Below are 144,179 nucleotides of genomic sequence, written 5' to 3' on the forward strand. Positions count from 1 at the left end.
TCACAGCTGATTTTCCACGGTAGATTTGAGAAGAGGCACACATGTCCAGCCTCGAAGACGCTCATGATTGTTTTTGGGCTAATGAATGAGTCACTGAATTTGAGCAACTAGTTCGAGTGACCATGTGTGTGTTGCTATGCAATCGCCCTGAAGGGCGCAGGGGTCCCTTGAGTGACCTGTGTAAGGCTGTGCCTGTAACTATTTTACAATGGCGCCAGCAAGCTGCCAGCGCCGTTGTAAAATAGTTACAAAGTTAGCTTGCACAGGAAGCACTTAGATAAAATAAAGCAGCACCTGCTTCGTTTTATCTAGTGGTTCCTGTGCAAGCTAACTTTGTAACTATTTTACAACGGCGCTGGCAGCTTGCTGGCTCCATTGTAAAATAGTTGCATGAGTGGGGGTTCAACTTTTGAACCCGTTACGCTCGTAGATTTTTTTTTGCGGATTTTGCGGGAAATCCGCAAAATTCGCGGATTGCGGATTTCCCAAAAATCCACAAAATCCGCGAGCGTAACGGATTTCCCGCTCATGCTTAATCTTTGCTGTAGCATTGATTCAGTATTTCTAATACCAGCATGAACAGAAGGTCTGTTCTTGTAAACTGCGATGAATACATCTAATCTATCTAGCATTCTGCAGCACACATAGAAAGAGCTGAACACCATTAAGGATTGTTTATGTGCAAGATGGTGTCCCTTTCTGCACATAAGAAACCATTAAATATTGACAATTAGCTACTTCTATGTGTGTTGCAGAATGCAGCACACATCAAAGTAACAAATATTCATTATTATTATTTTTTTTTGTCCTCATATATGCCACCAGTGGATGTTAGCTCTAAATGGGCGTACTTCAGGCCACTGACACAAACCTTCCTTTCCTGCCCTTGTGTTTGTGAATAGCCGGTGAAGATTGCCCAGAGGTAGGGTTGTTTCCCGTCCAACTCCCAAACGCGATGTTACTTGCTACATTGGGAGGACCGGACCACTTAACCTCTTGCATAATCATTGGACTATTAGTTGTTATTTCTCACTCCATGCTTTTAAGGCAGACCAAAGCTTAACACCTTGGCTGCTGCATGAGTTCCCCCCCTGTGCTGGACATTCCAGAACAGGGTGTGGTTGTGACGGAACCATTCCGTCATCAGCACAGCTCAACTGTGACTGATGACGGAATGGTTCCGTCACAAGCATCGAAGGGGTTAACAGACTTCACCCCTCCACATAGTGTATCTAATCTACTCACCGCCATGATGCTTTTGAGGCAATCAGCAAATTTTGGAGGGAGTTCTGACTTCCACTCTTTGCAGATCTCTCTTCTGGTGATGACCACCACATAAAAGACAAACTGTGATATGTAGCTGTTAATGTCATAATCAGATTGAAAGCCAAAAAAAACTAATCTGGCGGTACATATGAATGGTAATGACAGTGCCTCTTCCAAGAAACCACACACTTGTCTCCAATAGTTACCTATTTCAGGGCATTCGACAAACATATATGTATCATCTGCTTCTGGGAACTTACATCTGGGACAAGAATATTGAACCGTTGACATTTTGGAGAGTTTCGCCGGAGTCCAGTAAGCCCTATACATTGTAAGTAAGTGATTTCTTCTCAGGTTTGAGACATTGTAAAAGAATCTGTCCAAACTTTCACTATATTTTCTGAGATCTGAACTGTGGAGGTATCCCATAATTTAATAATTTCTGCTTCCAGATTGTCTTTACTCCCCACCAAGATTTTATACCACTCAGCCGTCTCACCCTTCCTTCCCATATTACTACTTATTCGTTCCAACAAAGGGCTCTCTTCTTCTGTATTCCAATTTTGACTCCCCCACCAGGCAGACAGTTGGTAGAACTTGAATCTTGTAAGGGTACCCACTGTTAAACTCACTAGGGATTCCCAGCTTAATAATGTCGAAGCATCACAAAGGTCCCCCCATTTTAAAAGACCGGCTTTCCTCAATGGAAGAGCTAATTGGTCCATTAAGCATTCCGGAGTACCGGGGGAGTCCCAAATTGGGGCTTGAGAGTGGTAATAAGGGATGCCTAATATTTTCTGAATCTGTTGCCAATTGTCTAGTGCTGTCCTTAAAAGCTTCAGGCGTATTTTTGTAAAAAATGTTTGATCGCCAGACTTAAACAAAAAAAAGTTTGCACTATGTGGGAGGTCTAATAGCATAACCTGGAAAAGTTTTCTGTGTGAAGTAGAGTCCTGCTTATTGGCTAGAAGTCTAAAATTTATGAATTGGAAGGCGTAGCAATAAAGAAGTAAGTCTGGAAGTGCCAAACCGCCGAGTTTTAATCCTCTCCTCAACTTCTTCCAAGCTATTCTGGGAGATTTTGTAGCCCAAATAAAAGAACCTATCCTTCCTTGCAGGTTAAGAATATCTTTTTTATTAAAGATTAATGGAATAGAATTGAAAAGAAACATTACCTTTGGCAGGATTATCATTTTAATTAAATTCACCCTGCCATGGATGTTTAAGGGCAGGGTGTTCCACCTAGTCAAGAGTTTTTTTACCTCTTTTATTACAATTACCCAGCTGGTCTTAGGGGTATCTTCCAGATTTTGAGAGAGTTGGATCCCGAGGTATCTGATTTTAGATTTTGTTTCTGCGATAGGAACAGGGTTATTCCAGCTCATTATATCAGTTTTATCTCTGTTGATACTGTACCCAGATACTGTGCCAAAATCCTCGGCCAATTTAAATAATCTTGGTATTGCTTCCTCTTGATTCGATGTATAGAGGAGGAGGTCATCTGCATATAGGGCTGTCTTGAGTGTTAAATCTCCAATTTTGAATGGTTTGATTGCTGGATCTTGTCTTAAGGAACAAACAAAGGGCTCAATATATATATAGAACAAAAGGGGAGATAGGGGACAACCCTGCCTTGTCCCTCTAAAAATGTTCAACCAGTCAGACAGACTACCATTTACCAAAATCTTTGCTCTCGGGCCCCTATACAGAGTTTCAATTCCCTTAACAAAGATCTCTGGGAAGCCGAATGTTATCATCGACTTCCATAAAAAGAGCCAGTTCACTTGATCAAACGCTTTAGCCGCGTCTATTGCTACGATAGTGAGCGGCATTTTCTTCTCAGTTGCGATATCTTTAGCTCCGATAACTTGAAAGGTAAGTTCATTCAATTGACGGCCTGGTATAAATCCCCTCTGGTCTGGGTGGATAATTGATTTTATAACTTTAGCAAGCCTGGACGCCAAGATACCCGAGTATATTTTTGAGTCTGAGTTCAAAAGCGAGATAGGGCGATACAACTCTATTTTTCCGGATCTTTGTTTGGTTTGGCAATCAAAGAAATTGTTACATCTAGCCAGGAAGACGGAATTTGTTCTCCATGGATGAATATTTTGTTAAAGAGTCTCTGTAATGGAGCTGAAGTTTCTTCCATGATATCTTTATAGACCATATAACTATAACAAATAACCATTATTGATTGTTTATGTGCAGGAAGGGAAAACTTCCTGCATATATGCAATCATTCTCTGAAACGCAGGCATGTTTTTATATGGTGCAAGGTTGCCTGCGTTAGCACTAGGCTACTATTTTCAGCGCTAGCGCTTGGGACAACACAGGGGTGCACCTGCATTTTGGAAATGGCGGAGCATAGCACTGCTAAAATTGGTGCAGTTCTATGCTTCGACATTTCCTTGTAAACATGCCCTTTGTTTAAGATTAATTTACAGCAGCCATCTTAAAGGTTTGCACAGCTGATTTAGCAGACACGTCTCCTGCTCAGTTCCCTTTAGTGTGAAATCCTTTACTTTTAAGAGCCATGGTATGCTGTATATGGACCAAAGGAAGCTTGACCTGTAGAAATACTTCCCTGAAGCTGTTTTTCTTTTTTTTACTTCCCTTGAAATCTCTGAATGCATTGATGCACCAATGTGGTAAGTCCACATAAGATCTTCAACACAGAATGCTGAATCTGAAACAATAGGAATAGGAACTAAGGATTCAGATTTCTGTCGCGCAAGTAGAATAGCATGCATTTAAGTGATCTGTACAGTGGAATCACCTAAAACTGTGCTGTGTGTGTGTAGCACGTTGATGTCACCATCTTCAAAAACACCCTGCACTGTAGCACAAGCCATGGAGTATTACTGCTCACGGTCAACTAGAGGTTGTGCAAAGCCGCAAATGTAGGATACACCCTTATTCTCAGGTATCAGTACACCATTCAGAGTTTGCGAAATGCTCTGTGCGTATTGCAAATCCTCTAGTGTGCAAGGTGTAGGATCATATTAAAATTTTATGTCAGTAGCATTCAAAGAAGAGGTCCATTGTATTCAATTCAGGTGTAGTGCATGAGTATTAGGAATACTTGCTTTTGTTGCTGCTTCTAGTATGGGTATTGGGGAAACTATAATGAATATTTTTCCTTGCATCAAAGTGCAGTGTTTCAGTGAATCAGTGTGCACTGCTGTGAGAATGTTCTCATTTGGAGTAAAACGTTCCTCAGCAGAGGAGTACATCTATAAGCTGTAGGAATTTTCTGTTCTTTGTGGTACACAGCCTGAAGTGTTTGAAACATTCCTACATGCTATGAGCCAGAAGTATCAAGATTACATTTTGCGAGTGTATAATAGAGAATTTTACCGATTCGCTATTATAGACTTGCAAAATGCAATGTATCTAGGTTTTTGCAAAAAGTATGTGATTCCTACATGTTCCTTAATAGCATATCGCAAATTGCGATTCACTATTAAGGAATGCCTTCACATTCATTCCTATGGGCCTATAGTGTTCTAGAATATTATTGCAAAGGGAAATTCAGAAAATTAAAATATACTCAGTTATCATATGCCCCTACCAAGCAGTCTTTCACTCCAAAATATGTACATACGACCAGGCCTTTAGATTTACCTTATTATTAACATGGGAATACATGCTGCTAAAAAAAAACCTCTATATATCATTTGTCAATCTGAGAGCCGCGTTCAACTTAGTACAGTGCGAATTGTTATGGAGAACTATGCTTGACCTAGGAACCCCAATCAATCTGGTAATAGCCCGACTTCATGAGGACAACAATGCACAGGTCAGATAGGGAAAAAGTGGGGAACTGACTGATAGGATACCCATACTGCACAGGGCGCGCCAGGGGTCTGTGTTCGCTCACACGCTATTTTTCATTGTTTATCAATGATATGGCTAGCAGACTGCTGGAGTGCAGGAACGACTCTCCCGTTATGAATGGCACGAACGTCCAAATCCTGCTCTGTCCAGATGATTCTTTACTCATTTCCACAACACCTATGGACCTGCAAACCTTAGTGGATACGTTTTTAGATTTATGAAGGGATAGGAGTTTGGAGCTTAACGTTTCCAAAACAAAATATATGGTGTTCGGGAAAGCGAAGGGGAAATCAAGCTAGGTCCGGATTGCATGAGAACCCGTAGAGCAGGTCAAAATGTTTGACTACCTTGGGATAAGATTAAGCGACGCACTTGGCTGGGAGCAACAATTAGATAAGAGTTATTTTACTCTATGCCACAGGTCCAAAACCTGGCTGAGATATCACAGACAGTCATACATTCGATCACCGACCCCTGTATTAGAAGTCCATCATGCTAAAGCCCAGAGTGGTGCTTTGTACGGAGCAGACATATGGGGGCATATGTATGAAGCCCATTCCAACTCGCAAACTGACCGATTCTCAGAATCAGGCTGTTGCAAAATTTGCCATTCCCTATTTTTCTAATGCATTTAAGGAATCACAAATTGTGATTCCTTAAATGCAATGTAGGACGCACCCAAGTTGTGGTTGGTGGTAAATTGTGATTTCTTTGAAAAAACACTTTTTTGCATTTTTCAGAGTGCCATGTGGCACACATACATGCACTTAGGGCATGAATGTGCGCCACATGTGAACACATGCACAGTTCAGTGGTGCAACAGGGTGTCCTTTAGGCACCCTTGCGCACTTGAAATTGCATGCGCAATTTGCGAGTACCTATTGGGTACTAGCAGATTGCACATGCAATTCCCTTTCATTCCAATTGGGCTTCTTGGCCCATCGAAATAAATGGGGAGCCATTCCTTAATTGTGACTCGCAATTCACGAGTCACACAATAAAGAATGTCAGTGAATCGCAAAATATTTGTGAATTTTTATTTACATCTTCTTTTGCGATTCTCAAATAGCGATTCTCAAAAAAACGCTATTTGAGAATCGCAAAACCATTGTTTGATACATATGCCTCTGAGTGCCATACAAACACAAACACACTGACAACCTGCAAAAATACTTCTGTAAGGTCACTTACCTCAGTACCCATCACTAGCCCACTAATCCAATTATTCTTTAACCTACGGATGAAAATAATGAGAGATAAGGCCTCACTGTAGCCTTTAATGTATTGGTTACTGATCTGGACAATAACCCAGCTCTCTGATTACTGTTATTCCCTGAGAGAGGTTCTGCTGATCAGTGGTACAAAAATACCACAGTGGTTCAAACATATTGAGAGCTGGTGCAAAACACTGGGCATTTCGTAAGTATGGGGAGAAGGCACCTAGAGAGGATCTACCAAGACTGAAATCCAGGTACTGGGTCGTTGTGGGAGAGTGCTATGCTACCAGACCAACACAGGGTCATTTAACAACACAATTTGTAAGTGTCAAACCATGCCCCAGATTCAAACTCATCTTGGATCAAATCACACCCCCACTTGTAATATGTTAGATTTAGGTATTGCGGGGAATGAGATTTTGATATCAATTTATGATCAATCAGCTAACCTATCTCATTCGTCAATTTTGGACCGTTGGTATCTGTCATTGAGTAAAAGACAAACCCCGCATAGGTTAGATAAACCCCATAAACTGACGCCACTCTGAAGAACCACTTACAACTGATAAAGTTTGAAAGTTTTATATAAAAGTCAAATTTAAATGCGAATACAAATTCTTTCAGGATAAACCTCAAAAAGTATACAAAAGAATACAAAATCAGCTCCAGAATCAGCAATTTAAAGCATCGATGTGAAGTGGTTCCTTTGCGTCATCTACAGAAAGAGAAAAGTATCAAGTTAAATCTGTCCCTACTCTATACTAAGTGTCATCCCTACTTCGCAAGTTCCTAACCTAAAAAGGTGTCAGCAGTTTGACTCCCAAAGAAGTTCAAACTCTCTTAGCCTCTAAAGGTAACTTAAGTTTAAGAAGCAGTACCCTATCTGCCTACCCATCCGCTCTCTAAGGGTCCTCGGCCTACTGCTCTCTTACTCTCTGATCTCTCTCAGCGCATCTGCTCAAGTCATCTACGCTCTTGCTTGCCCTGAGCTCTTCGCTCTGAGCTCCCTCTGAGCAATTCGCTTCGCTGTTCCCTTCGCTAATTGCCAAATGCTCTCTTCACCCCGGGGTGCTGTCCCTAAAATACACAATCACAGTGTGGGTGAAACGCCCCTTGACGCCCACCACGGACTTTCCCCGATGATGTCAGTTTCTGGCTTCTTCCATTGCTTCATCTCTTTGCGTCGTCCGTTAAGTTGACCTTTCTCCTTAGATGTCACCTTCGTCTTCTTGTTGGCGACTTCTACTGACACTTTCAGATCAAAAAGTCATATGAACTTAAACAAGACTTTAACTTACAACTGCGATTCTTTGACCCTTCTAGGTCCTGTGAATGGTCATTCAAAACAAGTCTCAAATTCCAAGCGTCTCTCCTCACGTTTAGGCAATAAGCCCCGTCCGGCATTGTCACCTTAAATCTAACAAGTGCTAGACTTCTTGGCTCTCACGTCCACATCAAGCTATTCACGACTCCTGTGAGTCCACTAAATTACACACATTGGACTGCGCTACTACGAACCCTTGGTCAGTCAGGTTAAAATCACAAATGACCTAAACCCTTCTAACATTCTTACAAAAAGGCCTTAACCTTTAACATATATATATTCGTACATAGCAAAAGTCCTTTACGTATATGTGAATACATTGTACATAGAATATAGACTACGTAAAGTATAACTTATTCTCATTCGCTATATCGTGTTATACATGTTCTACACATTCCTTCACGTTTCATTTCTCGCCGCTTCTCCGTTTAAGGTTACACACGTACATGAATTCTACTTTGCACGTTCTACATTTCGTAAGCATTTCTACACATTTCTACATTAGCCCACTACGTATACGGGCCTTCTAAATCCAATACATGTTCTAACGTGAATACAGTTACATTTCCTATATTACCTTTGATTATATTGGTTAACTTTATGCTATAAGTATCAACTTCACATTACGATATACATTTCATTCCTACGTTATACGATGTGCTTGTAAATATGGCCTATACATAATTTTTTTATTCAAATTTGCGCTCTCTCAGTCCCCCCTTTGATGACTTCTAGGAGTCATCACTAAATGCAATTTGAATAACATCTCTATACAGGACTAGTTACAATATTCCCTCTTTTCATCGTTTCGAGTGCTCTTAAGCTTTTGTACTGTTGATCTTGTAAAGCAGCTAATCTCCTTTCTTGCTCTCTCATTGTTCGTTGTAACCGGTTCGACCTATACCATTTATACAATTTTACTAAACCTAACAATATGATTATACAAATTAATACTATCAATACAGGTTTTAATATGTACCATACTATGCTTTTACCAAGGTTGGCAAACCAACTCCCAACCTTTCCTACTCCATGACCGACTTTTTCCCAAACGTTTATTTTTGATAAATCTTCGATCTCTTGATGAATCTGTGTAATGTTGCTTATGACTTTCTCAAGCGGTTTTGAATTATCAGGAATATAAGTACAACATTCCTGAACCTTCAAAGCCTTACAAACTCCGCCTTCTTTTGCTAGCAGCACATCTAAAGCAAGTCGGTTCTGAAGAACCATTGCTCTAATCAACTGCATCTCTCCTTCTACTAACATTAATGACCTTGCAGTGCTTGCAGACAATCTATCTACAACTGTAGCCAGTCTCCTGATCTTAACATCATTAAGTATTAAACCTAACATAGGAAACATTGCTCCAAATACATCTCCTACTACTTCTGCATCTCCTACATCCCTTTTCGCTCTCTTCGAAGCCTTTCCTTCTATTATCGCTACATCCTTTGCATGATATATTTTGGGGAAGACAATTGCCAAGTAACACGAACCATACCAATTGTCAGGTAGTTTTACATAGGCATTTCTTCCGCATACAAAATACACATTCGGAATAGCTTGCATTCCTTTCATAAAATCTTTCGTATAATACTCTAATCTAAAAGCATGTTCGCAATTTACTTCACCTACAAATACACTCTCATAATACGTTTTGCTTCGAGTTAAACATAACTTCCCTTTCTGCGTTCTATCCAAAGCTATTGGACCATTGCTACCTTTCTTTTTATGCGCTTTTTCCTCTTCGGTCCAATCTGTTTTCCACTGTCCTGACATTTTCAGAATCTTCTGCCTTCTGTATCTATCATCTACTTGTCCTATGAACTTTTTCTCAACCTCTGACATCTTGCAAGTCAGGTTATTTCTACGTGCATATGAAGTATCTAGTGTATCCCAAGGAAGAAAGAATTTAGCTAGTCTATCCTCCTTTTTGTAATAGTCCCACTTATTCATTTGTTTATAATTCGGAACTTCAGGCAGTACCGAATCATAATTTGAAAAGTAGTACTCAAATCCTTCCCTACCATAAAATATACTGAGCAGTAAACTACATGTTATCCCATAAGTCAGTGGGAGATGATGATATCTAATGCCTTCGTCTACAGAAGCCGGCAATTGCATACAAACATAGCAATCTTTGGCCTCCATGGCATCGATATACTTGTACAATAGTTTAGCATATGCGTTTGACCTAAAGTTTCCCTGTGACTCGTCTACATGTAATCTACGAGCTTCATCTGCCAGTAACGCCTTTTCACGTATAACATTGCTCTCCTCGTTCTTCCCCTCAAGAGCAGTTCTCAAAGTCGTTACAGGCTTTACATCTGCTGTTTCTTTATCGCTTTCATGTCCTATTATGTATGATATAGTCACTACTGTAATTATGAGAGAAATTACTACTGCTATTAGTGTACCTATTATGCATCTAGCTTTTCGGTTTGGGTTGCCGTTCTCCATGTCATCAAACAGCGTAGCTCCTTCTTTGCGAAAAGTTTTTCTTTTCCAGTCTTTGTTGGCTTATTTGCTTTCTCAATCTGTAAAGTGCTCTTTATCAACAAAGTCTCTTTTCGCAACAATGTCTTTTCTCCTTTAGCAACAGACAACCCTAACCCTTCTCCGTCCTCTAAATGTAATCCCTAATTTTATTCTTCTTTCCACTCGGCGCTAGGTTATCTTCTTCTTTATAGCTTATATACAAAAGTCTTTTATGCATCAACAATAATTCTCGCACCTGCAGCTTTCACAACAATTTCCAATAATTCAAAACGAATAACTTTCTCTTCTTCCTCTGGAATTTGATGACCAAAAGTTGGAAACTGTAATCTATTTAGCACTAGATCTTGAATTTGACTCAAATATGGGGGTATGGGAAGTGTGAAAGTCAGTAATCCCTCAGTCTCGAGTCCAGGCGTCAACATCCATATCTCCACTGCCACAAATGGATCGTGATCGATTACTTTCACTTTCTTCACTCTCCCAGATTTCTGTCCCCAAGACATCTGCTAAATAAGTCCACTCTGGGGTGGCGTACCTTCTGCAGGGCACACGTACCCTTCTCGATCTCCTTGGACTTTCAGTTCCTGAGTCCGTAGTTTCCTCCTCCTGATCCGATTCCTCAGCGATCGGGACAAGTGTTCTTCCTTGATCTGCTTTTAAGCTTGGCCTTCTCCTTCTCTCCGGCCAACTAGCTTTGTCACTCCTTGTCCTCCCGCTCCTTGTTCTTGGACTTATCTCTTGGTCATTCTCAGTTTGTTCGGTTTCTGATTCGATCTCCCAATCACTCTCTTCTCCTGAGGCGACTTCGGTCTCACTGATGTCCTGACCTTCGTCGACCTGTTCCGACACAGTCTCAGCCTCTTCGATCACCTCCACAGCTTGGCTTTCCCCCTCTATGGCTTCTCCGCTTTCCGCTGGATTCTCATCCGAGAGAGGAGCTGTTTCTTCTAGAGGTGTTGGCACTCTTCGGGTGTGTGAGGCGTGTATCCAGTTTGGCAGGCCTCCACACTTTACTGCAGTATTCGTCACAAGTATGACTTGAAACGGTCCTCTCCAGCACACGTCTAAGCAGTTCTTCCTGACGTGTTTTTTCACCAGGACCCAGTCCCCCGGACTCAGGTCATGGCACAAATCTTGTGCTGATGGAACTTCTGCAGCCTGGACCTGGAGGGACACAGAATTAACGGCATCAGATAGTCCCTTACAGTAGTCCAAGATCAAATCGTCTGTGATGTTCACTAGGGCTGCAGTCGGAACCGATGGCAATCGCATGGCTCTCCCCATTAGCACTTCATGTGGAGAGAGACCTGTTTTTCTATCTGGTGTGCTACGTATGCTCATAAGAACCACTGGAAGTGCGTCTGGCCAACTCAGGGATGTTGCTGAACAAACTTTGGCAAGTCTGGACTTTATCGTGCTGTTGATTTGCTCTACAATCCCTGAAGCTTCTGGTCGATAGCTGCAATGAAGTTTCTGATCGATACCCAAAGCTGAACATAGCATCTTCACTATTTCGCTGTTAAAATGAGTTCCTCTGTCCGATTCCAAAGAGGATGGCACCCCAAACCTCGGTATCAACTCTCTAAGTAACAATTTTGCTACCGTAAGTGTATCGCACCTACGTGTAGGGTAAGCCTCAACCCATCTAGAAAATATGCAAACAATCACTAAAACGTATCTGAGTCTATTGCATTTAGGCATTTCTATAAAATCAAGCTGCATTCTATTGAAAGGCCCCCCAGACCTCCCAATGTGACTCAATGTAACTGGTGTTCTCTTGCCCACATTTAGTTGCTGACAGATCGTACATCTTTGACACACTGCTTCTGCCGCTACTCTAAACTTTGGGTTAAACCACGTTTGTCTGAATACTCTCACCATAGCATCTCTACCTATGTGCGCTGATCCATGCAATTTCCTTGCCATTGGACTAACAAGTTCATTTGGTAAAACTGCTCTCCCATCGGCAGAGATCCAAAAGTTCATCTCACTTCTAACACAACCCGCTGTTTCCCAACTCTTTTTCTCATCATCTGGTGCATTTTCCTGAACACTTCTTAGCTCATCCCATGTATCTACAGTATCCAACAACATTGTCAGTTCAGTTCTTTCCTGGATTCCTCCCACTTTCACATCAGTGTGAGAATATCCCTGCTCTGCGCAGTAACGCGCTACTTCATCCGCATAGCGGTTACCTAGTGATACAAAATCGACATTTTTTGTATGCGCTGCACATTTGACCACTGCAATAGCTGTTGGGCCTTGCAATGCCTCTAACAAAAGTCTCACGAATTCTCCATTCCTAATGGGAGAACCCGAGGAGGTCATGTAACCTCTTTGAGACCATAGCTGCCCGTAATCATGAACTACCCCGAAACCATACTGGCTATCGGTGTATATGGTGACTCGAAGTTTGTCGCCTGCTAAACAAGCACGCGTCAAAGCAACAATTTCAGCTACCTGAGCGGAGTGTACTCCTTCCAGGCAAGCGGCTTCTATTACTCTCGTAATTGTGCAAACTGCATAAGCTGCTCTCAGCTGACCGATATTGTCTCTTACACATGAACCATCAACAAAGAAAATTTCATCGGGGTCAGTCAATGGCTCATCTACAATATCGGGTCTCGGTTTGGTGCATAGTTCAGTCACATCAAGGCAATCATGGTCTGTACAAATTTCTTCATCGATCTCGTTTGGAAGTGGCATCAAAGTTGCAGGATTCAAGACGGAGCATCTTTTTAGGGTCACATTCTCGGCAGCCAGTATGACTTGCTCGTAGCGTGTGAGCCTGCTATTCGTCAGATGCTGAGTCTTAGTCCTGGTCATTAACAATTCTACAGAATGCGGTACGTACACCACTAACTGATGACCCATTACCACACTTTCAGAACGTTCAATGCTGACACCCGTTGCAGCTACGGATTTGAGACATCCGGGCAACGCTGCGGCTACTGGATCTAATGTAGCCGAAAAATACGCCACTGGTCTACGCGCATCTCCATGTATCTGGGCCAAAACTGCTAACGCGCATCCCTCTCTTTCGCAGCAGTAAAGCAAAAATGGTTTTGTGTAATCAGGCATTCCTAAAGCCGGGGCACGACATAAGTCCTCCCTCAGCTGCAAAAATGCCATCAAACAATCCTTGTCCCATGGTACCGGATCACTTACTCCTTTGTGCGTCAGTTGTAATAACGGTTTTGCCTTCAGTGAGAAGTTGGCTATCCACTGCTGACAATAACCGGCCATGCCTAGAAACATCCTGACTTCTCTTTGTGTTGTAGGCGCGTTCATTTTCATGATCGCCTCTATCCTGTCTGGAGACACCTTCCGTTTTCCCTTTTCAATCCTATGGCCCAAGTATTGCACCTTGCACCTCAGTCTTACAATACTGCAATTTACTTGGAGACACCTTGTGTCCGTTCTCGGCCAAGTGATTTAACAAGGTTATGGTGTCTTCTCTGCAAGCTTCCTCCGTTTCTGACGCAACTAGGAGGTCGTCTATGTACTGGACTAGAACCGAGTTCTTGGGCAGTACTAGACTTTCAAGATTTCTTTTCAATAGCTGGTTAAAGATCGATGGGCTTTCTGTATACCCCTGAGGGATACGACACCATGTTAAAACGCGATCTTCCAGCTTAAAAGCGAAAAGATACTGGCTCTCTTCATCTAAAGGAATCGAAAAGAAAGCCTGACACAAATCTATCACGGTAAACCATTCAGCTTGGAACGGTATCTGAAATAATATCACTGATGGATTCGGTACCACTGGACAACATGAAACAACAATATTATTAATCTTCCGAAGATCCTGCACTATTCTGTATTTTCCACTAGGCTTCTGCAAACCCATAATCGGGGAGTTACATGGACTTCCCACGATCTCCTTCAGTATTCCCTGTTTAATCATGGATTCGATCACAGGTTTTATTCCTGCAATCGTCTCCGGAGTCAACTTGTATTGTGGAGTTCTTGGATACTCAGCATTGGGTCTTACCAAGATTTTTACTGGTTCTACTCCTTTGATCAGTCCTATTTCTTCTCCAGTAAAATCCCACACCTCAGCTGACACTTTCTCCCTCAAATCCTGTGGAAGCTCCTCCACTGTTAAGGTAGGATATAGTTCCACGCACTCTTGCGAGTTTACAACCTTAAAATCGGCATCCTCATCATTGGTCTGTACTTCTACTCCTTCAGGTGTGCAATGTATTGTGCAATTTAGTTTACACAATAGATCTCTTCCTAGCAAACACACAGGGCTAGAATCACAGATCACAAACTGATGTTCGTCACTGTAATTCCCTATCTTTACTGACACTGGTTCGGTCAGAGGATTAGTCATCCTCTTGTTTGCGACTCCTACCACCTGAATCGTCTCTCCCGATATTGGCAAACCTGGGACTACCGTTGATCTCAAAGTGGATCGAGTGGCCCCTGTATCCACCAAAAAGGTTGTAGGACATCCAGCTACTTCAGCCTCTACGTATGGTCCTCTTTGATCTACTTCCAGGGCTGCTCCTAGAGTGCAGTCTTCCTCCCTATTTACTTGTTGCCCTGTAAGGGGATCAACGTAGTAGCATTCTTCTCCTCCTACAAACAATGGCATTTGTCTATAGGTTTTCCCTCCATTTGTAATGCGAGGTGGTTGAGGAAACGGGGCCCGAGGAGTCTGAGTCCCCCCTTTGATAAACTTTCCCTTCGGGGCTGCGGCTCCCTTAACCACGTTATTCTGTACCTCTTCCTCCTCTTGTTCTAATTCCCCTGTTTCAACGTTGTAAGGACACTCGCGTCGCCAATGTCCCACTTCGTTACACTGATGACACCTCGTTGTCTTTTTCAGTGTCGCGATATCCATTCTCGGTCTCGGTCTTTCTTCCTCATCTCTGCTCTGATTATTCTGTTTCTTTGCTTGCGTTCCTGTTCCCTGTTGCCGCTGTCCACCCATTCCAGCTGCTTGCATTTGTACCAGCATTAACTTTTCCTTGAGTTTCATTGCCTTTGAATCTATTTCATCGCTACAGTACCTTGCATACCTCAAAATTTCGTCTAAAGGTTTGTTCTGCCAACAGATCAGATGCTGTTGTATCATCAGGCTTATGTCTGGTCTCAATCCTAAAACAAACTTCGACACAAACTGTCCTATGTCCTTAGGATCCATTACGTCTAACCCACTGTATTGTTTAAACGCTTTCAATAGCCTCTCATAGAACTCGTGAACTGTCTCTTTGGGCTCCTGAGTTGTTCGATCTATCTTAACCCAGTCTATGTCTTGCACTGGCACTTTCTCTTTTAGCCATGTTATTACTCTTTCATATTTCTCCATGACTCTATCAGATGGACCATTTGTCTGGGTATCTCTCGGAGGCTCACAAGTAGGCCATTCAACATTTAGCTTGCATGCCGTCCACAAATCTCCGGGCACTACGATATCGAACAATGTGTTCAAATCGATCCACAGCACCTTAGAGATTTTCACGAACCTCTCTACCTGCTTGTACCACTCAACGGGATTTTCTCTAAGCTTTGGGAAGGAATTGGTAAATGCCGCCAAATCCCCCCTACTCCAGGGTACGTGAACGTAGTTTCCGTTCGCGATTTTTCGCAAAGGGAAAGCTTCCATTCGCATTAGGTCTGTGTCCTGGGACTTCACAATTGCACTTCTTCTGACAGATCCCTTTTTAGACCATTTTTCCTCCCATCTATCCAGATCTCTCCATATTCTGATACACATGACTAGTTCCCGTATGTGTACTCTTAGTCCAATCGTTCTACGTTCATCCAAATCTAGGTCTGTGCAATTCAGCCTATGATTGGGCTGTAAAGCTTTGGTTCGTGACAGGTCTATCATATACCTATTTGCCAAATTAGATACATTTTCATGAGCTGACCTCGCTCTCCGAGTAACATCCTTGGATAAGAACAATATTTCATCTGGTGCGTACAGCTCTAATCTCTCTATTGCCACTGTGCCATCAATTATTTCATCTAAGTCTGACTTCAAACCCATTACATCAATTCGTCTTGCTTTTATTTCAGCTCTCAGTATGTCAGTCCTAGGTGGTTCGCTCATACCCCTCTCACCTCCACTATGCGCCCTACGCCTGAACACAGGTGAGTTATGAGGAGTTTTCTTTCCATCCCTTTGTTCCCATCTCTCTAGATCTCAAGCCTTTCCATCTTCCCGTGGGGTGTGGTGGAACATTACTCCATCCCCCATCCCTACATTGCGTCTTTTCGGCTCGGTTTCTCCAGATACGAGATAGGATCCACCGTTCTGTTCTAAATCACTGTAACTCGCTTGCTGTCTGGTGTCACTCAATAACCGATAAGGTCCTTCATGGCCCTCCATGCTCCCGCGATCTCGTTCTTGATCACCAGAAGTATGGCGGGACGTTTCGCGACTCCCTATATTCTCATGACTTCGCCCATGATCACCGGATGCATGGCGAGACCCTTCACGACTCTCCATGTTCCCGTGATTCCAATGTTGCACTGTTTCACCCGGGGTATGGTGAGTGCATCTGAAAGTATTACGGTACTCCTGCGTCCTTCGTTCCCCCTCACTAAAGGTGACGCGAGGCACTTCGCCACACCCTGTACTCCTGTCGTCGCACATTTGCCTATTGCCGCTGATAGTAGGACAATTAATTCCTCTGCTTTCCTGACTCCCTCTCTCCCACTCCGGGCTGCTTTCGCCAGCTCCACAATGAGAGAGGATCCGGTTATCCTGGTCTCTCCACTCTGCTCCTGTTTCTAAACTTTTACTCCGAACCTCTTCGGCAGTGTCCCATTCTTTCAGGTATTCCCTTAATTCCTTATGGGTTTTCGGTTTTGGTCCCTTTAAGTCCATTGGCCCTCTTTGACCCCCTTGTTCTACCCAGGGACCTATTGCGGCATCTAATGGGGTACTCCGACTCATCGGTGCTAGTATCTGCCTCTGAGGATTCATCATGGTATTCCTATTCTCCATCTCTGCTCTTTCCCTGTCCCATCGTGCCTGTTCCTCCTGCTGGACCCCTTCTGGGTTGTAGATTGACACAATAGGGCCTATGGTAACCGGTACTTGTAAAGCATCCGGCATTTGGTAGGACCTTGCATGTTGCGTTTCTGGCATTTTCTGGACCACGAATCTTGGCACTACTCTCTGTTCGGAACTAGATTGAGGTACTTCCTCCTCTTTCTTGGCATCCCACTCTGTTACTGGGATCGATTTATATTCCCCCCATCTAGCTCCGTCCTCTTGTGGTAATATGGGACTTGCGGCCCCTCCGCTCTACGGAGGTGGTCTATCTGTCAATAGCCTCTCTATCAGATCCTCTTCTGTCTCGCTTTCCTCATCTTCCTCTAGAGGTTTCCTTTCTCCCGTAACTTCTAGCATCGGGTACAGTTTGTCTGCTTCTATCTTCTGCACCCTCCATTTCTTAGCTTCCTCGTCCCATTTGGCATCCTGTACTGCCTTTACTGATCGTCTCACTCTTTCTTGGCACCTCTTTACGCTCTTTTCATGTGCTGTTCTAAACCATACACTAAGTGCTTCGAACTGTGTTGGCCTCGGTAGAGGTCTTGTTGCAAGCATTACCGCTTTTAGTTCGTTCAACACGTCTAGCTTAAACGTTCCGAATCTCGGAAACGTCAGTTCCTTATTCCCTTCAGTTAGCTTATTCCACTCGGAGATCCATAGTATCGAGTGTAAGCCTACATTCACTGCCATATAATAAGCTGGTGTGCCTTCTGGTGGAGCTTCCTCTCCGGCATATAAGTTTCTTCTATTCCTCCTAAAGAGTGCTCTTAAACTCTTAAAACACTTCATTTTCGATAATCTACAATTTTCCCTTTACTCTTCCTTGTTTACGTCCCGATGACAACCACCAATCCCTACGTGGCTTTCTCTGATCGGCCTATCTCAGCGCGATTCTTCGCTGACGTCTGACAAACTAACCAATCTCAGCGCGGTTCTATGCTGACGTCACTCGTTTCCTCTGCAGCAGTTCTCCTTCTTTCTCAAACTCGTCTCACGATTTCGCATGCGTTTTCATTCATACACTGAAAAATGACTACTTCCGTCCAAGCGATCACTTTTCTCTGACTGTACGGCCACAGTCTAACTGTAATTGCCACCTCAACTGACGAAACGTCTTCCCTCTTACGGTCAGACGATCGCCTCAACTGATAGGTTACTTACACACAGTAAACGTACGACCAGCGTCCGCTACTCATTCACTCACTCTTACGCTCCCCCTATCATCGGTCTGTCGGGCGATCAATGGTACCTCATGACCCCCTTTCAATGGTAGACAAATTACTCTGGGTGTTCGATACACCCGAACCACTTAAGTCCTTCCCTGGAGCTTAAGATTTCATCCGGTTGCGCGCGCTCACAACCTTCCCTCAATCACACTACAGGCCTTCAACTCCGCTTGACATTACAACACAGGAACAACATAAAACACCGCAATCTTACAACGCATGACCCTTATACTCACTCTCGACCGACTCTGCTGCTTTTCTCTCGTCGCGCCGTCAGCACCGTCTTCGGCTGCAATTCTTCTTCTGGTCGTCGATGACTAGGGACCTTGGGGTAAACTAAACCTGGCCTAGGTCGTCTTCCTCAAGAAGATAACCATCTTTACTCTGCTACCAACTGCGGGGAATGAGATTTTGATATCAATTTATGATCAATCAGCTAACCTATCTCATTCGTCAATTTTGGACCGTTGGTATCTGTCATTGAGTAAAAGACAAACCCCGCATAGGTTAGATAAACCCCATAAACTGACGCCACTCTGAAGAACCACTTACAACTGATAAAGTTTGAAAGTTTTATATAAAAGTCAAATTTAAATGCGAATACAAATTCTTTCAGGATAAACCTCAAAAAGTATACAAAAGAATACAAAATCAGCTCCAGAATCAGCAATTTAAAGCATCGATGTGAAGTGGTTCCTTTGCGTCATCTACAGAAAGAGAAAAGTATCAAGTTAAATCTGTCCCTACTCTATACTAAGTGTCATCCCTACTTCGCAAGTTCCTAACCTAAAAAGGTGTCAGCAGTTTGACTCCCAAAGAAGTTCAAACTCTCTTAGCCTCTAAAGGTAACTTAAGTTTAAGAAGCAGTACCCTCTCTGCCTACCCATCCGCTCTCTAAGGGTCCTCGGCCTACTGCTCTCTTACTCTCTGATCTCTCTCAGCGCATCTGCTCAAGTCATCTACGCTCTTGCTTGCCCTGAGCTCTTCGCTCTGAGCTCCCTCTGAGCAATTCGCTTCGCTGTTCCCTTCGCTAATTGCCAAATGCTCTCTTCACCCCGGGGTGCTGTCCCTAAAATACACAATCACAGTGTGGGTGAAACGCCCCTTGACGCCCACCACGGACTTTCCCCGATGATGTCAGTTTCTGGCTTCTTCCATTGCTTCATCTCTTTGCGTCGTCCGTTAAGTTGACCTTTCTCCTTAGATGTCACCTTCGTCTTCTTGTTGGCGACTTCTACTGACACTTTCAGATCAAAAAGTCATATGAACTTAAACAAGACTTTAACTTACAACTGCGATTCTTTGACCCTTCTAGGTCCTGTGAATGGTCATTCAAAACAAGTCTCAAATTCCAAGCGTCTCTCCTCACGTTTAGGCAATAAGCCCCGTCCGGCATTGTCACCTTAAATCTAACAAGTGCTAGACTTCTTGGCTCTCACGTCCACATCAAGCTATTCACGACTCCTGTGAGTCCACTAAATTACACACATTGGACTGCGCTACTACGAACCCTTGGTCAGTCAGGTTAAAATCACAAATGACCTAAACCCTTCTAACATTCTTACAAAAAGGCCTTAACCTTTAACATATATATATTCGTACTTAGCAAAAGTCCTTTACGTATATGTGAATACATTGTGCATAGAATATAGACTACGTAAAGTATAACTTATTCTCATTCGCTATATCGTGTTATACATGTTCTACACATTCCTTCACGTTTCATTTCTCGCCGCTTCTCCGTTTAAGGTGACACACGTACATGAATTCTACTTTGCACGTTCTACATTTCGTAAGCATTTCTACACATTTCTACATTAGCCCACTACGTATACGGGCCTTCTAAATCCAATACATGTTCTAACGTGAATACAGTTACATTTCCTATATTACCTTTGATTATATTGGTTAACTTTATGCTATAAGTATCAACTTCACATTACGATATACATTTCATTCCTACGTTATACGATGTGCTTGTAAATATGGCCTATACATAATTTTTTATTCAAATTTGCGCTCTCTCAGTATTGCAACCTGCCCCTAAGGTTTCCCAATAATCAGGTTGCTGGGTTATCACTAGAACCATGCCCTGCCTGTGCCAGAGTACAAGAGACAGAAGAACACATACTTTTTTTTCTGCAATAAATGCCAACAGATTTGCAGGAGGTGTATACGGCCGATCTGTTTAGACCTTGGTGCCAGGCAATATCAGGTTGTCTACAGAATCCTAAAAACAGATACATCCGAGCCAGTAGTTTTTGCTGTAAGTCGGTTTCTATTCTCATTCTGGATTAATCGACAGAAGCTTTTATCCTAGTCTGCATTGACTGTTATTATCAAAATTAATTGTTGTGTTATTGAAATGTAGGAATGTTGGCTACTGGAACAAATTAACCCTGTATTGTATGTAAGATTACATTTAAATATTTTTGAGCAGCGCTGTTTTTAATTGCAAGGCTATTAACTGGGAGCTTGCCTGTTTTAATGCTTTTATCCTATATTTTATTATATATTTTATATGTAATTCAAGAACCCTATTTTCTGGTTCTGGACTGCAAATGATGGATCGTTTGTATACGTTGAAGGTTCAAAGCAAAACAGATTTCTTTTTAATAAATTCATCATTGATCTACTAGTGTAGTTGTTTTATACAGCAGGTGCCCGTGTATGTGTATAAGATTTTAACAATGTAAGATGATTCTATATAAATTATTATGCTTCAATACTAGAAAAAGCTGAGTTTTCATTATGAAATGACCAGGTACTATCATACCTTGATATTGTAGCTTATGTAAAATAGCTTTCCCTGAAACGTCTGCCTTTTGAAAAAGAAGCAAGCACCATTTCTACCAATAAACATGATAATCAAGTGTCCCCTAACAAACACACAGCAAATAAGAAATACTTATCTAAACTAATGGGGGTACCAAGTTTTGCAACTGACCTCTCTGCTACTTGTGATATTTGGTTTCTTGAGTGTGTTACTTAAGGAACTTGAAAAATTCATGCTGCATGGCGGAACACTAAAACAATAGGTGTTCTAGAATGTCTTCCAGACCATGGCCAGGAATTTTGTTTTCTAGACCTCCTGCCACTAAACACTTGGGGGCAGATTTACCAGCCCCTTGCGTCACTTTTGCGCAGCAGTTGAGTCACTTTTGTGACGCAGCGGCGGTGTAAAGGTTGCGGCCCATTTACAACGTGACGCATCTAGAGAGATGCATTACGTTATTAAGCAGTGCGTCACATTATACCTGCGCCAGGTATAATCTATGCAGGGTAGGCATTCCCATTCAAAAAGCCACGTAGAACTGGCACCGTGAACTTTACAAGATTTCACTGCGTCACTCTATGCCTTCACTGCATAAAAATCCCTACGCCTGCTCAGACCAGGCGTAAGGATTGACGCAGGGCATGAGACCTACCTATGTTTTCTGCGCATTGCTGGAGTTGCGTCACTTTTGTGACAACCTCCAACAATGCATCACTTTTCCTCCAAAAGATGCGTCAGAATTTCTGACGCATCTCTAATTCCTTGCGCCATGCTGCACTGTATTGTAAATGCAGCGCATCCATGGAGGCGCAAGGACATTGGAGGTGACGCAAGGAAACTGACGCATCTATGCAGATGCGTCAGTTCCTTGTAAATCTGCCCTTAAGTAAATTAGCCAATCCAAGAGAGGAAAACAGTTGCACTGCAACCACCCCACATTGAACTGACCAATATTTGATTGAGATGTATATTTCAGGTAACAAGCAGTCCTGTTAGAAGACACAGGAATAGTTAGTGGAATCCAAACCATCTTTCATTAAGGAATAAAACCTTCAAGAACACCAGTAAACAATTAATATATTTTAAAGATTTCTTTTAAAATCACAATCCTGCCCTGGTTCAAACAACATAATGGTAGCTTCAATGTTTATCAAAAGTGAGAACAACAAATACTCCTCCTAATTATTTGCTATATAAATGTATAGCAATGCCACCCGCATTCTTCTATTCACTAAGTTAATCTAAGCACCAATGAAAAATCTTAATTTGAATTTGAGCACTAGGCGTGAGTGTATTCTGCGTCTAGATATACTCACAAACACAAACAGTCCTCTGCAAATTCAACTCAGATTACATTTCAGAGATCCCTCACACTGGCACACTTGTTTGAAGAGTAAGGGCCTTATTATTTATTTTTATGTCATTTTTTTATTTATTGAGTTTCATGTAGCGTAAACTTGACCCAAGGGCATCAGAGGGCTTCACAGAGTTAGCATCTTATATGTGAGAGTGACGAGGTATATGAGGTATGAAATTGCATAAGCCAAAATAGGTAAGATACATTTGGGTACACATAGATATATGGTGAAATTTTTTGGTGAGGTGTACGTGTACATTGTGGGAAGATTGCTGATACAATCTTGAGGTAGTTACAGTAAGCAAAACACATATCGCTTTATCTTAGCACAGCTGCAATTGTTCAAAATTACAGGTGGAGCAAAAAATTAATAGCAGCAAAACACATAGTAGCAAAAAATATAACAAAACAGGATGAACAGAAGTAAAGACAGGCATTGTGGGTATGAGGTATCTGGGGTAAGTCTCTTGAGGGTGAGGGTAACTAGAGACACAGATTCCTTGGGGTAGTGGTTCACAGATTCATTTTGAGGAAGCGGGGAGGGAACCTGCAGGCTAATCAGGAGCTTTAAGGTTGGTTTAGGTATTTGTTGAGGAGGAGAAGGTACAGTTTCTTCTTGAAGTGATGGAAGAGTTGATTTTCTCTCAGGTTCTGGGACAGGGAGTTCCAGATATTTGGAGCATTGCCGGAAAAGGAGCGGGTGTGAAATTTCTCTCTCCTAAATTTTAGAGAGATCAAGAGTAGTCTGTTAGAGCTTTGTGGTTGTGTTCTTTTGGCAAGGTTTTTCAAGCTGCTCTCGGAAGAAGGCAGATTTTTCTTTGAGATGTTTTCTTTTGTATTTTTAGCATTCAGCCTGGATGAACCAGAGTTTGGATTCTGACAGTTGTTGTCTCCAGTTTACTTCAGCTAAACAGAGTTATCACCGTTCATTGTTCAGGTCTTTGTTCAGCCATGCTTTGAAGAGGGCATTTCATGATTCCTTGAGTTTCAGGGGGGGGGGGGCGATTGTTTCCATGAGTTCTGTAATTTGTGTGTTGTAGGTGGCGTTGAGGTCCTCAGTGGATGATAGGTCAAGAGGAGGTAGAATTTGAGTACCTAATAATGTGTCTAACTACTCCTAGGGGATTTGATGGATGTTTCTTACCCAGTGCTTAGGATGGATGCATTGGAGAGAACGGTGATGGATTGCATTTACATTGGAGAGACTTTGGTAATGATCTGACCAGTTGGATGGTAGGATACAGTGCAGAGTTAGTGTGTTGTGCTTGGAGATGGTTGGGTCATGCATTTGCATGTTGCGATGTTGGGTGAGATTGTTTTCTTCCAAGAGGGTGGAGAGGGCCTATACTGTGGGGTCTTTAGTGTTGATCAGGTGCAATTTTAGGTCTTCTAATGTAATGTCAGTGTTGTCTTTTAGTGAGATTTGCAATATAACGCCTGCTAGGTCTTCAAGAATTGTGAATTGTCACCATGATGGTGATAGATGACGTGGAATTTGGTGGGGTGCGGTCCATTTGTAGAGAGCTGAGCTCCTAGATATTGAAAGAGAGGGTGTTCAGGAGTACGGAAGGGAGTAAAACAGAGATCACTTCTGTGTATCATGGCTACTTCGCCACCCCTGCCACCTTTGTGGTCTCTGCGATTGATTGAAAAAGTGGGTGGGAGATGAGATGGATGTAGGGTGATGAGTGGTTGTTTAGTCTGCTTTCAGTTAGAAATCAGATGCCCGTGTTCTGCTGTAGGATGGTATCCACTATATCAGGGGCATGCTTGATTGCTGATCTGCAGTTTATAAGCATGCAGTGGGGGTGGGTGTAGGTCTCTGATCAGGATGGTTGGGTTAGATGGTAGCTAGTTGGCAGGGTGGCCTAGGAAAGAGAAAGGTGTTCAAGCTCCTCTTCAAGGTAAGGACAACCGGGATCTTGAGGAGAGAGGATTGGTGGGGCTATTACCACGGGAGATTTCCGTCAATTCAGCCTCCTGCTGCAACGTCCTAGTCAAGGAGCATTTACATTTGGGGCAGTGCAGAGTTTTAGTGGCATGGTCAGAGTTTATACGTGGTGCGAGGGGTTTGTCAGAGTATGGATATTCTTTGCTTCTATGCAAAGTGCTGCAATTTCGTCCAAATTAGTGTTGATTTTGAGTTCTAGTTGGGATATCATAGGGAGCAGTTGTGAGACACCTCGTACAACGGAGGGGAGGGGGGGGTGTGCTGGGGCTGGAGCCATAGGTGGGAGCTAAGGAAGGCACCATCTGATTAGGGATGGAGGATTGCAGGGCAAAAGGAGCAGGGTGTAACTCAGATTTTGAAGGAAGTTATATCTTCATCTGGCAGGTTTTCTTGTCTAGAAGATGAAGTCGATTTTGTGCCCACCTTTTGCTGGACTGTGGTAGATATCCACAATTAGGCCCTGATTCACAGAACTAACTTGAGACAACATCCTAAACTTACTACCAGTTACTCTTTTTGGTATTAACAAAAGGCACTTACTCATTTTGATATTCACAGCAGGCACTTACTCATTGATGAGTAAGTGCCTGCTGTGAATACCAAAATGAGTAAGCAAACTTACTCATTTTGGCATTCACAGAAAGCACTTACTCATCAATGAGTAGGTGCCTTCTGTGGAACAACAAAAAAAGTAAGTGCCTTTTGTGAATACCAAAATGGTAGTAAGTTTAGGATTTTGTCTTAAGTTAGTTCTGTGAATCAGGCCCTATGTGTTTCAGAGTGCTCTCTGGGAGTTTTGGACTTCAAGTTTTTTTAGGCCCGTGTGGAGACATTTTGAGGGAATTTAATGCAGTATGAGTTGATGCCATACCTTTCGATGATAGTGTTGTGATGGGACATTACAGAGTGGTCCTGCTGCAGTATTATTAGTCTAGCCAGTCACTGTAGATAAGGACTAATAGACATAGTGGGGCAGGGCCTCTATTGCAGGGCATGAGGAAGGATTGGCAGAGGTCCCTGATGAGCAGGTGGGTGCTTGCCTCGAGCAAGACACAGTGTGTCTATGATGTGGTAATGACAAAAGGTAGCCCCGCCAGATTCTAGCTTCTTGCCGGCACCCCTAGCCTCTCAGCCAAGGAGTTTAGTGCAATGTGCACTATTGATTCAGTATGACAATTGAGGAAGTCCACTAGTTCTTTATTAGTTAATAATTCTGGAGCAAGTGGTCAGCAAATACAGGAAATACACGTTAGTGAGTTATATAGAGTCACAAATTGCTGGTCTCATAGTGGTCTCTGTAGAATCTCGGATGGCTATATGGTAGCTTCAGTGGGATTTGGGCTACCTCATTATGTCGGTGTCTTCAGCTCCCGCTCCAGGAGCACCCTATCCAGGTACAGATGGGGGCCTGGTGCCACTCTGAGCCTCCCCACCAGGATATTGCAGAGTCCCCAGTGGGCTCGGGAAGTAAGTATCCAACAGAGGTAGGAGGAAGCTAGTATGGTCAATTATTTGGGTGTCTTCTGGTAGGTTTTGATAGATTTCAGGCTACCTCAGAGGGAGTCAGTGTACTCAGTTCCAGCTCCAACAGCTGCTCATTTCCACAAAGAAGGGGGCAAGCAGATGGTAGGAGCAGCGCTGGCCTCCCCAAAGGATTTACACAGTGTACCAAGCGGCTAAGGGAAAGACTATCTCAAGAAGAACAAGAAATGCTAGGGGCAGCGTTCACAGAAGAGGAACTGAAAGCACCTCTTAAAAGTCTACCCTCAGGAAAAGCCTGTGGGACTGAGCAGATCACGTTCAAGTTTTATAAAGTGTTTTTTTCAGTCCAAATGTTAGATATGATGGAACTTTTTTTCAGGTGCAACCTCGTTCCTGGGTACAGGGGTCTTACCTAAGACAGTAGGCAGTTCATCCCTGCACCCGGTGGCAGGCACCTCAGCCAATGTGCCTTGCTACAATGCAGCTCCTGATTTGGTACATGAGAGAGCCGTCAAAAAGGAGACATGTCACAGAGTCTTTGAGGGAAGCATAAAAAGCACTAAACTCTGCTGTAGGACACCTGCTAGTCCCACAGGGGCTGGTTAGATCAAGCACCTCTGAGTGTACTCTCATCTGACAGACAGATAGATTATCACTATTGAGGGGTACGAGTTGCACATGGGCACAATAGATAAAGCGCAGTCTATGCTAGTACAGTATTGACTGGCTTGTGACAAAAGTGATGGGGGCACAATTTCATTTTAAATAGACTTATCTTGGTAACTTGCAGCCAACCTCTTCCTCCCTCTGGTGTCTTCACAGGAAGCTCCTAAACAGGAAAGTGCATTACCTAATCTTAGTGCGGTGTTCACAGCATGAGAGCAGTGCCAGGATTGGATAAAGCAGCCTCTCTCAGTGCTCCTAAGAGCACTGGAGGCCTGCGCTTTCTAGGTTAGAGTACTTTAAAATGTGCATGTCTGACTGACCACACCAAGATGTCGGCCCAAAGAGACATGCACATTTTTAAGTGCACATCACTCTGCTGCTGCCACCGGGAAGCACTGGCAGAAGCCCTTTCTGCCACTTCGGGCCCCATTAGGATGTCGGGAGGCATTGCCACCGCCATGCGAGAGGTGGCTATCCACCCAACATCCTTCCCCGCCTGCCACCCATTTCCCCCGTCATATTACTATGACCGGGGGACCACGGTGGACGGAAAGACAGTCCGCCACTCTCCCGCCCGGTCAAGGAGTTAACCGGGCGGAAAAGGTTTTTATATGGTGGCAGTGTCTGTTAGACACGGCCAGCCATATTAGGGTGTGTGCGGAGAAATGCCTTTCCATGGAGGCAACGCCGCCACAGAAAGGCATGCGGGAATGTCTTGTGGGGGCCCTTTACTGTACAACGTGGCAGGCACCGTACACAATGTGAATTTCTAGCATTGCGGCGGGCGGTGCTTTTAGCACCGCCCGCTGCAATGTAAAAAATGCAGGATGCGCCCGCCAGTGTGGTGGGCGCAACTTATGGCCCCCACGGGACCGCCGGCCTTATGGTGGACGGTTCCGTTTTACGTCGGTTATGGGCCCCATGTTCGGAATTGGTTGCTGAAAAATAAAACAGTAATAGATTACCTTTCTTACCATTTTATTTTTCAGCTCTGGGACTTGTGGGGCGATGCTCCTCTGCCCAAATGGAGGAGACACTGCCCCTGTATTCTCAGAGTTCTCCTTTGGCCAGTGCCCCCTGAAAAGATTGGGTGAGAAAAACACTGGTGAGTTTCAGTGCGGGTTTCAGATAGTGGATCAGTCTGCCCCCAACAGATGCCCTAGCTGCACTTATCACAGCAGGGCCCCTTCTGATGACACATGAAAGTGGGCTGGCAGCCACAGGAGAGTGTTTTTGGCCTCACTTTGATATTACAGGCCGTGCTAGCGTGCTGTGTAATATCCGGGCACAGCTGGCCGAGGCCATGCTTGTCTGACTGGTATGCTCTCTGCTTTTCAGAGGTCCATGGTGTGGTGGTTAAGGGCTCCGGGGGAATGATGACAAATTATGTGCATGGAGCACTTTTTATAACCTTTATTGACCTTAGCTCCGCGCTTGATTGTGTTGATCATGATTTTTTGTGGGCAGCACTAGGAGATATGGGCATTGATAACCGCATCATTATTTTTATTAAAGAGCTCTACAAAGATGCAGGGGCAAGAGTTAGGTATGGGAAACACGGGGAATGTACGGAGAAATTCCCGATTACTAGAGGGGTGAGACAAGGCTGCATACTGGCCCCGTTGCTTTTTACAATCTATATTAAATCAATTGGCCAGCACCTTTCAACCCTACCTAATCATTACCCAACTGTTAATGGTTTCCCGGGCCCAATTTTATTATATGCCGACGATGCGGCTATAATGTCCCAGACTAAAGTCGGTTTACAACGGGCGGTAAATAAGTTTACGTGTTACATGAGGGATAGAGGCCTCAGAGTTAACATCTCGAAAACCTTCACGATGCCCTGTACCCGGAGGATTAACAGAATTCCTTGTACCATATTCCTAGATAATCAAAAAATTGCAACAAAAACATACATTTTGTTATCTAGGAATTTTGTTTGATAGACGGTGTCGCTGGCAGGCAGCAATAGCTGCTAGGAAGCTGGCCTATAGTCGAACCATAGGCGCCTTGCGTGTTTTTTCCGATAAAACTGGTCGCAAGCCTGTTAAGGAGCTGATTCAGATTTACCGGGCTAAATGCGTATCTACGGCTACCTATGGCCCTGGCATATGGGGAATTGAGAAAGACCACTCCCTACAGAGTTGCGAAAACCAATTCATCTGCCACCTTTTGGGTGTGGCAAAAAGCACCTCTACTTATATGTCACACATTGAAGTAGGAGTTACATATCTTAATGACATCATTAAGATGTCCCCCATTTTGCTATGGCACAAAGTGTGGGTCACACATGAAGCCAGTTTTAACAGGGACCTTATCGAAGACTGTCTAGCCCTAGAGGGGGCAGCTAATGTTGGATGGTTATCCTATGTGAGATCCACACTTACTGATTTAGGCCATCCAGAGTATTTTGACAACCCTACAACTCTAGATGGGTTGTCAAGATTAGCTTTGAAAAAAATTATAACTACCCACCTAGAAACTGCCAGATGGAACAGCGAAAAATTAAGACGCACAGTGCTAAATTACCAGGAAATTACACCAACTGAGGGTTTGCAAACCTACCTCGTCCTGGTACAGAGCCCTTATCTCCGCATGTTGTTGACTCGCTTGCGCCTGGGCTCCTTCTTCCCCATGGTCACTCTACCTAACGTTAATGACTGGTCCTCTAATAAACTAATATGCTCTTGTGATCACACTTCGGTGCAGTCTAACATTCATATTATGTTTTTTTGTAAACTATATACGAACCCCAGAAAACAATTCCTGATACCGTTATTAAAACGATGGGGGTTACGAAAATGTAGACCAGCATATCAGAAATTGTTACAGTTAGAAGGAGATCATGTCATTTATGACGTCTAATGTTTTTTAAAAATGGTAATAACGTATAGAAAATCATTGTATTAAATCATCTTCTCGTGGTACATTGTTGTTTGTCACCAATGAAATGCTTGTATTTTATGGTTTTTATGAATTTTATTAAATGTTTCTTAATGATCAAGTAAGCGTCTATTTTGTATTGATTATGCACACATCACTTTAAATGTTGTATCTATAAATGTTTTTTGCAGTGCTTTTATGATTTTAACTGAAAAATCGAATAAAGCTTATTTGAATTTGAATTTGAATATGTGCATGGCAATCAGTCGAGACCACCTCGTCTCAGCAGAGGTGGCCCACACATAATGGGAGGTTGCTCTATCAGTATGGCACCAATAGGGTGGGCTGTCACCTGTCAGTGCTGGTTGCATATGCGTAGGTACTTGCTGTATGGGCCGGTTTCCCCCACTGCAGTCCCTCCCGCCACTGCACTGTTGTTACAGGACCAGGTTGAGGCCTCTTCACCTCTCATTACTTTGGCGAGGGGGAATGCAGGACCTAGGGGCCAAAGGAATCCTGCAGACCTTGAGGCGAGGTGCTGGTATCTTCCTCCATAGCAGGCCTCAGTGGTCGCGGTCTCGGTGGGGAGGGTTCTGTGCATAGCTGCTGTCACTGAATACACAGGTCTGCAGATGATGGGGAATCACTTTGTACACTTTGAGCATGCTCCCTGTGAGAAAATAAATTGCACAATAACAGCACGGATGAACAAACTACAGAGTGGCCATCCTGCTCCATTGATGGCTCTACCTCGTCCCTCAGCTAATTGTCGTAGTAGACTGGGGTTGTCATTGTACACTTGTCACAGACCCACCAACTCACAGGTGCCATCGCATGTCACACGATTTTGGCTCCCTTCACATGGTCACACAGGGAGGAGCCAAAATCTCATGAGGGCAGGGAAAATAAGCTGAAAACCACTGTAAACTGTGGATTTCCAACTCCTTTTCAGAGGCAGTAAGTAACCCATGTCCATTAAAAGATGTGAAAGCACCCCAGGACATCAGCATCAGCTTTGATGACCCTTTGTTTTTTGTTTTTGTGGAAGGGAGTGGGGGGATTGGTAAGTTGGCAGGCATGCTGTCAGTCTGGTTATAAAAGCCATAGAACTCCGCCAGTGGATACATACATATGTTGCAGATTGGAATAAACCTTGACCTGTGCTGTATCTGCCGTGTGTGGAAGACGTTGCTGTGATAAGTTGACTGAGACTGTAGTACAATTAATAGAGCCAATTCAAGTCAGTGGCGGAGCCTTGATCGACAGTGTCAGAAGTAGCAGTAAGGTCTGTGAAAATTAATACTGCCCGGTGTCCTTCTCGTTGACAGACAGAATGGCTTCACACACTAGGGGCAAGATTCACAAAGGTTTAGCATCGGGTTAGCATTACTTTTTTAATGGTAACCCAATGCTAAACCTTTTTGTGGTTTAAGAAACCAACTCAAATGAGTATTTGTGTTGGTTTGTATGGAAAACTAACGCAAAGCAGTTCAAAATGCTGATTTGCATTACTTTGTGTCACAGGAGCGTTAAATGGGTGGTACACGGGTGCTCCTGTGCAACCACCCGTGCTTTTTTATGCTAAACCCTTTCTACTAACATTAGTGGACAGGGTTAGCGCCAAACATTAACACTGCTGGAAAGCAGGCATTAAAAACAGAAATGTTTTCATTTCTCCTTGCTTTTCTGGCTTTGCATACATGTTGCACTGTGCAGCACTATGCAGCACACCTACAAAGTAGGAAAAGCTTCAGTATGTGTATAAGCATAGAATATTATAGTGGAAGAGTACCCTTCCTGTACAAAACCTATGGTAGACTCAGACATGCACTCTAGCACTATGGCACTAAGGTGTGTGCCTGGCGAACGGCAGCTGGAATCTGTGCCAGCCCTAGGGAGAAGAAAGCCCTATCTCTGTAGAAATCCTGCTCTCCTGCTCCCTCCCTGTCATGCTACGCAGCGCAGCATTTTTGGCTACTGCGCTACATTCCGCAATTTGTTGAGAATCTGTGCCCAGGACTGCCATCCTTCTTATGAGATGAAATCCTGATTGGTCCTCTGGCACTGAGGTGTAATGCTGCATTTGTTCCTAGAGTTCCATTTCTAGCATGTTACCAGAGAGAGGAGATTATAAATCCAGATGTTAATGCCCCACAATGAACCTACGGAACATTCAAAGTGGATAAACCCATCATAGGTGTCTCTAAGTAGAGGTGTATCAATGATACCATCAGTTTTAATTGTTTCATGTTAATCAATGTCTGACGTATATATTGAGACACCATTTCCTTTTTCTTAATTGTTTCTGATGTTTCCATTTTGTGACAGATTAGCCATTCTTCTGTGCTTTCTTCACTCAGCGACAAGCTGCAGTTTCCTTCCTTCCTGCGCACGGTGCCCGGTTACACATTCCAGAACATCGCCCTGGCACGACTGATGGGGCACTTGAACTGGGCATGGGTGGGGATGATCATTTCTAATGATGAGGTGGGCTTGCAAGGAGGTCAGGGCATAAAGAAAGGGATTGAGGAAACTGGAGGCTGTGTGGCTTTCATGGAACAAATTAACCTTCGATTCTCCAAGGTGAAAGTCCTGCAAATTGTTGAGATGATTAAAGAACATTTGGTGAAGGTTATCATTGTTCACAGCCCTGAGGTGCATGTCAAGGTGTTACTACAAACCATGTATGAACAAAATGTAAGCAGTAAAGTCTTGATATTCACAGCATCATTTATCATAACTCCTGGACTCCTGGACGGCCAGGCCTGGAAGATAATGAATGGATCTTTAGGGATAGCACCTCACACAGAACACATGCCTAATTTTGAAGAATTCTTGTCCAACCTACATCCTTCTAAGTACCCGGAGGACATTTTTATGAATACTTTCTGGGAGAAAGCTTTGCATTGTAAACTTCCAGGGACAAATGGAAACATAACTGTGACTGCTGAAGAGATAGAAAGTAAGGCCATGTCTTGTTTGGGGGACAGATCTTTGAAGAAACTGGCAAGAACTTTATTTGAACTCAATGACCTGAGCTACACTTACCACACTTATACAGCAGTTTATGCGATTGCTCATGCATTAAATGCTCTGATTACTTGTGAGCCAGGACATGGGCCTTTTATCAATGAATCATGTGCTGACATCAAAGATATTCAGCCGTGGCAGGTAACAGAATTACAAATCCTATCTTATAAAAATGTGTGAACATCTGAGCTTGACAATTTGGAACATTTTGCAAAGGGACTGTGTTAGATATTATGGGGCAGATTTACAAAAACGTGACGCTTATGTGGAGATGCATCACTTTCCCTGAACCACCCTGAGAAGCCCTTGCTCCACTATGGATGCGCCGTATTTACAATACGAGAACCATGGCGCAAGGATTGACAGATGTGTCAGAAATTCTGACACATATGTTGACACAAAAGTCACGCATTGCTGGAGTCATGTTGAAAGCACAACGCAACTCCAGCAATGCAGGGGATGCCTATCCTTATTGCGCTGCATCACTCCTTATGCCTGCTTCAAGCAGGCGTAAGAATTTGAAGCAGGAGCATCCTAGAAGTGGCGCAGTGAGGCTTCTTTTGCGTTGGAACCCCCACCCAGCATACATTATACCTGACGCAGGTATAATGTGATGCAGAGCTTTACAACGTGACACATATCCCTGGATGCATCACGTTGTAAAGATTATGGCTTGAACTGCATTTCTGCGGGCTTCTCTTGGGAACAAGTTTAAAGTTCATTTCAGGAGAGAGCGTCGGAATCATACTGTTTTGTTCTTCTTGGCAATGTACCCTTTGAGTGGGAGGTTGAAGTTCCGGGTCACCCAGTCCACCTAGACTTTATATTCATTTTGGGGCCTCATAGTGAACCACTAGTCTCTCTTGGCCCCTACCAACTTGACAGCAGGGACCCATACTGGGTGCAACTGAGTAGGAGCCATTATATTAAAGTGGGTCCAAGCAGAACTCTGGTAAAATCTGGAGGATATTTGGCAAGCGTTCCCTGATGACTCTCCTTGGGATATCCATCCTATGTGCTGGAGGAGCCTGCTCTGTTTATTTAGTCCCACCCATGCAGGAGAAGCTTTTTTCTCTACTCTGTTCCAAATCGGGTATAATTCCATTCAGCTGTTTTGGATGAAGCTGTGTCAAATTTTCCTATGGAACAATTAATGGGGCAAACATGTTTTGTGACCTGCTTGATGGGTCACTCCAAAAAATTCAAGGAAGGGAGTGAGGTGAATGGGACGTTTTGTGAAGATTCATCAAATCGCACCAATGTTATTATGCTTAATTTAAAGCCCTCCATCACATTATGGTATCTTGTGAAGGTCAGCACATTGTAATACTTGTGGTGTAACGGCATGCAGGGTAAAGCCCTCTTTTGCAAAATATGATATTTGTCTATGTCTCTATCTGTGTATTCTGTTTCCCCACCCGCAGTGCCCTGGTGATGTGTATTTCAATAACATAAGGAGTCACATACCCTAATTGCCTGCATTTATCTCTCATTGAAAAGTCTGACACCTGCAACTTAACAATACCTAGTCAAGTCAATATACTTTTATTTGATTTCATTAAAAAAACATAAAAGGGTGGGAAAACCACCATGAGTAAAACATAGAAAGATATACGTAATTATTATTTTGTAAAAGATATAAAAGGCGGTATTTTTTTGTTTCTCTCTCTTGTTTTTTTTGTAAAAGTAGTAACATGTTAGCAAAGCTGTCTAGTGATTTCGGAGCCAAATGATCTAACGCTGGGTGAGTTGGTTAACTGGTTCTGCATTGGCCAGTTCTCTTGCTGCGTTTTTTAGAAAGTTTATGGCTCTGTAGGACAGTGGGATGGATGAGCCCATGAGACAGTGAATCACTGCTGCTCTACAAGTTCTTATTTGTTCCTTCCTGAAGACCTCCCGGAGGCCCATTTTGCGCGTTTCTGTTAATGCAGGGCAAATGCATAGTAGATGCAGTAAGGACTCATCTCAAGATCCGCACAGGCGGCATTCCTTTGATTGCCATTCGTATTTCCATTTCGGGGTTAGGTCCTTTGATGGGTATGACCCAAGCCTTAATAAAGTGAAAAAGTGTTTTTCTGATGCGGGAAGTGATCTAGCAAGTAGGGTTGGAGTTACAACCTCTGGTATGACTGCATCACGGCCCAGGCGTGTTTGTTTTTTGCCAGGGCAGTTTTGTCTAATAATAAAGAATGCCGTTTTATGGCTTTGTTGACCACTGATTTAAAGCCGGAGTAGGTAGGAGCTGTGAGCCATGCCTCCTCCAACTTCAGTGCTGAGAGCGAGGCATTCAGAACTTCGAAGATTGAATTTTTGAGGCTGGCTTGCTTTTCAATGTCTAGCCAACAGTGGTGCGCGAGTGTGTTTTCCTCTGCGTCCCGCATCCTCCATTAGTACTTGACTAGTGTGCCTTGTCTGTCGGGGATCTGGGGCTAGATGTAGGTAAATTCATTTTACCACTTCTTAAATACCGAATCATACCGATTCGGTATTTAAGAAGTGGTAAAATGGAGGCAGGGGGATGTAGGTATTTCAGATTCGGTAAATACCGAATCGTTGAGATTCGGTATTTACCGATTCTGTAAATACTGAATCGGTAATGCCCATTGATTCCGATGGGCTTTGCAGCCCATAGGAATCAATGGGCATTGCCGAATCGGTATTTACCGATTCGGTAAATACCGATTGCAGCAAGGGTGCAGGGGGTGTCACTTTGACACCCTCTAGCACCCCAAATACAGGCATGTGTGCCATGTGGCACACAGACATGCCCTAAGGGCATGTCTGTCTGTCACATGGCATAGGTGTGCATGCACACATGTGCATGCACACCTGGATTCGGTATTTTACCACCCAATTGGATTGGGTGTTAAAATAGCGAATCTGACAGGCCTTTGGGACTCAGAAGAGTCCCACCTACATACAGAAGTTACCGAATCGGTAAAAATACAGATTCGGTATTTTACCGATTCAGTAAATTTACTGAATCTGTAAAATAGGCCACCTACATCAAGAAATCCCATTTACCGGTCGGTAACGGCCGAATCGGCTGTTACCCGCCGGTAAATGGCGACCTACATCGGGCCCCTGGTTTCTTAGACCATACTCAAGTCGGATTTGGGCTTGCGGAATATGGCGGGGGATTGCAAACAGTTTCTTAAAAAGAATTGATTGTTCCACGTTCAAGCCGGTAGCGTCCTTGCCATTCAGGATTTCTGTGCCATATGAGATGGAGGGCAGGAATTATGCTGCTATAACCTTCAGTAGGTGGCCAGTGGAGCCGCCTGATAGCTTGTTTTTTAAAATTTTGAAGGCAAACTGCAGCTGTTTGGATTTCATGCGACCTTGGGACTGATGAATCTTGAACGTGAGTTTGCGATCAATTTGGAAACCAAGATATTTATATGAATCCACCTCGGTCAAAGGTCGCTTGTCCACAGTCCAAGTGAGTTTGCGATCGGCTTTATGGTGTTTGTTAAAGCGCATCACCTTTGTTTTTTGGTGATTGATGGTCAGTTGGACCGAGGTGGTATAAGCTCCAAGTTCAGTGATTAGTCGTTGCAAACCAATTGGCGTTTGCGCCAGTAAGACAATGTCATCCACATATTGAAGGCTGGGTATGGGTGTTTTGCCAAGTTTCGGAGGGTCACTTTGGATTGACCGAAGGTGCTCATCCATGTCGGCAGTGTAAATGTTAAAGAGACACGGTGCCAGCACTCACCCTTGTTTTAGCCCGTTGATTGTGTGAATCTTCTTTGTAATGCTGAGCCCGTCTCCTTTCCTGATCTTGACCCATGTCTGGGAGTACAGATTGATTATGGCCTCCAGCAACTTAGCAGGGACCCCCAGTTGTGCATTTTTGCCCATAGCTTAGCTCTTGAAACCTTGTCAAAGGCTGCTTTAAGGTCAATGAAGCATATGTAGAGTGGCCTTGATTTTCTGAGAGCTTGATTGGCCAAGAGGGTTACAGCGGAAATGTTCGTCAGGGTGCCCATCCCGGCCCTAAATCCAGTTTGCGTAGGTGAAATAAGGTTTTTTCGTGCCGCCCAGTCCTCTAGATCTACCAGCAGGTTTGATGCGTAGATTTTAGCCTCCACATCGATTAACGCAATCAATCTGTAATTTGAAGGATCAGAACGGGAACCCGATTTATATATGAGGCTTAGAATACTTCCCCTCCATGAGTCCGGGATTGTGTTAGAGGTTCAAATTTCCGAAAACAGAGGAGACAAATGATCTTCCCAGAATGGTGGGTTGTGCCGAAACAAGGCGTTCGGGAGGCCATTAGGCCCAGGAGCACCCTCAGATCTTAATTTTTTTATTGTTTTTAAGACTTGTTCTTTAAGGATCTGCGGAACAAAATCTGAATTAGAGGGGGTAGTCATTTTTTGCTGGGTCTATAGCAGTGGCTCCGTTACTTGATGGAAGCCACAGTCGACGATGCCTGGGGGAAGGTTTCGTTATATAATGATTCAATGAGGGCTCTCCATGTTTCCTCCATAATGTCCGAGTTATGGTGTCGGTTCCTGCCATTTGTTAACTGGTTGATGATTTCCCAGAACATCTTGGAGTCCCTTTGTTTGCAAAAGTAATGGAGTTTTGCCCAGAGATGCTCCTGGAATACTTTCTTGGCCACCATGATGTCTCTTTTAAGGTCTTTTCTGGCTTTGGAAATTTTAAGTAGTTGGTCTTGGGTGGAAGATGAGCCCTGTGTTCTTAGTTTTCGTAGGTATTTATTCAGTTGTTGTTTTTAAGTTCTTAGGCTCTTGGTGAACCATGCTGCCCCCAACGATTTTCCTGCTTTTCTGCCAATAGCTTGTTTGGACCATTTTCGATTTAGTTCAAAGGTGAATGACTCCCAAGCCCGAATGCTAGATGGTTCGGTTTTGGAATTCTCCAAGATGCTGATACATGTTTCCATAAAGTCACTTATATTATCCTTTTTCCAAGTGAGGCGTCTGAGGTTGTAGCAATGAGGTTGTTGCAACATTGCGTTAGTGAGAATTGGATTTGTGTTGTTTCTTAAGAACGTGAAGGATTGCGGTTGGTGGTCGCTCTCTGCTCTGTCAAAGATTTGAAAGTTTGTGATCTGAGAAACGAGGTTATGGTCCGTGAAAGAATAGTCAATATTTGAGGCTGACTTTTGAGTGACCCTTGTGTATACTGCTGGGGTGTCTGTCAGGCTATGACCATTGAGGATTCGCATTGGCAGATAGTACAGATGGACTGCGCATTGTTTGCCAAGAGTGTCACATCGAGTTTTGGCCTGAGTGTGCCTTCTGGTGCCATTTGTTTCTTGCGATAAAGTGATATTAAAGTCTCCTGACAAAATGATGTTGGCTTCGGAGTAGTCAAGTTTTAGAGTGGCAATTGAGGCTAATAAGCGGTCAATACTTTCCCGTTTTTGTTTGGGCGTGGGGTGAATGTAAATATTTATGATCAGTAGGCTGGTGAAAGGCGGAATGTCAAGTTTGACGCATAACAGCCAGGGGGAATCAAGGTCTATGGCGACGGCGAGTCCGGTTGAAATGAAGGTGGCGAGGCCCCCTTTTGCTCTCCCTTGGTTGGTCCCCTTTATAGCCAAATTCTGGAATTCCTTGTAACCTACTAGGGGAGTAGATTTTATTAGCCAGGTTTCCTGGAAAAGGAGTGTTTTATACTGTGTGATAAACTCCATGAAGTCTGGGTCTTCTAGTTTCGTACCAAGACCAAATATGTTCCAGGAGCAGACTTTACAGCCTTTGAGTGAGTTTGTGGCAACTTGTGGATTTTTTCATGCCCCGGCTAGGAAGATTCCGCGCATGTTTAAGTGCCAGGATCCAGTGGGCTGACTGGCTTCGGAGTGGGCGAAGGTGATTGTGATTATCCTGGCCTTGGAGTCTATGCCTGGAAGAGGACTTTGGTTGTCCGGGCCTTTGGCGCCTTTTAACAGACCCGCATTACGTTTAGGCATGTGTAATGGGCTGGGATAACACGGGGGTCGTTTTTTTTAACACAATGCCCCATTTTTCAAAGGGGACTCTCTGCTGCCATATTTGCTCAGTAAGGAGGGAGTAAGTAAACGTGGCGGTGGTTGATTCTTGGAATTCCGCAGAATGCTGATTCTGGTAGAACCCTATTCTTTCAATATCCCTGGAGTTAATATGGCTCAATGAAGGGAATGCATTGAATAACTTTAACAGAACGCTTCTATTAAGGAAGTCGTGATTGCCCCTTGAGACATAGTGGGGGATAAAGTCTTATTTATTATTATTTGGGAAGATCCCAAGCTGCGACGCGTAATCAGAGCCATATTTCATTGTAGTTGCTTCCCCTGTGGGCCCTGAGAGCATCAAGGGCAAGAGCAGAGAGACATTAGTATTATTTTGTGTGGGAGTTTTATTGACCTTTATGTTGGTGATGGCGATGCATTCCGGACCAGGCTTGTTAATTTTGTCAAGGTTGCAGCAGTCTTTCCCGGGATTGTCCTTTAGCGTGTCGTCCTGTCTGAGTTGCATTGTGATTCGATCTTTCAATTCAATCCTGGACGGAGAGGCAGTATTTGCTGTTTGCTTAAACAAGGTGTTATGGTGTTGCTTCTCTTTCCTGGTTGGCGGTTTGAATAGACTGTATACATTGTCTGACAACTATTGTTTAATTTTGGTGTAATTTGGACTGCTAAATGTAGCAAGGAAGTCAAGTGGGGGGATTAGGGATTCCTTGTTGCTTGTTGCTTCCAAAGTATTTAGGACCTTGTCTTTAATGCTTTGTTTCCTTCCCTCTTCAAGTAGGACAGAAGTTACATTAATTGACTGACTTGGTTGTTTACTTTTTCTCGCTTTTCTAAGGTGTTTTTTCTCCCGCTTAGTTAGTGGCTTAGTTACTATGGCCGGCCTTGCTGGAGACTGATCATAGTTATCGAGAAATTGAGAGGCCGAGGTATTAGAGATATCGTGGGCATTGACGGCCGTGGGTGCAGGTGTATTTTCGAAGATTGAAGTTGTGGAGGTGCCCATGCTGCCGATAATTTGTCCTTCCGTGGGCTTAGGGTATGCCGAATCCTTTTCCAGTGGGGCCTCATGAACTTTCCCTGCCTTGTGAGAATTGTTTGAAAGGGCTTTCCTGGTAGTGCCCAGGAGGTCTGTCAGTAAAATTGGAACCGCAGCATGTTTATCAATGATTTGGGTGCAGTGGCAGTGGCATGATTGGTATGTAGTTTCTTGGTCTCGCTGTACCTTTGCAATCATCTCATTGAAGCGACATATTTTTTGTTCAATCCTCTGGACGTGAGTAGCTAGAATGTTTAAAAGATCTACTTGGGTGTCAAGCTTGTCGACATGAAGGGTCATAGCTTTGCTAATTGTATCTAGGGTGTTGAGCAAGAGTGGCCAGACAAAAGGTGTTGGGGAACAGCTGGATATGTCAGTGGAAGCCTGAGCCCGGTGTTCTATATTGCTGGTGAAGGCTGGGAGCCGATCGCTCTGACCTAATTTCATGTATTCAATCTATTATTATTGCTAACCAATGCATACATTCACATAACCCTCTCTCCCACTAAAATCACACCTAACCAGTATTAATTTAATCTGCCACATAGAAAATTGAATAATTGCACGGGCCAGTTTCCATTAGAGTGTAAGACTGAATCGCTATAACCAACAATAACCATAAAAGCCCCTCATTGCAGAGCAGCATGCATCCCGGCATAGAGTGCTACAACCCTTCATTAGGGTTAGTAAGTGCTTTATAAATGCAATTACAAAACAATGTTACCCAACCGAAACTAATATCAAAATACTCAGGTGTTAGATGAGTGTTGTTCATACAGGCTGCATAACAATACCCTATTACCTCTCGTGCCCCTCCGTTACTCGCATATGATAAAACTGGTTGGGACCATGCCCATCACCCAGTACTGTACAATAAAACACCATAACCTTTTCACCAGGCATTAAATAACTGAAGAGATTGCCATATGGCCAAAACAGAGCTATAATTTAGTTCACCACTGCAGATCCCGGCTAGCTACAAAGTACTACTATTTCTTGAAATCTCACCATGATAATTAAATAAGGGATGAGTTTAACAAAGTCAATCCTAGCAAACAATTCTTGCTCACGACAATAAACTCACACACATTAAACAAAATACAATCCAGGGCAGTAACCCACTAAGTAGAATATAAACATAAGAAATACCCGAGCTGCTCAATGTTACCAGATTACTGAAAACTATACACTGCATGCCTGTCTCTCATACATCTACATGTATCACTCGTCTGAGAGCTACATCCCATCAAATGGTAACCGCAGCACAATCGTCCTCTCATGCGGAAGGAACCACTTCCCACAGATGATGAAAAAAAATACAACACACTCTCAACCACACACCCTACACAGTATAACTTGCAACTCATGGAGGCACGCACTTCAGAGCACCACATGTTGTAAGCACTATATAAATGTTGCAATGCCATACATTACATTAAGCACTACTCTTATTTCAAAGCCCCCTTTCAGACTCTACCTCATTGGAGGGAAAGGTCATCCTCTTGGATGATGTGCTTGGCAGTTAGCAACCTTGTGTGCTTTTTATGGATACATTTATTTAAAAGTTTTGTATAGCCCTAGTTGTACCCAAGGGTATCAGAGCGATTCACAGCAAGTACAATTATATATCTGCCTCCTTATAGAATGCAAGCCACCCTCTTACATTGAGATTGGTCAGTACGGATCATTGACAGAATTCCGAGCCATAAAATATCAAAACACAGAAATATCGGAAATTAAATATAGATAACAACAATATCAAAGTCTGTATACTTAACTATAAAAATCACAAATATCAAGAACACAAATTTCATTGTTAAAAATGTCAAATTTTACTTATGTCAAAATCAAAAATATAGTTGTCTTTAAATAAACGTTTATGTAAAAAAATAGCAATTCACACAATATCCACCACAATATTACCATCAAATAAATAAATATTCATTAATAACATGATATTAAAAAGCTTTTCACATGAAACAATCACTTCAAATAAACCCTAAACTTGTTATACATATATTTACATTAAATTACAATATATTACATCAACAAAATATTTGCCATTAATCCCCAAAAAATGATAAATATAAAATATATACAATTAAACCCCCCAAAAAGTTGCATTAAATACAAATATTTAAACACCAAACTACACATACCTATTGGTTCTCACCAGTAGGTAGTTATAGTTAGGATCTTGCCCCCGATTCTGATCCCATTAGAAAAGCCCCCCGAAAGACTTGGTTCAGGAGAGCTTTCCAAGCAAATCGCGTTCCGGGAGCCCGTGGGACCGATTTTGATGCATCCTTATAGTGATGGACTAGGTTCGCTCGGACCCCCATTGAACTCGATGGGAGCCTGTGTACCGAAGGTGTACACAGGCAGTCATTGCAAAAAGGGGTGTGTGGGAAAAAGTGTGCACCCTTTGGTGGGCACACCATAGTGCCCAACACACTATGCATGGTTGGGTAAATGGGACCCATAGGTAGAATTTGGAGGGCCCCAGATGAGGGGGGGCAGCTACGGGTCCCCAAAGACCGATTTTGGAAGCCTTTTTGATCCAGGCAAACCGAATCGAAAAAGGCTCTCAGAATCATTCCTCAGAATTGCTGACATGGAAAACCTAGTCCATACAGCTGTAAGAACCGGCTCCGGAGGGCTCTATCCCTCTAAATGCCTTTCGGAACCGATTCAGTCAGTGCTAACGTTTTCCAGGCATTGTACTTGGTCATTTGGAGCTGTAAACAAACCAGTCAGAAAGAAGTCTCTGTATCAGTTTAGGCAATTGCAAAGCCGATTCGGAGACCTTCCGACCAAGATCGGAATAAACCCCCTTGTTTACATATTTTTTGTTTTCGAATTAACTTTGGCGCCATTTGACGAATCTTCACAGAGTTTTCAAAACTAGTCTGCAACTCACATCAGCCGCTGTCTTGAAAGTGTTAGGGTGATTTGTCAAGTGGGGTCACCATGCAATTTCCCACAGGGATTTTAGACACAACTACAGCCCAAACCACTGAAAGGGATTACACCAAATTTGGCAGAAAGCAAAATCTTGGTCAAGAAATATCTCTTTTTGTAATTTGTGTAAATATATTCAGTAGTTTGGGTGTTATTGAAGAAAAAAATACTTTTGTGTATCTAGGGGCATGGAGGGTCAGCGAATCTGACAGATCACATTGTTGGATCTGATTAGCTGCCCCACTTCAGCCAGGAAATATGCCTCTTTATTCTGATAGCCATCACCCCGCATGTTGTGACAACGCGGCTGTTACAGTGACCGCATTGTAACAACGCATACCATTACCTCGCACGTCGTAATAAGGTCTTGCTGCAGGGGGCAACAACTACATTGTAACAACATGTGGTGTGATGGATTCTTAGTAAGGGCTGTTTACCTGTGTCATCCGTTTTGGGGCTCGGTACTCGGCCAGAGTCCCAAAAATAGGCAGAAAATCAACAAGGGGGCAGGGAAGGAATACCCTGACCGCTTAGGCCTGGTGGTGGAGGCCTAAATGTTTTAAAAAAAATCTTTATACATTTTGCTACGATTTTGCATAGGATCACGGGTATGCAGCCTTCACCCCAAGCCAATTTCAGCACAGAGGTCTCCAACCCTCAGGGCCAGGCAGCAATTTGAAAAGGGTGGAGGGTCACTCGGCTCCCCTCCCATCGCCATTAATGGCCTGGGAATCCCACCTCCAAGGGCCAGCTCTTACTATGTCCCGGGGCGCCCACCTCTCTGATATAGTGGTTTACTCTCACTTGGTTGGAACAATTTCAAAACTTCCACCAAGTGGGTGCAAAAACTGAGTGCCTGGTTTAGATTTCAGAAATAATAGTCCCGCTGCCACTTTTTTAACGGCCTGACCACCTCCTACTTGGTGGTTCACCCACCGTATTTAGATGTTAGTTGGTTTGTAGACAAAAGACCTTCTGAGGTTTGCTGACTCCGCCAGGATTGTTTGGCCGTCTTGACAGCATAAGTGGGAGCATCATCTGACCACAGGGGCCCAACTAGGCTTCCAGCTGAGTAAACTTAGATATGCTTTTCCTTTGAGGCAACTGTGGCAGGAAAACCGCCTACTTTGTGTCGGAGGAATTAAAGGAAAAGCTATAAAGATTTTTTCCTGTTTTCCACTCCCATTTCCATCTTGAATGGCATTGTCCCGGTCCCTCCTTTGCTTCTCTAACTCCACCATGATGCCAAACAAATCCATTCTTGCCAGGATCTAAGGTAAGTTACTTTTACAATTGTCTTCATATGAATCATGTGCTGGTAAATGCTGTAGCATCATGTATTTTTGCATTGCTCTTACATGCAATTTTTCTTATGTGGAAAGCAGTATTGTGCATTTCACAACTTATTAAAGTAAGTACGGCCTATTTAATGGCAGCCACTGCTCAGACATGTGAGCAAGACCTCAGACCTCTGCTCTTCGCCCCAGAAGCACCACTGTTTTGCTGCTGCTCCTACCCCTACACCTTTCTGTGAAGGTAGGTGTTCAAGGCCTGTGCCTCATCCCTGGTGGTCCAGTGGGAGAGCATTGCTCTTCTGCTGGTCCGCAGGTGTCTGTCTTCGTGTTTGGGCCAGTTTTTTGTTTGTTTGATATTGTGCCTTTAATTTCCTGCCTTTAATTGTATTTGTCTATGTACCTGTGCCCTTTGTTTGTATCCTCTATGCCTGTTTTTCACCGTCCTTTTCGTGCCGCTGCTGCCCTCTGGCTCCTTCACCCTGCTGGTTCACGCTCCCGCCTCCCAGCTGTGCTTCCGCCCTATTTTATGGCGGCTGCTGCGTGGCCGTGCAGCGGGTGTGCCACATGCGTGCCAAAGGCAAGCCTGTCTGTGCCTGTCCGGGACCCAACCGTGACCAGTGCAAGGGACCCTGGTTCTCTCGCCACCCACCACTACAACTAAGCTGCCACCCTCACACTCAACCCTGGAAGAAACAAAATCTGCCAGCTGTCTATACCCAACACCACTCATTGCCAGTTCTCCTGCTGACACTCTCAGCAAACCTTCACCATCCTCTACCCCCCATGGTTGCTGCCCCCACGCTGGACGCTAGCACCCCCGAAGTCCTGAGGTGCATCCTCCTCAATATGCACTCCCTGCACAGACATGCTGTAGAGATCTAGACCTCCTTGACACCGTCTTGCCAGACATCGACTTCCTCACAGAAACGTGGACAGACCCCACTTCCGCGCCCGACAGTGGCACCACCAATAGCAATAGATTCAATATCCTGCGTACTGCCCCAACCACCCAGGAGGAGACACACAAGAGCTCCCTCCGACTCACCACTTCCAGCATGAGCGACCCCCTGTCCACCACCAAACACCTCCATTCCCAGATGCAGACCAGCCCCAGAACAATCATGCATGGCACCCTTGCCTACAGACTCCCTGGACCCCAAACAGCGTTCACCACAAACATTGTTGACCTGATCGCGCCCCACACCATCGCCTCCATGGACTACATACTATTCAGAGACCTCAACTTCAGCCTCGATAACCTCACCAACCCCAACTCTGCCACCCTTGGACTGAAACAACTCGTCACCACCCCTACCCACAAGGCAGGACACACCCTCAACCCAATTTTCCCAAGAGGCAACAACATCCACTTCAGCCACACCACACAACCCCCCAGGATACACCACCACTCAGGACACTTCCATGTCAAAAAATCCACTGACCCCAATCCTACATCATGCCCTCCGTGAAGAAACTGGAGCAAGGTCACTGAGGAGCACCTCAACTCCGCCCTTAACCACGATGCCCCCCACTTTGACCAACACCAACTCTGCAGCCAAAGAACTTCACAGATGGATCACCAACTGCGCAGACAAGCCCACCCCCCTCTACAACCCCGACAAACAGCACCCCAGGAAAGTCACCTGGTTCACCACCGACCACCATGATTACAGACGCACCTGCAGAAGTCTCAAGAAGAATTGGAGACACAGCAAAACATCTGAAGACCGCACAACACACAAGAATGCCCTGACAGAATACCACCAACTCATCAGATCTACCAAAAGGACCTTCATCTAAAACACAGTCCACTCCAACACCACAAATGCTAAGGAACTCTTCAACATTATCTAGGAATTCACCAACTCTCCCAGGACCTCTGTGACAAACTCGGCTCCTACTTCCACCTGGAAATTATATCAACTTCAACAAACAGACTCTGGAAATTCACTCAACTCCTCCACCCAGCAACCATAACCAGCCCACCATCTCCTCCATGACCACGGCCACCACCACAGACACTTCGTCGACCATGAAAGGCATTCATTCAGGAGCCCCCATGGACCCCTACCCTCCGCACATCTTCCACAGAGCTGCTGCCACCATTGCACCTGAGCTATGACGTACCATCAATGCCACCTTCATAGTCAGCACATTCCCCAATGACTGGAAGTGCGCAGCACTCAAGCCCCTCATCAAGAAGCCCTCAGCAGATCCAACAGACCTGAATTACCGACCGATCTCTCTCCTTCTTTTTTGCGACCTAAGACACTGAGAAGATCATCAACAGGCAACTAACAAAATTCATCAATGAGAACTTCATCCTTGACCTGTCCAATCTGGATTCCACAGCAACCACAGCACAGAGACCACCCTACTTTGCACTCTCCTTGACGTAGGCTACACCGTGGCCCTGATCCTACTTGCCATCTCTGCAGCCTTTGACACAGTCTCCCACTGCACTCTCACTGACAGTTTTCACGATGCCGGCATACAGAGAACCACCTTCGACTGGCTCCACTCCTTCCTCACCGGAAGAACCCAAAGAATCAGACTTTCACCCTTCCTCTCCGAACCCACAGAGATCAACTCGGGAGTACCCCAAAGATCATCGCTCAGCCCCACTCTCTTCAAAATCTACATGACCCCCTCGCCGCTATCGTCAGACAACATAGACTCACAGTCACCATAGTATCCTGCACTGAAGACACCCAGCTCAGCCTCTCCCTCAATAAGGATGCCCTGATCACCAGACTCAGCTTGCAGGAAGGAATGAAGGACTTTGTATCCCAGATGAGCAGCAGCTGCCTAAAGCTTAACTTGGAGCAGACAGAAGACCTCATCCTCAGACCCTCCCCCTCTGCATGGGACAACACCTGTTGGCCCACCACCCTCAGCAGCTCCCCACCCCCACGGACCAGGCCCAGAACCTTGGCATCATTCTCAAGTTCTCCCTCACCATGACCCTACAGATCAACACTGTCACATCCACATGCTTCAACAACCTCCGCATCCTCCGCAAGACCTTCAAATGGATCCCCCAAATCAAGAAAGACCATCACCCATGCACTCATAACCAGAAGAATGGACTACGGAAACGCCCTCTATGCCAGGATCAACATATTTATGCTCTGCACGCTCCAGGAAATACAGAACACTGTCCTTTGCATCCCTCGACACAAACACATCACCTGTGAGACCTCCACTGGCTCCCAGTAGAAAAGAGAGTAACCTTCAAGATACTCACCCCGCCTAGAAATGCCTCTACAACACCAGACCCCCGAACCTCAACAAAAGAATCTCCTTACACATAAAGAAAAGAATATCTGATCCACCAACTTCTGCCTCGCTGAAATCCTATGCATCCGCAGAACCAGAACGGGTGGAAGAGCCTTCTCCTACATCACGGCAAATACCTGGAATGAGCTCCCGATCAACATCAGACGTGCCCCCACTCTTCACATCTTAAGGAAGACCCTCAAGACCCGTCTCTATGACTGACCAGAGCTGCACCCACCAAGCGCCTTGATACCCCTACATGTGAATAGTGCACTTCACAATTCACTTATTGATTGATCACACCTGTATTGACCCAAAATATTGATGTGGTACAGGTGCGTGCTGTACTTGTCGTCCATGTGGATGTGTGTACTATGATGTTTGTATGTTGTTCGTGTGACATGCGATATGTAACAAAACAGGCAATTGCATATACAAAAGTACTACTTAGCGATCTCCAATTCGCCAGGGACTCGCTCATCAGTAAACTGCCAACAGGACACTGCCAGCACAATGGGGACATCTACATTAGCTCGAGAGAGCCTTACAATAATAACTGTGATGGAGTACTCATGGTCAGCAGAGAAAACTTCAGACGCAGCAATTATAGAGTCTGTTGATGCAGTATTTGAATACATTGGGTGGGACGCCGTCAGCTTTATGGTGTACTTGGGGCATACACATACCTGAAAATTTAACAATTACAGATAATGAGAAACGTTGCCTTTTACATGACAACCCAAATAATGAGAAATAAATCCTAATATTCTTTACAGCAAACAACTAAATGACATTTAGTCAATGTCAACCCTGAATGATGGATGTGACCTTCAAAATGTGTCCCAAATCACCCACTCAGATATGCACCATAAATGGTGAATATCAAAACACCAATATCCCTTTTATGTATCCCCACTACCAAATAAACAAAGCAGCACTTCCTACAAGCTCTTACACTATATAAAACATGAAATAAGTAACTATTACTCCCAAAAATAATCATAGACTTTGAGCAAGCGATGATTTAATCCATTCTAAAAATATACCTCCACAAAGACATACAAGGCAAGTAGTAATATTTCATTTTTAAAAAAAATATATTTTTAGTTTATTGTTTTCTTACAAGGAAATACAGCAATACAGAAATACATAAACAAGAAACCATCAACATTAAATACAAACAATATACACAATTTATATAATTCAAGCGATATGATTAAATCCATTCAGTAATAGGTGCTCAAATTTTCTCCCCCAAAGCTCTTCTTTTGACCCCCTTTAACTTATAAATAGCGGACTCGATATTATACATAGACAATAATTTTTCACGCCAATTAAAGAATGAAGGGGGATCTGGACTGATCCATTCTTTAGTAATACAGGACCTGGCCGCCGCCATACATATAAATAAAAAATAAGATATTGGCTTTGATCTAGAATGGGTATACTCGATACCCAATAGCACCAGCTCGATAGTTACAGTAATCTCACATTTAAGAGCGACAGAAAGAAAATTTTCAATTTGTTGAAAAAACGCCCTAAGTTTGGGGCAGGAAAAGAACCTATGTAATTCATCCGCTGCAAATAACCTGCAGCGACTGCAATTCGTTCCAGTAGTCGTACTCCACTTAGCGCCTGTACTTGGAGTATAATAAGGGTTATGAATACACATAAAATGCTGAGATTTCATCATCCCTGTAATCAAACAGTCTGAAGCAAATTTGATAGAAAGCAAAATATCAATATCAGGGATGCCTAATTTATTAGCCCATTTCGACTGGCATTGTCCCAGATCATCCCCCCATTCTTGAATCAAGCTTAGATAAAGAGCTCCTGTACAAGGCTTTTTCTGCAAAAGTTCTAATAGAGGAATTTTCATCATTCTAACTGAGGTGGTAGATAGATAACTCTGTAAAAAACTTCGAAGTTGAAGAAATTTAAAAAAATCATTTCTTGCCAATGAGAAGTTATTCTCCAATTCCTGAAATGAAGCAATTTGGCCATTAAAAAATAAGTCCCCTAAATATCGTATTCTTTTCTGCTCCCACCTATACATGGTTAAGTCACAGAAAATGGCTGGTAAGAGACCTGACGATGTTAAAGGAGTATAGAAGTTTAATTTAGATAGAGCTAAATGCTTTTGAACTTTTTGCCAAGCTCCAAAGGCTGCCTTCAATGTCTTATACTTTGTTTTTTTGTGGTAACTGGGCTCGACAACTTTAAGAAAGCTAACCTTCACTTTCTCGCCCATAACCATTTCATATATCGATGGTGTTTGACAAATCGGTACATTTACTCTATCACCCATGATAAGTGGACTTATAAATTGTAATGCAGCAGCTAAATAATAAAATAAAAAGTAAGGGACATTCCAGCCACCACACTCATTACTGAGTATCATTTTCTTAAGGCCTTTACGATGGCGTTTGTAGCCCCACAAAAACCGGGAAGTAGCCCGTTCTAAATTTTTGAAAGAAAGACAGTGAAATTCTAATGGTATAGTGCGGAACATGTACAGCACTTTTGAAAAAATCTGCATTTTTAGGATGTTAAATCTGCCGTACAATGATAGGTGTAAATGGTCCAAATGCTGTAACGTAGAATTAATTTGCACTATCACAGGATTTATATTAAGCTCTGGAATTTTCTCTTTAGGCAGAGAAATCTTAATTCCCAAATATGTAACCTCTGAAGTAGTGGAGATATTCGAAGGTGGATTATTCCCCGAACAAAGAATCTGCGTTTTCTCTAGATTGAGTTTATAACCGCAGAATAATCCAAATTGTTTAGCAAGATCAATAATTGCCGGAAGAGCTGTCTGGACATCGGTGGTAGTTATCACTATATCATCGGCGTAGGAAAATGCACGATAATTAGCATTAACCATGTAAATAGGTTTAATTTTTTGTTCCAAAATAAAATGATTAATTAAAGGGTCAATATAAAAAGCAAAAAGTAAGGGTGAGCAAGGACATCCTTGTTGGGTGCCCCTGGTGATTGCAAAAGTAGTAATATTTCAAGCAAAGTATATAGTGACACCTCCAAAAATCCGCACTGTTTAGAATATTCCACAGACAGCAAATTTGTCTTTCAAATAAAAACAAGAGGTCTCCAATCACTACAGTTTACTAATAGAAAGCCCTTGCTACCAAAAAAATAAGACAAACTTAGGGCCTGATTACGAGTTTGGAGGACTTCGGACCTCCACTGCGGTGGCATCGGATTCACTGCCGCCCACTGTATTACAAGTTTGGCGGTTTGCCGAACGAAAGACCGCCGGAGAACTTCCCACACCACAAGCCATTAGCCGACCGCCTCGACAGCAGTTTGGGAAAAGAAGCTGTCACAGGGTGGTACAGAGAAGTCAATTGCCGTCCCAACTACTAGTTTGATTTCCAAAGAGCTGCCGACCATGGCGGTGGGACAGCCTCCTTTGATTCCACGGAATGAAAGTATTTGGGGTGCATCATCACCCATTTCCATGTCTTCCCTCAGTCATCAATGTGAATATCTTCCTCCAGGACTCTACTTCACAGCAGCCTCTTGACCCTGATGAAATCCAGGTAAGTCAGTTGTGTACTATTTTCCCATTGACTAGACTGGGCACATATGGTCCAGACTTCAGCAATGTGAAAGTACTGGTAGTAGCTATTTGGAATATCATATTACGGTGGGAGAGACCCCAGTCCTGGGCATTTTTTGGAGACTAAGGCATGGCTGTCGGGTGGTCAGACCACCGCGCTCATAATCTGGCCCTTAGTCCCTGAATGGATTGTTTTGAATACACTCAGTTGGCAGACTGCATCGCTCCGGACACAGATGCCAACTAAAATTCTAAATATCATGATGGACTGTCTATGACAGCACCTTGCAACAGGAAGGCAAAACAAACAATGCAGTGAAAGGATGGTACACTGCCTTTGAATCCACACTGGCCTTGAATTTAACAAACAAAACAAAAGAATATACAACATGCTGCAATTTAAAGTCAAACTCTTCATAGATAACAACAGAATAGATGACTTAGCTATTATAGCAAAAAGCTTAATATAAAATATATTTTAACCTACCAAAGGCCTCAAAAACTCTTAACCAGCATACCAAACCTATTAAAAAAAAAATGATAATAGTTTATTAGATCAGTCAAACATTTATTTAAAATTGCAAATTAATAAAGCCTGATATAATAAAAATATATATTAGATAAAAGCAAACTCAATCATCAAATCAAATAATGACAACACACAGTATAAATCACATATATTTAACATAAACATTATAATATCACCCAAATAAATTAAATAAATACATCTTACTGTTCTGTAAATGCAGATCTTTTCACAGTTTCTCCGTAATAAAAATTAGTAATCCTACAAAAGATAGATAAACGTATCCAAAAATACCCCCAAAGATGCAAAACTATAACGAATCCACTTGAAATTCTTTGAAGCAAACCAAAATATCTAGGTCCCATAAGAAACTGAGAAAAACGTTTTAAAAACTAGAGCAGCTCTAGGAAACCTGAAAAAAAGGAAATCAAAGTAAAATACATTGGTTTATTTTAAACCAAACCTGACTAAATTTGAAAAAAAGTAAACTCCGAATGTCCATTGAACGTTTTTGGGGAGAAAAACCTGTAAATGAAAATAAAGCACATACAAAACATTACATTCCCAAAAGCACAAATGCATAAAAGTTAATCAGCAAAATATAACTAACATTGCACAATTTAACATAGCATAGTGATACATTACAAAAACAGTATAAAAAAGGCAAAATGTCAAACTAGTGAAAAACACTAACAGCAATATATCTGAATATAAAAACACCCTATATATGACTATTAAACCCACACCCTAAATGCCTCCTACCCTCAAAACCTGTACTAAATTACAAATAAAGAATTACCTTTTCCGCAGAACAGCAGCACCTTTCTGTGAAATGGTTCCAGGAAAATAGCCAACAAATAAAACAAATTGATTACAAAATAGAAGGCAGCAGTAAAATAAAAATTGCTGCTAAATAAAACTAAATCAAAGACTCTCTCTCCATAGAGATACATGCAAAAATGTTAAATGCATCTTTAAAAATTGTAAATAATTATCAAACATGTAAAACATATCAAGCACTGTTATTAAAATGATGAAAAATGTGTAGTGTAGAAATTAAATAATAGTATGAAATATATACAATTATTTAATATATACTAATAAAACAAATGTAAGTTAAGGGCCTCATTATGATGTGAGGTGGAAAGCCTCTGTCCAACAGTCAGATTCTCCTAGACCATGTTGGAACCCATCCACCCGTCTCGGTCGGAAACAATTCCGACCGACCTAGTATGATGCTCGCGGTCGGAAGGGTAACCGTTCTTTAATTCTGAATCGGTCCTGACCCAAAATCGGAGAATCCGAGTCGGTCGGAACGAATTCGTAGACCTCTACATACCGTGTTTCTGACTGACTGATTATAATGTCAGATTCTGACATACTTTGAGAATTGGTCTGTGTGACATGAAAACGCTGTTGAAAACTGAATTTGGGGGCCCCTAGCAGGCCCTCCTTCATCCTGAGTCCCCTCGTTTGGGGTTGAGGAGGTACCCAAGGGACCAGCCTGTAAAACCAAGTATTGTGTGGCAGTCACCATGAAGTATCTAGCAAAGAAAGACTCGGCTGTTCCTAAAGACTAGAAGGTAGGGGAAGGTAAAAGGACGGTCACAGGAAGGGAAAGGTAGTGCTCGGTGGAGGGCTACCCTGGGTATCCAATATGTTGGTAATAATGGCCTCACACCCTTGCGAGTGTCATGCTTCATCATTGGCGTATGCTCCTCGTTGGGCAGGCGGTGCAATGCCCAACGGGCTCACCTCAAGAGGGGCTCTTTGGCGGAGATCTTTTTACCAACTGCCTATGGGTGAAGTGCGGGTGAGGGGCCAGAAGGGAACGGATAGTGTAAATATGTAGGTTAAAATGTGGCACAAGGTACCGGAGATCAATTTATTCTGGTGGTCCCCTGCCACAAGTAAAAACAGTGGGTAGCCTATGATCGCTGGAAGCTAGGATTCCACATCACAATCCAGGACTACAATACATATCGTGAGGTCAACATGTTTCTCGCCTATGCACACTGGCTGCGATTCTTCAGGACCTAGTGTTTACATCTATCTCTATTTAAGACATGACCTAGTTAGTGTCAGTTTAAAATAGTTGTACTACCTGTATGGGACAGCTCTTGCCTGGGGAGACAAAAGAGATCATTACCATGGTTTAGTGACAACAACCTTATAGTGACCGTGAACACGCTGTGCTGTGGTGGGTGCAGTGACATAAAGATAGTGACATACCAGTGATAAATTGGTGACCAGTATGTATTGACTCTATATCACACTGCTACATTACACCACACTACTAAATTAAAATCAAAGGTAAAGTTAAGTTTAAAAACAGCAGCAATTACTGAAAGACTTCCGTCCAGAACCTGTAGCAAGGGTAACGTGTTTACTCACCTAAAGGTCAAAGTGTCTTGGTGTCAACAGCACCCGGTAGGTTTTACATCAAGGGGAAAGAACCATAGGGGTTTAAGGCTAAAAGGGGGAACAACAAACACAACAGAAATCTATATGTGTCGCTTTTATTAATTTGCATATCACACAGTCGCCTCTTGGTGCTGGGAGGGGAGAGGGAAAATTATAATGGTCAGCTGCAATCAAGTAACACTATAAGATTACTGCATACGGTTCACTATCTCAGTTACCTATAGGATAGTTATTTTGGTGTGAGGTCTTTCACACACACAACAGGATTAGGTTTAGCATTATAACTGCTGTATTATGGTGGGTTGCCTTGTGCATCCCCTTCTTTAAATATCTGTGTTTAGAGCGGTATGGGTTCTAATGGACCCTTTGGTGCTACATTCATGTACTGATCGCGCCTGTGTGGATGTTTGCTTATTATAGCTCCTCCTCTCCACCCATCGAGTTTGGCTCTCTCAATGTCCCAAGGACCACTTGGTAAAAGTAGTAGTGACATATACGGGGAAGAGTCGGGTTGATTATTATCTCATGACTTGCACGTTCTAAATTGGTGTTATCTGATAACCCCCTCTCGGGGAAGTGCCACAGTGCGGGTAGAAACAAGAGGTACCTCGAGAGTATGCAATGTATCAACACGGGGTTAGAGAGGTGAAGCCCCCGTAACTATGCTGCATCAGAATGATCGCAAGCGTTGTCATTCTATAGTAGTGTGGGTTGTCGGGCGCGCTCTAGTACACCGATCAGTGCATCTCAGCATGTAGCTGACCTTTGTCAGGGAAACAACGGAAGTGTTCAGCGAGTGGACATTAAGTTAACAGGGATCAAGAGGTGGAACCCTCGTTAATCTGCAGCGTTTAAAAAGGTCGCGAGCTGCCGGGCGCGCTCTCACACGTCGGTCAGGGCATTTTGGCATTTCACAGGTCGCAGTTATTACGCGCTTGGTTACTAAAGCGCGATAATTACAGTGGCGTTTCAATGAGCACAGGGGTTGCAAGGGGAGGGTGGCGGGGGGGATCACTTACTTCTTGCTGCCTTGGTCAGCGTCTGGTATGCCCACCCAACTCTACCGGGATCCGGGTGGTACCGGGTCCTCGGGTTGGAATCTAATTGAGTGATTTGTTGGGGGCGTGGTTACAACCCCTAGTGAAAAGAATCCCGTCCTATGTCCAAGACACTAAGGACGTTCTCTGTCTCCTTGACAACCTGCAAGAAAACGTTCAAATTGACTTTTTGATAACCCTTGATGTGGAGGCCCTCTACACAAACATCCCACAGAGGGCCACACTCGGGGTGATTGAGGGAATACTTAATACTGAAGAATGGACCTCGCCCACACCACCCTCCTTTATTATGGAGTGTGCGAACCTTGCCCTGACAGAAAATTTCTTTGAGTTCAAGGGGCAACATTAGCACCAAACCCAGGGAACTTCTATGGGTAGCACTTTTGCCCCCAAGTAGTGTGGTGTAATGTAGCAGTGTGATATAGAGTCAATACATACTGGTCACCAATTTATCACTGGTATGTCACTATCTTCATGTCACTGCACCCACCACAGCACAGCGTGTTCACGGTCACTATAAGGTTGTTGTCATAAACCATGGTAATGATCTCTTTTGTCTCCCCAGGCAAGAGCTGTCCCATACAGGTAGTACAACTATTTTAAACTGACACTAACTAGGTCATGTCTTAAATAGAGATAGATGTAACCACTAGGTCCTGAAGAATCGCAGCCAGTGTGCATAGGCGAGAAAAATGTTGACCTCACAATATGTATTGTAGTCCTCGATTGTGATGTGGAATCCTAGCTCCCAGCGATCATAGGCTACCCACTGTTTTTACTTGTGGCAGGGGACTACCAGAATAAATTGATCTCCGGTACCTTGTGCCACATTTTAACTCACATATTTACACTATCCGTTCCCTTCTGGCCCCTCACCCGCACTTCACCCATAGGCAGTTGGTAAAAAGATCTCCTCCAAAGAGCCCATCTTGAGGTGAGGCCGTTGGGCATTGCACCGCCTGCCCAACGAGGAGCATACGCCAATGATGAAGCATGACACTCGCAAGGGTGTGTGAGGCCATTATTACCAACATATTGGATACCCAGGGTAGCCCTCCACCGACCACTACCTTTCCCTTCCTGTGACCGTCCTTTTACCTTCCCCTACCTTCTAGTCTTTAGGAACAACCGAGTCTTTCTTTGCTAGATATTGTCCTTTGGGCTCTGACTGTTGCTGGACCTTCCATTCTTAAATCCTCTTGAATGGTAATTTGAGCCCTTGGATCTTGACGTAATCCACTTCCCTTCCTGTTTGATATATAGTCACCATGGAATACCCGCCACAGGATGCAAGGTTTTTCACAGGTACCATTTTTCCCATTGGAGCCTGTGTTGTTGGCCGGAACCCGGTTCTCATTGAAGTCAATGGGAGTCCTTCCGAATGATGTTAGGAGGGCATGTTCTCCGTCGTGCCGAACCGCAGATTGCGAGTCGGTCAGAACCGAATCTGACAAGGAGTGGGACAGAAAGTTTCTGCCCAACATTGTTATGAGGCCAATGTTAAACATATATGAAAATTGTAAACAATTATTAAACATGTAAAACATATCAAACAATGTTATAAAAATTATGAAAAATTGTAAAAAAGATTTTTGCTAAACTTTAATGTATTTTTAATTTTTACATGAAGTATATATGATTCAAATTGTAAAGAATTGATGGAATAATTGAAAATTGGAAACAAATAAAAATAGAAAAATGTGTGTTGGACACTAAAGGGGTGACACTCCAATATTACCATATGAGGGGAAGGTGTTGAACACTAAGGCCCCGATTATGAGTCTGGCTGTCCATAGAGTGCCGGACTTGTAGTCCTGTGGTAGTGTCCTGACCACCCTCTTCGTGTAGTGTGGTCAGACCGCCACAGCCCTGCCATACCTGCCAGGGAACCACAGTTCCCTGAAGGTGTGGAAGCATCCATATGCTTGGTGGGACCCCGTGATCCCACCAAGCACGTTTGGAGGGATGTACGTCATTACCACGCACACTTTTACAACGCGTTCCATTACAACGCGGTTGTAACAACGCAAGTCGTTACAACGACTTGCGTTGGGGGGGGGCGTAAATTAAAAAAATGGAATTTACTATTCCAACACCAGTCCCCGTGGATAGTAGGGAAGGTGTTGGGATAGTATATTAACTGATTTACTATCCTTGAGCGCCACCCAGCGCAATTCATTGTAACAACTTTCGTTGTTATGACCGCGTCGTAATGGTACGGCGTTGTAACGCTTGCTTTGTAAACGTCGCATACCCGTTTGGCGTTTCCTCTCCGCAAGTGTTTTCATGGTGGTACCTCCTCCAAGAAAACACTGGCAGAGAGGAAACAAAAGGGGCCCTACAGGTAAGACTTCGACTTTTCAGCCCATGTTGTGCTGTAACTGTTTTTGGTGTTCCCATTGTGGTGCACGTTTATAGAGGCACCGCTGTGGGAACGCCCAAAAAAGCTTGCCAAACAGTAGGAAGCTCCTAATTTGGTGGGCTGCCTAACCAAAGCTTTAGCCATGGGGCAGCGAGGCAGACCCAGCGCCACATTGCCAAGGTTGTAAACAGGCCCTAAAGGAGTGACATTTACTATCCATCTACAAAAGACTGATTTTACATATCTCATTATAAATATTACTTACACAATAAATATTTCATATTTTTTATAAAATTGACTAAAATGTTATCTAAAACACACTAATCTAAAGGTTAAATCCTTGAAATACATATTTATATTTTAATTTATAAAATTACTATTTTATTTACTATTAAAAATTAATATTGTTGCAAAATACACTTCCATTTATAAACTTTAAACATAACATAAAAATTATTTCATAACACAAAAATACAAACATATAAAAAAATATGTATATACATCATATATTTTAAAGCATTTAAAAAAGGAAAACATTATGCAATTGTAAATATGTTTAAAGAGAAAATGTAACATTTTAACATAAAATATGCCAAAACATTCAATTCAATTAACAGTATTATATATGTATTTAATGTTTTATAATATTACATTTTGTCTTATATATAAAGTATGTAATCCCATCAATAAATATCCTACATACATATATTAAAAATATTAATAATATAAAATTAATTAAAACATTCTAAATCATTAAGTTGCATATCTTTAAAATTATTTATTGACAATTTAAATTTGAAGCACCATGATTTTTATAAATCTCCCCACCCTTATGCCCTAAAAACCCAATTTCCTGCTATTAAGAACATAGGCAATAATGAATATTTATGTATAATAATAGAACTAACAATACAATTTTTAACAAATGCATAGGTAAAAGAAATCTACTATAAACACAAATAAGATAAATTATAAACACATACAATCAAACAAACTACAATACATGATATACTACTTAACACTTACAAATGATAATGCATAGAATATTTTATACATCAACATTTTTTACACTATTAAAAACAAAAACAAAAACATTTTATTTTTAACTTTGATATTCCTGTACACAATATTTTTGATGTCCCAATATTCTTTTTTTTTTTATTATTGTTTTTTTTATTGAGAGTTCATATATAACAATACAGTACAGTACAGGAGACATAACATATTTGAAATCCAATTAATACAGTCTAGAAGAAAAAAAAAATCTTGAAAACAACCATACAGTTTTTAGTTATAACATTTAAATTATAGAGTGCAAAATTGTGTAAAAGCAAACAGGCAACAGACTTTCACTAATAATCAGACAATGTCTTTAGAATTAAGATAATATAGGAACTTTAAACTCCCTGTGGGATTTCTCCATTAATTTTTCATAGCTAGATTTGTAAAGTGCATCGTGCATATGCATAACGAACTCAATAAACCAATTTTAAATCCGATTGAATAGGAGCAAGGCAAATTTAAGGATCAAACCCACTCCAAAATGTATCATATTTTTTCAGAGCCCCTGATCTTAAAGCATATTTTCTTTCCCTATCCTGGATTCGGTGTAATTTTATCTTCCATGCTTGAAAAGATGGGACAAGGTCTGTTTTCCAGGACTGTAATATAAGGGATTTAGCTATTAAAGAAGCTATAAAAAGGGACTCATCGTGTTGGGTGTGAATACAAGAGCAACCTAGGACGGGAGTTAATTCATCCAGGACAATATTAGTTTTAAGGACAATTGAGAGATATTTTTCTATTTCCTTCCATAATACCTGGATTTTGGGGCATTCCCAAACAATGTGTTTCCACGTGCCTTTTCCTTCACATCGGAAACATTTGTCAGCTATTTGGGGGAAGATATTATGCAAAAAGGACGGAGTTCTATATATCAACCATTTGTTAAAGAATTGCATACGTTTAAAATTTGCTCCTCGAAAAATGGTTTTATTAAACTTATTTATTTTGTCCCATACCTGTTGATTAATTGTAATATCTTCCTTCTTTTTCCATCTTTCAGTAATCTTTTTGTAGAGGTCCTGATCTTTACCTTCTCTTAGTGTTTTAATCCAAATACTCATTTTCTTTTGTGTTTTGTTGTTAAGGATAGTGGAAATATTTTCTTTCACAAATAGATTTCCTATAGTGAGTTCTCTAAATTTTGGATTTACCCTGAAGAAGGACCAGTTCAGCATGCAGTGCGAATGGATTAACTGACTATTGATTTCATCCCAGGATTTCCATCTGTTACCCAAGAGGAAGTCTTCAATTTTCTCGAAGCCATTCTCCTTCCAAATAGTTAATATATATTTGTCCATACATCCAGCGTCTCCTAAGCTAAAATTTATTACATTTGTCTTGCTGCTAAAATTAGGTAATCCATAGAACTTAAAAAACTGAGTTTTCACCTTAAAGATCCACTGCAGGGATTTATAGCGTACTTTTTTGGGATCTTTAGTGATTCTTACTGGGTCATAAATTTTCAATTCCAGCAGCATCCTTTTGATAAAAAAATCATCCGTCTCGTGAAAATCTAAAACAGAAAACCTGTGACTATAATGTGCAAAAGACGCAAAATAATATTCTCTAATATTTGGGAGGGACAACCCTCCTTGTGTAGATGATTGATACAAAGTGCTCAGTGCAAGTCTGGGAGATTTTTTTGCCCATAGGAAAGAGGAAATCAGCGCTTCTACTTTTTTAAAATAAGAGGCCTGGATTGCGCAGGGAATTGCACAAAAAAGGAAATTAAAGAGGGGTAATACCGACATACGAATTAGCGATGCCCGTCCTATAATAGACAGGGGTAACAAATTCCACCGGTCTAAAAGTGAGCCCACCTTTTTTAATAAAGGTAAAAAATTTAGTGCAAAAAGGTCGTCTAGGCTATCTGATACAAATATTCCAAGATATCTTTTGGGATTTGTGTTATATATCCGCCTGAATTCCGGAGCTAAAGTGTCTATAGTGCAGTTCACCAGAATAATTTCCGTTTTGTTTACATTAATTTTATAACCCCCCAGCTTTTGAAAATCAGAGAAGATTTTTAAAATCCTCTGTTGACTAGAGGGTTTAGAATCTATAAAAAGGGCAATATCATCTGCATACAGTTTTATATTTGTCATTCGTAATATTGGGGCTGTGTCAGCTTTAATATTCCTGATGGCGATTGCAAGAGGTTCGATAAATAATGCAAATAAAATTGGCGACAGGGGACATCCCTGTCGCGTACCTCTAGTGACGTTACAGGACCCAATATTTGTATTATTAATGATAATTTGTGCCCTAGAATTCACATACAATTGTCGTAAGAGAAGAATAAAAACATTCGGGAAATTAAAACTACGTAAAATTGCAAACAGGCAATCCCAAGAGACTAGATCGAAGGCTTTCTCCGCATCTAAAAACCAAATTTGAGCCTTCACCTTATTAGTTTTAAAATAATCTAGTGCCTCCAATAAAAATGTAGTGTTGGAATGAAGATGTCTGCCTGCGATGAAACCGCACTGGTCATGAGCTACCAGGGATCCTATTATTTTGTTTAATCGGTTTGCTAAAAGTTTTGTAAAAATTTTATAATCTGTATTCAGAAGGCTAATCGGGCGGTATGAATTTATATTTTCCTTGTTCTTGCCCTTTTTTAAAATACTGACCACCACCGCTATATGGAAGGAATCCGGTGGGGGACCACCTTGGAGTAAGTTATTACCTAATTTCAGAAGTTCTTTGCGTAGTGTTCCCTCAAATCTTTTAAAAAATTCGATGGGAAGGCCATCCTCACCGTTGGCCTTGCCGTTGGGGAAAGACTCTATCACTTCCTCTAATTCCAATAATGTGAAGTCTTGAGTAAGATAATTAATGCCCTCAGGATCTAATTTAGGTATTTCAAGTTGTTCTAAAAAAAATTCCAAGGTAGAGTCAGATGTAGCCCCTTCAGATACTTGATAAATTCCTTCATAGTGTTTTGAAAACAGATCGCCAATAGAGGTGGTGGTCTTAACTTGTATTTTAGTAATAGGATCTAATAGCTGATCTATTCTATTGTGAACCTGCTTTTCTTTAGATTGCCAGGCCAGAAGCTTTCCTGTATATTCACTCTCTTCATATATTTTTTGTGCATATAGGTTGCTATTTGTCTCGCCTAATTCATAATAAAAGTTCTTCATTTTGCATTTTGCCATGTTAAGTTTGTGACCAGAGATTTTAGATCTGACCCTAAAATGCTCTTGGGCTGCCTGTGAGAGTTCAGTTTGGAGTTTGATTTTTTCCTCCCTTTTTGCCCTCAACTTAGGGATTTCTTTAGATGTAATTATTCCACGAAGAGCTGATTTAAAAGCATCCCAGATTATATTTAATGGGGCTGAACCTCTATTCTGTATAAAAAATTGCTCAATCCTTTCATCAATATCTGTGCACCATTGTTGATCAAGAAGATTGAGTTTATTAAAAAACCATCTACTTTTAGATCTAGTTTCATGATTCCCCAGATTGACCTCCATACAAAGAGCTGCATGGTCTGAGAAAGCATTAGGTAGATGGGCATAATTGTATAATACTAAATCATGGGATGACAGAAAAAAATCTAACCTTGACGCTGAATTGTATTTTGCTGAGTGGCATGAGTACTCGTGCTTGATAGGATTTAACTTTCGCCAATGGTCAATAAGATCAAGATCTATTTTACAACTTTGGACTGCTAAGACAACTTGGGGTTTATTCTGACGACGATCTTTCTTAGTCGAGTCCAATCGCGGGTTTTGCAATAAAGTAGAAGGTACTCGAGGAAGAATGGAGCGGCTGACGTGATCCACGCACGCCGCCGCTGTGCTTCCTGTTGTGCTGTAGCCCCGCCCTCGGAGGTGATGGTGGTGCCGAGACGCTGAGACGCTGAGAGACGCCGAGAAACGCAGAGAATTAGTCATTCTGCACCTAAAAGTTTGATGGTTCTGACGGAGCCCGGTGATTAACGGCCCTGTCCCTGCTCCGAGCCAGCTTCGGTCTTGAGATTGAATTCTCGGCAGACAAGACAAGACAGGTGGTGATTGATGTACACCGGAGAGGTATCGTGGGCCTTGCCCTGTCTCATTTTTCTTGACTCTTAGTGTCTGTATCTGGCATCTGGAGGATTTCTCCGTCTTGCTCTTGCTTCGTTCTGCAGCCCCTATTTACCAGTCTCTGCAGCTTTTCTGTGCTCGACCTCTGCCCTCTGACCTCCAGACCTCCAACCTTTGCTGCTCTGCAGTTCTGCGTGCAGCTGGCTGCTGGTTTGTCCTGTGTTGCCGTGGTTGTTATTTGCCCCTCTCATCTCCCTCTCTGCACTTTTCATTGACACTGAAGCTCTCCCGGGATCCAGCCTCAAGCAGGGGGTCTTTTTCACCGAGAGGCTGATGGTGATTTGAACCGACCTGTCCTGTCCCTGACTGCCATTTATACCCCTATTTTCATCAACAACCATAAAAAGGGAGGAAGGGCATAGCGGCCCCCGCCTGATTATGTCAGTAAGAGCGAGGGGTAAGCAGGCTAAGCAGGCTAAGCAGGACCTTGATCTGCTGAAATCAATTAACAAGACCCTGCCTGCTGATAAAGGGGTAAAAGAAAGCAGACGGAAAAATCAACAAAAGAACGCCCTAAGGCAGAAGACTGCTGAGATGCATTCAGACAGAAATAAATACGAAGTACTAAGAGAGGAGAATGAGACTGAGGATAGCGAGGATATCGAAGTCAATGAGGCCGAGGTGGAGGTAGAGGTGGAGGTGGAGACAGGTGGAGATACGGGGACTCAGGACCGCCGACCATTCAAAGGAGCCAAGCTTGACAGTCGCTGCTGGGAAAAGTACAGTGAAAGGCAAAAAGGACGATCTGGAGACGGAGGAGAAAACCGTATGTGCTAAGATGACCTTGAGGGGCGCTGCAGTCAACAAACCATCCACACCACAAGGCACTGGGAGCCAGTTAAAACAATATCCTCTTTTCTCAAAACCCCTTCTCCAACAGGGGCAACAGGGACAGCTCTCAAGTACCCCGATGCGGGGTGGGCCAAAGTGGGAGGGGAAAAAAGATGCCCCGGGACAAAAGGCTCAAAGCACTGAAGGGGTACTAAACAACTCCACAATGCCTGAGATGCCCGAGACAAGTCCATCAAAGGGGGTAGATAAGGAGTTGGAGCATCCCGAGCACTCCGAGGAAATCATATCTGCGGCTCCCCTAGCACTTACAACATCGGCTCTGGATACCAGCCAAAGCCCCGAGCTGATCATGAAAACCGCCAGCCAAGAGTTAAGCCAAGAGCTAAGCCTGCGGTCATCGCAAATATCAAAAGAGGATGACCTACTCTCCCTTCCTAACACCACAAAAACGAATTCTGTTGAATTTCTGCTTGCAACTATCCTTCAGGAACTAAGAGATTTTAAAGAATCTCAGGCACAGGAGATTGCGCAATTACACACTAGGCTCACAAAAATGGAAGAGTGCTTTGGGAATCTTCCTTCAAAGATCATTGAGGCTGAGACTCGGATCTCATCCCTGGAGGATTCACTGTCAACAATGCAGAAAGATCTATCAGCGGCCAATAGGGAAAGAGCCCAGTTAGTGGAAAAAATGCAGGACCTCGAAAACTACAATCGAAGATCAAATTTACGCCTGGTAGGCATACCAGAGGGGGGCAAAGATAAGGACGTAGTCAAGTGGTCGGAGTCTCTCCTGAAAACAGCCATACCGGAGCTCCAAGGCGACTTGACTATCACTAGGGCACACAGAGTCCCGGCATATAAACCCAATAACTTGAAATATCCGCGTACAATTCTACTTAACTTTTCAGATTTTAGGGTGAAGGAGAGAATTCTAAACACAGCATATTCCAAGAAATCATTCAATGCAGAAGGAATAAACAATTTTCGAATTTTCTCGGATATGTCAGCGGCTTCTGCCCACAGACGTCGAGACTTTGTCAAAATGATAGACTCTTTCAAAAGCAAGGGAGCCCAGGCTATGATTGTGCAACAGTCAAAACTCAAGGTCCTGGCTAAAGGGAGGTTCTTTATTTTTACAATTGTCCACGAAGCCCAGTCCTTCTTCGAAGGATTAGGAGGATAACCCAGCAGATCTCCAGCTGTATCATGCTCCTAACAGATTCAAGAGTTTAGTGTATAACAGCTCTGATCGTCATGGGGGGGGCTGCCCATAACAGGAAGCACAAAAAGGATGCAATGCAATGGCATCCAACAAGAAGAAACAGAAGGAAAGGACGGACGTGGAACACGGGGGGATCCGTCCAACTGAGGGGGGAGGAGGGGAGTCCGGGGTGGTGAAGGGAGGTGTTGCAAGGGGAAAAACGAGAGTTCAAATGCATTGTGTTTCTCTACATTTCTATGATTACAGTACGAGCAATGTTATTCTTTTTCATTTTTTATTTTATTTTATTTTTTATTTATTTTTTATTTTGCACAAATAATTATTGCACTTGACATTTTTGCCCGTATGGATTATAATACGTTGTCAAGTTTCTCCGAGTATATTTGCTTATTTTGCACTAGAGGGCTCTTAATCCTTCAAGTCTGTTCTGCTATTTGTATCAGCCTGCTGTTTAATTGCATATTTGCACAGTTGCTGCTCGTTTGCACATTTGTACATTGCAATTTGGATTTTTTTCTATCAATATCTGCTGCTGCTATTACATTTTTATGTATCACCTATCGGTTATATACGTCGTTGTTGTTTATATATTTATAGATTTGCACATTTGCACACTTCCTGAGGGCCTCGCCTATCATCTCGAGTATGCTCGTTTGCAGATTTGCACATCTAATCTCAGATTCTCTAGGAATATTTCTGTGAATATTTGCTGCTATTATGCTACCGGCCTATATTGTTATATACACTTATATTACCTATTGGTTATATTTGTTGCTGCTGTAGTTTTTTGTTCATTTGCAGATTTGCACACTTGCACATTGGCTGAGGGCCACGTTCAACATCTCGTATATGTTTGCTTGCATATTTCCACATTTAAATCCAGTCTCTTTACGAATACTCCTGTGAATATCCGCTCCTATTATGCTATGGGTCTAGACTGCTATATATATATATATATATAATTTATTGATTATACGTGTTGTTGCTGTTGACTCTATTTTTGTAAATTTGCACACTAGCGTATTAGTTGAGGGTCACACCCGACATCTCGAACATGAAATAATATGGTGAAATTTATTTCTTTAAACGTTAACGGATTGAATAATGTTCGTAAAAGGAATGCTACTGAGTGCTGGCTGAAAAACCTTTCACCAGATGTCATCTATTTACAAGAAACCCATCATAAAGACCATGCAGAGTCAGCTAAACTCTTCAAAAGCTGGGTGGGCTATAACATATCTGCCCCTGCTGGGATGGCTCAGAGAGGAGTTTCCATACTAATAGGGAGACATGTAGGGTTTAATCTTGAAGGGTCTTGCACGGACATTAGAGGTAGATGGGCAGTTGCACACGGTAAATTAAATAACGTCAGTGTTATTCTTGCTACAGTTTATGCACCAATTCTTGACAACCCTCAAGTTATTCTACAAGTAAAACAGGCAATAACTGGTCTGCCCGGGCCAATAATCTGGGGGGGAGATTTTAATTTATTGCAAAACCCGCGATGTCCCAATATTCTTGACACAATATTTTTGTATCACAATATAATTTTTCCGATATTTTATCCAAACATCTTCAGCACAGCTTTCAATAAGCACTCAGCTAATTATCTTTCTCTCACTTTGATGACATCTGTACCCTCATAAGGGATATTAATACTAAAAGCGAGACAACGTCAGCCCCAAGGTATTCAGAAAACCTTCAATAGTCCAGAAAGTGCTGTAGAAATTTGGAAAGACTATGTATAAAATATTATGATGAGGAAACAAAAGTAGTTTATAAAAACACTCTATATGACGATATACAACTTCTTAAAGCTAGTAGAGCTTCAGGTCATTGATACAAAAAAACCCTGGCAAACCTTTTGATTTTGCCAACTCAATCCCTACGCTATAACTTATCAACATTCTTCAGAGACCAAATATCTACTGAGAGGTTTCCACAATGTTTGACAGTAATTGACTGCCATCCCTTTCTGATTCAGCTACTTCAGAGTCTGGTGCTACCCTAAACGTAGACTCCCATCTATTCGATATAGCAATAAGCTGCAAAAATGTGGCCAATCAACCTTTGGCCTTCCGCTGCACAGCAACAAGTCTTGCCATGTTTTTACTAATCTTTGAACCTTTTGAGCTAGAGACCAATTTTTTTTGTTAAAATATGCAGATTATGCAGGAGATGAAGGATATTGTGGCAAACACGGCAAATCTACAATTATTCAAATATCGCTGTGGCTGTACAATCGCATAATGCCAGGGGCACTGCTTGTAAGTCTCCCCTAAAGTAGGCTGTAAATCCAAATTAGCATTAGTGTATGGGTTCCTACCCATATCTGTTTGTCTTCCTCCTGGGGGCTATGCGAGGGTTTTAGTCCTTTTCACATTATTATATGGGTCCCGATCCATATCTGTTTCTTGACATCGCTCAACCTCTTTGCATTATTTTATGGGTTCCTACCCATATCTGTTTGGTGACTTCGCTCAACCTCTTTTTGTTTTCACAATGTCAATTTTACAAGGACTATTGTTCCTATGGGTCTTAGTCCCATCTTTTACTGATGATTTGCCTTATCTTTTAAGGGTTTGCTTTCGGGTTATAGTCCTCCATGAACCTCACATTTAGTTATGTTTTCATTTTATTGAACTTTCCAATATTAATATGCACTGTTGTCTTTAGAGTACATTTTGTTAATTTGTATTGATGATGGGGTTTGACTTGGCTGAGGATTATCCTTTTATTTTTCCTCATATTCCTTGTATTCTTTCTTCTTTTTTGTTTCTTTTGTGATGTTTTCTCCTGGTGCCTAGTGTGGATTCCTAGATTTCCTTTGCTTTTCTCCTGTGTTTTCTTTCTCTGTGTTTTCCACATCCTGTAGTCCCGAGTGTTGTTGGTTCATTCCTCCTCTGCCTCATTGCATTCCTGTTCTGGCCAGTGGGTATGTTTTGGGGCATTTATTTGTGGTTCTTTTTCTCCTTTTTTCTGATGATGTTATTTTGTTCTTTTTCTTTTGTGTACAGAAGGGGGATGGTTCTTATATCTTGGTATCTTCCTTGCTTCTTTTATCCTTTCCTGTTGCTCCCATTTTTTCATTGGTTTCATGTTTCTTATTTCCTCAGTTTTTTCTTGTTTCTTCATTGTTTTTTTATATAGAGAAGAAAGGGGGATATGTTGTATCTTGACTCTGATGTTATTGTCCTATTACTTACCGGTAATCTTCATTACTCCTGGTCCCGTTGACCTCGTCCCATTCCTTAAAACATGGAGATGACCATCTCCACGACAGAAAAAAGAAAAGGAGCATGCTGGGATACCCTACCTGATCCCTCCCACTGGGAGTACATAAGCGGTACCAGCCCAGCATGCAGCCTGAAAACACCAAGCCAACAACAGGAAGGCCGGCCGCAAGGGAGGGAGGGGGAGAAGTAAGGAATGGGATGAGGTCAACGAGACCAGGAGTAATGAAGATTAACGGTAAGTAATAGGACATTACCCCCAGGTCCCTCCTGACCTCGTCCCATACCTTAAAACATGGAGAATATCAAAGCAGAGAACCAGGCCTTCCGGAACCCCACTAACAACAAGGGCACCAGACCAAAAAACAGCACCCACAGGCCTGAACCAAGACCCAAAAAGCCAGAAGGGGACTGCCACGGAAACAAGAACCACCAACCAGGCAAGCCAGAAGGGAGGCACAGAAGCAGAGCCAAGCCCACAAGGGAGCAAGCAGAGGGGCCAAAACCAAGCCCCCACCCCACGACCAAAGGAATCCCAGGAGAAGGGCGCACGCCCCAACTGAGAACGGAGCCAGGAAAGGGCAACCAACCAGCGAGAAACCCCCAAGGGCGAAGCCCCCGGACCCAGGCCCCACCAGGCCGCCAAACAACCAGGGACTAACAGTCCAACCCAGCCCAAAGGACAAGGGCAGAAAAGAACAGCCCGCACAGGGCGAACGAGCCGAAGCACAGGAAGGAACAAAGCAGAGGCACAACCCCAACACAGCAGGGGAAGCCCCCAGCAGATCCGAAAAGAGGGCAGCAACAGGGAACCTCAGAGGAACTAGAACACAGGGCAGGACCGACCAAAGGCCAACCCCTGCAGAGACTCCGTAGAGCAGCAGCACCCAAAAGGCCAACCAACCGGGAGAATATCCCGGCGCCCCAGAAACGACCAAGACCGGAGCAAACCACCAAACCAGGAGGCAATCTGGACAAAAAAACAGCAACCTCCACAACAGAGGTCATGGAGAGCAAAAAGCCCAACCCAAAAACAGACCCGGCAAAAACCAGGGCACAACCAAGAAAGACAACAAAGGCCCACACTGTACCAGGGAAATCAAAACCCCAGAACCCGCAAAGGAGGAACCGACCCCCAGGAGGAGAAAGGGAGACACCACGGAACCAACGAAGGCAAAACTCCAAAGGCAGAAGGCCAACAACAAGGCCCACAGCCCAACCCCAAGAAACCAGTCGCAGAACAGGCAGGCTAGCCTGCCAGGAGGCACACAACACCGCACCGCCAGGACCCAGAAGGAGAGCCAAAAAGGAACCCCCAACCAGGAAGGTGCACTGGAAAGGCACAACAGCCAACCAGAGAAAGGAGAACCAGAGGGAGGAAGCCCAGAGCCCACAGAACGGACCCAGCGCCACAGCCAACTGAAGGGAGCGGACCCGGAAAGGACCGAAGACCAACCCACGACTGCGACAAAGCCAGAAGGAGCAGCAAGGAAAGAACCCCAACAGGGACCAAAAAAGGACCCAAAGCAAAGAAGAGCCCCACAGCACAAAGCTCAACACAACCAAGCCAATAGGCGCACTAGCGACCCAAACGCAAAGCGAACGGGATGCCAAAACAGGGACCGGAAAGGCAAAACCAACAGAGGCAGAGTCCCGGCCCCCAGAGCACACGGGAAAAACCCTGGCACTGAAAGCAAAGGAGAGGAGCTCAAAGAAGCCAAAGGCGCACCACTCAACAAGGGAGCGGGAAGGAACACCCCAGCACCAACGAGAGAACAAACGGCACAGGCCGAAAACAGCCCGCGCGGGAGCAGAGGGCCAACTACAGGCCCCCCAAAGCCCCACACCCGAAGCAAAGCCAACCCAAGGCAAGCGAGAGGGGCGGGAAGCAGAAACACAGTCACACACCAGGGGAGGCAGACACCCAAACCCCACAAGCAGGGAAAAGGCACAGCCAACAGGGCAGGGCATAAGAGTCGAACAACCCAGGAACAAGAGGCCACCCAAAGCAAAAGCTAAGGAAGACCAACAAATCCCAGGCACCACCGGAGGGAAACAGGGCAGCAGGCGAGAAGAAACCCGAGACAACACCACCAAAAAGGCCAAAAGGCCAAGGCCCACCAGCACAGAGGAAGGGCACAACAAACCCACCCCCTCCCCGGAAACCAGGGGGAGACACCACCAGGAGGTAAACACCCCGAGCACGGGGCAAGTAAAAGCATCAGAAGGGGGCAAGAAGCGCCCAACAGCGAAAACCGTAGGTAGGCAGGCAGGCCACCACCCAGACAGGCACACACCCTGCTCGAACAAACAGGAGGGCAGGAACCAAGGGAAGAAAGGAAGTCGCAGAGAGGCCACACACCTGGGGAGACCAACACCCAAAACCCACCAGCAGGGAAAGGGCACAGCTCAGCCTGGACTGGCAGACAGGGTGGCGCACAGGAGCCAGGCACACGAAGAACAAGTGCCCACCCAAGGCACCGGTGCCAACAACCCAGCCACCACCGGAGGCAAAAGCGGCAAGCGAAGCAAAGCCCCAAAGCGCAACCCACCATCCAGAGAAACAAGAGGGAAGAAGGAAACCACAACTGGAAACCAAACCCCACCAGGCAGAAGGCGAGAAGCAAAACCTACAACAACAGGACCTACCAGGACCACAACCAGCCCGGCCCGGAGCCAACAGCCGAACAAGGACAAGGTGCCACCAGGACAGAGGAAGGGCCCAAAAGTCCCCCAACAAGGAAACAAGGGGAGGACACAGGAACCCGCCGAAAGCCAGATGCCCCAAGCAGGGCCCAAGCAAAGCACCCTGGAGGAAGCAAGATGCGACCAGCAGCGGATACCGCAGGAACCCGACAGGCACGCACCAGGGCTGAACCCACAGGAACGCTAGGAACCAAAGGGCAGCAGGCCGCATAAAGCGTGCCACAGCCCAGCAGGAAGACACCCCACCAGGGACGGCCAGGCAGCAGGAGGACCAGAAGCCAAAGCCACAGGGCAACACAGCCGCAGAGCACAGCACATGCGGCAATCGACTAACTCCAAGCAGCAAGCACCAGGGGGACAGGCCAACACGTCACACAGACACCCACCCCCACTGGCCAGATGCCAACCAGCCACAAGTACCAACAGGAGGGAACCAGAAGGCCAGAGGACCCCAAATTTAAGGAAGAAGCCCCCGAATGACCAGCCCTAGACGGAAACAGCAATGAAAGCCAGCAAGATCCCCGGAACCAGAAAGCACAGGGAGCCACAGCAGCAGGAGAGGGCCAGAACACGAGCCCGACAAGGCCCAACCCGAACCCCCAAAACAGCACGTAGGCCAGGGGAACAGGAAGAAAGCCCAATCCACGTTGCAAGGGCAAGCCAACCAAAGGGGCACGCCAACGGCACACAGGAGAAAACAGAGGTATCCCCGGAACACAAAAGAACACAGAGGACCAGGCGCAGACAGGAAGCGAGAATGCACACCACTCCAAGGGCACAAGCGCACCCCACCAGGGGCGGAACAAACACAGAGCAGGGGGGCCCGAGCAACAGGGGACCCCCCCAGCAAGAAAAGCGGGCCGGAGAACTCCTGAGAGATCCAAAAGGAGGGGGCCTACCCCAAACGATGCAGGAGCCCCCACAACAGGAGAAACACCCCAGAACCCCTCCAAAGTCGTAACCCAAGAGGAGGACAAAGGACTCCAAGGGGGCAAGCAGAACGCACCACCAGCCCACCGCCCGACCAACAGAACACAAACAGCCGAGGAGGCATGGGGAAGGCAAACCAAGGCTGCAAGCACGCCAACAGCAACCCCAGCAGCAGAAGAGCGAAGGCAGCTCAGGAGACCAAGTGACATCCGGACATGAGCGGAGGAAACTGAGGAAAACAGCACACACCCCACTCATCCGGCAGGGAGACGCCCAGAGAACAACTCCCACCAGCAACAGCCACGGACAACAGCAGGTCAAGAGACGGAACCATGTCTAGCAAGGCCAACCCGCCCATACACCGCCTTAATCGCCACACAGTACACAAGGACAGTGAACAGGAAAGAAACAGGGACTTCCACTACACAGTACTCACCAGGGGGGCAGGAAGGGGGCCTCAACAGCACACCACCCCACCCCCAACAGACTGTCCAGGTGCCCACCAGAACACCAGCGCCGGGCAGAGAAGTCCACCCTGCCGAGGCCACAGCAAGATCCACACTGGCCTCAGGCAGGGAGCCAAGGACCAGGCCCAGGAGAAACCTGTAAAAGAAAGACAGCAGGAAACCCAGACACACAGTAAAAAAGAAAGAAACTGGGACTGCTATGCGGTACTCACCAGAAGGCCAGGAGGAGCGCCCCAACAGCTCACCGCCCCCCAATACACTGCCCAGGCGCCCTCCAGGACATCAGCACCAGGCAGAGCAGACCAAACCTCCGAGACCACAGCACCGAAGGAACCAGAACCACCGAGCAACAAGTGGCACCAACCGGAGGAAGATCGTAAAGAGACAGCCCCAAACATATGGGAACTGCCAAGGCAAAGGCCCCACAGCATGAGGGGATCGCATCCCAGTGGCATGGCACATCCCATCCAGAATCCTGAGAGCCGGCCAGTCACATGCCAAAATCCTAGACAAGCATGGCAAACGTCCGGAGACGGCGGGGAGTGACGGCAGGACAGCAAACTCCACGGAGGCCAGAATCCAAGGAGCAAAGCCCGGCAGAGCCCCCATGACCCGCCAACACCCATAGCAGCGCGCATCCCACAACCGGCCAAGCCCCAGGGAGACGCGCACAGCAACCAGAAGAGGACCGGGAGAACCAGCGCTACAGCCACAAAGGGCCGGCGGCAAGCCCGGCAGGCCAGGAGAACGCGAAGCAGGACGTCGAGAAGCCCAGCAGCACGACGTGACAGAGATTAGGACTTCAGGTACGGAGAGGATAGCCCAGCAGACCGATGAGATGACCCTGAAGCCACCGCAGGTAAGAGGTAGCAAAAACTCCACATCCATTCTGTCGGAAGACAGAAAGAAGAACAGGCTGCATGCTGGGCTGGTAACGCTTATGTACTCCCAGTGGGAGGGAGCAGGTAGGGTATCCCAGCATGCTCCTTTTCTTTTTTCTGTCGTGGAGATGGTCATCTCCATGTTTTAAGGAATGGGACGAGGTCAGGAGGAACCTGGGGGTAATCTAGCCCTGCCAATGGAATCCTGGTGTAATGACATAACATGGAATGTTGGAAGTGAAATACTCTCAGTTGGTGAGGCTGAGCAACATGCTGGCTGCTCCTGGTGGGGTCCTGATATTATCCTGATTGTGATCTTGTAACTAACCTGAATAACCTCTCTGAACCACCTCTACCTGTGTGGACTTGATCACTACATTATTCTGCTATGTGTTTGTAGTTATATGGTGACAAGCAGAAAATGATATGTATGGCAACATGCTTATGTTTTGCACTTCTGTGGTAATTATAGAAAAGTTACAAACATTCTGCATTTTTCTACACATTCAGCGCTACTGAACTTTTTAAAATAACTGACTTGTATAAAATTGATTCTGATATATTGTTTGCATCAAACATCTAAGATGTTTACTTATGTGTTTTATTTTGCACTATAGATACTATTTTTATGCTCCATGTTATCAAGCATGCTCTCTGTCTAATGAAAAACCAGGACCAGAAACCACAAGGACTTTCTATTTAAAATTGCTTTAGGGGGTTCTAAAAAGGCAAGCATCAGGCAGAAGAATGGTAAAAAATGTGAATTTATTTAAAGATATCACATGTAAAGAAACAATAAAAAAATAAGCAAACACGTGCATCCATGCAATCCTAAGTAAGGCTTTATCGGGGCTAATGAACTTTGAGAACTATGTTTATTTAGCCTTGTCATTGTTTAGAGCCTTCATCATTTAGCCATGGAAGGACCTAGAAGGACATTGAAAGGCATGTCTAAATAAAGGAAAGAGCCCCCTCCCCTACAGGTGCCCTCGCTTCAAATCTGTAATCATCGTTCACACCCAGTAAATCAGAACTTTGTGTACCCTAAAGATTTCTATAGAGTTTGGTTTTGGTACTTTACATTACCCAATGTCCTAGGCACAATACAATGTGCCGCCGGTGCCTCAAAACAAGGACACGTCAGCAGCGCAAGGGGCTTGTAAATAAGCCCCTCCATGTTTACAATGTTATTGCACAGTTCTCCTGTCTCCTTTGGCTGGAGCACTGTTTCCCGTCTAGAGTCAATGCATCCACCCTTCCAGCATTAACCACATCGCTGCGGCGGCTATTCCGCCGCAGCGCTAAGTGGCCGGGGCGGCCGCGCGGCGGCCACATGCTGATGACAGAACCGCTCCGTCACCAGCCGCGGTTGCGCTGTGCTTGTGACGGAGCGGTTCCGTCATAGCCCCGCCCGCTCAATAGAACGCTCAGCGCAGGCACAGAATTCGCGCCGCGCATGAGCGGCGGGCGGGCCATGACGGAACCGCTCCGTCATCAGCACAGCGCCACCGCAGCTGATGACGGAGCGGTTCCGTCATCAGCGTCGAAAGGGTTAAAACAATCTTGACAGTCATATTCCTTTATGCACAATGTAGCACACATGGATAGAGGAAGTAACAAGGAGAAATAAGGATATCTCCCCTCCTTACACCCCTGTTGGGTAGAAGAGAACCATTTTGGCATGAACCCAGGTTCACAAGTTTTTGTAAATCTGAGTTTTCATCAGAATACATGGGTGGGTGTGCCTATGTAATGCCTACTCAAAGCATAGTGATTTATATTTATTAAACCTTACAAAGTGGCTTTGCATGGCTTAGAAAACGCCAAAAATAATTTTACATCTGGGCTGCGCCACAAAAGTGACGCAACCCGCCACAAATTCACAGTAAATCTGGACCTAAATTACCTAATCTTTAGGTGGATCCATCTCTGTCCGAAGCCACAACCCAGAGGGACACCTGAATAGACAAACATACCTTCCCGTTTGTATTTATTCTGAGTTGTGTTTTTTAAAGACTTTCGGCTCAATCCCCTTTGATCCAAAGGGGATTGAGCCACCACAGTTTTGTAGTGGAAGGTGAACAAATGAAGTTTTACATGAGCATGAACCCATGTTTATGCTCATGGGTAGTCCTTGTGGTGGAAGGTTCATTACTAGGGGAATGGCTGCAGCAGAATTTCGTTTTGAATGGTATGGCAATGTTTTGCTTTGATCTTTTCTACTCTAGATCCTGCATTATCTAAAGAAGGTCAACTTCAAGACTCGCACAGGCGACAATATATTCTTTGATGTGAATGGAGACGCGCCTGCAGCCTATGACATCCTGAATGTGCAGATACTGGAGGATGAGGAGTTCCAGCTTGTGAAAGTGGGCCTCTTAGACCCGACTGCAAAAGAAGGCATCAGCATCAATACGGAGGCAATCCTGTGGTCTGACGGGTCCTCGCAGGTGAGCATGGTGGGGTGTCAGGAGATCCAGAATGATTGCAGCAAACACTGTGTGCAGCCCCAGGGACGTGGCACAGGCCACACTTCAGGGGCCCCAAGCATCTAATGCTTCAGAATATCTGTAAGATATGCGGTAGAATGGGGCCATACAGCTTCCGCTGGGAGGCCCGGGCATTTGCGTTACACCACTGTGCAGCCACATATGCTCAAGAAAGAAGGAACACATCCAGAACTGAGGGGAAGGTGTTTTCTTCCTCCATGATTCCTTCTTCCTGGTTGCCTGATGGCAATTTGCTGCAGGTGCGGTCAATCGTGAGCTCGCCGACATTTTTAAGATGTGTATGGAGCACGTTCCAGCCAAGCACATCACCTACCCATTGCCACTTTTCTCACTCACCAGGGACATAGCTAATGACAGGGCAGCAAAGCCAAAGGTGCCAAGCTGCAGGGGGGCCTTTCTGTTGTGTGCAATGGGGTCATCAGCACACTCACGCATTAAGAGGACTTGATGGGGCTTATCACTTTAGTGGTAAGATATTGATACTCAGGTTGAGAAAGTCCACCCACCAAAGAGCATTGCCTCCCCTGCAGGACATGCCAGCTTATGGAGAAATAAGGTAAGGGTGGGTTTTACCATAAAGACTGCATCTTGAATTTGACCCTATAAGCAATTATGTTGCATCTGGAATTTAGGCAGCCTGGGCTGGTACAGAGGGCATGTCCTATTAGTCTAATGGACCCAGACAGCACACAGCTTCCTCAATAAGATTGTTTTACACTTATATAATAATAGCAATGCCCACTAGACTTCCAAACATCACCCCATGAGTCTTGTTAAGCACAGTTATAGCACACAAATTGTCTTCAAATATTAAACGTTTAGGGCATCATTTACTAGTTTTTGACGCAGGGCACCGCAGCAAGTCACTTTGCTGTGCGGCCTTGCAGCCAAAAGAAAAGGGAGGAATGCATTGTTTCTGTAAGATGCGACGCATCCCTGTGGTTTCCTCTGTGCTGGTGCACAGCTGACTGCCTTGCGCCAATGCAGGCACCCTTGCACCATGGTGCAAAGATGTGTGCGTTGCAGGAATTATTGTTTTTGTACAGGAAGGGAAACCTTTCTCCATCAATAGAGACATTTTACTTCTTCCTCCTTGTATGTGTGCTGCAGAATACAGCACGCATAGAGAGAGGGAGTAAAGGAGAAATAATGTTTCTCCTTGTTACAGCACCCCTTGGAGGCATAGGCTTTGGACCCCTTCCCAGTTTTACAAATCCTTGTAAATATTGGAATGCATCAAAATCCATGAGTGTTGCGTGGGAACACCCATCTCAACGGCTATGGAACACCTCTTTGAAGCAGAATAAGGCAACACAACTACGTGTGCCACTGGATCTTACTCTGCAGCATAATTACTAGAAAAATATGCAGCATGGCGCTGCAAGCCATCTTGCTGTGCTGAGCTGCATCATTAGAAAAGAGCAGGGATGCATCATATTTACAGCAGTGTGGCTCAGTGGTTAGAGGCGGCAGACCCGGAAGCTGGGATCGACCGTGGACCAGGGTTCGATTCCCCGCCTCGGCTGGTCTCGGGCTCAAAAATTCCACGGCCTCGACAATTCTCGCTCCGGTGCCTACTCAACTCATGGGGTCTCACTCTGCAACTCTGGGCAATAGCTTGCTTAATCTCCACGACGGCCCCTTGCGGCGGGATGCCTGGCTTTCACCCTGTGGTCTCCCTGCCGGGGCCTCTCACAGGGGAATACCAGGACGGGTTCCCTAAGCAAGCGCCAGGATGCCCTTTGGGTGACAGGTTGCGCTATATAAATACACCTACATTTACATTTACATTTACTACACATGCCTGAGCCTTACTCTGTGCAAGGATGCCAGCATTGCAGGGATGATAGTTTTTGTGTAGTAAGGAACACTTTCCTGCACAAAAACAATCATTGATGATATTTTCCTCCTTTGTTGTTTGCTGCAGAAAGCAGGAGGACAAAAGGAGAAGGTTGCACCCCTGGGGAGGCCTTAGAATCTGACACATTCCCAGGTTTGGGAAACCTTGTAAATATGGAACAGGATACATGGGTGTTGCATGGGAACACCCACAGCCATACAAAGGAATGCTCCTTTCACGCAGAGTAATGTATGAACGGGAGCCATATTTACAAGGCCACCCCAGAGTGATACATCTGCCTCAGCCAATGACTGCAACCTGTAAAGTTTCATTTGTAGGGACCTTGGACACTTGTTGCATCCCAGAGAGACCAGTGGGCTTCACTGTCACCGACTCCCCTTCATAAACCTTTCTTGCTGGCTTTCCTTGGATTTACTCTGTACAGCTTGCCAAGGCACCTCCAGGAAAGACTCCCTGACTTTGGCCCGCCTAGTGATTTCCTAACCCATGATGCCATACCTCTGTGTTATCCAATGGACTCTTCCATCTCCATGTCCAAGTGTGGCTGGCAGCACTTTAGCGGGGTATTAATTACATTAATCACATGTTATCCTTTCTCTTGCTACATCTTTGAATGTTTTCCCTTTTCCTGAGATATATCCTGTCAACAGACAATGGCAGCAAACTTGCCCCTCCACAGTGCTTTAGTATGCCTGTTCTTAAGGTGATTGAGACTGTTTGATTTTGTGAATGTGGATTTATGGTATCTAGGATGCTATACCACCACTACAATCAACTGAGAAAGAATTGTGAGCTCTGAAGTGTCCAAATGGAAGTAAATCATGACTTCCATCTTTCCCAGCAAATGTTTTAAAAGTGCAACTCTCTCAATACAGAGTGACCAAAGGGATATCTCTGTACTTTACATATGCAAAACAGTTATCCAGATTCTAAATTGAAAGGGGCATGCCCGGAAATAATAATTGTATCAATATTTGGAAAGATTTTCAAATAGAGGAACTTGAGAATAGACCAGTTTGCTAATGTGAATTGTGCACCCAGTAAAGAATATATCCTGCCTTCGCGAAGAGTGCTGGATATGTCTGTATTGCCCAGCAGCACTTTAAAGAATTAGAATATAGGCAGGGATGACCTGATGTGAGGCCATTTCTATGAGAACCTTTTTCCACAATTGATTCTCACATGGATGTGTGTGCTAGCCTCTATATGGATAATAATTCAAAGACCCCTGAAATTCACTAGAGGCATGGAACATGAATGCCTGGATTAGGCACTGGGAGACCCACACACTACAAGCCTTGTATATTATGTCATCCAATAAATATAGGTCTCAGATATCAGCAGGACATAAGGTCTTGGAGGCACAACCTATGTACCGGGGAATCTCTGGTTATCTCAGCCAACAGTTCTTTTGTACACCCCATTACTGTCCCCAACCGATTGTAACTTGAATGATCCTAGTGTATAATCATTTCTCTGTTCACTTACGACACAGCCATTTGACCCCACTGGACTTATCTGCGTACTTCTCAGAACACTTTCTGATCTATTTCCCCATGCTCCTTCTTCCACAGTTTGACCAATTGCACCCTCACAAGCTGACTTGCCCCTTAATCGCTCCGACCCCCCTTTTGATTGATAAATGCAAAGCTCCATATGCAGACTTCACCTCCTTTCATCACATGGTAGCACATAACCCTTCCCCCATGCTCACCCCTCCCTATCTTAGCAAGATATCACCTCTGCAGGAGACAGTTAGGACAATAAGTTCCCGCCCCCACTTTCCTGTCATGATACAAATCTATACAAATACAAAAAGTTGTTAGTCACAAGATTGCTTTCTGCCTACTATCAAGGAAATATGAATATGAACACTTGCCAACCCCTATTGTGCCTCTTATATTGGCATTTGTTGATGCAAAATTTAGACTGTCAATTGCAGGGAAAAGTGTGGGCAACCAGAATACCACTTGTGCTAAACTCACTAGTACACCCAGGACAATCGGGCCTCATTCCCCGAAAGGTGCAGGGCTTCAAAGACCTGCATTTGGTATTGGCCTCAAGACAGTTAGCTATGATGTGGACCTCCGATAATGCACCACAAGTCTCACAGTGGAAGGTAGAACTCTCCAAATGGGTACTGGCAAGGAAAGACATCAAACCAGGTAACCTGTTGGGACACAATATTACTAAAATTAGCAAAGAAAAGTAATGATAAACTTCCTGGCAGAATAAACTCACTGGACTAATTAAAGAGGCGCATAAGAAATATTGCATCTCAGTTGCCACAGACACACCTTATGTTGTCAGCAATAAATCTTGTGATAAAAGACAAATCTGCATTTGTGAGGTGTGGCTTACTGTCAAGCTTGATGGGGTGGTCTGATTGAGCACTCCAACTGACCTCGGGAACTCCCTTTAAACCTGCCTGCAGAGTAATTGGAGCCTGACAGCGAGAGCTGTGGGAAACCACTACTGGGGCCTGATTTAGCCAAGCGCTGCTACAGAGACAGTCCAATAATTGGACCGCCCATTGGACACACACCAAGGGCCCTATTATGTACAGGGAGCACTTTCCCTGTTTGCGCCTGGTGCACCTTAAAAACAGGTGCACCCGGCGCAAACTTAGAATGCCCTAACCCCAGTGCAGCCGCAAACTCACACTGCCGTGGTGGCAGTGCATTACCTTGAAAAATGGAGCAGCTGCTTTCAAGAAGCTCCATGTTTTCACAGGGCAGATGGCAACCCGCCTGCGCTTTGAAGGGGATTAGAGATCCCCTTGCTGACCAGGGCAGTGAGTGACTGCAGCCACCTGCAGGGGGATGTCTGGGGCGTCGTTGGGACCCCCTTTGCCCCCTCCAGAATGCCATCAGGGAGAGCACTGACAGTGTGCCACCTTATAAGTGGTACACTGTCAGTGTGCCTCGTGACAGCTTCTTTGCCTCTGCACCCAAGTTGGCAGGGAATGCCCAGACGTGGGTCCCTTGTTCACTTTGCCACTGGATTCAAGCTAGCCCTCATGATCAGTGGGAATCGGTCTCAGGATGCTTGTTTCTGGTCCAGGGAAGACATGGCTTGGCAGTTCGGGCTGGACTGTTCCCATGAGGCGCAGGGTTAAGACTGATTTGCACTTGGCTGGGTCTGAACTGGGGTGACAAAGTGAGCTAAATAACAATGATGGATTCAACCCAGATCTTTGACTGGGGGTGAGTGTTTGAAAAGTTTCAGCTCTCTGTACATCATCTCCATGTCTTTTCTTTGTTCGCCCTAAGTTGGAAGGGTATGCCGAGACGTGGGTCCCTTTCTCACTTTGCCACTGAACTCAAGCTAGCCTGGCTGATGAGGTGTGTTACCCCGAAACTGGTCCAAGGATGCTTGTTTTGGACCAGGGAAGACCATGCTTGGCAGTTCGTGCTGGACTGTTCCCATAAGGATCAGGGTCAAGACTGATTTACATATTGCTGGGTCTGAACTAAAGTGGTGAAGTGAGCTAAAGAACGATGATGGATTCAACCCAGATCTGTGACTGGGGGTGAGTGTCTGAAAAATGTCAGTGCTCTGTCCATCATTTACTTGTGCTCACTTCTGTAATGCAGCGGGGGTGCAGAGGCAAAATTATTCTTTCATTTACATTGGACATGGACATGCCCCTTTGCAAATAAGGGAACGCCCACTGAATATGGCGCTGGCCCACTTTGTGTAATAGGACCCCAAGTTGGCAGCCACCTAGAGGAGCAGGTCCACTAGGAGCGGATTGGCTTGCAAGGCCTTAGCTCACATCATCGCCAAAACAGGTCTGCCACATGCATTAGTTGTCCAGACAATACCAGACAACTCTGCCCTCAGTGCTTGCACTGGCCTAACCCCTATGTCAACCCCCTTTAGAGACCTCACATCTGAGGGCAAGTGCTGGGGTGCCAGCTGCTACATGGGACAAAAGAAACTGCTGTGTTGTCTTGCATAAACCGATCTTGTGGCCGACCAGGAGGAGTGAAGAAAAACCAAAGGTGATGATGGACGGAGCGTTGACAATACAAACACTCACCCCCAGTCAACTGATCTGGGTTTAATCCATCACCGTTCTTTAGCTCACTCCGCTACCCCAGTTCAGACATGGACATATGCAAATCAGTCTGACCCTGAGCCTCATGGGAACAGTCCAGCCCAAACTGCCAAGCCATGTCTTCCCTGGACCGGAATCAAGCTTCCCAGCACCAGTTTCTAGCATTACAGCCATCTTCAGCCGGGCTTCCTTGACACCAGTGGCAAAGTGAGCAAGGGACTCACGTCTGAGCATACCCTGCCAACTTAGGGGGAACAAAGAAAAACCAAAGATGATGATGGACAGAGCGTTGACAATACAGACACTCACCCCCAGTCAACTGATCCGGGTTTAATCCATCACTGTTCTTTAGCTCACTCCGCCACCCAATTTCAGACATGGACATATGCAAATCAGTCTGACCCTGTGCCTCATGGGAACAATCCAGCCCGAACTGCCAAGCCATGTCTTCCCTGGACCGGAATCAAGCTTCCCAGGACCGGTTTCTGGCATTACAGCCATCTTCAGCCGGGCTTTCTTGACTCCAGTGGCAAAGTGAGCAAGTTTACCAGAATATCCAGACTGGGGCAAATCTAAAGCCTGCTCTCTAAACTCTCTATAATAAGAGGACAGGCCCTCAGAGCTGGTAGAGGAGATAAGGTGGGAGCTGTACACAGTTAGCTACCTGGGAGTACAAATCAAGGGTAACATTGGGGTGACACTAGCTTCCCTACAACATGCTATTGCCTTCTGGAACACTTTACCCTTATCCTCTCTGGGCCGGGATGCCCTGAGGATATGATGGTTCCTCCTCAGCTGTTATATTTATTCACCTCTATTCCATTCTTTGCCCCGGGCTATCATTCAAGAAATAGATGGGTCACTATTGGAGACCACTATTGGAGAAGTGTGGCTCAAGGGTTAGAGCAGCAGACCCTGATGCAGAGGTCTAGCCTGGGACCAGGGTTCAATTCCCCGCCTCGGCGGGTCTTGGGCTAAAAAATTCCACAGACCTGATAATTCTCGCCTCGGTGCCTATTCCAATCATGGAGTCCCACTCTGCAACTCTGGGCAATAGCTTGCTTAATCTCCACAACGGACCCCACAACGCTAAGGATGCCGGGCCTCCACCTTGGGGGTGCCCGGGAGTGGACGCCTCACAGGGAAAGCCAGGAGACCCTTACGGGTGAGTAGTGTGCTATACAAGTATCAATTTAAATTTTTTACATTTACCCTGCCATGGGGCAGCAGGAGGCACAGGGTTTCGTAACCAAGCTCTGACTCCCCACTACTGAGCAGGAGTTGCTGGTCCCAGACTATGAGTTTTATTACTTCGCCATCCAGATTGTCTCGGTGACATGATGTGATGGGACACAATGGCACCCCTGTGACTGAGACGGAAAGACCCCTGATTGCGAGCCCTTGCTCCAGCTTTATCCATCCGTCACTGCGGCAACAGGATGCAAAAGAACGTATTAAACTCACTACACTCAAACACGCCAGACCTTGGTGCTTCAGCAAAAACATTGTACACTCTCCTATGCTTCCAAACTCTCACTATTGGCATTACCTGTTATACACGCCTTAGGCAATTGTGGCAAGTTGTGGGACTGGGCAGGTTCAGGCTTAGGCTTAATCTCCATAGCTAAAACGACACACTCAAAGACATCCATGCTCTTAATAATGAGTTCAGGCTCCCTCACCAATATTTCCTATTATACGGCTCATTTAGGGCCGCTATATGGGCCTTCTGGAGCCTTGGCTCTGCTGAACCCCCAGTACATGTTCATTTTTAGATCATCTATATGATGACAGGTAAAACCATGGCGATCTCCTTGCAATGCGCTTTTGTGGCAGGCCAAGAATGACCTATAAGGCCAAGAATTTGCTGGAACGAGGACATTGATGCTGTGATAATGGACAAGACTGGGAAAACATCTTAGATTTCAAACCACGCATTCCCAGAAAATGCCAGGTTCAAATTTATGCAATATTATTCCATCCATAGAGCTTACCTCACCCGAAAGAGGATCAATGTATTTTTCTCTTGTGAACACTCAATATGCCCAAGAGGTGTTACAGAGGGAGTGGATTTCTTCCACATGGTGCAGACTTGCCCAGCGATCCACACCTACTGGGACACGATATGAGTGGTGGATCCTCAAAACCCGCTCTAGTGCCTACTGGGGTTTTTTCCTAAATCTCAGGAAAAACTAATACTGAGCAGATCCATAGACCTGGCACTAATCATGACGCCCCGGCAATTGACGATGGCCTGCAAAACCGCTTGATGACCCAACCTCGTGTTGTGCCATGTGCAGTTAGTTAGATGGGCGGAATACATGGGTGCAGCCCTGCAGAAGGAAGAACATCAAGGACACTTGTCACTGGACCACATGCAAGAATGGGATACTGTCATGCAGGACTTCCCCCAAATAGATGGCTCCTGAAACCTCCAGCTTCCTCCTAAGAGAAGGGAACAAAACTTAGACTGATATTGCATACCTGCTGGCCTTGCCTTACATGGTTGCTTTCCTCTCCCTCTCGCCGGACTTCATCCCTCCCCCTTACATATCCTCAATGCCCAATGTGGACAACACCCACCCTGGTCATCTGATCCACTGCTGTCCCTTACTTCATACACCACAGCAGGTTGATTAATTCTCCTTGTTTTCTGTTAGTTATTGATTTCCGTTGTTACTTTCCTCGAACTACTGGGTAACGCCACTCACAGAGAACCAATTCTATAAGGAATGCACCTTGGAGCTTCTACTACTCTACTGGGGCATCCCCTTATATCTCTTGGTCTTAACCAACATCTTCATGAATTATCTCTTGGTCACTACTATCCTCTTCATTGATTATCATTCTGTTCCTACTACCAACCTATGCATTAATTATTTCTCGGTCACCTCCAACTTCCTCTTTGCATATCTCTTAGTTCACACTGACCTCTACATTAACAATCTCTTGGTCACCACCATTGTTTCTTTCTTTGTTACTACTAATGATCATGCTCCTTAAGATACGTAACACTGGTATCCTCTTCCTGTTCCTTCCTCAGGTTCCGCGCTCTGTCTGCAGTGAGAGCTGCCCACCAGGGTACAGAAAGGCTGCAAGAGAGGGGGAGCCTGTCTGCTGCTATGATTGTGTTCTCTGCGCCCAAGGAGAGATCAGCAACCTCACAGGTATACTACACTCTGCACTTAATGCATAATCAAATTAAAGTCTCAAGGAATACATTTCAGCAATGAAGGCACTGTTTATTCTCCTGCTTTTCAATCAAGTGACACAGTTTAATTTGTTATTTATTTATTAGCAGTAGTGTGGCCCAATCTAAAAGATAACAGAGCACTTTACATTACTTCACTTTCATAAGAGACAGTACAGAAAACAAGATATATGCCTGATATGTAGGATCAGGGTATAGCCGGAAAGAGGTAGAAAGGGAGATGTAGAGAGATTGAAAATATAACATTTGTGATATTAGATCCACTTATGATGAAATAATTCAAGAATCAGCCAAGAAAAAACAATATTGAATCTTATTTTCATCAGGTGAAATCGAAGCTCCGACCTTACATATATAGGCCCTCATTTGCAAGAGGCCTGTGCCGCTGGAGGGTCAACTTTTTAGACACTCTGGTGGCACAGGTCTCTCAATCATATCTATGAGGAGACTAAACTCGCTGCCCTGCCTTACTCTGCTTCGAGGAGGCTTTCCATGAGCGTTGCTGTGGGTGATACCACTCAACACCCATACATTTTGGCACTGACCCAGATTTGTAAACCTGGGGCAGCACTCTTTCTACATGTGCTGCATTCTGCAGCACACAAGGAATAAGGAATAAACCTCCCACTATTCTTTTTGTGCAAGAAGGTTCCCCTTCCTGCACCAAAACAATCATGGCAGCAACACAGACACTCTGGCACCATGGGGCAAGGGGGTCTGCATCGGCACTCGGCTGCAAATTGTGCACCAACACTGGCAGAAAGGACAGGAATGTAGAGTATCTCGTAAATATGGTTAATTCCTTCCCCTTTGGATTGGCACAAGGCTGCGAATTAAAAATGACTTGATGTGCTGCCCACGCCAATTCTTTGTGAATGAGACCCATAGTTCTTTAGAAGAGTGTCAAATCGTAAGATATAGCATGAACTATAACATCATAACTTGGCTATAGCTATGGCACGGCGGTGGTATTTATTTGCAAATCTGCTTCAGTTTCAAAATGACTAAAAGCAAGAGATTGTTTGACACTACCCAGGGAAGGGTGAGATGATGAGTAATAATGGCTAATATATGCAGCTTTGCATACGTGTATCCAGAGATCTCATATGGGGGTACCCTGGTTATAGCAACAGTGGGCTCATTTTAATAATTGTAAAACAAATGTGCGGCTAGAGCTACAGCTGATTTAATATCTGTTACCCATCACAGCATGGCCAGGGGTTAAATTCATGAAAGCTACTGTCTTCCGGCCAGGACTTGGCAGTCTGCAGTTCCTTCTACTGGAGTATGTCCTAGTGGAGTTTGTCCTGTACAATCTTTGTGATAATTTAGTTTTTAATAAACTAAAGACTAACATTATGAGTTTGAGGGAAAAACATTCTAGTACATCAATTAGTTGCTATGTAAAGCAATGATTGAGAAAGTTGCTCCTATAAATATCTTAATTTTTGGCTGAAGGAGATGTCAAGTCATAAAATCCACCACACCAAAATATGGTCTAAGACAGACTTTCCAAACTGATTTATTCATAATTGATACATCTATCAGCAGAGATATTTCTACCTTTTAAAAGGGTTAATGCTATGCTTACCACATCATGCTTCAATTGTTGTGGAACAGCTATAAGTGGAGATGCCACCCTCAACTGCCCGAATCTTGATCTCACGGTACCAAATTTGTTAAGCCAGTTTTTGTCTGTCATCGAACAGTTTGTGCATATTAGACCAGTTCAACCCTAGGGTAGTCTCCCCAAAAAGGTTTGACTTCATGCCTCCTATTTTTGCTAATCTTGCTTTTGTTGACCTTAGCACTTTATTGCTGCTCACCTGCAGACATCTAATTTGAGGTCATCAACCTGGGGAGCTACACTGTGGTTGAGCTCAAGAATCTCTATAGAGAACGAGAACACCAAAATGTTGGAGTTTCTCAAAGCACTGAGGGACTGGGTGAAGGCTCATCAGATGCTGACAGCAACAGAGTATCCAGATGAGGGGCTGATGTGGAGGAGCAGTAGCAGGACCTTGGCGCATGTCCTGAGGTGCAGCACACAGGGTAGAGTGGGGTGGTTTGTCTCTTGAATTAGAAATCCATCCCAGAGCACAAAGCAGTGTGTCTTCCCAAACCCTGTCCCCAGAAGAGCTGGTGGACACAAAGGCTGAAAGGGAGTTTAGGTTGCAGATGGCTGAGTTCAAGATGAAGGTGATGAAAGCTGTGTCTTGTAGTTCCTATAAATCTGTATAGGACCCGCACATTTAGACAACGTAAACTAAGGGACTGGTGTCTAGACTGAATCCAGACACCCCCAAAGGATATGTTACCCTGTAGACCAGGTACCTCACAGTGCCACTATAAGCCCCACAATCTTACCAAGGAGTGAATCGTTTCTGGCAACTATCGAAAATGACAACCCTGGCCCCTCAGGGATCGTGGAAATGCTACAGCAGGACTCCAAAAATAAATTCTAAATCAACGTGGCCCTTTCTCCGAATCCTCAGAACACACATTCATTCAACAGTGGGGCCCATTACACTGCACACTTACTCTGTTCATTTAAACTTGTCTTCAAAGATTTGGCCAACAAACCAGGAGTCCTACTATAACATTGGCGGAGTGTCTAAACCTATTTACCTATTTATTATTGACATCTGTAATTTTAAGCGATTTACCATGGTTTCATTTAAACACCATTTATTTCCGACACACCACCATAATAGGTAAAGTGAGAGATGGCTACAGCTCTCACTTTAACTATTCACTGCCCAAGCCTACAAGGGTTTATTGGGTTTTCCCACGTCCTTGATACACCACCATAATGGCAATGGATCTGCTAAAACGAAAACTAGGTGTAGGAAAAATCGAAGACCAGTTTTTACTTCTCCATTTATCTAATTTTTATTCAAAGGAAACTTTTAGTATGTCCGACATTTAGGCATTAATTAATTCTTTATTCAGTCAGAATATTTAACTTTATTTAAAAAAAATTATCATTTATTTAAAAGCTCAGAAATACACATTTATTTAAAAGTTCAGTAAGAAGTTTAGCAAAGAACAGATAGTTTCAAATTCACTCTCCCCTAACATCCCTAGCTAATACCCTCATCTTTTCCTAACAGTCCTGCAAAGAAAAATAAACAGTCATTAAGCAAAGTCTTACATCCAGAAATTGATCTTCAATCCGGCAGAAGCTCCAGAGTAAATCGAAAAGAGATATCCCTCTAAGCAAAATCAGGGGTTTTTATACACTAATTTCCTAACTTAATCTATCTAAAAAGTAACTAGTATCACCAATTCGAGTTCTGTTTGGACAAATTTGGGGTAGATGAGTGTCTCCTCATCATTACAGCATGTTTTTGACAATGAATCAGCAGAAAAATAAAGGGTCTTTGTTTAGGACAGTCCGTGGCCTTGGCGCTTTCTTCATTCGTAACATAGGGAAATATTCCCATGATCAGAGCATTACATCGTCCATGTTTGGCACCCATCCTAGGTTCCGGGGCAAGGTGGCCTTAAACCTCCCATCCGATCACAGTCAGCTCACTCGCGCTTGCAGGCTTTGGATGCACATGTGCAGTCTAATATTCACTCGCGGTTCATCAGAACAGCCATTTTCTCAGTAGGCCTTAAAGGCCACTTTTGGAACTATCGTAGAAACAAACACAAATTCATGTTAAATATGGAACTAAAAACCCTTCTGTTTACCTCCACCATACTAATGTTTCCCCATTAGTTGTTACCTAGCAAGTAAGCCACATAAATGCGTTTCATACCAAAGACTTTATGGCACAAAAACGTGTACAATAAGCATATTTAAACTACGTTTGTTTATATTTAATCTATGCATTAATTCACATCACAATTACAACACATATTAGTTATTTTTATTGCAACATGCAAGCAAGATTAGTACTCCAGTGTGTGAAAAATGTATGCATCTTATACTATGGTTGATTAATTCATAATAACATGTCATTAGTAAATATTAACGTTATGGAACATTGATTTCGAGAGGGGTGTACAAAATTTTGTTTTACAACCTGGCTCCATCAATTCCCTCATCTGGTGATCCTATCGCTCCATCAGAAACAGTACAGTACCTTTCATTCTGTCACTCATGCTCACTTCTTCTCATAGAGATATACAGAATGAACAGTGGGAACGCTTTCAATAAGCATTTATTGAACCAGCGTCATTCTGGTATGAAATACGTGTGCTGCACCAACCATTAGACGGAAACATATATATACAATTGCATGCACTGACAGAGTAAATAAAAGGTGAAATTCTAACTTGGTGCTAAACAGTGAATATGTTCAGGCATCATGAGTACTCCTATGATGCAAACCCTAGCTAAGCCTACCTAAGTGTACCTAGCATGTATCTCTGTGTTATGCCAAGAATACCCACAGGAAAGAGCCAACACTGGAAAATAAGGTGAATCTCTGCATTTTAGAAATGGTGGTGTGTGGCGTTAAGCCAAGGCAAATGTGGCGCTCTGTCACTTATTTTGTAACTACGCCCCCTAGTTTATTCATAGTGGGTATGCGCACTGCTGTTAATATTGCTATATTACTAAAAGTCTTGTACTGCTTCGTTCCATCCCACTTTTGGTACCCGGGAACATTGTAAACCCACTGCTTTAGCAGCTACAGTGTGGTAGAGATTAACATGGGCCTCTTCTGTTGGTTATGCTATTGTGCTATGTTATGGTATGATATGGTGTGGTACATTATGTTATGTTAATTATTCTTATACAGAGTTTGAATACCCACGGGCATCTTGGTGCTGCCTTATTCTGAAACAGTGTGAGCAGTAACCTTACTTGATAGGAGGCATAACAATAGGGAGAACTAGGAAATGATAGATTAAAAAGCCATGTTCTGAGTGCTTTCCTGAACTGAAGGAGATTAGTATTTTTTTCAGTTTGAGAGGGAGAATTCCACTGTTCGGTTGGGCATATAACAACATGTTTACCTCCCCAGTGGGATTTCCTACATTTGGGGACTGTAACATTTTTGCTGCCATTGATTGTAGTGGTTCGATGGGGATAGACCGAGCAAAGCTTTGGGTTAGATACTTAGGTCCTGTGTTGTGCCATATAGGCAATACACAATGCCTTAAAGGCTATTAACCAATGTAATTCTACGAGTGCAAGGGCTGCTGACTGATGTTTTGATATGCCAAATAGAAGATGTGCACCATCATTTTGCAAAGTTTGCAACTTGATAAGCAGTTTCTTTTGCATATTAATGTGCAGAGTGTGGCAAAAATCTAGTTTAGATAGTATTAGGGAAGTGACCACTGTCTTTTTAGGGTTGTTTGGGATAAAAGGAACAATTTTTCTAATTATTTTAAGGATGTATATAATAGATGAGGTAATCTGGTTGACCTGGCTGTTGAATGTCAGGCTGATGTTTAACAGAATTCCTAGGTTCCCTACTTTTTCTATTGGTAATGGCAAAACACCCATTTCCTGGGGCCACCACCTTGGGAACCAAAAGGAGGTATTGTTTCCAAACAGGAGAACCTCAGTTTTACCCGAGTTAAATGTTAAACAATTGTTGTTCATCCAGTCTCCCATGTTTTTCATACATTCATGACATTTGGAAGCCTTGTAGTCTGGATTACCTGAAATCGAGACTGCGATTTGGGAGTAGTCAGCATAACATATTACTGCAAATCCAAACATTTTTATAAGCTTGGAAAGTAGTGAGATCTATAGGTTATAAATGGTAGGGCTCAGGGAGGATCCTTGTGGAACCCCACATGTAAGAGTAAAGGAGTTTGATATGCAATTATCCAGGGCTACACATTGTTCCTGTTGTGATAGGAATGATTTTGGAAGGTCTAGTCCTGTTCTTCTAATTCCTAGTGAGTGGAGCCAGACTATCAGGATATCATGATTAACTGTGTCAAACGCCGCTGAGAGGTCTAACAGGATTAGAGCAGAATTTCACCTGTGTCAATAGTGATAGTTATATTCTCTAATGCAACAATAAAGGCAGATGCTGTGCTGTGATGGTGTCTAAAGCCAAACTGAGTTGGATATAAAGAATGATTTTCATCTACTTGGCCGATGAAAGCTCAACATTATTGGTATTAAGAAAAAAGAAGATGGGGTGATAGGAAAAAGAAAGATGGATGGATGGATGAGTGGGTGAAAAGATGGGAAGGTAAAAGGATGGATGATGAGTGGGTGAAAGGATAGTTGAGTAAAAGGATTGATGTGTAGACGAAAGAATGATGGGTGATTACGTGGGTAAAAGGATGGGTGAGTGAAAGGGTAAAACGGGTGTGTGGGTAAAACGATGGGTAGGTGAAAGGAAGGACGAGTGAAAGGTGAATGGATGGGTAGGAAAAAGGATGGGGTGGGTGAAAGGATGGGTGATCAAAAAGAATGGTGGATAAGTGGGGGTAAGGATGGGTAGATGAAGGAATGGATGGGCAAGTGGGTGAAAGGATGGATGGAGAGTGAATGGATAGATGAGTAGATGAAGGATGGGTGGGTGAAAGGTTGGGTGGATGAGTGGGTGAGAGGCTATATAGATAGGTGGGTGAAAGAATGGCAGAATACATTGAAATCTGTGAGGGTGGATAGATTGATGGGTGAAGGAATGGCAGAGTAACTGGAAATCGGAAAGAATAGAGGATGGATGGATAGAATGGTCAATGATGGATGAAATGGTGAATTATTGAGTAATGTATGGAAACATGAATGAGTGACTGAATGTAAAGGTGAAATACTACATATCGGCAGGTGGATGGAAGGGTGTAAGAGACAGGGAGGTGCACTATGGAGGATCAGGATTTCCCTTCTTAGTGCCATTAGCTCATTGCTTCAAAATGGGCCATTTTAATGTTCTGGCTATTCCACTGTTGCCAAAAACTAGCATTCTGAGGCACACATATAAAGAGGAAAACACCTTCATAGATTTTTTTGTGCTGGAAGGTTTTCTTTCCTGCACGAAAATAATCCCATCAAAAACGCAGACACCCTTGCACCATGTACAAAGGTGCCTGTGTTGGAACTAGACACCACAGTGTGTGCCGGCTGAAAGAAAGGAATGCATAGTATCTCATAAATACAGGCAATTCATGCCCTCTCAATTCGATGTAGCACAGCGCGGCAAAAATACTTGCGGCGCTGCCCCTCGTCAAATCATTGTAGATAATGCCCTTGATTCTACTATAACCAACTGATTTGTAATTATAAAAGACCCAGTAAAGCCATCAGTCAGTTAAGGTTGTTTTGGTGGAGGGTTGTGGGTCTCCCTGACTTTAAATCATACTTCGGGTAACTTAGCTGCAAAAATGTGCTGTCTAAAAGTGAAAGTCAGTGATGATAGATATCGACCAATGTATGAGATGAGCTTTGGTCCAGGTTTTCACTATCTATTACTCAGATATTTCGAGCCTGCATACTTTGTGAGGTTAGATTTAAGGTGGCTAAGACAGGGCATGTGACTTGGAGTACACTCAGGCTTAAGTTTAGCATTACTAATTTTCACATATACTCCTCTTTGGGGCCCTCGGTCACTGTCAGAAATTCTAAAAAATGTTCCTTGTTATATTTTGGCGCATAATGGAATAGTATGATTTGGAACTTTTATCAATAAAGGAATATTACTGTCGTTTTCTGAGCCTGATAAAGAACATTTGTAAGTACCTGTAAGTTAGAGATAATAAAACTTGTGCAACAAATTCAACTTCAATTCTCCTACCACTGAGAGAGCTATTGTGGGTACAGGGAGAAAGGGTGAATATCCAAAGGATATATCAACTCATATCTGATACATTTGAGGAGGAATGTGATAGAAAAGCAGAAAAATTGTCTAGCAAAGTTGGATGATCATAAATCAGGAAGGCATTGAGACTGAAGTCAGATGTCCAAATTTGCTACTCCAGAATTTTAAGGTGGTCAATAGCCTTCACTATAGTATATACCATACAAACTGAATACATTTAAGATACTCGATTATTCTAGATACTCCCGGGGCAACTCCAGCGAGGAAAATGATATACGCATGTTCATGGACTACTTTTACTTAGTAGAATTCTGGGCTTGAATTAAACATTTTACGACAAGTACTTTCAATTTAACTAACAAACAATGCTAGTACATACAATAATATAGTAGACTAAAGATCTCCCCTTGTAGAACCTACATAACACACCACTTGTAATTTAATCCATTCAATCATACTCATTCAGACCACATGCATATTCAATCTGAACTTACCAAAACCAAGTACCACTAAGGTATAAATTGCACCAGGTTTTAATGGCATGCCTTAAGCGTAAACCTTTTAGATCATATCAGCAGATAATACATATCATATTGAGTATATCACAATACTGTAAAAGGATTAGACATCCTACAGATTAAAAATGAGTTCACTGAAAACCCCCCAAATATGATGCACATTAAAAGCCCACAAATACACAAAAATATAAAAAACGGAAGGAGAAAAACACAGAACAGTACAGATGTCTCAATATTATCTTTTCGGGTCCGTAACATAATATCAATCAAGAATCCTGATAAAACTGACATGTTCCATCCATGGTCTCCTGCTGTTAAACATGTTCTGCATAAGACTTATGTTGATGTATTTCAGTGGAGTTAAAGATATTTAGTCACCTTCTTTAGGATAGTATGGGCAGCTACAAGTCTCCCAAGCCAGTCAAATGATATAATATCGAATTATAAGGTTAGAAAATCCTCAGATTGGCCTTCATCTTTTTTCAGAAGTGCCATGAACAACACAAATTCATTAAAACCGAAGAGTCATAATCTTTGCTGGTGAAAAGAGCATCCACCTATGAAGTTCTTGAAATATGGCATAAAAGAGGGAAGTCAGTTCTTTTCACAGTCAAGGATCACTATAGCGCTATCATTCTAGGGATGGGTAATCTCCTATTCATTGGTTTCCTCAGTATTTGTTTGCCCGTGGACCCTCTAGAGATGTGGTCCCAAGATATTTTACGGTCTCCTAATTATATTCGGGCGGATATCTTGGTGATTATTATCTTACCCCATTCAAAGCACTGAATACAAACAGACAGTTGGTCAGCTAACAATATTCCAAGTAAACATAGGGAAATTGTTTTCATTGCGATTAATATGTCTAGATTATGTATTGCCCATAGGTGGAGGGAAAAATCCCCTCAAACACTGTACAATGGTGTGAAAGACTTTGAAACTATAATCAACTGGAGAGGGCTATTAATGCAAATAATTAAAGGTAGGGAAAAAGAAGAGCAGTTGGGATCTCTGAAATGACTTCCCTGAAATGACTGTATATAAATCAAAAGAAAGCGTCCCCTACGAGTCCATTTGGTTTGAACAGTACGACACATGAAAGATTTGTCTCAATCTTCAGGAAATCCTGAAGGCATGCTTTATCATAGAGATTTTCAAAATGGAGTCTAATACTTCCGCCACTATGTGGGGCCAAGCAATTGCTACTAGCTATATCTCTATGATACCCACTCATGATTTAGCCAGTTGGGACGTAAGCAAAATGTTTCTGCATGGTATGATGTGCGAGTAGTGGTAATTCCACACTTGTCTGACTTAAATAGCATTAGGTAATCCATAGGGGTCCTTGAAATACTGGTCCTGACAAAAGCCTCAGTATCTTCCAGGAAAGCTGAAGCATGTAGACCAAGAGGAAGAATACTTGGGTGGTTAGATCCCACATATTGTCCACGTTTGTTTTTAATACTGCCAATTCAATATTCTGGTACGCTTCAGACAGTCTTTTAACTATTTACTGCTAGGATCCCTTCGAACATTTGTAAGTGTGCCCTGAAAGCGATCAGGTTGAAACCTGCAGTGAAAGTATTAGATTCCATCATCAAAAATCTATGATGAAGTATGCCTTCAGGATTTACCGAAGCCTGAGAGTTTTATGGTAAAAATCACTCACTTGCTGGTACCCCCCAGATGGGCTGTACTCGTAGGGCACCCCTTCCTATGATTTATATGAGAGCTATTAATGACCAGAAGATCAACAAGGCACAATAAATAATTCTGGGGACCTGTGGATAAATACAAAGGAGATTAATAGCAATGTTCAGTATGAGAAGTTTGGAAAGGGGCTACCACTCGGTCCCCCCGAACGTATGGTTGGGTGCCCCGATCCCCCCGGCAAACCATTTTGGGCAGGAGGCGTGGCCCGGCTGGTATGCCCGAAGTGACGTAGCCGGGGCGCGCCCTTTCCCGCCCAGGAGGGGTTGTCCTAGACACCCGCACGGAAGACCACACCCAGTAGGCGTACCGGAGGAGGGTCCCCGCCCTCCCGCAGATGAATAAATAGAGCGGGAATCCGAAGAAGCGTCCTCTTGTTCCTGTGCTCTGAAGGCTGCACCAACTCGTTGCTCGTGAGCCCTCGACGGAACAAGCGGCAATTTTGAGAACTTGTAATCTTGTTGTTTCTCTTTCAGTTATTTGGAGTACGAAGGATCCAGGACCTCGTTGATCAACTAGAGCAGAGTACTCAAAGCCATGGCCGGCAAGAAAGCAGGAAAGGGCTCCGAGATGGAGAAGGTATTGCGCCATTTGTCGAACCGAATGGCGAGCATGGACCGAAAGCTCGGAAAAGTTGACTCGATCGGTCGAGGTTTGGCTGAGGTTAAGAAACAGTTAGCGGCCCAGAACAACTCAGGCCGTCCTAAGAAGGTAATAGGCCCGGCCTTGCCGGGAGTCGTCCCTGAGGGTAGGGGGAAGTGTGTTAAGAGGAGGGCGGTTTCTGGGGAGGTTCCGGTCACTGAGGTACCCCCAGTCGCCCCCATCACACCGGCGGACAACCCGGTACCAAACCCAGATAAAGGTTTACCGATCCTGGTTGTAATTACTCCTGTTAACGATGAGGAGATGCCCCCCGAATTGGCCATCCAGTTAGCAGCGGTGTTGCCATGGCTCAAGAAGAAAGCGGGGGGGTCAGTGGCCGCGGGGGAAACGGCCGAGGAGGCTAGACTAATAATCGAGCAATTGCGCCAGTCGAGAGAGGCCGCGACGGTGAATGTTCCTTTTGTTCCCCCACAGGTGGCACCGGGAGGACCTGCGGTTAGCCAGGAAAAGGCGGCAGACACAACGGCCGAACCTGGTAAGCACACATTGCCAATGGCAGGGGAGGGTTCATTACCTTCAAGGCGCGAAAGGGTGGCACAGCACATCCCTATGGCCACAAAAGAACTGATATGGGGGAAGAAATATGTGAATATGTTTTCATTATTGACTGACCATCGCGAGATGGAATATGCAAAATCCCAGAAAGATTTATGGCACCCCAGTGTATGGCGCGCCAAGATGGCGGAATTCAGGGTTGATGAGACGGTAGCAAATTGGGTGAAGGCCTTTTCCATATTTACGGCAGTCATGGGGGAACGGAAGCCTGAAATCATGACCGAGTTGACCTGTTATCAGAATAAGAATATGGATTTTTATACCCTGTATGAGGGGAATGAATGGAAAGGTTACAATATGAAATTCCGAAAAGCGAAAGAGTTTGATGCTACTTTGACCTGGGATTGCCTCGACTCGGTGTCATGGCACAAGCAGCTCTTGCCTAGGGCGGCAGGTACGTCCTCGCCGGGCGGGAGCGGGTCGGGGTCAGCTCGCCAAAAGCCTGCGGTGCCCTTTCGAGTGGGCGCCGGTGGGGACTATCAGTCCAAGACCGGCGGGAATGGCGGCAAGCGGGGGGTTTGTTGGGGCTTCAATAGAGGCAACTGTAACAGGCCCCAGGGAACATGTAGGTTCAGGCATGCGTGTGCGGGCTGTGGGAACTCCTCACACCCGGAGAGTAGCTGTAGATCTAAAAACAGCGGAACGGGAGGAAAAGGGGGGTCTAAGCAAGAGTGAGGTGATACTTTGTAGCCGATTGCCTACACGATATCATGACTCTGACTCCTTGGTTGAACAAATACCCTGATCATGTATCCGCCGGGGTGTTGAGGAAGTGATTCCTATATGGCTTCAACATCCCGGCGGGGGATTTTCGGGGGGACTCTTTTTGTAAAAATCAGTTATCTGTCCAACACAACCCAAGCATAGCTGCAAAGAAGATTTCAAAAGAAGTCAGCTTGGGGCGGGTGGCGGGGCCTTTTCATCGCCCGCCGGTGGCGGATTTCGTGTGTTCCCCGTTAGGGGTGGTCCCGAAGAAAGACCCTGGGGAATTTAGACTCATTCACAACTTGTCTGCCCCAAGGGGTTCTTCAGTGAACGAAGCCATTGATCCAGACGTTTGTTCAGTGCGGTTCGCATCGTTCGATGAGGCGGTGGCCATGTTAAATCATCTGGGCCCCGGAGCGCTGATGGCGAAATCGGACATCGAATCAGCATTCCGGTTGCTCCCGGTACACCCACAGGATCAGCACTTGCTAGGTTTTGCATTTCAGGGGAGTTATTACATGGATAAATGCATGCCGATGGGTTGCTCCAATTCTTGTGCGTATTTTGAAATGTTCAGCTGTTTTTTAGATTGGGTATTCACCGAGGCCACGGGCCATAAGAATGTGATGCACTATCTAGATGACTTCTTGTTTTTGGGTGCAGCCGGCGATACGAAATGTGCGCAGGCGCTACGGGACTTCTGCATCCTCATGCGGGAGTTCGGAGTCCCACTGGCACCAGGTAAGACGGTGTAATGGCCGGATTTTCTGATTAGATGGGATCAGCCCCTAGGGGCCCCTCCAACCCAGCCAGAACGTAACCACATCCCTCCTCAGGACCATCTATCCAGGCACCTGGGTACCTACCTGAGGATGGGGAACTCGCAATATACAAGCTCATATTATCAGAAACACCACTAAATCTATAGGGATACTAAGAATACTCACTGATTACTAAGGATATCCATACCCTACACTACACTTATATACCTTATAGTCTCGCGGCCACTAAGACCCAGACTAATCTACCCTGGGGCAGATATGACACACAATCCGGTGCATCTACACACGTGGGTCTGCAGCCCCAGTGCTCTCCCTTATTTCCAAACGGTTCGCAATCCGGCAAACCTACACGCCAGTATCCCCCCTGACGCTCTCACTTACACAAGCCACAATCCTGTGGGTATCCACGCTGGTAATCCAACCCAGCGTTCTCACTAACGCCGCATATCAACGACGACCACATTCCTATGAACACCTTCAGTTATATGTTGGGGAAGTCTCTCTCTCCCTATTCACTAAGGGCTTGCTACTACAATATTAGGAGTTAGCCAATTAATATAATGTACCTCTTATTCTTGGCATCATAGGTCCACTCGCTCCCTATTTATGTGATCACCACTTCCCTGATTGGGGTTACTCATCCATTCATGTAAACACTAAACACCTAGGAGATACATTTACCTGGATTGAACAAGAATACAAGGCGCATTTCAGTTTACTACAAACTGGGGGTTTTATTAGAACAATATTAAAGTACACATATACAAAACTATGGGGTCTCTATAACTAGCAGTAACTTTGACACACCGCTGAAAGGAAAAGGATTAAACATACAATAGCTTAGGGAATAAGAACAAGATTAAGGAACGAATTCACCTTGGGAGTGTGAAGTCTTGCTCTAGCTGTCATCTGGGTTCCTCTCTCGTCTGTGCCTTGGCTCATCTCAGACTCTCTCTCTCTCCTGCACTCTTGGATACACCTCTGCGCTGATCACTTTGCACTGGACTCCTCTCCCCCACGAACTGTCTCCACCTTCCAGCTTCAATCTAATGGTTCCTGCCGCTCTAATGCTTTTCATTCCACTAGCTTGTTCACTCTGTCTCTGCGCCAATGTCCAAATAACTCCAGCTGCTCCCACAGGTTAGTCCACGATCTCTCCTCCGTCTCTTCTAAAAGGCATTACTTCAGACTCCAGCTATTCACACCTCCTCCTGATAAGTAACTGCTTCTGACTGCTTCCTTCAGTTCCAGCTCACTATTCAACTCAGCTCTCTCCAGCTTGAACCCTCTCTCTCTGCCAACTCCACTCGACTGCTTACCACTCCTCCACCTCAACACGACTGACTGACTCCGCCTCTGCACTTCACTGATATAGAATGCTGTTTCCTCATGGAAAGTTCCAGCCATCAGCCTGCCGCCCACCAGATCTCTGCACCACTTCGCATCAAGGACACACACCCAGCTGGCCAGCCTTTTGTGGTGTCTTCGACACAGAGAATAATACAGCCTACCGATAAGGGCTGGCCCAGACCAGTTCTCTCCAAGTAAAAAACAGCTTTAACTATAAACTTTACCTTTACCCTGAAAAGCCTCTCAGCTCCATCAAGATGGAGTCCCTCTAGCTCTAGGCCTGTAGGCCTGAAAGGGATGAAATGCCCCTTAGCTCTGCCAGAATACCTACATAAACCATACCAATGTGTCAAGTATGTTAAAGCCAATAGGCAATAGACAGGTTAGAGTCAAGAATAAGGGATCTATCATCATATTAAGCAGCTATCCTCTTCTAGGTCTGGAAGAAAGGGCTTAAAAGGGCCAACACAGGCTAAGAATACCTATCCTAGATGTGAGCAAGACTAAGATCTATATCACTGCTAAATAGAGCCAAAAACTCTGCCATTACATGCCATCCTTAGATCCTTATCTTGCGAACATCTATTAACAACAACATCCATATAAACAAACATCAACACAATCTATCAACAAACAAAAAACCAAAAAGACTCTCTAAAAAGAATGACAACTTAAGGAAATTCCACCTGAAACTCAATTGTAGGGAATACAAATCTATCAACCAACTGAAAACAAATCAAAGCACCCTTGACTTGAATGCTGAAACATATCTAAAATTGGATCTGATAACAAAAGAAACTAACCAAAGCATCCTCAAACTAAATGTGCCTCAACTTCTAGTGATAACTGGTGAAGTCTAGTGATGTAGGGACTTATGTATTGAATGAAAACAGCAAGGGGCCTAAATGGGGCCTACCTACTTCGGACAACTTAAGAACTAAATGTGTTTCAACTTCTAATGAAAAAAACAACAAAGGGCCTAAATGAGGCCTACCTACTATGGTCAACTTAAGCTAATGATGACTCATGAAATCTAATGGTGTAGGGGCTTGTTTATGGAATGAAAATAACAATGGGCCTAAATGAGGCCTACCTACTATGGTCAATTTAAGGAAACATTTTGGTGAAATCTGAGATATAGACATGACAAACGGTTCTCAAGGTCTGAGCAAACATTAATACATAATCATACTAAAAGACACACCTCCCAGGACAACCTAAAGTCTAGGGTCACCACCCTTTGATCAATGAAGGTGAAATTGTAATAACAGGAAAAAATAAAAACAACCCCATTTCTACAAGATAGCTGGTGTGTATATATAACACCTAGTTTCTTCACACTGTGGAACACATGTATGCACCACCATTCTTTTTTTTTCTTTTTCTCTTCATACTGTTTTACCATGATGACATATATATATATTTAAAAGTGGGGCCTGTCCGTAGTGGTCGCAAAGAAAAACATGGGAACAATGCAGGCCAAGGAATTATATAAGAAAATCCTTTTGCAGGAAATCACAAATTAAAAAAAAAAGTGTCTTAGTATATTTTTTATCAAAAAAAAAAAAAGAGTCCAATGTCAATTTTGGGACATCAGTGTAGGTCACCACCCGGCATCTTCGGTATCCGGACACTTCCTCCGATGCGGCCATCCACCACCCTTCCGGTCTGGTCTGGTCTGGTTCCATCTTCCAAAAATAACAAACTATCATAAAAACATGAAAGTAAAAAACTAAAATAAGAAAGGAAGTGGGGGGGGGGGGGGCGACCCACGCACCAACACCACAACCCAGCAATCCTAGGACAAGAAAACAAGTATCATTAATCTTGCATGATAAAATTTTCTATTTAAAAAGCACCCCGGGTGCCTTTCATTATTGAAAAGAAAATATCCTAATTAATTAAAAACATTATCAAAATTTAATTTTTAAGGACATTCAGAATGGTCTAATCATACCCTAATCCTCTGTGAGACAGCCCCTCCCTTCAGAATACGCAGGAGCCAGGCTACAGTGTGAAGCAATTTGAAACACTGCCAAGTGGTGATCTCACAGCAGGAGCAGGGCGCTGCAAGCCTCCCTTTCCCTGATCACGGAAGCCTGCCCAGGCCTACTGTATCTAACTAACTCCAAGGGCCAAGAGTCTGCAAGAATCCCTTATCAGTAGGCAATGAAGCTGACTGCGTCGACAGCCAGGAAGAGCGAGTTCACCCCTCCCTTACATAAACATTCCGTCCGCAGAACAAAATTGGATTATGGCCAATCATAGACAGGCCGTGTTCGGAGCCTGCAGAGGAAAAAACCTGTCTTCACAAACCAGCTGGTCTGCCAAGGTCGACAAACAAATTCCTTTGGAAACTGTTCCCAGGCTTGATTTTCTAACTAACGAAAGCTAGCATTTTAAAAAAAAACAATTCTGTTACAATGTACTGCTACTTAAAAGCTCCACTTTCTAAAAAGACTTTTGTCTAACTAATGCAGCTAAAAGGCAAGATAATTGAAACATGGGCACTTATTTAGAAAGGGGCAACTTACTTCTGCACACAAAATTATGCATTCTGCATTTGAAAAAACGAATTATCATGGACTATTGGGTTTAATATTTCCCTGCACATATCATTTACCGTGCAATGTATTACCTTTCCATCAACAGCTTGTCAAAATACATAGGCGAGCCTTATAACTAAATGCAAATTAAACTAATGTAAGGGAGATGGTAGTGTGTTATAGTTATCATATTTTAACAATATATTCTGCTCCACCCTAACTATACACACTATCATCCAAAAAAAATATATATATATACTGTCAGCTGTTGAAAGAGAATTAATTCTAAAACAACATAAAATGCAGACACATTTCACCATTGTATTTTGTTCAACCAGGGACAGCATGTCATTATGCATTACAGCGTAATTTATAGCGCAAACTTTTCAATTCAACCTAATAAAAGGGCCACATTCAGATATTATCAAACAGCCATTTATTTTCTAACTGAGTTGGTTAACTTAACAATGCCGGTTTTGCTGCATACAGTCACATTAGAAAAAAAAGGTTCAGTTTGCATTTGGGAAAATAATAATGAGAACACATTTATTTTAAAAGCACACGGTTGCCTTTCACTAATTAAAAGCACATGTTACCATGCACTGTCGGGCAAGATTGATTATTCTCAACCTGTGATCACTGCAAAACATCGGCCAGCACATTCATTTTGTAGATGGAAAACCCTCAAAGAAATAATTAATGAAAACAGCCCCGTAGCAAGCGCACACCAACTGGGCCATCTTCTAATATTTCACACATTTTAAACCATGCATTCAAAAATAATTCTCCACACGTCTGTGGATGCATATTAAGAAGCACATTTACTCTCTCCGTGCAAACCCTTATCTCAATCCGACTGGTTGATTTATAACCGACCGACCCCTAAGAGTCAGACACATGAAGTCATCAGTTCCAAGGCAAACCCACACAAATTCGTAGACGCATTCCAAAGCACAAGATGTTACCTTTCCGTCAAGAAGCTGCCAAAGCACGTAGGCAGACCCAGAAACCAATAAAAGTCAAAATCAAACCATAAATCCTTAAAATAATCCACTGACTTTTAGAGTCAGGTCAAATAACCATGCAAGTTTAAACAGCATGTTAAAAATAAAGACTGCCATCTCAATTCAAGATATTAACCCTTTGGCAGCACAAGCACAATCATTCCCCAATGTCCGCGGATACATGGGAAAGTCCTGAGCACATCTCTTCACGTTTACAGATAACACGTACACACATTTTCAAAACGTTATCCCCAAGCACCCGAGAGAGATCCAGCTCTCTCCTGCCAAACGTAATGATAACATGCCCTGTCCAAGCCATTACCACATGGCGCTATTCACAAGCCATATTTACAAGACAAGCTCTTCACAAACAACATATCCAAGGCGCAATGCACAAGGAACACAGCAAATCAACATAAGAACATGCACCTCACAAGCCACATTAACATGGCGCTATTCACAAGCCATATTTACAAGGAGCTATATGCAAAGAACTCCACAGATCATATAACAATGAACACATTTCACATTGCACAGCATAAGCAGATGCAGCAAGCAATTTAACGGGCAATTTAAAAGCAGTTTTTACACACATATATACAATAGGACCAATACAAAGATGTAACTGGCTCCCTCATGTAATGCCATCCTTCAACCCTGACAGTTTAAACACCAAGATGAAAACCATTCCTTCCACCCTGAATAAGCCAAATGCCATGATGTAATGCAATCTCCTCACGCTGCAACTGTTCAAGCCCATAGGTCACACAGGCTAGATAAACTGCCAATCTACGCCAGATGGAACTGGCGCTCAGGGCACTCCCTCATAACACATGGGAAACTCTCTAAGCACATGGCCAGGCACACAGGCTTCGTAAACTGTTCGTAGACGCCATATGTAATGGCCGGATTTTCTGATTAGATGGGATCAGCCCCTAGGGACCCCTTCAACCCAGCCAGAACATAACCACATCCCTCCTCAGGACCATCTATCCAGGCACCTGGGTACCTACCTGAGGATGGGGAACTCGCAATATACAAGCTCATATTATCAGAAACACCACTAAATCTATAGGGATACTAAGAATACTCACTGATTACTAAGGATATCCATACCCTACACTACACTTATATACCTTATAGTCTCGCGGCCACTAAGACCCAGACTAATCTACCCTGGGGCAGATATGACACACAATCCGGTGCGTCTACACACGTGGGTCTGCAGCCCCAGTGCTCTCCCTTATTTCCAAACGGTTCGCAATCCGGCAAACCTACACGCCAGTATCCCCCCTGACGCTCTCACTTACACAAGCCACAATCCTGTGGGTATCCACGCTGGTAATCCAACCCAGCGTTCTCACTAACGCTGCATATCAACGACGACCACATTCCTATGAAAACCTTCAGTTATATGTTGGGGAAGTCTCTCTCTCCCTATTCACTAAGGGCTTGCTACTACAATATTAGGAGTTAGCCAATTAATATAATGTACCTCTTATTCTTGGCAACATAGGTCCACTCGCTCCCTATTTATGTGATCGCCACTTACCTGATTGGGGTTACTCATCAATTCATGTAAACACTAAACACCTAGGAGATACATTTACCTGGATTGAACAAGAATACAAGGCGCATTTCAGTTTACTACAAACTGGGGGTGTTATTAGAACAATATTAAAGTACACATATACAAAACTATGGGGTCTCTATAACTAGCAGTAACTTTGACACACCGCTGAAAGAAAAAGGATTAAACATACAATAGCTTAGGGAATAAGAACAAGATTAAGGAACGAATTCACCTTGGGAGTGTGAAGTCTTGCTCTAGCTGTCATCTGGGTTCCTCTCTCGTCTGTGCCTTGGCTCATCTCAGACTCTCTCTCTCTCCTGCACTCTTGGATACACCTCTGCGCTGATCACTTTGCACTGGACTCCTCTCCCCCACGAACTGTCTCCACCTTCCAGCTTCAATCTAATGGTTCCTGCCGCTCTAATGCTTTTCATTCCACTAGCTTGTTCACTCTGTCTCTCCACCAATGTCCAAATACCTCCAGCTGCTCCCACAGGTTAGTCCACGATCTCTCCTCCGTCTCTTCTAAAAAGCATTACTTCAGACTCCAGCTATTCACACCTCCTCCTGATAAGTAACTGCTTCTGACTGCTTCCTTCAGTTCCAGCTCACTATTCAACTCAGCTCTCTCCAGCTTGAACCCTCTCTCTCTCCAACTCCACTCGACTGCTTACCACTCCTCCACCTCAACACGACTGACTGACTCCGCCTCTGCACTTCACTGATATAGAATGCTGTTTCCTCATGGAAAGTTCCAGCCATCAGCCTGCCGCCCACCAGATCTCTGCACCACTTCGCATCAAGGACACACACCCAGCTGGCCAGCCTTTTGTGGTGTCTTTGACACAGAGAATAATACAGCCTACCGATAAGGGCTGGCCCAGACCAGTTCTCTCCAAGTGAAAAACAGCTTTAACTATAAACTTTACCTTTACCCTGAAAAGCCTCTCAGCTCCATCAAGATGGAGTCCCTCTAGCTCTAGGCCTGTAGGCCTGAAAGGAAGGGATGAAATGCCCCTTAGCTCTGCCAGAATACCTACATAAACCATACCAATGTGTCAAGTATGTCAAAGCCAATAGGCAATAGACAGGTTAGAGTCAAGAATAAGGGATCTATCATCATATTAAGCAGCTATCCTCTTCTAGGTCTGGAAGAAAGGGCTTAAAAGGGCCAACACAGGCTAAGAATACCTATCCTAGATGTGAGCAAGACTAAGATCTATATCACTGCTAAATAGAGCCAAAAACTCTGCCATTACAGACGGTCGGACCATCTACTTCACTGGAGTTTCCCGGGAATTGAGCTCGATTCGGTGGAAGGATGTTTCCATTTACCGATGGAAAAGGTGGCCAAATTTAGGGCTTCCCTGATACAATGCCTGGGCAAGGAGAAAGTGACCCTTCACCAGTTACAGCAAACAGTGGGTCAGCTTAACTTTGCCTTGAGGGTGATACCAATGGCCCGCCCCTTCTCACGCTCTATTGCACAAGCTATGGTTGGTCTCAAGGAGGGACACCACCGTACGAGACTGTCGGCAGAGGTTTGCCAGGATATGCGCATTTGGTTGGCATTTCTGGCGGACTTCAACGGTCGAGTTGTGTGGAACAAGCCGCCAGCATCTTCGGATGAACTAGGTTTGTGGACTGACCTAGCTGGGAGCGTGGGATTTGGCGCCATTTTTGGTAACCGATGGTCGGCGCAAGTATGGCCGACGTGGTGGCACTCCAGCGGTCTGACAGGCAACATTGGGTTCTTGGAGCTATTCCCCATTTGGGTTGCTCTGATGGCATGGCCAGATGACTTCAGGGACCGCTCGGTGGTGTTTTGGTCTGATAATATGACTGTGGTTGAGTGCATTAACCAGCAGGCATCCCGCTGCAAGTGGATCTTGAAATTATTGAAAGAAATCGTATTACGTTGCATGAGATTGAATGTACAGTTCAGGGCAAAGCATGTGCCAGGTGTACTGAATTATGCAGCTGATGCACTCTCTCGTTCACACATGCAGGCTTTCAGGGGCTATTTACCCACAGCGGACCTAGTGGCGGCACCGTTCCCTGAAGCACTATGGCTAATCGGTGCCCCGGATTACAAGACCTTGTGGCAGCCAGCTTAGCGCCCAGAACAAGGAAGGCATACGAAGGAGCGTTTCGTTCCTACTGCACATTTTTGGGGCATCAGGGAGACAGAGCTGGGGTCAGGAGGACTCCTTCCTGGGGTTCCTGGTTGCGCTGCACAGAGGAGGCCGATCAGCGGCAACGGCCAATAGACATAGGGCGGCCATTTCGTTCATGGCGCAGGTGCATGGCATAAGAGACCCGACAGATTCCTTTTTGGTTAGGAAGGCACTCCGCGGCTGGCAACGCCTCGAGGGTCGCAAGCAGGATACGAGGCGCCCAATTGGTTTAGATAGATTGTCTCTACTTTTAGCGAAGCTAGATGAGACGTGCTCCTCCCTTTACAAAGCAGTTCTGTTCCGGGCAGCTTTCGCCTTGGCATTCCATGGGGCTATGCGGCTGAGCGAACTGGCCGCAAGGAACAAGAAGGATATAGAGGGAGGCCTGGGCAGGGATCACATCCAAATAAGGGGTGATTCGATGGTAATCTCGATAGCCAGGTCCAAGACTGACCAGGGAGCCATGGGTGATAGTGTTATCGTGCAGCGCGCACAAGGGTCCCCCACTTGTCCGATAAAATGCGTAGAGGAATACTTGGCATTGAGGACGGCTACATGGGGGGGAGCTTGCTGAGGCACAAGGATGGCACCCCACTGACGAGGTTTCAGTTTCAGAGGGTGTTACCACTGTGAATCGCTGCCGCGGGCATGGACCCGTGCGATTTTGGTTTGGATTACAGTTTCGCGAGCCTGTCACGCGGGGCGGAATTGGAAGTCGACCCAGCACCAGGAGACCAGCGGTCGAGGATCACCGACTGGGGAAAGAGTGGTATGGGTCGTGGGCCACTCATATGTGAGGCGCGCCGGGGACGTATTCAAGGCAGGTGACACGATTCACGCATCTGGGGAATACGGGTACAGAGTGACCTTCCATGGGAAGGGCGGGCTCTGTTTTACCAATTTCAATCGTTCTTCGAGGGTCTTTTAGGGCGGCAAAGGCCACCGCCATCTGTAGTCATAGTACACCTGGGAGGCAATGACTTAGTGAAGCTGGGAAGACGAGTGTTATTAGAACAACCAGCAGTTAGCTGGTTGGCTAAGAAACTCCCGGGGTGCACGATTGCCTGGTCCCACATTATCCCCAGGAAGAGTTGGCGGGGGGGCATTTCAGTGTCAGCGTTGAACCGCTCTGTGAAAAGGGTACACAATTAAATAGGGAAATTGTTTCGCTCAGCGCAGTTGCATAGCATTCCTCACGGGTGTATTCGGGGTGATCACATGTATCTGAATGATGGGGTTCACCTGTCCAGGGAGGGAAATGATTTACTCATAGGAGACTTCATAGCATGGCTAAGGGGTTTGAGGAAGCATGACCTTTAGGAGAATTGGGGGGGCCGCATAGTTGGTCAACTATCCGGCCTGTGGCGTTAAGGTCATGATCGGTGAGCAGTAATTTCAAGGTCCCTAGAGGGGGGCGCCACCCAGAATGGATGGGAGCGCCCGGGGGGAGGCGGCCATTGGCACCTTTCACGGGGAGGCGGCACCCACTAAGGATGGGTCGCCTAGGGGGAGACGGCCATAGGCCCCTCCCAGGGGGGAGGCGGCTACATGCCCCTCCTACGAATTTCCCGGGGGCCGGATATCCGCGACGGCAGATAGAGAGTGTGGGATGGGGGGAGTCCACGCTGTCCTTCCTACAGATACCTCACACGGGAACTCGGACGACCTTTAAGATGGCGTTGAGTGAAAAGGGGGCCCCCACGACAAGGGAAGTTACAGGTGGCAATGAGGGTAAAGTCCTCTGCGCATGCGCCACTCACACCCTGAGGGCGGGATTTTGGTAGTAGGGATCTGACACCGGTTAAGACCTTGCCGTTGGCCCTTAATGCTAGGATGTACAATTTTAATTAGAATGTATGCATTTTCAGGATGCTAGACTCGGCTAGGAAACCTTTGTATTAGAGATCTGTTAAGGTTAGCCAAAGAACATCTCTTCATCGAAATGTAATAAATGTAAAATTGTACATAATTCATGAAACTTTTATTTAATGTTTTAAATTTTGTTTCATATTTTAATAAATACGGCCGGGGGGGTAACTCCCCCCCCGCCTTCCAAAAGTTCAAACCTGTGTCTGTCTACTCCCATTGGGAATTGGTGTTGGGAGGGGGTGGCGGGCAACCCGGCCATATGAATTTTGCATGAAACATAACGGAAAAATATATTGTGTTTTTGATGCTTTTGTTTAATATGCCTGTTCATGTTCCCCTTAAAAAATAAAAAGTAAATCTCCCAAAATGTATGTAACTACTGAATTTGTATTCCAGATGCAGTGAAATGTGCAAAATGTCTTGAAACTGAATGGCCCAATGCAAGACAGGATAGATGCATTCAAAAGGTGATTGAGTTCTTAACATTTGAGGAAGCCCTGGGTCTAACACTTGCCATCTCTGCCTCAACAATGATCTTCCTTACTGCTTCCACCCTGTGTGTCTTCATCAAGTACCGAAGCACTCCCATTGTCAAAGCCAACAACCGTGGACTCAGTTACCTGCTCCTAAACACTCTAATGCTCTGCATCCTCTGCTCCTTCATCTTCATCGGCCGACCCAGGAGACTCACCTGCATGTTGCGACAGACTGTCTTTGGGGTAGTGTTTTCAGTCAGTGTTTCTGCTGTTCTTGCAAAAACCATTATTGTTGTTCTAGCCTTTAAGGCAACAAATCCAGGTAGCCGAGCAAGGAAATGGCTCGGATCAAAGACACCATTTATGATCATTTGTTTTTGCTCATTAGTACAAATTCTCATCTGTATTGTGTGGATATCCACCTCTCCACCATTTTCAGAAATGAATATGACATTTTATAATGAGAAGATCATTTTGGAGTGTAATGAAGGAGACACCATCTTCTTCTACTGCATGCTGGGATACCTGGGCCTCCTGGCCACAGTCAGCTTTATAGTGGCTTTTCTCTCAAGGAATCTGCCTGGAAGGTTCAACGAGGCCAAGCTGATCACCTTCAGTATGCTGGTGTTTGTCAGTGTGTGGATCTCCTTCATCCCAGCGTATATGAGCACAAGGGGGAAGTACATGGTGGCCGTGGAGGTGTTTGCCATCCTGTGCTCCAGTGCTGGACTGCTGGGGTGTATATTTATACCCAAGTGTTATATTATTGTGTTAAGTACTGAGAGGAACACCAGGGCTCATCTGATAGGAAAACAAAAATTAAATAAATATAATTAGCATCTTCTCTAAAGTTTAGGTGCATTGTGGGGGTTGCAAATGAAATTCATGGTAAATTGTGAACACGCGTTGGAAATGCAATCAGTCTCTCATTTCTTTTTGTTGAAGCTATTGGCATTGTAAATGGCAATGTATTTTACTTATGTGTTATGGAATGTATGTATGTTGTGTGTAGTGCAACTATGTGGGTTGGATTGAATAAGTTAGTTGTGTAATTGTGTGGAGTGGAGTTGTGTGGTGTGGAGTGGATTTGTGTAGTGGCATTATGTGGCAAGGTGTGCTATGGAAATATATACTTAGCAATTTTGTGGCATTCAGTGTAGTTGCATTATTTTTTTTCAGCAAGAAATCCCCCCCCCCTGCAATCCTTTGGTGGCCTACCATCTTGAATCCCCCTCCCACTCCCGTGCAGGCAGCTCGTAACCTTGGCTTCACCTTTGACAACTCCTTGTCTGGAAGTGCTCAAGTCAACAAAGTGGTTGGGGCTTGTTTCTCCAAATTACGCATGATCAGGAAAATCCTCCCCTTCCTCCCTCATTCTTCACGTAAAACTGTGGTCCATGTTCTTATCACCACCCATCTAGACTATGCTAACAGTCTATATGCAGGTGCCCCCCTTTACCTCATTGACCGCCTGCAAATAGTTCAAAACGCGGCGGCCCGGCTCATTGGTAATATCCTTGCCCGCACTTCAGTCAGAGCCTACCGAGAAGAGCTTCACTGGCTCCCCATTTTACGACGCATCGACTTCAAAATTCTGACCCTGACATTTCGGGCTATTCATGGAATTGGCCCGCTATATCTGAGAAAACGTCTCAAAATCTCTGTTTCAGTTAGACATCTCAGATCCAACAACGTTCGTCTGCTGATAGTTCCTAGATTCAAGCTTTCTCGGACTGGCGGCAGATCTTTCACCATCACTGCCGCCAAGCTCTGGAACAGCCTCCCCCTTGACCTTAGGTTTTGCGAATCTGAGCCAGCCTTCCGCCGCAAACTCAAGACTTGGTTGTTCACTAAGCGGTAGGACTTGGCTCGGTCAGATCCTCGCTTTTTCCTAGTCCCTCTGTGAGATATGATTCTGGTTTCTCTTCTTGGGGACAATCATGTAATCTTAGCGCCGGGACACCTCCGTCGGAGGTAGCTGTGCGCTCTACAAGCTTTATAAATAAATAAATAATAAATAAATTATGTGTAATGGGTTTGTGTGGATTGGTAACCTGCAGAGTTTAACTATGTGGTGTGAAGTTGAATGTTTCGGAACAATGTAGAATTGTGTGGTGTGGATTGGATGTATATGGTGTTGTGTCATTGTGTTGTTGAGTTGTATTATGTGATTTGGTGTTAAATTATGTGGTGTGGGTTGGAAATGTGTGGAGCTGAATTGTGTGACAAGGAACTTCGAGTATAGCTTTGCCTTTTTGGTGACAGAAAAGAACAAATAGCTAGGAGCAAAGCATCAGATCTATGAGTTTTCTTTTACCGTACCTATGTGTTATGGATTGGAGTTAATGTATATGGTGTGTACCAATTATGTGGGTTGAATTGGCCTTGTTAGTTGTGGGATTGTGTGTAGTGAAACTGTGCGGTGTGGATTTGTGTAGTGGAATTATGTGGTATTGTGTGCTGTTGTATTATGTATTATTGAGTGTATTGGAATTGTGTGGTATGACACTGTATGTAATGGAGTGTAAGTATGTGGAATGGTATTTTGTGGTGTGGAGTGTTATGTAGTGGAGTTTAAAGAAGACATTGTGTACAATTGAATGACTCTTTAAAAAAAAGAATTATCAAAAAATTTCTTCAAGATTTGTTGTCCTTGCAATGCTGGCAACCTCCTCCTGCCTGTTGAAATGCTTGTTATATCTTTTTTTGTTATGCAGGGACATAAACAATAGGAGAGTGGAGATTGAGAAATAGTACCTGAATTACAACATGAGCAGTGGACGGACACTAGGAGAGAATCAACAGATGCCAGATTCTGAGGGTACACTGAAGTGATTCTGAGTAATGCTGAAGTGGTGCTGAGGTTGTGGTTTGCTGGTACAGATGTGATGCTCAGGTGATGCTGAGTGAAACTCAGGTAGTGCTAAGTGATGCTGATGTAGTTGTGTGCTGGTGTGGAGGTGATACTGAATGTTACTGAGATGGTGCTGAGTGATGCTGGGATGGTGCTGAGTGAAGCTTTGGCACTGAGTCATGCTGACGTAGTTGTGTTGAGGCGTGCTGTGTTGGGGTGATGCTCTGCTGATGCTGAGGTGGTGGTGCATGAGTGCTGAGTGACTGCTGAGGTGGTTTTTGTGCACCTATGCAGAAATGGTGCTGTGCTGATGTTATGTTGTTCTGTGCCGGTGCTGAGGTTGTGCTGTGCTGATGCTGAGTTGGTGGTGAACTGGTGCAGAGGTGATGCTGAGGTGATGATGAGGTGGTGCTGAATGATGCTGAGGTGGTGCTGAGTAGGACTGAGTTGGTGCTGAGTGAGGCTGAGGTGGTGGTGCTGTGCTGGGTATGAGGTGGTGCTGAGCTGGTTCTCAGGTGGTGCTGGGTGATGCGTTGGGGCTGTACTGAGGTAATGCTGTGCTGATGTTAAAATGGTGCTGCATTGGCACTGGGTTGCTGCTAACGTGGTGCTGCTTTGGTCCTGAGCTGGTGATGATGCACTGATGCAGAGATAGTGCTGTGCTAATGCTGAGGTGGTGCTGAGCTGGTGCTGAGTCATGCTGAGGTGGTACTGCTACACTGGTGCTCTTGTGGTGCTGAGCTGGTGCTCAGTTGGTGCTAAGCAATGCTGATGTGGTGATGTTCTGCAGTGGTGATGCACTGATGTGGATATGGTGCTATGCAAATGTAGAGGTGGTGCTGTGCTAATGCTGAGCTGGTGGTGCTGAGTGATAGTGAGGTGGTGCTGAGTGGTGATGAGTGGTGTTGAGTAATGCTGAGATGGTGGTGCTGCGCTGGTGCTGAGGAGGTGCCTGTGATGCTGAGTTAGTGCTGCACTGATGCCGAAGTGGTGCTGCATGGGTCCTGTGTTGCTGCTGTGGTGGTGCTGTGCTTGTAGTGTGCACTGATGCAGAGATGGTGCTGTGCTAATGCCGAGATGGGGCGGTGCTGATGCTGATGTGGTGGTGTTCTGGTGGTGCTGTGCCAATGAGGAGACGGTGCTACGCTGGTGTTGCACTGATGTTGAGTTGGTACTGCACTGATGGTGGCTCACTGATGAGGAGGTAGTGCTGTGTTGATGCTGATGTGCTGTGCTGATGCTGAGGTGGTACTGAGTGATGCTGAGGTGGTCTTGCTGCACTGTTTCTGAGGTTGTGCTAAAATAGCAATCTGGTGGTGCTGAGTGATTATGAGTTGGTGCTGTGCTGTGCTGAGATGGTTGTGCACTGTTGCTGCGATAGTGCTGTGCAGTGCTGATGTTAAGGTGGTGCTGGGCTAATCTTGAGTTGGTGCTACACTGGTGGTGCACTTATGAAGAAATTGTGCTGTGTTGATGTCAGGACGGTGTTCAGGTGACCACTGTTTTTTAACAGTGTCCCTTAAGGTTCCATAACCACTAATGTTCAGATGCATTTAATTAGGTATAAAGCGCCACACATAGCAGTGTAGGGCGTTAGAGCACTTTGCATCGCACACAAATTACACAGAGATAATCAATTGTAAGGGAATAAATTGGCGTAAAGGAAATGTTACATAACGCAGAGGACTACAGGGTGTAGGAGTCACATGTCATGCATATTAGAGTGCTTGGGCCCCAGAAGCCCAAACACAGAATTGAAAACAGAACACCATATTCGGGGGTGCTCTTAAATAAAAACAACTGATTTCCATCCAGATAAACCGCTTTTTGAAACTTTAAAATCTCCTCTAATCTGTACTTTGCAGTGAATGCAGTTCTTTGATGACAGTTATAAATTCCCTGTTTTATATTAGGATATTAATTTATAAGCTGCAAGTAACAGAAGAGTAGTAATCCATTGAAATATTTACATTTTATGCACTCTGAGCCTGATTCACAGAATGAATTTAAGACTCAATCCTAAACTTACTACTGTTTTGGTATTCACAGATTGCACTTACTACTTTTGGTATTCACAGAATGAACTTACTACTTTTGGCATTCACAGAATGCACTTACTACTTTTGGTATTCACAGAATGAAGTTACTCATTTCGGTATTCACAGAAGTTAGTAGTCCTAACAATAGGACTCCTAAATGCCTTCTGTGAACACCGAAAGTCTTAAAATTAGGATTTTTCTCAATTTAGTAGTAGTAAAGTTAAGACTACTAACTTTAGGTCTCCTAAATGCCTTCTGTGAACAACGAAAGTCTTAAAATTAGGATTTTTCTCAATTTAGTAGTAGTAAAGTTAGGACTCTAACTTTACTACTACTTGAGAAAAGCAGTTATTTGATGAATGCATTTCAAAAAGAGCCAGAGGAATAGACTGTTAGGAAGAAAAAGGTAATATAAAATGAGAAAGAGATGAAGACTGAGAGAGAGAGAGAAAAGAAAGAGAAAGAAAGAGAGAAAGACATGGGAACATAGAGAAGGGGTGATTCCTGACAGAGAGAAAAAAAAAGAAGAATTGGTTTGTAATATTCTATCAGCAATGCTTGGTCAGACATATCTCAAACATTTGGAACTGTTTACCAAGAAAATCCAATAAATGAAATATAAGAATAGGTTGCTGGGCAAGGAAAAACTGCCTATCATAAATTAAATGTTGATGCAGCGCATGTGAAACAAAAGGAACGTCTATTTAAAAAACTACATTAATTTATGTTGGGTTTGCATGACTCAGCACACCTGCAGACCTATGGCATTAGGAGCTGGATAAATGTAAGCTGTAAACCACAGGCAAAAATATTATTTTTTATTTTGTCAAAACACTACAGAAAAAGGGTCACACCAGAAGAATTGCACACTTAAAGACACACTCCTTGTAATGGGACTTAGCTATCTAAAGTAATATACATGTAACATCTTAAAAAGAAAAGACATATAGAAAATTAAAACAATGATTGGGAGGAATCAAGGACCACACTTACTCCCAGGAAGTGCTCAATATCAGTGTAAATAATCCCTTAACGATACAGTGGATCCATACCAAGACATCCAACCAGAACACTGTGACACTGAAACGCTGCTAGGAGGACAGTCCTGTCAAGTAAACATTTTTTTATTGAATGGTTAATTAAAAACTTGACTATATAGTTATTTAAAAGAGACATGCTAAAAACCAATACAAATGGACAATACAAGATATACAAGATACTAATAGTAGACATACAAGACACTAATAGTAACTACAAAGATTTGTTATCAATTATTTTTGCTTGTGCTAGACTGGCCATCGCGTGGACATGGATCTCGAAAGAACCCCCCAGCGTCATGGAATGGTGGTATCTTATTCATGAAATACATACTATGGAACTCTCATTGGCTAAATTAAGAGGCCCTAAAGCACTAAAAGGAAGGGAGAAAATATGGGGAACATTCATTAGCTAAACGGAAAAATATTTCGCGAGACCGACATGCTATATCTTTTTGTTATGACCTTTTGTAAATCTGTGTTGTAATCATTTGTTTTTCTTCTCTCTCTCTATAATGACAATAATATGTACAGAGAATTATGCACATATATACAACTGAGATGATTTCATTATTGTATTTATGTTCTTTCTTGCAATAAATAAAAAAGATTTAAAAAAACAAAAACAAATGGACAATACAGTATAAAATCATCTGACACAAGCAGATGTGTAAAATCAGGAGTGAAAATTACATGAGTATAAAACAATTGTTTAAAAGAAATACAGCTATTGTTAAAGATAAGAGCTGTGCTGCTATTTGAAGTCATTATCATCATCATCAATAAAGCTTTATTCAACATTTTTTCATAAAAGCATAATCCAATACATAAAACGCCCAGTAAAACAGATACAAAATGAGTAATGTCTCTCAATTATAAAACATCTGTATAAAAAAGTTATAAAAACACCAGGGCTAAAATGGCAATAGAAATTGAGAAATACAATGTTAATCATTTGGGGGCCATGATCATGTATAAATTCATATATATACAAGACTTTACAAAATTTGAAAATATGTACACATTATACATTGATCATGATGCCACATTTGCTCTTGCTCTTACAATCCATGTCCAACCTAAATACTTGGCTACAGCGATGTTAAGCGGCAACCACGCTTCGGTGTGAATCAATCTTAAAGCCTCGTCACATTTCCTTGCCCCCAGCGCTCGACAAATGGGGGCCAGCCATACTCGCCGTGGACCTATATAGGTGAGGCAGGCAAATCTTAAGTGAGCCAGAGGCTCAGGGCTTTCATTGCAACTGGGGCAAAGAGTATCCATTGATGCCTCCCACCTGGTTGGACTGGGAGCGTACCTACTCTTAGTTGAAACAGGAGCTTTCTATCTTGTTGTTTTGTAATAGCATCCCAGTAAGGTTCTATTTTTTTAACTGGTTTAGCCATGAGGAATGGGCCCGTCAGCGTTAGAGGATCACTATTCCTAAATATGTTGGCATCCACCCATACCCAATACATTTCCTTAATTTGCTCTCTGGACGGGAACCGAGCATTCTCAGGGTTCTCCCTCAATGCCACCAGACAAATATTTAACAAAAGCGATCTAACCTGCTGTAACCAAGAAATCTTTTTAAAACAATCGCAGTGTGTCAGATCTTTAAAGCCCTCAGCATATTGTACCAGTTCCGGGGTCGTCCAGATTCTCCGCCAATACAACAGGGGGCGTAGTCTAGCACCATCTGCTAATGCCTGTCTTCCTAGATCATGGAGAAGGGGCCTCACTGGGGTGCTTTTCGGGATATTCACAATTTTTCTGAAGAAACTATTCTCCACTACAGCTAATTTAGACAAATTATTAAAACCCCAAAGTTCTGCCCCATATAGGACTGCACTAATAACTTTAATGTTATAGATGGTCAGAGGGGGAGTCACTGGCTTGGTAAAAGATGCCTTAAATTCAGACAATATGATACTTGCTAACTGGCGATGTTTTAATGTGGCCATGTCCAGATGTTTACCCCAATTCATGTTATCCTGAATAATAACACCTAGGTATGTGAAATCTTTCACCTTCTCCAGAAGGGGGTGCCTATTCAATAGCATTACACTTCTGAGGATCTTTGTAGGTTGAATGTCATATATTTCGTTTTTTAGACATTTATCTCAAGACCCCGCATTTGACAAAGAGTATTAGTGCTTGCTGTAAGCCACTCAGAGTTTTTGCTATTAAGAGGGTATCATTGGCGAACATAAGAATGGGAATTCCTATGCCTGCCAATTTGGGTGCAATTATTGGGGTGTCCTCCAAGAATTTTGCAACATCATTATGAAAATAGAGAACAAGGTTGGGGCCATTACACAGCCTTGTCTCACCCCCCTGCCCACTCTAAATGCGGAAGTAACCTGCTCCTGGCTTCCCCACCTAATCTTCGCATAGGTGTCCTCGTGGAGTCTGGCAACAAGAGATAGTAAATCATGGGGAATCTTTAGATCAGACAAGACTCTCCACAATCTACTTCGAGAAACAAGGTCAAATGCTGCCCTTAGATCTACAAAGGCAGCAAACAAACTACATTTTTCCAGGACCACCATTTTCCAGTAGAGAAGAGTGAAGCGAAATGTCTGATCGATAGTGCGTATGCCCTAACTAAAGCCTGCTTGAAGGGAAATAGAATGTCGTGCTCAATAAGCCAATCCTGGATTTTATCTAATTCAAGATGACCCATGATTTTTTGAGTTGAGTCGATTAGACTTATCGGTCTGTAGTTCCAAGGATTGGACTTGTCCCCTTTTTTGAATATTGGGATGATCACAGCACCTTTCCAGGACTCTGGAATCGGCGCACCCATGGCAATTTCGGTCATTAAGAGTAAAATGTAGAGGCTCCATTTAGTTCTATCATTGAGAAAAATATCAACTGAGATGCCAACAGGGCCTGGCGCTTTGCCTCCCTGCAGGATGTCCAATGCAGTATCAACATCCACTTTACTAAAGGCAGAACCGTCATAGAAGACACATGGGGGATCAAATTGTTCCTCCTCATCATTACTGCACTCATATTGTAATTGAAAGTACTTTACCCATTGGTCTTGACTTACATAGTTGATTGGTTCTGCAAGTCAATTGCAAATAAAATAAAGGTGCAAGATGCCTATTATAGAGGTTGCAAAATGTTTATTAAAGAAGTTAAGCGATAGTGGAAGAGTCTGCAGTTCGAAGAACCTCACTAGATTTTTTTATGACAGTCCTGCACTACTTTCAAATATTTGACTCTACTTGCCTGATCAGCAGTGACCGCCTAAAATGGAGCAGCAGCGGGCAACAACAGAATAGACGAGTAAACTTTTCTGATTTGTAGCCACACAGCCTGCGCTTAACAATATTGGAAAAGTGCGGCCAGTTTGGGTTAGTGTCTTTAATTGTGGAGTTATGGTATGGTTGAATCATCAAGCCTGCGTGACGCTCGTTTTCATATGAGGCTGCCAGAATATTTAATAATGGAATAGACTTTATATTTTTCATACCTGCAGAAGTTTTGCCTGTTTTATCAGAATATTTCTCCTTGCAAAATGCATGAGACATGCTTGAGACATGTCTGCTGCCACTGTTTAGTGTGCAGATCAATTTCTGTTTTTGGCTTTGAATAAGGTTTGAGGAATGAACTTCAGGGTGTAGGGCGTGGCCAAGTTGCGTCTTTAATAATATTTCAGAAAGGCGTCAATATTAGCCCACAGTAGACCTTCCAGACCAAATTCAAGTCTCACCAGAGATACCCTGATGTAAAGTGGCAACCTGAACACTCTCTTATAAACGTTTAGGTTTAACTTTTCCATGGTTTTTGTAATTGTCCTGTAAAGGCCTCACAGCCGTAGGTGATTTGGATGGTAAGACGGCCCTGAACACTTTTCGTATGGGACCTGAAGTGGGGCTTTCGAGGGCAGCATTCGGTTGGCAGGGCATAGTAGTAATTAGTGCAAGCTTTTCCTTGAGGTGGCTCAAATGTGTTTTGATGCCGTCATTTTCCGAAAACCATATGGCCAGATAGTTGTAAGATTTTACTTCTGCTATTTTTAGGGGGGGGGGGGGAATAAGAGCGATTTGATTTCTTGAGCGTCCTCCTGATGGGTATCACCTTTGCTTTTGAGTCATTTACAATCATCTAATTTGCCATATTGCATCTGTGAGGGGCGTTTAGGGCTCCCTGGACCCCTATTTTGGAGAGGTCAATCAATATGATATCATCTGCATATTGCAGTATCGCAATCTTGACTTCTTTTTTGGAGGGATTTCATTTGTGTACTTTAGGGCTTTGGACATATATGCTGTCTTTAGATTAAACAGCAGTGGACCTAACAGGCATCCTTGCTTTAGCCCGTGATTCATGTAGATCTTCCAGGTGAGCGCAGTATCAGACAGCTTGCCTCTCATCCAAGTTAATGTATACAACGATATACCAGCATTAAGCAGGTTGTTAGCAATGCCCCACGTCTGAAATGTTCTTCTTAAATTACCTCTGTCCACTAGGTTAAATGCCAAAGAGTAGTCAACAAAACATGCATGAAGAACAGATGACTTCTGGCTGGTCACCTGGAGGATGTGGTAGGAAAGAGTGACTGTTATTCAGTGTGAAAGAATTAGTCTAAACCCTGTTTGACAAAAAGGAATTATCGCATTAATTGTTGCCCAGCACTCCAGATCCTTCAAGATGGCAAAAGCACATATCTTCGCCTCGATGTCCAACAGGCCGATCACGCAGTAACAGGAGGGATTCTGCCAATGCCACTTTTAAAGGTTGGGTGCAGTATTGAGCCTCTCCAACTGTCAGGAACTTGGCAAGACTTGAAACATGTGCAGAGCAGTGGAGAAAGTATTGCAGACCACAGTTCGAGGTCTTCTTTGAACAGTTGAGCTGGAAGTCCATTTGGGCCTGGTGAACCTACGCTCTCATATTACATATATCTCTTTGAATTAAGTTAATCGTGTACTTAGGGTCGCATCCCTTGGGGACATCTGTAGGATTTAGAGATTCGGGTGTGAAAGCACTTGGTTGTTCAACTATGTATAATTTTTCAACATGCTGGGTCAACAAGGCTTCATCAATGGCATTAGATCTGGTGGCATTCTGGTGTGCTTTCTTTTTAATATAACGCCATAGGTCGGCCTGATCATTCTTGATCATAAGTGAATATACGTATAGCCACTCCTTGTGCCTCTGCTTTTTTTACTAGCCACACCAACTATTTGTGTTGTTTTCTTAAACCCCGCAGTTCCCATTGCAAAGCAGCCTTAATTAGTTGGTTTTGGGTTTTGCACATTGCTTTCATCAACCTGCCAATGTTCATTGAGCTAACCAGAATGGATTGAGTTTTTTAAAAAGGTTTTTGGCAAAGGGCGCCAACGGCCTTGAACACAGTTCAGGGATTTGGGAATGTCCCTGATTATAGATTCCCAGTGGGCACATAGATGTTCACCACGTTAGGCCCCAAGGGACTGTCCAGCAGTAGCTTTCCATGCTTTTAATTTCTGCAAAGATACCAGACCCCATTTTATTCTCTGGATTGTACATGTAGATTAATCATGGTAAGAGCTGTCCTGTGACCTTCATGTTTTGAAAAGTTGTGGTTGAAAATAGTACAGAGTGGATTGTTCTCACACTCGAATAAAGAGGTGCTCCACAACTTTTCCTGAGGCAGAAACATAGTTGATTGTACTTATCCCCTAAAGTTTTCAAAAACTGAGGTGATGCTTCTGAGTTTTCAGGTATAGACTGGATAATCTGCAGTACATATTTACTTAAGGTTTTGTGTAGCCGGTCAATTAAGACTTAGTGAGTGATTAACCAGCAGGGGTAGATCCTAATTGTCACGAGTTGACAACCCCAAAAATTATAGTTTAATAAGTCAATAGATGGGTGTCAAAACGAGTGCCCAGTCCCTCTTAGGATACCATAGAGGTGAACTTTAGAATCGGGCAAGTCATTTAGCTGTTTTAATAGTGCAGGATATTTTGGGGCTAAAACTCTAGAAATTGCCCCATAGGCTGACATTCCAGTGAATTTGTTTTTAATGTTAAAACTTTTGCTTACCTGCCATGACTACACTACAGGGCAGATTTGAAGCCAACGCTCAGAATGTCCTCAGATTAAATTTTTAACTGGCTGGAAGTAGCCTGGAACAGCCTTAATTGGCTGGAGCAAATAAGGACGTCGTGGATCCCCTCTGATGGATAGTATGGAATGAGTACCAATGTTGTCAGTCTGTCCTCACCCATGCATTTACTCATTTAGCCTTCATTGCAAGTTTGGGTAAAGGTGGAGCATTAATAAGAAGTTATTCTGGTCCTATCAGGCAAGATCAGTGCTCCTTGTAACTCATCATTTATACTTCTGAGGGGGTTATTATCAGGCGGGACTTCCATCTACACCCGCTTGGGTGATTGCTGTGTCCTCTGTGTGTGGATACGATGGAAGTTGTGTTATGCTGGAAGAAAGAGAGTACTGGTGCAAGGGTGATACAGAGCTTCCATCTGGTCCTGAGTGGATAGTCACTGCTTCCCCTGGAAGTAGGTGCCAAGCAGAGTGGGTGATATTGCTGTGCTTTGGAAGATGGTGGGGCTTGTGTTAGACTTGAACAAAGTGAGTGCTAAGGAAAAGGTTGCTTGAGATGAGGATGCAATTGGTTGCAGTACTTTTAGTTCACTCTTCACTTTTTTTCTGCCTTTAAACATTGAGTGTATGCCTTGCGAAATATTATCTAGGATTTTTGTAATTCTTTGAGTGCAAAATTGAGAGGCATTCTTTCTCTGCTTTATTTCTAGCCTTATGTTGCCTTTTTGTGCTCTCTTTGATTAGGCAGTGGATCATTGATTATCTCTGGAGTCGTTCTGTCTTTAAAAAGTCCTTGTAGGGTATTTTCCTTTGATTCTGATTCCAATTCCCCGCTCTATGATGGGTTGAGGGTCACCCAGGCAAGGAGATGTTTAATAGTTCTTAATTTGATGCCATCAGGCCAAACTGCAAGGATGGTAATGCTATTACTTTGCTGACAGGCTCCAATATGTGGGTCAATCGTGGCTCAGTTTTCCTAGTTCCTGTATCTGTTGGTTTAGGTCAGGCCTCATAGGGTTGCTTTTTACTTGAATTTCTAATTGTAGGGCAGATTTTATGTCAGTTATTATTTAATTTAGGACCTCTGGCAAGGTGCATAGTTTCTCCGCGATCTGGTGGCAGGCACACGAAGAGCACAACATTTTTAACCTCTCTTCCAGGGAGCTGACATTTTCTTCCATTTTAAGTAAGAAAGTCACCAAACCTTCAATTATATTGAGCTGAAGTTCCAAATTGTCATGTCAAGGCATTAACTGCGGTTGCTAGGGTGGCATTAATTGAAGCCAATACATTGTCTTGCTTACTCTGCTTTTTTTGTGACAGATTATATGAGATTTTCTAAATTCTTGCACTCAGTGCAGAGGATTTGTATAGATGGGGTTGTGGCTTTTGCTGCTGAATTACTTCCTCTATCTCTGCATTATATATAGATCTTTTGTGACCTCTACTTCAAGGCAAGACCTTATGTGAACCCTGATATGAATCTAGATTTCATTGTTTCCATTTAATGCTTGCTGTGTCAACATGTTTAGCTATGCTTGGATTGCAACCTGTTGTACTGTTTGGTCCGGTCCCGCCAACCACCCCTCCCCCAAGACTGTGGATCTGAGTGACCATGAAAGTGCTTTTTTAGCCATCTGCAAATGTTGAAAGGATGGTTGTAATACAAATAGCATTCTCGCCTCTCAGGTATTGGGAGGGCTTTCGGGAGGGGATTTCTATTATGGTGCTATCTCCTCACACCTAAAGCACATGGTTTTATCTGCTGTTGGCTCTGGGCGATAAGCTATAATATAGCGACGGGTGAACTTGATATTGCCACTAGACCTCCGTTAAGTTCTCATTTCAACTTCGTCTTTGAAGATGGCCGCTGAAGGGGAGCTCTAGTGAGGAGCACCGGGGCTAGGGATCTCCAAGTTGGATTAAATCCCCGAACAACCCCTAATTGCGACTCAGGACCAAGCGGAACCACTGCTAGCTGATCGGAACAAACAGAAAGCGTAAAGGAACACAGGAGACGCGAGACGCTGGAGAGAATCCTGTACCTGGTCAGTGGACAAGGCTGCCTCCGCTTTTCGGACTCCTCGGACGGCGGACCCCTCGTGATGCGAACAACCTGATGTGGAGCGGTCGTGGAGGACCCACAGCGGACATTTATTGACTATACGAGGGAGCCATCGGATCTGGGGACTCGGAGGAATCATCGGCGGCAGCTCCGGTGCCTGTAGACACAGGCTGGCCATCGTGGAAAGGCGGAGCTGAGAGACCTCGGCGACCGACGGGAAAGGTACGGTCATCCTCACCCCCGGCGTGGCCCCACCAGCTCGCAACCCCCCTAGTACAGGCAAAGGAGAAAAACGAGGGACAGTGGAAACAAAGGGGGAATGAGAAGCGGCGCGCCTGTCCTTAAAATGGCGGCCGCGTAAGACGTATTCAATCAGTCGATCCAAAAGGAAGCTGCCGATCACCAACCCAGGGGCATAGACAGTGAAAGAGGACTGGCGCCTCGAGAAAGGGAAGGAAGACTTCCCAGACCCCCCTAACCGACGAGGAAAAGTGAAAAGGGACAAACCAATTCCAGGAGTGGAAAGAGAGAAGGGATGAGGAAAAGTGAAAAGGGACCAAACAATTTCAGACGGGAAAGAGAGAAAGTCCTCTCCCCCTCAGGAGATCATCAGGGACAGATTCGGCTGACATCTTGCACTGATTAACTTATCACCAGACAACTCTTTTCACAACTAGGGATAGTTAATTAATTAATTACTGTTGATGGCACCATAATTACAAAGGATTAATTAGAATATGGTAACATAATTACTAAGGATTAATTAGAGGATACCCACTACAGAGAAACTATACCTACCACTACGAAACAGTAGATCTGGAGTCACTTCAACCTCTATATCTTCCACGATTACAAAAGTATAATAAGAGTAAACCACATTACAAAGAAATCTAGACCTACCACCTCGAAACAGTAGTACTGGAGTTACTTACATTTCTAAATCTTCCACGATATATTAGCAGGGAACAACTCAGAACAAATAGACAAAAGGCTTCAGAAGACTCACAACGAGAAGCGGAAATGGATGGAAGATACAGAGGGTCGACTGGATCTAATGCAAAGAGTATAGAATATCCTTCTACTTTATCCAAAAATGCTGCCAAAAAATTCAAACATAACACCTTGAGAAAAAACCCGGACACTTTGTTCGCTGACCCATATTTCGATAGAGTTAAAGGCGTCATGATGAATGACCTGATATTCTACCCAGACAAAACAGCTAAATGGCGCAATGCCCTTACAAAAATGCTGTTCACAAAAGCTATAAAAAACATACCACATGGCACAAAAATAACGACCTCACTAACTAAAAGATGTAATACAGAATTATACATTACTATGTATAAAACGGGAATAGTGCTGATACAAGCAGCTAACAGAGAACTCAAGAAATTTGAGATAACTTTCCAAACCTTAAAGGAATCCATAGAAGGACCAAGTTACCAACAACACATGACCCCACCAGATGTCACCCCTGACAACAACGACCCTATCACTAGAGAAGCCAATCAAACGGACGGCCAGAACAATCAAACCTCTAACTCGGGAGATTTAACTGAAATTGCAATGGCAATACCGGAGAATGTGATAGAAAGGATAGCGAAGTCTACTAACCTTGGAAACAAAGAGAAGAACCAGGCCCCAAGGGAAGAGCCGATGCTGCTATCACACGATGCCTCTTCGCATGAAGAGGGTACCTCAGCTCCAAGCGAATCCCCCTGTGAAGATAACCACGAAATGAACAAGGCAGAGGATATCTACCTTCCTCAACCTCCCTTGAATGCGAGACTTGAGACTCATAGATCCCTATCCACAAATACACCCCTAACATCACACAACATAGGGAACTATGGGGACACCTCTAATAGAGTCAGGAATGACAACCAAAGGAAGAATAAAAAAGAAAGATCTGTGGCAATGAGAACAGAACAATCACAGAGAAAAGCAAAATGCAGAACCCAGACAGCCAGGTCTATTCCACATAAGAAATCATCCCGAACCCAGAATGAAGTCAAGGAGCTCCAGAAACTAGTAGGCAACCTGGCACAAGTCTCGATGAAAGTCTCACAGACAATTGGAAAAATTTGGGAGATGACGATAAGCACGCACACTAAGGTCTCACACATCCAGAATCTTGTACTCAGGCCCAACAGACCAAACAGGACCAATCCCTTGTCAAATGAAGAAGCCTTGGCCTTACTCCGATCTAATGAACAACCGGCCCGGGGAAGTGAGGAGTGTATCAAAATAGTACCTATTGACTCTAATAGAACGTCCAGAAAGAATGACAGGAAAGCAATCCACCACAACTTACGACATATCCAGGTAATTGCAACCGAATCCGAAAATGGGAACCTCTTTAACTCACAGAAACCCCTGAATTGCCTACTACTTAACTGTCGTTCGGCAACTAAACATGCATCAGACATAGCTGCCCTCATAATTAACAAGGAAATCGACCTGGCCATCCTCACGGAAACATGGCTCAGTGAATCATCATCTCCTAACATTGATCTCTTAGTACCACCACAATATAACATCGTCAGGTTAGACAGACCAAGGAAAGTGGGAGGAGGTATAGCTTGCATTCACCGGTCAGAGATCGAGGTCAGCCAATTCCAATCCGACCCCCTAGAATCTTGTGAATACCTTGGACTTAATATAAGATCAACAAATAATCCAAGATGCACGTGCATGCTTTCTACCACCCACCAGGAGATAACGCAAAGTTCACAGAGCAACTAATAGAGATCACAATGGCCAACTCTAACTCGGATGCCAACAACATATTCCTAGGCGACTTTAACCTCCACTGGGATGACGGCAATGACAAACTGGTTAACTCGCTTAAAGACTTCCTCAGTGAGCTAAACCTTACACAAGCATGCACCCAACCCACTCACTCACAAGGAGCGACCTTAGACTGGATTATTTCAAGAAATAAAGAGGCATCAATCCTCGCTACAGACCCATGTAATTGGTCTGACCATCACGCCATAACATTCGCGATACCTACAATGAAAAAGGGCAGGACCATGCAACCCCGCAAGTTAAAAAAACTGATCCGAGATACAAAAGAGGCTAATATTGAACTACTGGTTGAAAGATGTGAGAAAGACCTGAAGCCACCTAACAACAGACATAATGTCAATGAGTTGACGGATCACTACATAACCTCGATAGGAAACATCGTCAATGACACCATGCCACAAAAACTGAAAAGAGTCTCAGAGAAGCCAAAAAATCCTTGGTTTAGTGAGTCACTGAACGAAGACAGGCGCAAACTGAGAATGGCCGAAAGGAAATGGAGGCAACATCCCTCCCCCCCCCGAGCTGAAAGCCCTCAGAAAAACCAGAAACCAATATAACAAAAAGATAATCAATTCCAAAAAAGAATTTATAAGAGCTGAACTGGACAATGCCATAAACAGACCACGAAAACTCTTTGAGATCCTAAAACAACAGTCAAATAAACTAGCCAAAACGGTTCAAGAGAACTCAAAAACTCCCATAAGTTGCGAGGAATTCTCCACATTTTTCACGGAGAAAACCAAACTGCTTGAAGTTGAGCTCACAACTGACACACACTGACCCTTCCTTCGCCTAAAAATGAGGCCAATGTGACAACAGAGGGTCTTCAAACAAAAAATAAGGCAAATTGGGACACATTTGAATTATACGACCAGGAAAAGATCGCCAAAACGCTAGCGGAACTCAGACCTAACAACCACTATCAAGACCCTCTACCGGCAAAGTGTGTAAGAGAAATCAGCCACATTCTAGTTCCGATCTGGACCGAGATAATAAATGCTTCACTTGCACAAGGGACCCTCCCTGACTGCCTAAAAACAGGTCAGGTTGTGCCCATCATCAAAAAACCGACAGCGGATGCAACAGACCCGAATAACTATCGACCAGTGCCCAACATCCCTTTACTGGCCAAACTTATTGAGAAATGCGTGCAGGGCCAACTAAGTCAACACATCGCTAAGTTCTCATTACTAGATGATTGCCAATCTGGATTCAGAACAGGGCATAGTACTGAAACGGCGATCCTGCATATTGTTGATGACGCCTTACAAGCCCTAGACCGAAATCAAGCATGCCTACTGATTCTCCTAGACCTGTCAGCAGCATTTGACACGGTAAATCACGAAGTACTAATGACCAGGCTACAAGACAGGATGGGTTTGTCCGGAAACGTGCTGAAATGGTTCAATTCTTTCCTACAGAACAGGACTCAACGATTCCTGGTCAACCAAGCAATCTCTTCCCCGCGACCTAACGCAATCGGGGTCCCGCAAGGTTCAACGTTATCCCCAGATCTATTCAACTTGTATGTAGAACCTCTCACGGAGATTCTTTGAAAATCACAGATATCCTATCACATGTATGCAGAAGACACGCAAATATACATAAAGATCGCCTCCCTTGATGACATTGACTAAATGAACGAGACACTAAAGAGAGCTTTGCAATGGTTAACCACTAACCATCTGAAACTAAATGCCCATAAAACAGAATTCCTGCTAATTTCACCGACAAGGAGCCAACCCGAGGTAAAGGAATGGACTAAATTGGTGACTGCGCTAAATTGCACCCCGGCCCTAGTTAATTCAGCTAAATCACTAGGAATTACGTTAGATGAGAACCTCGACATGAAAGACCACATTAACTCAATGGCCAAGAGCGCCCGTTTCCACTTGAACTATTTAAGAAAACTGAAACCGTTTATCTCAGAGGCAGATCTAAAACTGGCTATCCAATCCCTAGTTATCTCGAGGATCGAATACGGTTGCACCACGTTAGCTGGCCTACCGAAAACATCCACAGCACCACTAAAAGCCTGTCTCAACGCAGCGGCAAGACTCATCACGGGATCGAAGAAATTCGATCACATATCTCCTCACCTGAAAGCACTAAACTGGCTACCTTACGAGGCCAGAATTCAAATGAAGATGGCTTGTATTACCCACAACACGCCGAGATACCTAGCCAAGAAAATTAAGCTATCGGGAGGTAACAGACCAACTAGAAGCGCTAAGGAGTTGCTATTGCGGCCAGCCTTTTTCCGTAAGAAAAAGACCTATGACCGAGCGTTCTCTGGAGCTGCCCTCAGAGTCTGGAACTCACTACCTCCAAACATCAGGAAGATTCAAGATACTGTAACATTCAAACGGGAACTGAAGAGCCACATGATGAGTAAATACCCTACATAGAGAAGCCTACTGATCACTGATATGAACATTTACGCCAAAAAGAAGGATGTCCTCGTCATGAATATTTTGAAGATCAATATCTGACAATTCCACGTTCAAGCCTCGGCTATAACCTTTACTATTACCTTACATCTATGTGATCTGATAACTGTATCTCACAACCAAAACTATATAACCTCTAACTCACTTTTGTTTATCTCTATGATCCTGGATACAAGCTAAGCCTTATTCAACTCTTAATGCTAATTGTACATGTAATTGCATTGGTAATGCTATATAACCCTACCTCACCGAGCTTGGCTATATGCCTATGACTCAAGCTAAGCCTTAATCACCTCTTAATGCTAATTGCACAGGCGTTAGGAATATATATATCTAATCACCCCTTATAGCCTATCGCCTTCTACCTCATATCTGTTTGTTGTTATAATTGCTATTACAATGTCTATCTGTAATCTACCTTCTATGTTAAGCGCTCTGATACCCACGGGTCTTGTCTGCGCTATACAAAACACTATAAATAAATAAATAAATACATTTCCAGATAGAGTCCGGGGAGTGTGGCTGGACTGACTGGGATGATGTTCTATTGAAGTAATCAGCTATTAATGTTTTTTTCACTGATTCTGGAATGCCACTCTTGCAGATGCCACTGTCCATATTGCTTTCCTTACTATCCTTCCCTTCAGATGTAGGTATATTTGTTAATGGACTGTTGTAGAGTGCACAAGCTGCATCTTTAGGGGTTTTGATGGACTCTGTGGATACTGTTGCCTTCTTGTTAAGTTTAATCATGGCATAGGGAACTAGGGGTGTGTGTAATCTTCTCTGGGTGGATGTTGGCACATCAGATGGTGTTAAACCTGACTCTTGTGTCTTGGTTTTTAAACACCTTTCTTTTGCTGTATTGTTGGCGTGTCGTTGGAAAAATAATCTATGTGATAGTTTCAAGCCCTGGAAAAAGGGATTTCTCCTTCTGATCTCTATTAGGGGCCCAAGTTCACCAAATTCCTAAATGGGTATGCCCTTCTGGGCGCCACTGTGTCTTAGTTGTTGTATATAGTTAATTCTGGTGGGGCAGGCAAGTGGGAGCACACCGTGCCCCCGGAAGCCGCTCCCAGGCTGGCTAGGCCGCTTCCGCTGGAGGCTTGGCTCACACTTCATGAGGGCTCAGTACAGGGTCCTCGCTTGCCTAAGCCCCACTGCTCACCTCGGACTCTGGACAGCAGTCTGCAGGCAGATCCCCAGGCAGAGGGGCAGGCCGGAGCAAGGGACCCTCACTCCTCTGAAGAGCTGCAAAAGCAGGAATGCGGAGCTGAGGGGTGGGAGGCAAAGCAGGAAGGCAATACAGGCGCGAAAAGGGGGAGTGGGATGGTTGGTCCCATTAGGGATGTTGCTGAGAACATGGTTGAGGCACAGATGGCAGATGGAAAAAGAGAGACAGCACGCCACACTCTCCTGCCCTTAGAAACCGGCCCGGCTTCTGGGCCTTCGGTCAGCACACAGATACACAATTGCTCAGCCGGGCTAGCGGGGCTCCATCCCCCGGGCTCCGGGTCCTAAGCAGACATACTTTTCGCCACAAAAAACTATCCTTCAAGGAATTTTCCTCTTTCTATATGTGCTGCTGAATGTAGTATGCATAGGAAAAGGAAGTAACAAGGAGATATACAAATGCTTCTCCTCATTGCACCTCACTGAGCAGGGTGCAGCATTTGACACATTCCCAGGTTTACTGGCTTTAGTAAATGTGAGAATGCACTAAAATCCATGGGTGGATGCATGGGAATGCCTTCTTAAATCTAAGTAGCACAGGGGGGAATCCCACGCTAAGCCATAGAAATATCATTTTATGTTGTGGCTGCAGCAATGAAGATGCCCGTCCATGGTGCAAAATGTTAATAGGTCGGCACATGAGTACATGTTATCTATTGCAAATAAGTCGTCTGTTTGCAGATTGGTAAATCTGTAGATGAAATCAAAAAAGGAAAAGCAGAAACTTTCCAATTTCCCTAACTCTGAAAGCCCTGCTAATTATTCTACAGTCTCATTATTCTCCTTCCTCAATCAGGCCCTGAGTCCCTATTTCTTTCAACACTGAATTCAGCCCCTCTCTTCTTTTAATCATTTGGACCCCTTTAAAATACCTATATCACCTCAGAAAACATGCACAATAATTCATCCATGGCTTGACCCCACCATTGGCCAGGTCTGATTCTCCCTTTCTGCAATTAATCACTAGATAAATTAGGACCTTCCTACCTTTGAACCCAGTAACAGCTCACATTTACACAAAATTATTGCTCACCTACCTTTTCAAACTGCAACGTCTTTGACCATTTTCTTTAAATAAATACACGTGGAAAGACTTTAGACTGATATGCCTTCATCGGGTGGAATATATATGGCCACCATAATCATTGTTAAGTTTACGTACTCCTACAATTGTAGACAGTGTACAAACTTTTCATTGATTTGGGTGGGCTCACAGTTTGAAATGTTAATAAAATTTAACACCAAGTTATTTATATGCTGATAATATTTAAGTTTTGGCTTTACCCCTGTAGCATATAACGTTGCTTGACTTTGACTCAAAGACTAGGGATTTGTTTTTACCTAGATCGTTTGCTGAGCAATTTGTGTTCAATATTTGTGAGTGGTTGGTGGTGTTGCTTTTTTTCCGCAGGACTCTTATCTGTCAGGGAGAGTATCATTTTAGTGTTCTCTACGTAGGAATGTTGATGCTGTGTGATCGAATGAGGTCTGCCAATGTGGTCATGTTAATATTAAACATGCTTCCAGTGTTTAGGGTGGCATGCTAACTCTTTATATTCTTCCTGTAAGGACGGAGTCAATCCAGATGAGGGCAGTTCCTTAGATGCCCGCTTTGTGTAGTCATCTGACCAGGATGAAGTGGTACACTATGTTGAAGGTTGCTGCGAGGTCGAGCAGAATGAGGGCCACTGTTTTTCCTCAGTCGAGGATCATCCTGATAGCATTGGTTGGTGTGGTGAGGGCAGTTTTGGTGCTGTGGTTGGGTCTGGAGCCTGATTGAGTAGTGTTTAAGAGTTGGTGTGCAATGAGGTGGCCAGCAAGTTGCTTGTTGATGATTTTCTTCATTACCTTGTCTGGGTAGGGGTGAAGGGAAACCAGAGGGTAGTTTGTTAGCTATGCGGGGTCTGCTGAAAGCTTCCTTGATAGTGTGTTTACTGCTACATGTTTCCAGGCCTCTGGGAACATTGGAGTGATGATGGATTTGTTTAGAATGGGGGTGAGTACTTCGCTGATTAGGAAAATGCCCCTGTTGCAGATGTGATTGGGTCATCAGTCTGTCAGTGCCCTGCAGTAGATGATTCTTTTGAAGTTGGCTGTCTCTCCTGTGCTGACTGTTTGTGGTTGGGGTATTTCCATAGTCTTCAGTGGGTAGGCAGGAGGCGAGGATGGTGGGGTCTGGTTCAGGATCGGAATTGTTGTGGATGGTTTTGATATTGTTTCTTTAGATGGTAGGTTGTTGCATATATCTTGCAGGCGAAGATGTTGTTTCTGGTGGAAGCTGGTGGGGTGAAATCTATGATGATTGTTAAGATCTCTTTTCAGCTATTGGTGCTGTTTTCTGTGAGATTTGTTAGGGCCTTCTTTTTAGTTTCTCTGCTCTTCTGGTGGTTGTGTTTCAGTGCTGCTTTGTAGGTTCCTTGTATGTTTCTTTGTGATTCATTCTCTATCTTCTCTCTAGATTGATGTACCAATTTGGTAGTTTCTGGGTTCTCTTTTGGTAGTTGTGATTGGGGGGCCAGGGAGCAAGTGTATTCTGTGATCCATTTGTCAAGATTTTGGACTTTGCGGTTTAGGTTACTGATGGGATAGGACTGATTTATGCTCTGGGTGTGAAATCAGTTAGATTCTGTGATGCTGCTCCACTTGCATCCTTTTTCCAATTTATAGCATGCCACATTTTTATACATTAAACACCCAGATTTGTGGACTTGCAAGGTACACATTAGGCTTGTTTCATCTAATATAGAACATTGTGTTTTACCTAAATGACAAAGGCCATATGTTCTTGCAGTGATTTAAAATCATAGTCCAGCTAGAACAGAATAGTGTTACTTGGAGCACTACATTTTCATCCTATATGTGGGCGGTATGCCCCGCTCACCTTGCTTACCATCAAATTTGAACACTTCATATTCTTGGGAGACCTCAACTTTCACCTGGATGACCCACTGATACCAATTCTACCAACCTCCTGGAACGATTGGACAACATCGGCCTCCAGCAGCTGGTCACAGACCCCACACACTATGTAGGACACAAGCTGGACCCCTCTTCAAGTACAGTAACACAAATGGGTACAGCCACACCACAGAACTCACCTAGATGGACCACTATATCATACACTTCACCATCACCGGACCTCCCTGCCCCACCTGCAACTTCCACAGCGCCACCTTCCACTTTGGGACCAAGGTCACTCAGCACCAATGGAAGGATGCTCACAGCATTGCCCAGCCCATTGTCACCACAAACTTGAACCCAACAGTAGAGAACTCCTAGATCACAAGCACAGCTGACCAAGTTGCTCCCATCTAACTGGCCAGAAAGCACAGATCCACTAAAGGAGCAAGTGGGTACACCCAGTAGCTTAGCACATCAAAATTCAGAAGTAAACAACTGGAGAGAAAGTGCTGAACCAGTAGGAACAACACTGGCTGAGCCACCTTCAAGTCGGCCCTCAACAATTTCCAACGTATGCTCAAAGCCATGAAAAAGGAGCCAGTGACACACCAGATCAAGACCAGCACCAACCAAACCAAATAATTCATTACCATTGCCAAAGAGTTCACCTGCCCTTCAGCCACCAAAAATGTGATCCCCCTACTAACAGGAAATCTGCACCGCCCTCGCCGACCACTTACACAAGATAGCAACCATCTATAGAATCTTTATTACCCAACCCACCGACCTCCTCAACATCCCATTGACCACTGCCACCGACCACCCATTGAACACAATGGAACAAATCAGTGTACCAAACAAATACTCTGATGGACTTCATCCACTCTGGAGCACTTACCGACCCATTCCCTTGCCAACTTTAAACCTCGGAAGAGACTAGGTCAGCTGCCAGCTCACGACAATCCTCAAAACTTCTATCACCACAGCCACCTTCCCTAATGCCTGGAAACACGCAGAGGTCAGACTGCTCCTCGAGGAACCCTCTTCAGACCCCAGTGAGCCACAGAACTACCGACCCATCTCACACTTCTTCTTTCCTACCAAAGTCCTGGAGAAGGCCATCACCTCCAATTCACCAAACACCTGGAGAAAAACAACCATCGGGCCATTCCCGATCATGATTTGGAGCCAACCAAAGCACTGAGACAGCACTGATAGCTGCAACAGATTACATCCACACCTTACTCAACAGATCCTACGCGACCTCTCCACAGGTTTTGACACCATCGCCCACCACACACTCATCGATCGACTGTACCAGATTGGAATCAAAGGCAACTCACCCTACATGAAATCACTCACAGATATCTGTATAACCCATGATGTCAACATGTCCTATGTCATTGACACGCAGCTTGTCTTTCGCTCTCAGTGGACCCCAACACGATGAAGACCAACTTCCTCAATTTTATAAAGAACATCTCAGCCTGGATCAAGAACAACTACCTGAAGCTAAGTGCAGACAAAACTGAAGTACTGAGCTTAAACAGACAGACCTCCATTTGCAACAACTCCTGGTGGCCATCAGAACTCAGACCAACCTCCACTCCTAAACCCCACACCTGCAACCTTGGCATCATCCTGGACTCTCCATTGCATGTCAGCTCAAAGCGGTTTCCTCAGCTGCTTCCACACTCTCCATATGCTCAGCAAAGCCATCAAGTGGCTCCCCATAGGCACAAGGTAAAACTGTGACGCAGGCCCTCATCACCATCCGGCTGCACTATCACACCACCAGCGAACTCATGAGGAGACTCCAGATGATCTAGAACACAGCAGCCAGACTAATACGCAACCGGCCAAGGAGAACCCACATCCTCTAGCCTCTGAAATACCTCCACTGGTTCCTCATCCAGAAAAGATGCCTACTCAAGCTCCTGACCCAAGCCTACAAAGCCATCCTTGACCAAGGACCAACCTACATGAACCATCACTTAAACTTCTGCCTACGTCCCAGGAACCTCTGCTCTGCTCACCTTGCGCTCATGCAGGTACTATGCATTCCCTGCTGCCGCACCAGAGGATGCTCTCTCCCTCCTTGTCATCATGTCCTAGAAAACCCTTCCCCTCTACCTCTACCTCTAAACTTCACTCTTGTTGACTTACTGAAGGAGGGGCTTAAGATCTTGCTTTTCAACTTAAGTCCAAAGCACAGTGACTGGATACCCTCTCAGGTGACAATCAGCACTTTATAAGTACCATATAATTGATTGGACATACACAGTTCAGCCCACAAATTACATTTGACTTCAAAACCACTGGATGATATCTATGTCCACCTAAGATGGGATTATTGGTCATTTAAATGAATTCATATGGTGTACTCAATGTACAGTACCATAATAGGTGCAGGGCACACAAACCAGCACATTTGATTCCAATCCTGATGACAGCACAGAAGGATCCATAAGGAGGCAAAAATTAGGGGGTACTCATGCACAAAAAGTAACATCCCTGCACCTTATATTGAGATATTTACTGCTTAGGGTCATCTCATGATATTATCTACTGGTGCAGTGTAGAGTTGAGCGTCTGCTGCATGCACCTGCAAGGAGTGAGTGAACTCATACACCCTGATATTAATCGCAGCCAGTGCTTTTTTATCAGATAGTGCAGCACTTAAACTGGGAGAAAGGTTTGCTTCTTTCTGAGCTGTGCTGTCTGAAAATAAAGCACTTGGGGTCATATTATCAAGAACAGGCAATACATTATCGCCGCTTTTCTTGGCAGGAAACTGCAGATAAAGTGGCGATAATGCGATTGATAATATGCTCTATGGAATTCCAATTGAAGCTCATGTTAAATGTGAAGGCAACAAATAAGGCTAAATACCTCCAAAATATATTTATGACTTCCACCAACTTCATTGTTAGACAGTTGTGAAAGAGTGACCCCCTTAAGCACAGGTATTATGGTGACACTTTGGTGTCTCCTTTCGACTAGTGGTAGCTTATTGGAGAAGGACTGGAGTTGGAATAATAGTAGTGCATTAAATTAGGAGAATCAGAGGAAAACATTGGAAAAAATAAAACACGTGAGGGTGGGTCAACTATATCCCCTCAATTCTCATGAGAACAATTATATCCATGTTAATAACAGTAAGAGATTATGAAACATGGTGCTATCAACCCACCTGAACATGCAGGCTGTTATTATAAAAACACAGTTATTAAGCATCAGCTTACACATGCCATTTGCCACAGGGAATCAATTCTTTCTATTTACTATCCACAACTGATTAGGGTATTAGAAATATATAGTACTCACATGCCTCAACAAAAGCCCACCCTCTTTCCCATGGTTTTTCTCAAACAATAAAATCCTGACATCACAGAGCAGATTGTATTGACACCAGAGCATACATCCTCACTCTGCACAGAAATCTTTCTTGAATGCACAAATACTGCCATTAGGATTCCACGCAAAAGAAGAATCCACCATTGCTCACTCACTCATTCCTAGAACACAGACATATATTTTGACAAATAATCTATCTCTGTGATATGAATTTACCTCTCTTAAAATAAAGTTAATTAAAAAAAACCTGCACAAATCTGCATTAGCTGTAATGGACCTGTTTCTCCGTTTAATATGTGTTCTCATCTCATTGGCTGGCGTGGGATCCAGGATGCCTGGGTGTGAACTCCAGAGGTGGATGCAGGAATCCTATTCACTGGAAGGAGATATTATCATCGGAGGGGTCTTCCTTGTGCACCCAGGATACATTTTCCCTGTAGCTAATCTTAAAGAAGCACCACAGAAGATTTCCTGTGAGGGGTATGCATTTCATTTTGTATAATGCATAACATGCTGCAGATGCCATGTGAGTTAAAATATTTGTTTTTACATGAGTAGAACTGTCACAGCTGATGATATCCTGTGATGGTTTAGAACAGTTTATTACAGTATGTATAGAAGTGCCACAGACGATATCCTTTGAGATTTAGAAACAGGGTCTTATAGTATGAAAAGGAGAGTCACATATGATATCATGCGAGGAGTAAGAGCAGTTTATTACAGTATGTATAGACGTGTCACAGCTGATATCCTGTAATGGGTAAGAACAGTGTATTCCAGTATGTATAGAAGTGTCTTAGGCGATATCCTTTGAGATTTAGAAACAGGGTCTTATAGTATGAAAAGGAGAGTCACATATGATATCATGCGAGGAGTAAGAGCAGTTTATTACAGTATGAGTAGAAGTCTCACAGCTGATATCCTATGAGTGGTAGCAACAGCATATTACAGCTTGTATAGAAGTGTAACATCTGAGAAGGGGGAGAACAGTTAGAAGTGTCACAGCCGATATCCTGTGAGGTGTAAGAACAGTTTATTACAGTATGTATAGAAGTGTCACAGCGGATATCCAGTGAGGGGTAAGAAAAGTTTATTACAGTATGTATAGACGTGTCACAGCTGATATCCTGTGAGTGGTAAGAACAGTGTTTTACAGTATGTATGGAAGTGTCACAGCGGATATCCAGTGAGGGGTAAGAAAAGTTTATTACAGTATGTATAGACGTGTCACAGCTGCTATCCTGTGAGTGGTAAGAACAGTTTATTACAGTATGTATAGACGTGTCACAGCTGATATCCTGTGAGTGGTAAGAACAGTTTATTACAGTCTGTATAGACGTGTCACAGCTGATATCCTGTGAGTGGTAAGAACAGTTTATTACAGTATGTATAAAAGTGGCACAGCTGATATCCTGTGAGTGGTAAGAACAGTTTATTACAGTCTGTATAGACGTGTCACAGCTGATATCCTGTGAGTGGTAAGAACAGTTTATTACAGTATGTATAGAAGTGTCCCAGCTGATATCCTGTGAGGGGTAAGGACAGTGTATTACAGTAGGTATACAAGTGTAATATCTGAGAAGAGTGACAGTAGTTCGGAATATCACAACTGATATCTTGTGAAGGATACACACAGTCTAGAGGTGCCACACACGGTTTTGGGTGAGAACAGTTAATGTTAGCATGTAAAGAAGTGTCACAGCTGCGATCCTACATGGGGTAAGGACAGTTTATGAAGCAATGCAGGTTATTTATTAAGATTTTGCAAATGCATTTTCATGGTGCAAAGTGACACAATGCATCAATTTACTTTTTATTATGATACACCATGGGTTCAGCCCAAAAATGTACAGTGCCGCATGAGCTTTAGTGCAACCATTCCTTAATAAATCTATGAGTCAAAGTCTCAGTGTGGATCCTGGGTAAGGATTTGGAAAGCTTTGTTGTAATAATGTAGTATGTGTATTTCTAGAGGACACATTCACACCTGCGGAGTGTCTTGATGCTGTTGACACATAACAAATGAAAAATATTGTTATACAGTTCAAGTATATACTTTATCAACTTCGGAAATAGAAGCCTGTGTTTACACAGCAGGATTTGCACCTGTTTCTATAAAGGCAAAGACAGACCCCTGCTGTGTTATGCATGAGCTCACTGTGCCATCAGCCTTAGAAGCATCACAGCTGCTAGCCTGTGAAGGGAAAATAGTTTAATATAGTGCCAGTGTCATGGGTGATATCCTGCATGGCAGGAAAGCAGAGGTGTGGAAAGGTAGGGAACTTCATTTCAACTCAACTCAAGACTTCTTAAAGTCCAGTGCTTAATTTGAGCTGGTGGGGGGCACCGGCACTTATTTTTGGGGTCTGGTACTTAGTTTCCCTCATCAGATAATGTCCGCAAGCAGTAAAAGAAAAAACACAGAAACAGGAAAGAAGGGGAAGAGCAAGACTGAAAAAAATGGCACACATGGATAAAACAGGGGCACGCAAGATGGAGGTAAAGGGGCAGCTCTGTTTGGTAGTGGATTACAGAGTCCTAGGGAGAATTCCACAAGACTCAGCCCGGTATTCGGCGCGTTGAATTTCAATAGCACCAACAGAGCAGAAAAGTGGGCACCGGTGCTCATTCTTTACAGAAAACTAAGCACTGAGAGGTCTCACTGGAGTGCAGTGTATAAAAGACTACATAATGTAGATTTTGGAGGGGAAAATTCTGCAAAATCTACTTCAGTAGAATTATTTCCGAAAAAAAGAACATTTTGAGAAAAAAATCACCCCACAAAAACCAATATATGTGAACAATTCAGAAGCTAAATATTTTTGTGGCAAAGTTCAAATTCTTGAAAATCTCATGGTAAAAATAGACCTTTTATCACGTGATCAAATTATATTATTACTGGGCTCACAGAGGTTCCACAACTTCAATCATGTGAGGATTTTTTTCAATGTATTTCTTTATTACAGTCTTGAACCTTGAACAGTTGAACCTTCTCAACCAGATTTTTGCAAGGGAAGAGCTTCATGACTTTATGCCTAGTCAAATTCACTGGGTCTTTGAGAACAAAAATAAAACAGGATACCCTGTCCACTGGTATTACAAGTTCCACAAGATATAATGGAACAGTAAATGTCAGGCGGGATATCCGTCGCGGTTGTGACGGAGTATTCCTGAGCACCAAGATCATAATCAGGCTCCATGGGTTGGGCTTTATTTGGTTTGAGGAAAGCCACCCCTACAAAAAAACAGGAAATGATTTCAGGAAGAGCAAACGCTGATTTGTAATTACTCTGGCACTCACTGAGAGGACTCAATTAAACATATATACCATATGTCCCAGCTCACACTCAATACGCGCCTGCCTTGTACCAAACTATTAGTCAATGCTGGATCCAGTCTCTCAAGGAGCCCCCAGTAAGGCAATTATGCTAAACATCCAAAGGGTGTTCACAACCTAACAAGCCTTCCTATGCTTTGCCACCTGCCTCTCCCAAGAGGGTCACTCTAACCTCAGAACCCCAGTGGTATGCATCAAGCAGGTGTGATCCCCTCACTGGACCCCAAGTTAATCAAAGTTAGCGAGCGGCTCCCTCCACGCGCCCATCCAAGAGTGCACTCGCACCTGGACCGCGCCCCCCTCACAGACCCTTCAGCGGCATCTCCTTTGCTGCCTATGCAGGACTAGTTGCCCATTCAGGCAGAACCAGCTCACCCAGCACGACTGGGCAGGAGAGAAAAGGTGGAAGAAGCAGTGAAAAGGTGAGAGGTCAACGCTGCAATAACGTGCTCAGGCCTCAGAGCCGCTCACAGCCCCTCGATTGGGTGGCAGCTGCTCTGCCCCGGTGGTCGCTTGTCTCATCACCCTTCCCCCCCATCTGGGGCTATTTTTATCTTTCTGTCATCGCACTGCCTACCTTGTGTTGCTGCCACTTTGGGGCTGCAGGAAACAAGTGACAGCTTTGGGGGGGGGGGGGGAGACTGTGCCAGCCTCTGTATTAGGAGCAACGTGGAGATGCGTCTGTTCAGGCATCCACCTTGGCTCCCTTCTAGTTTTCATATAATATGTAATTATTGCACATATATTAAATTAAAATAAAAACAAAATATTAACATTTATTTAAAAAAAACTAAAGTAAAATGTTTAGATTTAATTATTATGTATGTTACAATTCCTCAATGGTACGTGTATGATTCACTTAAAATAATGCACTTGTTTTTAAATTAAGTTACTTTTACTTTTAAATTAAAATTGTTATTAAATATTTTATCATAAAATAATATAAACATTTTAAGGGAGTTTAAATATTTCAACATTAAATGAATTTTATATTATATCTAAAAGATTTAAATAAATTAAAATAAACTAACATTATTTACTATGGGGTTCTCTTTTATGTGCCTGTCACCATTATTCTCCAAGGGAGTTTATTGTAGTATGAATGGTTACCCATCTGTGGCGCTGGACTTACTGCTGCTCCTTTTTGGCAGTAGTATCTTGCACTTGTAAATGTGGCTCTGAGGCCTGTTTCAGTGGTAGAGACATGTCCGTCTACACTTATGTGTAACATTACACTCATAAATGTTGAATAGTTAAAAGTAGCAGAGTTACTCAAAAGTGTAAGAGTAAATGTCCACATGTAACTTGCAAGTGTACGTTACCTTTGTGAATAGCCCCAATGTTGTCTAAAGTACATCATACCCTTGGAACAGGCTAAGATTTCGTTGTCGACCATTGGATAACTGTGCTCTTATTGAATATTAAACAAAGGTGGTAGACACACTGTTTACAACAGGACTAGATTTATTAAGCTTTGCTTACCCATTGCGTCACTAAAGGTGAAGAAGGGCAACAAAAAGTCTTATTTGGAATTTACAAAGCCACACAAGCCTTGAGTTTAGCCTTGCCTGACTTTGTGGAGAAATGTAATTCAACGTCGCAGCTTGTGCTGCGTTACATTTCTTATTTGCGTCCACCCATGGATTTCACGCAATCCCAGATTTACCAAAGTTTGCAAAGCTGAAGTTGTGTGAAATGTGTACACCTTCCCCAGAAAGGCATTCTTTTCTCTTCCTAACCGCAATGCAGTAAACAATATTCATAGAAAATGTTAAATGCTTCTTTGGATTGTTTAGGTGCAGGAAGGTATACCTTCCTGCACCTTAGCAATACTGTCCATAACGCAAGCACCCTGGCACCTTAGTTCAAGGGAGCCTGCATTGGCCCTAGGCAGCTTCAGGTGCGTCAGTGCAGGGAGAGAGCTGAAGAGCTCCATATCTTAGCAGGCATGGAGCTCCTCAGCTCTCTCCCATTCACGCTACCGCATGAATCCTTAATATATGTGCCCCGGATGTAAAACAATTGTATGGTATTATATCTGAAAACCAAAAAGTAATTTATTCCATGTGCACAGTTTTAACACATCTGCTTTAAACAACATTTCCCTAAAATTTAAAAAACACATCGTTTTATGTATCCATAATGGAGACGCAAATCGGGGTCCACTAGTCTTTATTTCCTCCATGTATAGGTCCTGTACGCTCATTCTTCAAATACTCCTCATCTTCCAGTCATTTTCCCTTTGTTTTCCAGACCTATAAATATCTAGAGCAAGGTTGCCAAATGCATATGTTTCACCTTCCATAATGAGAAGCTGCTGCAGCCTAAAGGTAAATTTATGAAAATTTCACTCAGCACAGCAAGCCTCCTTGGATCCCATAGGATATAATATACCTTAGGATATAATGGAATGTATATTTCGCCGGAAGGAATATCCGTCAATGTTGTGATGGAGTAGCCCATCCACCGAGATGTAATTCAGGTGCTATACTAGGCCCTCAATTACCACCAATATGCCAGACCAATATCTGCAAGTCTGGGCATCTTCATGCTACAGAGGTTCACAATATGCCAGAAAATGCCACAGTTATACATGGGAACCATATATATTTAGTTCACATTTTTGCTTTGCGCCACTCTATCTAAATTAAGCAACACAATGCTCTATAAACAATTATATGTATTTAGAGCTCCATCAAATTTGATGATCAGACTCTTTACATTTCCGTGAGATACAAAACAATGAGATAAGAACTTATAGAGTCAGCATCAAAAGAGGAGTGGAAACAAAAGGAGAAGTTGCATGTTGAATTAGAGGGAAATAGGAAGAGAGAGGCAAAGGCAGGTAGTTAGGGGATGGGATAAGCAGACAGAGGATGAAAGGGGTTGTTTGTAAAGAATTATGTAGCTGAGCTGAAGAGAGGAAATCACTATAAATATAGTAATTAGGAGAGTATTATAGCTCAATATAAAGTGTAAACAGGTGGGTTTTCTAACATGTTGCAGAATTTAAGGAGATCTCCAAGACAAGAAAGGTCTTCGAGAAGGGAGTTACTGAAGGATGGTACTGGGCAGAAAAATATTGGGTGGTGAATCAAGACCTTTTTGCTCTTTTTGTGCCCTGGAGATGATGGACAGAATGCAAAACAATGTCTTACATTCACCCCAGTACAAAGATCTGGGCCTAAATCCATCGTTTATTGGACTCCACACCACCTAGGTCAGACATTGTCTATATGGAAATCAGCCTTGACCCTGTGCCTCATGGGAAGAGTCCAGCCCGAACTACCAAGCCATGTCTTTCCTAGACAGGAATCAAGCATCCAAGGACCGGTTTCTGGCTATCAGCCTTCATCAGCCTGGATAGCTTGACTCCAGTGGTGTGGAGAGCCTAGGACTCACGTCTGAGCATACCCAGCCCACTCTGGGTGAAAATTGCAAAAAACACAGTTGATGGTCAGAATGTAGAACAATGTCTTACATTCACCCCAGTACAAAGATTTGGGCCTAAATCCTTCGTTTTGTGGACTCCACACCACCCTGGGTTAGACAATGGGCTGGAATGTTCCCATGAGGCACAGGGTCAGACTGATTTCCATAAGACCATGTCTGAACTGGGGTGGCAGAGTGGGCTAAAGAACGGTGATGGATTAAACCCAGATCTGTTGACTGGGTGTGAGTGTTTGATTGATTCAGATGCTCCATCCATCACCACCCCCTTTTGTACCGCTGGAGATCATAAAGGCAGCTGATAAGGACGTGGGATTTAGCACGTGAATATATTTAAACATGATGTGGGCAAGCTTGAACTCAATTCTAACTTCACCTGGTAGCCAAAGTAAATCACAATAAACTGCGTAATGTATTTAAGTACTATTTCTGTGGTGCAATGCTAGTGACAAGTCAGTGAAATGCTGTATATGATCAAAGACAAGCATACAGTCAACAAGTAACAGTAGAAGTAGCTGCTTTGTGGACAGTTGATGCATTGTAATTTAGTGTTGTTATGTCATATTGTTTTGTAAAGAGCGCAGCTACGCAGCAGAGTGTCCCGATGCTAGGGAGAGAAAGACCGACCAGGCAACTCGATGTAGCTGTTAAACAGCCAGGTTTCTAATTTCCTCTTGTAGATATCCAGGCACTGTGCTAACCAAAGGTCTAGTGGGAGTCTATTCCAATTGAGTGTTCCAGGTAGTAAAAGGATCTCCCACCTTTTCTGAGGCTATTAATGTGGGGCACTCTTGCAAGGTATGCTGAGGAAGAACAAAGAGTGCAAGCAGGGATGTATGTACTGATCCTCCCACTGAGATAGAAAGCGCCCGTCTCATGCAAGAGCTTGAAGGGAAATAGGCCTATTGCTAACTGCATGCTTGGGGTTCGCAGCTATTTTTTTAACAGCGGGATCACTTTAGCCTTTTTCCAAGCTAGTGGGATCACCCCTGTTGCCAGTGAGGTGCTGGAAATGTCATTCACAGAAGCGTTGATAGAAGGTGGAACCATCTTTAACTCTGTAAATGGGCAGGGGTCAAGAGGGGAACCAGATTCTAAGCTCTAGACCTAGAGAGAGACAGTGGGGAGAGAATGTGTCTAAGCATGGATAAGTGAGAGGAGATGCAGGTTCCCTACGCACCAGGCTTTGTGTGTGAGGAGATTGAGCGATGTTTTAGAACCGGTTTTGAATAATCTTAATTTGATCATGGACGAAAGTATCTAGTGTATGCTTAGAGAGGTGAGTCTTCAACTCTTTCCAAAGCTGGTGCATATTTAGGGCAGGGCTGAGATACAGGATGTTGTTCCAGATCCTGGATGGATGGGAACATTCTGCTGGCTATGTTTTTCCTGTTTACACTTGTCAGTCTGGAGTGTGATGTTGTCTTGGCTGCAGGTGTGACAAGACTGCAGTTAGTATGTAAGCAAAGCTGGTTGTCATAACTTTCTAAATAATGCCACTGGCTTAGGAAATGGTGCAGTCTGCCCTTGGATGAGTAATGCTGAGGTGTGGAGGACGCCCTGGGGGTACCAGTGTGCAGTCTGAGAGGCTATGGAGTAGGGCATAGCCAAAAGCCATATACAAGAGAATACAGTTTGTGAAGTCACTTTCTGGAAGAAATTGTTGACTGTGTTTAGAAAAGAGAGCTGGTATCTGGCGATCGTTGCTTTTTAGGTAATGTGTTACTTGAGGTTGAGGTTAATGTCCAAAACGAATACAAGTGACCTGCTAGCAGTGAGAGTTGGGTTCAAAGCTGTCAAGGTTCATATCATTGAGACAGGTTTTTGATGAATCTTGACTGTTCTTCTTGGCAATAACTGGAATTATCCCTTTGTTGGGTTAATACCAAGGGGGCACCAGGTGTGGGACCATAAGCATATTAACAGCCACAGTAGGGTACGACTTAGTAACATCATGCCAGTGGCAGCACAGTACCAAATCAGGAATCATCTTGCCAGGGACATCCACATTAGGCCAAGAATTACTTTCAATATGCAAGTGCTAGCCTAACGTGAGAGCAGTCATTATCATGCCAGAAATTACCCGATTATTACAAGAGCCAGTGCTATGTGAGAGGGAGCACCATGTTTATGTGGATTCCCATAATATGCCAAGAATTACAACTATTTCATCTGGAGCAACACCTATGAGGGAACCAAAGTGGGCAATATAATTTCATGCATGCTTATAATATGTGAACAAGATAAATATTGAATTAAAGGTAGTCAGGGCACAAATAGTCATCCACACGTATACACACATATGTGGATATATTATATACACACACAACAACACACACACACACACACACACACACATGCACACACACAGAAATGTATTTGTTTTAGGCGTTATCCTGTACAGGGTCCTGTTTCCATCTAATCGGGAAGTCTCTTCACCCCTCCATCGTAATTCATGGCTTTTGACTCTACTTGATACAGGTAGCTTTGCATCATGCTAACAATGTGATGGGTAAAACAAGACTTGATTGTAAATTGCACAGTCAATCCGAGTCTAAGAGTAATACAGCACCTGCCATTATTCTCCAAGCACTGATTTACAGCACCCTGCTGGGTAGCAGAAGAGTGTGCCTTCAAGTCCCACTTCTATCAGAGAGCTCTGGAAAATGGAAACTGCACGTCTGATTGGAAGAGAAGCAGCAATGCAAACTTTCATCTAGAAGACCCAACAGAACTGAGAACTTGCCTCCTTCCTAATTGTTGCTGTGGGCCTAAGGGAAGGACAAATAATTAAAATGACAGAAAATAAGCAAGGAC

General features: G+C 43.8%; 1 protein-coding gene across 1 annotated transcript; it reads left to right on the forward strand.

Moving 5' to 3' along the window:
* The first annotated feature begins 31,977 nt into the window (after positions 1-31,977).
* Positions 31,978-108,599, forward strand: LOC147693308 (extracellular calcium-sensing receptor-like). The gene is made up of 4 exons (XM_086935919.1): positions 31,978-32,682; positions 74,676-74,897; positions 83,925-84,048; positions 107,683-108,599. The coding sequence occupies exons 1-4, from the start codon at positions 31,978-31,980 to the stop codon at positions 108,597-108,599; spliced, it is 1,968 nt and encodes a 655-aa protein (XP_086792045.1).
* The last annotated feature ends 35,580 nt before the right edge of the window (positions 108,600-144,179 follow it).

The sequence above is a fragment of the Lissotriton vulgaris genome, chromosome 8 (genome assembly GCF_964263255.1).
Source record: "Lissotriton vulgaris chromosome 8, aLisVul1.2, whole genome shotgun sequence".
Classification (NCBI taxonomy): domain Eukaryota; kingdom Metazoa; phylum Chordata; class Amphibia; order Caudata; family Salamandridae; genus Lissotriton; species Lissotriton vulgaris.

What these genes read in the sequence shown, in the direction of transcription:
- LOC147693308 (XM_086935919.1), top strand. Translation starts at nt 31,978, where the DNA reads ATGATCATTTCTAATGATGAGGTGGGCTTGCAAGGAGGTCAGGGCATA. An exon ending in AAGATATTCAGCCGTGGCAG is followed by an intron (nt 32,683 to 74,675) that starts GTAACAGAATTA and finishes TTTCTACTCTAG; the next exon opens with ATCCTGCATTATCTAAAGAA. An exon ending in AGAGATCAGCAACCTCACAG is followed by an intron (nt 84,049 to 107,682) that starts GTATACTACACT and finishes TTTGTATTCCAG; the next exon opens with ATGCAGTGAAATGTGCAAAA.